Source organism: Lactuca saligna, chromosome 3 (genome assembly GCF_052625555.1).
Source record: "Lactuca saligna cultivar CGN05327 chromosome 3, ASM5262555v1, whole genome shotgun sequence".
Taxonomy (NCBI): domain Eukaryota; kingdom Viridiplantae; phylum Streptophyta; class Magnoliopsida; order Asterales; family Asteraceae; genus Lactuca; species Lactuca saligna.
The window spans coordinates 156,216,058-156,360,236 of NC_136419.1; positions in this window are offsets into that span (position 1 = coordinate 156,216,058).

The following is a 144,179-nucleotide window of genomic DNA, read 5'->3' on the forward strand; positions in this document are numbered from 1 at the left end:
TAGTATTCAAAACCGACACGTTTCCGAGTCCGGTGAGTTCATACCCCTACCCTTTTTCACTGTTTTCACTGTTTTTAGGGGGGGGGGGGGAACACAAGCAAAGTACAAGGGAATTCTTGTACTCAAAACATGTTTTCAAATGTGTGTTTCATATTTCATATGCTTTTATTACTGATCATCACAAACTGATAACAATTTGAACATGCAGATCACGTAACATATATTTGTGAAATAGGTCTTTAAACTGTTATGTTTTACATATATTTCACAAATGGTTTTCCACATTTTATCAGTTAAAAGCATGACATTAAACATTTGAACATAATACCTATACACTATTTTGTCCTCGGTAACACTCCACACACATACGCGAGTGGAGGACTATCATATTATTACTAGTAAATTTGTTAATCCTGTATGATTGGAGACACGTCCTCGGAGAACACTCCACCGAGATACGTGAGTGGAGGAATACACCGATAACCAGAATCTCTGGTATTTAGAGAGCATGACTTGAGTGTATAGATCTATACGGGGCTGACTACCCTACACTTGGCTGCTAGCTACAGCCGAACCGAAATGGTTCAAGGGTGACGAAAGTCATAAGTATGTGGATGACTTATTGCCACATGTGGACTACTTATTGCCACAGGTTTTTGTCTATTGTATGGTTATGGAACTCGCAATTAGGATAACAGAGATTTACTTATAGTAATAATGAATCACTTTATACATCTTTTACATCTTTCACTTACTGTAACTAACATTCAGGAAAGTACGGGACTTTCCTGGAGAAAACATGGAACCTAATCACGATTACATCTTTTACATCTATAACATCGTTTACATTAGAAACCAACATGCAGGAAAGCATGGGGCTTTTCTGGGTAACACTTACATAACTAGAAAGAGTAATAAACTGGATAACATTACATCTATTACAATTGGTAACATACAATAAGGAAAGTATGGGACTTTCCTGGTAATACATGATAAGTAAACAGAACAGTTTGACAAGTCGGATAACCAAACTATACTTTTTCACATGTGTAGACATGTTTTCAGTGTACAAACTTACTATACTTTACATTTGTGAAACAATAACCAACTTTTAAGAAAATATGGGATTTTCTTGGTGTACATAACATTTCAGAAACAAAAAGGAAACTCGAAACATTTTCACAAACATAAACCGCTTATGAACTCACCAGCTTTATGCTGATTTTCAAACCGCTTGTGTTCTCAGGTCAGCGTTAGAACAGGTACCCGAAGATCCTTTTTGCTTGAAGACGGTGTACATGAAGATCTGTTTCATTTTGTTTATATATACTATGTATCACAACTGTACAAACTTTACTTTTTAAACAACTGTAAAACTTTATTATGTAATGTAATGGTTGTTTTACTTTACTTACTATGTGCATTGGATTTGATACTCAACGTGGAGTCAACCCCGAAAATGTTTCCGGCTTCGATTTTCGGGGTGTGACAGATTGCTATCAGAGCCCTTGTTTATAGTGAATGAAGTATACCAAACCTGACATGGTATAAAACTATAAAGACTAAAGGGGCCTAAGTGCTCTGAGTTAAAAGTATCTTCAAACTACAATATTTTCAAAAGTATACAAGTATACCGAACCGTCGTCATCCGTAACCACAAGTAGAACAAAACATAAGTAATTGGGTGTGGTACACTATGGTTAAACCTGGGCAGTTATGTAGTCATGTCTAGGGTCAATATAGCCTGGCCAACTATATTCATTCGAGACACGACCAACATGTGCTTGGGAGTGACTGTGGTATGCGGCATGCCTAAAACTTACCCTAATATCCCAAACATCGAACCATTGTCGAAATCAATTCATGAAATACTATGGGAGTATTTCTCGATCCCCAATCCTCTGTAGAAAACCTTATTCAAATGGCTTTCTGTGATTATTCTTAGTGATAAATTATCTGTTTCGATAACTCTTTCCTGCTTTATCGCTTATTCGAATCATATAACTGCCATATCTATCGATTCAATGTAGAGGACTTACCATCCTCTCTTTCTTGATCTTATTAGATCAAGATGCCTCCCCGAAAGAGACCCAACTCAAAGAACAACAAAAATCCTTCTTCGCCGCCACCTCCTCCCCAGTTTGACCTAGCATCGCTCCAGACGATGATGACAGCTACAATGGTAGCAGCTATGTCACAAATGAACCCTAGTGGTTCTGGAAGTGGTCCTCAATCTCAAAACCCTGAGGTTAGCTAGGGACACCAAAGAGGCGGTTCCTACAAGGATTTCATGAACGCAAAACCAACATCCTTCAATGGCGCTGGAGGTGTCATTACCTTATCTCGATGGTTCGAGAAAATCGAGTCCATCTTTGAAATCTATGCTTGTGTGGAATCTGATAAAGTTAAATTCGCGGCCTGTACCTTCGCTGATAAAGCCTTGACTTGGTGGAATGGCCGAGTCAAATCTCTGACCTTACCCGTAGCCAATGCCATGGGCTGGGAAGTCATGAAAGAACTTCTTATTGCCGAATACTGCCCCTGTGGTGAAATGCAGAAATTAGAGCACGAGTTCTGGAACCTGAAGATGAAAGGTTTCGACATTGCTGCATATACTTCCCGATTCGATGATCTCGCACTTCTCTGCCCGTGATTAGTCACTCCTGAGAACAAAAAGGTTGAAAGGTTCGTTTGGGAGTTATCTCAACCGACAAAGAGTCATGTTTTGGCTGCTCGTCCGGATACCTATGATAGTGCTAAGACTTTAGCTCAAATTCTGATTGACCACAGCGACGACGTTAAGGAAATCACTACCACTTCTGAGCCGACTCAAAGGAGTGGCGAAAAGAGAAAATTCTGGAAGAAGAAGAAGGGTCAATCTTCTCAAGGATCTTCCAAGAAACAGCAGATGGTAGCAGTCCATGCTGCTACTACTACCCCTGTTGCTGCTGCTTCTGTCATGGGATCCACAACCCCAACTCCTACCAGTAAATATGCTGGTAACCTCCCTCTGTGTGACAAGTGTAAATATCATCATCATCATGGTCTCTGCTGAGAACTATCCTATAGCAACTGTGGTAAGAAAGGGCACACAGTTCGATTCTGCAAAACTCCTACCCAATCAGCCAACCAATCATCTGGAGCACGTGTTAGTCAAGCCTGCTACAACTGTGGAGAAGTTGGGCACTTTAAAAGGAACTGTCCCAAGAAGTCAACTGCTGATAACACTGGGAGGATTCTAACCATGGGACGGGAGGAAGCAGTTGCTGATCCCACTGTTGTTTCGGGTACGTTCCTTCTCGACAACTCATATGCTAGTATTCTTTTCGATTCGGGTGCTGAAAGGAGTTTTGTTAGTCATACATTCAAATATAATCTAAAACCTAATCCTCAACCACTAACTGAAACGTTTACCGTCGAGATGGCTAACGGTGAGAAAGAAAGCGCTAACGATGTATTCATAGGTTGTACGCTTACCTTAAATGATCACTCATTTCCTATAGATCTCATGCCCGTTTCCTCTAAGAGCTTTGATGTTATCATTGGCATGGATTAGTTGAGTCCCAATCATGCTGATATTCTTTGTTACGAAAAATCCATTCGTCTCAATCTTCCTTCGGATCAAACTCTCGTAATCTATGGCGATAAACCTAGTTCCAATCTTCATATCATTTCTTGCATCAAAGCTCGAAAGCTCCTACGGAAGGAGTGCATTGCATTCTTAGCCCATGTGATCAACGAGAAACAAGAAGTTAGAGACCTCACGAGCATCCCCTAAGTCTGTAACTTTCCAGATGTGTTTCCCGAAGAGCTTCCAGGAATTCCTCCCGAACGTCAGGTCGAATTCCGTATTGACCTAATTCCTAGGGCTACCCCCGTAGCAAAAGCTCCGTATCGCTTAGCTCCGGCAGAAATGTAGGAGTTATCCGGTCAACTCAATGAGTTGCTCAGTAAAGGATTCATTAGACCGAGCTCCTCACCCTGTGGATCCCCGGTTCTGTTTGTCAAGAAGAAAGATGGATCCTTTCGGATGTGTATCGACTATCGTGAAATGAACAAGTTAACCGTTAAGAACTGATATCCTCTTCCACGAATTGACGATCTCTTCGACCAACTCTAGGGAGTCAACTACTTTTCAAAGATAGACCTTCGGTCAGGGTACCATCAGTTACGAGTCCAGGAAAATGATGTTTCCAAAACAGCTTTTAGGACTCGGTATGGACACTACGAGTTCGTAGTGATGCCCTTTGGTCTAACCAACGCACCGGCTGTGTTCATGGACCTGATGAACCGAGTGTGCCGTCCTTTCTTAGAAAAATTCGTCATCGTGTTCATTGACGACATCCTCGTCTACTCCCAAAGCGAAGAAGACCACAAGCAACACTTGAGGCTAGTATTGGAGACCCTTAGATCCGAAAAGCTATACGCTAAATTTTCCAAATGTGAATTATGGATACGGAAGGTAACTTTCCTCGGTCATGTGGTAAGCGAGGAGGGTATTCATGTAGATCCTTCCAAGATTAAAGCAATAGAGAATTGGTCGGCACCGAAAACACCCACAGAAATTCGTCAATTCTTGGGTCTCGCTGGCTACTATCGACGATTCATTCAGAACTTTTCCAAAATCGCCAAACCTTCAACCACTCTAACATAGAAAGGTGTACCCTTTTGTTGGAGTGATAAACAAGAAACTGCGTTCCAAAAGTTGAAGAGAGCCTTATGCAGCGCGCCTGTTCTGTCTCTGCCCGAAGGGACAGAGGACTTCGTTGTCTACTGCGATGCGTCTAATCAAGGTTTAGGCTGTGTGCTTATGCAAAGAGGAAAGGTGATTGCCTATGCCTCAAGACAGCTGAAAGCACACGAGGTCAACTATATGACACATGAATTGGAACTAGGAGCCGTAGTCTTTGCATTGAAGATTTGGAGACATTATCTCTACGGAACCAAGTGCACGATCTTCACTGATCACAAGAGCCTGCAGCACATCTTTAATCAGAAAGACTTAAACATGAGGAAACGACGATGGGTAGAATTACTCAGTGATTATGAGTGTGAAATCCGTTACCACCCTGGCAAGGCCAATGTGGTAGCAGATGCTCTTAGCCGAAAGGATAGTGCAGGCCACAAAGTGAAGAACCAGACGATGACCATCCATTCCAACTTACCCATGCAAATCCGAGAAGCCCATTTAACAGCCCTCAAACCCGAGAACATGTCAAATCAAGCCTTGAGAGGAATGGAAAAGAAACTTGAGATCAGAGGTGATGGAGTTCACTGTTTCATGGATCGAATCTGGATTCCCAAGATCGGAGGATTCAGGGAAATAGTCATGGAGGAAGCGCACAGAACCAAATACTCTGTTCACCCAGGTTCTGACAAGATGTACCTGGATCTCAAGAAGCAATACTGGTGGCCAAACATGAAAGATGAGATAGCTACATTCGTAGGCAAGTGTCTGACTTGCGCCAAAGTCAAAGTCGAACATCAGAAACCTTCAGGTCTGCTCCAACAGCCCGAGATCCCTGAGTGGAAATGGGAGATGATTACCATGGACTTCATCACCAAACTACCCAAGTGTTCTAGTGGGTACGATACCATTTGGGTAATTGTCGATTGTTTGACAAAATCCGCTCACTTCATTCCAATCAAAGAATCATACAAGATGGAAAGACTCGCGCGAATCAACATCCAGGAGGTGGTACGTCTACACGGTGTACCTGTATCCATTATCTCTGATCAAGATAGCAGGTTTACCTCCAGATTTCGGCAGTCCCTCCAGAAAGCCCTTGGAACCAAACTAGATATGAGCACGACGTATCATCCTCAGACCGATGGACAGAGTGAGAGAACAATCCAAACCCTGGAGGACATGCTTAGGGCATGTGTCATTGACTTTGGAAAGTCGTGGGACACACATCTATCTTTGATCAAATTCTCATACAACAACAGTTACCACACCAACATTAGGGCTGCTCCGTTCGAAGCCCTATACGGTCGTAAGTGCAGATCCCCTCTGTGCTGGGCCGAGGTGGGGGATACACAGTTAGCCAGGAGTTGAGTCCCTGACAATGCTCTCATTGGTCCTGAAATCATCCACGAAACCAGCGAAAAGATCATTCAAATGCGTAACCGATTGAAAGCTTCACGTGATCGTCAAAAGAGTTATGTTGATAATCGTCGGAAACCACTAGAATTCCAGGTTGGAGACCGTGTCTTGTTAAAAGTCTCGCCCTGGAAAGGCACTGTACGCTTTGGTAAGCGTAGGAAACTTAATCCAAGGTACATTGGACCCTTTGAGATCCTCTCCAGGATCGGTCCAGTTGCCTATAAACTTTATTTACCTCACGAACTCAGTAACATTCATCTTGTCTTCCATGTTTCAAATCTCAAAAAGTGGCTATCCGATGAAACCCTAACAATTCCCTTAGATGAGATCGAGATCAATGAAAACCTCAACTTTGTGGAGGAACCGATCGAAATCATGAATCGAGAAGTCAAACGCACAAAACAAAGTCACATCCCGTTAGTGAAGGTTCGCTGGAATGCCAAGCGGGGACCGGAATTCACTTGGGAACGGGAAGATTCAATGAAACAGAAGTATCCACAACTCTTTCTTGATCCATGATTTGTATCTTGTCTTGTGTTTTAAACTTTGAATTTCGGGACGAAATTCCCTTTAACGGGGGGATAATGTAACAACCCGAAATTTCCGTATCATTTATTGTAACTCTTTCGTAGTACAATTCGCGCAACCAATCGTCGTTTCCAAATTCGATTTCCGATCTTCCGTTTAATTAAGTCATTAACTTGTAGATATTTAAAATGGCTTAATGGGTGTCTTAATACATATAGAAATCATTTTAACACCCAACTTTAGTGATCAGAATATTTCTAGAAATTACCGTATCGGGTTACGGTAACTCAATCGGGTACGACCAAAAGCCTCGTCTAACGCCGGTATCGGGTAGAATTCCACCGTGTCCAAAACTTAAACACTATATAAACTTTTTTAAGCCTCCATTTGAAGCCTTTGGTCAATTTCTCATTTAACTCTCACAAACCTCTCTCCTCATCCCAAAATCAAGGTCCAAAATAAAGATTTAAGGCTTGAAATCAAAGAGGTAACACCCCTAACTTGTTATTCAACCTCTTTAGCCTTCAAATTGATGTTTAATTTGTGTTTTGGGACCAAGAACATGAGTTTACGGCCAAGGAACAAGCTTGGGCCGTAAACTCATATAATATGGATTTTTAAGCCCTAAAACCCCTCCTAAGCAATGTTGGACATTAGATATGGCTTAATGACTTAATGGAAAGGACTTATCACATTTAAAACATTGATTTGGAGGGACAAAAGTGAGTTTACGGCCAATACATATTCTTGGGCCGTAAACTCATGTTCAAGGGGTTTTTGAGCCAAATAACCCTTCCAAATCTTAGTTGGGACTTAGATATGACCTTAAGGCTTGCAAATCTAGACTTGGAACACTTTAAACATGATTTTTGGGGGAAAAAAGTGAGTTTACGGGCAAGACACATTCTTGGGCCGTAAACTCCACATAAATGGGGATTTAGAGCCTTAAAACATGTCCAAATGCCTTGAAACTCAACCAATGGCCTTGTGGTAAAATCTAGATGCATCTAAAAATAGTTTAAGGGTTTTAAACACATCAAAAATGTCAATTATAGGAGTTTACGGCCTAGGAACCTACCCTTGGTCGTAAACTCATAAAACTTGTTGAATGATGCATCAAATACACTCAAATGGTTTGCATAAATTTCTAGAATCACATGTGATTGTTTTAAGCATCAAAAAACTATCTTTTTCATGGATATAAGAGAGTTTACGGCCTTAGAACATGCCTCTAGGCCGTAAACTCCAAAAAGTGTGTTAGATGATGTTCTAAATTCATAACAAGGCTTGGAAAATTAACTAGAATCACATGTGATTATCCTTTGTAGCTCAAATCAATTTTTCTTGGCCATGGGTGAGTTTACGGCCGTAATCTCCTATGGTATGGCCGTAAACTCTCTTTTAGGTGTTATAATTTCATTCAATCAATTCCAAGGCATTTTAGAAATCCATTCCAACAATCCCCATGTCCATTTAAGCCATTAAACACCCAAAATCACACGCACATGAGTTTACGGCCGTAAACTCATGTATGTGTTTGTTCTATGGTTGTAAACTCTTTAAAATGTTTACTCTTGGGGAGCAAACTCAAATCCCAAGTCCCTAGTGTCATTACACGTCCGAAGATGTCACCCGAGTCACTCCAAACGCTCGTCTTGAGGTATTGAACCTCATTGGAGTGTAATGTTCCATATGATTAGTGAATGTATCTCTAATTGTATATATATGGACATTATTTCATTTTACATAGGGATATCACGAGTAATCAAACCCCGAACCAACGTCTAGTATTCAAAACCGACACGTTTCCGAGTTCGGTGAGTTCATACCCCTACCCTTTTTCACTGTTTTCACTGTTTTCAGGGGGGGGGGGGGAACACAAGCAAAGTACAAGGGAATTCTTGTACTCAAAACATGTTTTCAAATGTGTGTTTCATATTTCATATGCTTTTATTACTGATCATCACAACTGATAACAATTTGAACATGCAGATCACGTAACATATATTTGTGAAATAGGTCTTTAAACTGTTATGTTTTACATATATTTCACAAATGGTTTTCCATATTTTATTAGTTAAAAGCATGACATTAAACATTTGAACATAATACCTGTACACTGTTTTGTCCTCGGTAACACTCCACACACATACGCGAGTGGAGGACTATCATATTCTTACTAGTAAATTTGTTAATCCGGTATGATTGGAGACACGTCCTCGGAGAACACTCCACCAAGATACGCGAGTGGAGGACTACACCCATAACCAGAATCTTTGGTATTTAGAGAGCGTGACTTGAGTGTATAGATCTATACGGGGCTGACTACCCCACACCTGGCTGCTAGCTACAGCCGAACCGAAATGGTTCAAGGGTCATGAAAGTCATAAGTATGTGGACGACTTATTGCCACATGTGGACTACTTATTGCCACAGGTTTTAGTCTATTGTATGGTTACGGAACTCGCAATTAGGATAACAGAGATTTACTTATAGTAATAATGAATCACTTTATACATCGTTTACATCTTTTACATCTTTCACTTACTGTAACTAACATTCATGAAAGTACGGGACTTTCCTGGAGAAAACATGGAACCTAATCACGATTACATCTTTTACATCTATAACATCGTTTACATTAGAAACCAACATGAAGGAAAGCATGGGGCTTTTCTGGGTAACACTTACATAACTAGAAAGAGTAACAAACTGGATAACATTACATCTATTACAATTGGTAACATACAATAAGGAAAGTATGGGACTTTCCTGGTAATACATGATAAGTAAACAGAACAGTTTGACAAGTCGGATAACCAAACTATACTTTTTCACATGAGTAGACATGTTTTCAGTGTACAAACTTACTATACTTTACATTTGTGAAACAATAACCAACTTTTAAGAAAATATGGGATTTTCTTGGTGTACATAACATTTCAGAAACAAAAAGGAAACTCGAAACATTTTCACAAACATAAACCGCTTATGAACTCACCAGCTTTATGCTGATTTTCAAACCGCTTGTGTTCTCAGGTCAGCGTTAGAACAGGTACCCGAAGATCCTTTTTGCTTGAAGACGGTGTACATGAAGATCCGTTTCATTTTGTTTATATATACTATGTATCACAACTGTACAAACTTTACTTTTTAAACAACTGTAAAGCTTTACTATGTAATGTAATGGTTGTTTTACTTTACTTACTATGTGCATTGGATTTGATACTCAACGTGGAGTCAACCCCGGAAATGTTTCCGCCTTCGATTTTCGGGGTGTGACATGTTGCATCCTTATCAACCCTTTATGACTCATTCTCTCTATGTAGTAAAGTATTTTTAAGCTATCCATTATGCTCGACTTCATCATCAGCATGTACTATGGAAGCAGAAGCTTCCTCCATATAGAGCGTACCATGTTTATGATCTCTAGAAACCACTTAGAGTCTTTATGTTGCTTTACATGGCTAACCACCATAAATAACTTGGTGACCCTCACGGTCGAGTTGGTATATCTTTATGGACATTCTCTTAAGGACTGGAATGAACTTGACTTTCCGCAAATTGTAAATTTGTACCAAAGGTTGCATTGGGGACCGCATCCCCAATGAGAATGACACCTCACCTCATATTTTGTTCTACTTAAACCATCATGTTGTAGTTCTTGGGATTCTTTATGGTTCTTATGAAATAACGAGAAGGAAAATGACACCCCATGTGCTATTAGTTAGAATTCTATTGACTCGTTACTACAGTAAATAAGAGTATCATCATGACAATCGTTTGCAGCATTCGCCCCTTTTGTACTCTTAAATTAGAAGCTTTGTTCATAGTTAGAGTTCCAACATGAGGTGTCTTTCCCATTGTTCAGTTCAAATGTCCTCCCCGACTTGGATGCTTCCCTTGGAAATCTATCTATACATATCCTTATCAAGGATACAATCGTGAATCCTTTAAAATTTTAGCTATCCGACTTGTAATGCCCGTGTTTCTTGGATTAGCATTATTGTAATGATGTAATAGATAGAGTCAATAATTGTAACGTATTTTGAAGAAAGAAGAATTATTTGAGTATTATGTGATTTATGCGATTTATGTGCAATATACATGCTTATAACAATATAATAAAATAATAATAAAAATATGCGTCAAAAATAAAATAATGTATAGACCCAATATCTATGAAGAAAGTTGAAGTGGCCGTAACAAGGATTTCGGGGATATAAGGAATGCTGAAATCCGACTTATAACGAAGAAGTTATGACCTGTCGAAGTTTTCCGACAAAACCGACACGACGTTGTGTATCGTAAAAAGTGAGTTTGTGATAAAATAATTTTTACCCTTAGTTGTGACATCCCCAAATTCACGAACATTTTAAAAATTTTATTTATTCTTATTTTAAAATAAGAGTATTCATTTTAAAGAATAATATTGCGGAATTTGTTCTCAAAAAATGTGATAAATATATTATCAAATCATTTCCGAAGAAATGTATTTTGTTTATATTTAATCTTTGGAATGTAATCATCAATACAGAAACATAAGCATAAACATACCTTACATTCATTTACACTAGTGATTTATATCTCCTTTAATGTCTCAGTGTAATGTGGCTTCGTATCGACACATGTGATACAAATACACTGAATGGGTCAGGTTGGGAAACCTGGTGAGTACATAGGGATTTCAATCCTACAATGTTATATCATATATATATATATATATATATATATATATATATATATATATATATATATATATATATATATATATATATATATATATATATATATATTAGAACTTACAATATATACAATTTGACCTCGTATCAACAATTTTACCCCACCCCATCGATCCTCATGACAACTCGATCTATACTATTAGATCTAGAATAAACCTCTTTACCTAATCCATACTCCCGGATCGGGTATATCTAATCAATGCTCTTGGATTAGGGACAATTGACTATGACTAATCCATGTTCCCGGATTAATGACAAATAACCATGTCCTCTCCATACTCTCGGACTAAGGACGAATAACTAAGTAAAATTCATGCTCTCAGATGAATGACAAGTATTAAAGTACTACTCTCTGTGTATATCTTACTCGTACTCATAAGGAGTTACTACCCAATATCTTACTCGTACTCATAAGGAGTTACTACCCAATATTCTTCTTACTTAATTTAGGTTTACTTTGTATCCTAAGTCATCATATTTTATCATATATGGTCTTTACACGTATTTCAGGCAAATCAAATATTTCACGCACAGGCATATATTTAATACTTTATTCAATACTTGTATTAAAATCTAGTCCATGAAAAGGACTATGCACTTACACATAAACTATTTAACATATATTTAATACTTTAATTAATACTTGTATTAAAATCATGTTCATGAAAGGGACTATGCACCCACTTGTTAAAGTGATGATTCCAAAATCGGGCAACACTTCACTTCTAAAAATTCTATTTTCCATCGACGAAACCTAGTATCAATACCTGTAGATTTTATTCTAATATTTATAGCGACTATTTACGAGCGAGATAGTTTTATGAGTGTTAAACATTACTTTTCAACCACTATGCACATACATGGAACAAACATGAAACACCGGAGGGCACGATAATTTTGGCAATATAACACTTCTAAAATCCAACAACCCTATGCGGCATTTCAAACCAGATTCCCTATACCGCGAGTAGTTAAAAGATATTATAATAACACTTTATATTTTATAATTTTTAGGACATATATTGTTTATAGGTTCATAATAACGAGTTATGACTATAAATATAAGTTACATTGAAAACAGAATAATGTAGCTTAACTTACCGGGTTTTTAACGAAAACTAGAAAATTACGCAGGCAGAACTCCAACTCTAAAAACATCTTTCATCGGCTTTTTGACGACTCGGAGTTTCTCTATCACATCCTAAAACTAGGAGAAATTGAACAAGAAAGAAAGAAAGATTCTAGAGAGAGTTTAGAGGAATGGTGTAATAAAATATGAAGAATTCATCATTTATTTATAGGGTTTGTTCTTAGAGTAGGCTCTGATTTTCATCCGTATCTTACACGTACGAGCTTCGTTTTCTATGTTCTTTATATCCAAGCGTTGGTATTTATGAGTACTACAACTTTCATTTAGACCCTGTCGGCCAATTCTCATTCTATCTCAGATTTGCAAATTTTTATCAAATTTATCATGCTCGAAGAGTAGGGACTAAGTTTCTTCCATATCCTTAACATACAAGCTCTATTCTCGATATTCTTTATATCGACATGTTGGTATTTACAAGTATTTAGAATCCATTGGCTAATTCTCATTCTATCTCAGATTTATAAATTTGTATCGAATTCGCCGCACTCGAAGAGTAGGGCTTGTATAATGACTTTATACGTTATATTTTCCTCCTAGGTAATAACCATAACATTCAAATGAGTATCTAACTCTTGGACTTCTTGACTTGAGACAGTCCTCTACCTTGCACCCGTTCTTCATACTATGTTGGACTATTAATTATAACCTTCGAGTTACACACTTGATCTTTATTGGAGACTAGTTCTTCTTCTTACTATTCGAATGTTATATAATCATAATTGATCGATGGGTCATGTTCTAATGACCTTTCACCATATGATTCAATGCTTAGACTTAGGTCTTTTAGATCCAAATTCCAGAATGAAAGATACCTTCCTTCATGTTCTAATGTGATATATTCATATTCTAGCATATAGCACTTCTAGCTACAAGCTTCTTACTTTCACCGTGATTGTGATACTTCTATTGATCGCTTCGATTATCTGTTACTTCAATCTTCTAGCATAAGTGAGATGCTACATCAATCTTGGTTCTCTAAACCACGTAACACATATATCTTAGTCAGACTCGATTTGATATGACCATTAGGGTTGGAATAACAATCATCTTCTTAGTCATTACTGAAATAATGGTAACAACAATCATGAACAAAACATAATCAACTACTACTGCCTTGTCAACCTTGTGACTTTCCATGATCCAAGTGCGAGTCCTGTGCTTCCGATAGTAAAGGCCTCAACTACCTTTCACACCTACTCATACTTGTCCCATGTATTGTCTCTAGTCCCCAAGTTCTTATTTATTAAAAGCACAAAATGATTTAACACATATGAATGTGTGTAAATAATTACAAAAATTTCCTTAGACTCTACGAGGACTTCTTCCATGCATATCTTCAATCATCAATTCTGCTTCAACTCAGTTGGTGGAGGAAATGCCAGGTGATGGGATATCTTCAAGGATTATACCAAAGTAATTTCTTTTTGCAAATCGAAAGTGTACTTCTCCTGTCCTAGATGTATTATTTACTAAACGTATTCTAAAGGCAAGATACCTCTCTTATGGTATTTTCTGATAGGTAGCATTCACTATCATGAACTTTCTTATTTCCACTATTTGCTCAATCTGGTACGAGTCCTTATCATGAGGTTCCATACACCGTAATAGTTGCTCAAGAAGATAAATTTAAGATAGAGAAGGTTTAAACGCATAATCCTTGTTATTACTTCGAAAAGTTACATGCCAATTTTAATAGTATAATTAAATGTTTAGAAATCTGAACACATAAAATTTTAGATCCGGTCAGTAATAGACCATAGATACGATCAAATGATGAAATCATAAAGCACATAATGCATCTTATAGCATAAATCATTTAGCACATAAAAGCAATTTAGGCATCTTCCTTAAATTAGCTATTGCTCGTTTCTATTCATGCAGACTTCCTAAATATAGAAAACACTCATCTCTTGATCATCGCTTAGCATTCTAAGTTTAACTCTAGAAGTTTCCTAAATTCCTAGTTCACTTAAACCAATGCTCTGATACCAACTGTGACATCCTCAAATTGACGGTCATTTTAAAATTTTTATTTATGCTTATATTAAAATCAGAGTATTCATTTTAAAGAAGAATTTTGTGGAATTTGTTCCCAGAAAACTATTGGCTTAAGTGTCTAAGTCCATAACTATATTTGGTATGTACTTGAATTGACAGTCGCATGGTTCCTTTTGGGTTGCCTTCACACATGCAACTAGATAGGATGATTATTGAGGAAGAGAAAGAATTTACTAATTGACTAATAAATTGGAATAAATGATATATTAATATGTTATGAAAATAATATATTAATTAGTAATCATATTATTAATTAATTTAATTATAAATTAATTCAAAATTAATTTTGAGATTAAAGGAATTAATTGAAAGTGCAGGGATTAAATTTGCAATTGTTCAATAGTTGAGCAAAAGAGTCCAGAACCTTCCTACGGAAGGTGGAGGATGAAAATTGATGTGTATGTATAAGATTATTCTAGAGTTTGTAGAATATCTTATCACATATAGATAATCAAAGGAGGTGGATAATTACCATATTTTAGATTATGATATTTTAGTCAGTTTAGGGTTATCTATAGCATCATTGGTGCACTCTTGGGAAGAAGCCAGAACTGAAATTTTGATACATTCCTCCACTCTCTTATCATTCTCTTGCATTGTGTGTTTGTGAGCCATTATAGGTGTTACACTTGTGACACTAAGTTCTCAAGCTTCAAGATCTACAAGGGAGTTATTGTTATTACAATATCACAATCAAGATATGTCACCAAGCCCTAGTTTTATATAGATTTTGAAAATTGTAGTTGCCACCTAGGGTTTCTCTTTTTGTGTTCAAGTTTGCATATTCAATTAGAGAAAACCTAGATCCAAATCATTTAGGTTGCATGTACACTTAGGAATTGTTGTTATGCTCAAAACCCATCAGAAACATCGTAAATATATTATCAAAGAATTTCCGAAGAAATGTATTTTGTTTATATTAAAACTTTGGGATGCCATCGCCCATACAGAATCATCAACGTAAATAGACCTTACATTCATTTAGACTAGTGATTTACATATCGTTTAATCTCCTAGTGTAATGAAGCTTCATGTCGACACATGTGATATAAATAAACTAAGTGGGTCAGGTTAGGAAACCTAGTGAGTACATAGGGATTTCAATCCCACAATATTATATCATATGTATATATATATAGATATATATATATATATATATATATATATATATATGTGTGTGTGTGTGTGTATATATATATATATATATATATATATATATATATATTAGAACTCACAATATATACAATTTAACCTTGTATAAGCAATTTTACCCCACCCCGTCGATCCTCACGATGACACAATGTATACTATCATATCTAAAATTAACCTCTTTACCTAATTTGTACTCCCCGATCGGGTATATCTAATCCGTGCTCTCGGATCAATAACTATGTCCATTCCATACTCTTGGATTAGAGACAATTGACTATGTCTAATACATGCTCCCGGATTAATGACAAATAACCATGTCGTCTCCATACTCTCGGACTAAGGATTAATGAGTAAGTCAAATCCATGCTCTTGGATGAATGACAAGTTTTAAATTTCTATTCTCCGTGTATATCTCACTCGTACTCATAATGATATACTTCCCAAAATTCCTCTTAATTAATTTAGGTTCACTCTGTATCCTAAATCATCATATTTTATCATATATGCTTTGAGCACGTATTTAAGGAAATATCAAATATTTCATGCACTAACATATATTTAATATTTAAATCAATACTTGTATTGAAATCAAGTCCATGAAAGGGATTATGCACTCATACGTAAACTATTTAACATATATTTACTCTTTAACATATATTTAATACTTTAGTTAATACTTGTATTAAAATCATGTTCATGAAAGGGACTATGCACTCACTTGTTAAAGTGATGATCCCAAACTCGGGCAGCGCTTCGCTTCCAATAATTCTATTTTCCCTCGACGAAACCTAGTATCATTACCGCTAGATTTTAGTCTAATTTTATAGTGACTATATACGAGCGACATTGTTTTATAAGTATTAAAAATTACTTTTCAACCACTATGCATGGACAGGGGCCATACATGAAACACCGGAGGGCAAGGCCATTTTGGCATTATAACGCTTCTGAAATCCAACAACCCTATGTGGCCCTTCAAACCAGATTCCTAGTATCACGAGTAGTTAAAAGATATTATAATAACACTTTATATTTTGTAAGGCTTAGCACATATATTGTTTATAGATTCATAAGAACGACTTATGACTATAAATATAAGTTACACTGAAAACAGAATAGTGTAGCTTAACTTATCGGGTTTTTAACGAAAATCGGAAAATTACACAGGCAGAACTCCGACTCTAAAAACTTCTTTAGTGGTCTTTTTGATGACTATGAGTTTCTCTATCGCACCCTAAAACTAGTAGAAATTGAACAAGAAAGAAAAATGGATTGTTGAATATTTTAGTGTTGCGTCTTGGGCTTTTTGATTTGTAATCGGATTGGGCTTATCCATCCGTAGTTATCTAGAATAGTTTCTTTTATCTAGATAAGTTGTTAGGGTTTTGTTATAAATATATGCATGCATGTATGCGTATATAATAGGAATAGTCGTTCACGTTGATTCTTGTAACCCTAATGTTTACCTCTACAGATTGAAGTTCTTAATCGAGCTCTTCTGGGATATTTTGCATTAATCATTCGACATATTCATTGCAATACTTGTGTTCTTATTTACGTTCTTATTTATATGATGCTTAGAATCATACGATCCTGAAAGAACTTTGTTCTAACAATTGGTATCAGAGCAGGAGATTGTGTTCGTCGATACAATTCTCTTCTGTATTCACAAATAGTTAGGGTTTCCGCTTTTATCGAAACCGTCGTCTTCTTAACGATGACTACTCAGCTTTTGATAAAACCCTAATCTTAAGTTTACAGGTAAGATTCTAGCAGCTCACCATGTCTCATGAAGATACGCATACAAACCCTATTAACATCTCAAATAGCATCGGTTCTACAACTAGAGCTCCCATGCTCTACACTCAAGACTATGAAGTATGGGCTCATCACTTTGAAGATTTCGTGGTTGGATCCGAAGATAATGGCTATCTCATCTGGGAAGCTATTGTTCTTGGACCGTTTGTGCACTCAGAAATAAACACCATCGTCAAGACACATAAAGATTACAACAAGTTGGTGACAGATGTTCAGAAGATGCCGCAAGATGAGAAGGACAAGATTCTGTGTAATGTCAAAGCCATGCGAATGATAAGATTCGCCTTACAATCTGACACCTTTCAGCTTGTAGGCTCATGCACAACTGCTAAGGAAATCTGGGATAGGTTAAAGGAACTCTACTCAACTAATGAGGATCTGGAACACTCTATTCAAACTCTGTTGCTGTCAGAATTTAGAGTATTTGAACAGAAACCTGAAGAGAAGCTCATTCAGACCTGTGATCGGTTCAATCATCTTTTAAGTAAGATGATCAAGCATGGAATTGAAAGGAAGGTGATCAAATAGAAAGTTACATTCATGAACGGGCTCAGACCAGAATGGATGGCTGTGGTTTCCATTGTGAAGGCGCATGAACATTTCAAATCCTACTCTCTGGCGAAACTAGTTGGTATACTGAAGTCACATGAAAGTGTTGTAACTAAGGAGGTGAAAGCGGTCTCTGGCATGGGATCGCTGACTCTTGTCTCTAAAGGAAAGAGTGCTGTTGAGGAAGAAGAAGAGTCAGACATGTCAGAATGTGATCTTACAAGTGAGGAGTATGCTCTAATGATAACAAATCCAAAGAAATTTGCAAGGATAAAATTTCCTACCAATAAGAACCGAAATTGGCAAGGAAGTTACAGTTCCGAGAAAGTAAAAGAGGAACCGAAAGGCTCTTCTCAAAAGGTGGAAGAGAAAAAGGAAAACAAGCTTGCAGGAGACTCTAGATACGACTGCAATTACTGTCACGGCAAGAACCACTTTGCCAAAGATTGCATGTTAAGAAAGATGGCTGAGAATAGAGAGGGTGAAGATGATGAAGCGTATTACATGCGGAAACTTGAAGAAGTCAAAAAGAAAAAGGCTTCCAACAGCTCGATGAATGCTCTAATTGTACAAGAAAATGCAGAGGAAAATGAGTTTGGCGGCGTAGAAGTCTGGTCAACAGACTCTGAAGACGATTAGGTTAGACGACCCACGCATGGAAAGGCGTTGCTGGCAAAGAATGGAGGTTCTAGTGGAAAATGCTTGATCGTCACTGCTGGATCATCAACCGAAAGTGCAGAAACAGAACCGAACATGACCAAAAACAAGTGTTTTGCAGCCAAGCCAGTGAGTGAGAAGATCAATGACTGCGATCGATTGATCAAGAAGGTACATTCTCTCCTTGAATCTCTTAAAATTTCCAAAACTGAATATCTAGAAGAATTAAATGAACTAAACTTTAAATTTAACAACCTAAGTAGTAGTCTCATGCAAACCCGCCTAGCAAACTCTAACCTAACTGACCAACTCGGCAGAGTGTCTTCAAAAAGTGAGGAGAGAAGGATCTGGATTGAGCAGAAGGAAGCGGAGTTAGTTAGGGCTAAGGATGAGAGTATTTATTTGCAAAGAGACAATTTGAAATTATTAAAACAAAGAATTGTTTTCTGTTTAATTGCTAAGTGTCTTTATACTAATATTGCTCAATTACATCTTAATTGTGAAATTGGAAAGAAAATACATAAAATGAGTTTGCCCTTTCTTGAATTTAAGGAAGATGATGTTATAGCAGAGTGTGAATCAGAAGTTTCCTCTGAAGAAACATCCATGTCATATAGGCTAGGTTTAGACAAGATAGAAACATTCATCGATTCTAAGGAACATAAAAGTATGTTAAGAGATATCTTAGATGAAAATGATAGGCTGAAAATTAAAACAAAACTATACAAACATTGGATGAATCAAATGCCAAAATCGTCAAGGATTATAAAATTATAATAGATAATTCTTCTGAATTTGAAACAGAGAGTGAGATGAGTGAAATCTCAGTAGAGGATGTTGTTGATTGTTCTGAGTTTGTGAAAAATGAAGCCAAGAGTGAAAAACCTCTTATTTCAGAAAACTCAGTTGAGTTTGCTCGTCTGTCAAAGGAACAGAAACCAAAACTCAAAGAAAAGGCCTTGGTTTATCAGAAGGTACAGATCGTACCAAACCAAGTTTGTGCTGTGACTGGAGTCACTCACAGACAAAAAGCTGAATTAAGGATGATAGTTGAAGAGGATAATGCTGAAGGATGCGAAGACTATTTTTGGTCTGCTCCCATCGACAATGCAGATGAGACTGTGGGTCTGTCTGAGAGAACCACTTGGAGAGTCAAAGGATGATACATACCAGAACCCATCAATAAACCTTTCAGTTTCGATACTCCCAGCACAAGCGGAACGAAAGATGTTCCTGAAGAACCATCAATGCAACCTGATGCTGCAATCGAAAGAAAAGAACCAAAAGGTCCACTCAAGAGACAGGAAGCACCGAAAGTTCAAACTATGGAACGCACCGAAACCAGAGTGGAAGACAAGATAATGAAGGAGAAATCAAAGCCAAGTTTCAATGTTTACAAATCTCAGAAGGATCTAGTTGAACAGAAAAGACTCAGAAATCAGCGATATGCCTCGAATCTAAATGAACAGAAAAGGCATTGGAATTCTCAAAATCCTAACTATGAGCCTCCTAGGAAAGAATCCATGGATAAAGGAAAGCAGAAGTTAAACGAAGATTTTGCTCCTAATTCCTATTATTCCAAATCTCAAAACCGAAAGTCAAGTCTCGGTTCTAAACCAAGTTTCGGTTCTCAACCAAGTTTCAGTTCTAAACCAAGTTTCGGTTCTCAACCAAGTTTCGGTTCTAGACCAGGTTTCGGTCATCGACCCAAGTTCAGTCCTAACACCAGATTCAGTTCTAACACCGGTTTTGGTCCCAATTCTAGATGTGGATCCTCCATGTTCCAATATAAACATAAGCGATCCTCCCCTAAACCTAAGAATCAAACGAAAAACACTAAACCAACTAATGAAGATACATTAAAATTTAAAGAAGATAAAACAAAAATCAAGGTGTTTACCATCAAAAGAAAAGATCAAACAACTTTCATCAAACGAACTTATTTTGTTGATGCTTCTATTGTAATTCCTTTCTCTGTGAAAAACTCACTAGGACCCAAGAAACTTTGGGTTCCTAAATCTGCTTGAAATTGCAGGTAATCAGTGACGAGCAGTTTGACGACGAATGGTATATAGACAGTGGCTGCTCGCGTCACATGACAGGAAGAAATGAGGAATTGAGGGAGTATCGGTCTCTAAAGGATACGGGATGATAACTAATGGAGACTTTTCCATCAGAAAGGTGGCTTATGTGGAGGGATTGCAGCACAACCTCATTAGTGTCTCGCAATTAGTTGTGGGTATAGGCTTGAAGGTATCATTCGATGATACAGGATCTGAGATTATAGAAAAACAAACCTAGAAAGTTATGCTAAAATCTGTATGAAAAGGAGAAATGTATCCTCTGAATCTTAATCCTATTCGAGGGACACCAACTATCTGTCTGCTATCAAAGGCAAACAGTGATGAAAGTTGGCTTTGGCATCGGCATCTATCTCACCTGAACTTCAAAGATATCAACAAATTGGTAATTGGTGATCACGTTTTAGGTCTTCCTCTTCTAAAGTTCGAAAAGGATCATTTGTGTGCAGCATGTGAAATGGGAAAGTAAAGCAGAAAAAGCCAGCCAACACGCATTAATACCAAGATCGTGGAAGCACTTGAACTGTTACATATCGATTTGTGTGGACCATCTGCTATAGAGAGTATTGGTGGAAGTAAGTACATTCTAGTAATTGTAGATGATGTTTCACGTTTCACGTGGGTTTTCTTTCTTAGACAGAAATCAGATGCAACTCCTAAGCTGAAGATGTTCATCAAGCAAGTGGAAGTTAAATTAAAGAAGATGGTGAGAAACATCAGAAGTGACAATGGGCTGGAATTCAAAAACAAGGATTTCAAAGACTTTCTGGCTGATAAGGGGATCACACACAACTTTTCGGCTCCTTATACACCACAGCAAAACGGAATCGTTGAAAGACGAAACCGATCGTTGTGTGAAGCAGCTAGGACCATGCTTAGTTATGCCTCTCTACCTCTATACTTTTGGGCTGATACCATTGCTGCGGCCTGTTATACTCAGAATCGGTCCCTCCTCAACAAGCGATTCTCAATAACTCCTTATGAGATTTTAAACAATCGGAAACCAAACGTCAAGTTTTTCCACATATTCGGTTTCAGGTGCTTTATCCTTAATTCTAAAGAAAACCAAAATAAGTTTGATGTTAAAGCCGATGAGGGGATCTTTCTGGGTTATTCTCTGTCATCAAAAGCATACCGAGTGTTGAACAAGAGTTCCAAAAGAATAGAAGAGACTTACTATGTTACCTTTGACGAAAATTACATGAAGAAGGTTCAAAGGACAGAAGATGCCTCTGGAGACATCTTTCCAGCATTTGGACAGGTCTCGGTTCCAATATCCAATCTGTTTGATGAATACATTCGGTTGTTCGATGAACTAGAAAAGGAAATACATTCGGAGGTAACAGCAGCAGGCAACAAGGTAGATAATCTAAAGAAAGTAATAGAAGAAGCTGTCAAATCAATGGAAACCGAAACACCTACTCCTAAACCATCACCTAGTACTTCAAACTCCGATTCAATGTTCCAGGGGGAGAATGATAACACTTTCAAACCATCTAGAGTTTTTGTCGAGGGGGAGAATTACCATTCCACCACATCTGATACTCAAACAACTGAACCAAAATTAACAAGCGAAAATCCAGTCAAGGGGGAGACCCCTACTGCCGATTCTGTTGAAGATATAGGCTTCACTTCGCTAGTCGATGGGGAGAAGGAGAGAACAAGTGATAGTTCAACTGGCGAAGGTGAAGGGGATAAGTCAGATGTTGAAATTGAAATTGAAGCAGAACTAAATCCAGAATATGATCCCAGCTATCCTCCGCTAGTAAAATGGACAAAAGACCATCCCAAAGAGCAAATTATTGGTGAATCATCTGAAAGTGTTCTTACTAGATCTCAACTGAAGGCAAAACAAACAGCATTATTCTCCAAAGTGGAATTTTGTATGTTTAACTCTTTTATCTCCAAAATAGAGCCGAAAACCGTAAATGCTGCACTTGATCATTCTGATTGGGTACAAGCAATGCAGGATGAGCTCAATGAATTCAAACGAAACAGAGTTTGGAGATTGATTCCTACACCGAAAGATGCCTCTGTTGTTGGCTTGAAATGGGTATTTAGAAATAAGCTGGACAAAGAAGGTAATGTCATTGGTAACAAGGCTCGGTTGGTTTTAAAAGGCTATTGTCAAGAAGAAGGGATTGATTATAAAGAAACGTTTGCTCCTGTGGCAAGGTTAGAGTCTGTTAGAATTTTTCTAGCATATGTCGCTCACAAGAACTTCGAAGTTTTCCAAATGGATGTCAAATGTGCATTCTTGAATGGAGAATTAGAAGAAACCGTCTCTGTTGAGCAACCACCTGGTTTTGTGAATGAAAAGTACCCGGATCATTGCTATGTACTTGATAAAGCTGTCTATGGGCTAAAGCAAGCACCAAGAGCCTGGTATGAAACTCGCACTCGATTTCTAAAAATGTCAAAGTTTAAACAAGGTTCGGTTGACCCAACCTTCTTTCAAAAGAAGGAAGGCGAACATTTGATGATTGTTCAGATTTATGTCGATGATATCATCTTTGGCTCTACGAATCCTAGCTTAACCGCTGAATTCGGAAAGTTGATGGAGACTAAATTTGAAATGAGCACAATGAGTCCGATTAACTTTTTCCTTGGTTTAAATATTAGATAGGGACCAGAAGGCATCTTTATAAACCAGGAAGCATATACCAAAAATCTGCGAACAAAATTTGGAATGAAGGGTGATTCAAAAGTAAAGGTTCCAATGGCATTCGGCACCAAGCTAACCCCATCTCTGGAGAAACCGGCTGCAGACATAACTCTTTATCGACAAATGATAGAATCCCTTATGTATCTAATAGCTAGTAGACCAGATATCATGTTCTCTGTTTGTTATTATGCCAGGTTTCAAGCTAATCCAAGAGAACCCCACATGACTGCTGTGAAGAATATTTTTCGATATCTGAAGAAGACATCAACTCTCGGTCTCTGGTATCCCGCAAGATCTGGATTCTTCATACAAGCCTTTTCAGATGCTGATCTTGGAGGATGTGGATTGGACAGGAAAAGCACTACCGGAGGATGTTAATTCCTTGATGGAAAACTTGTCAGTTGGCAATCAAAGAAGCAAACTTGTGTTTCCTTGTCCACAGCAGAAGCAGAATACATCGCTGCCGCATCATGTACCTCTCAGGTTGTTTGGATTCAAAGTCAGTTGAGAGATTATGGACTGAGTATGAAAAAGATCCCTCTCTACTGTGACTCTGAAAGTGCAATCAGGATTTGTCATAATCCAGTGCAACATTCGAAAACCAAGAACATAGCACTAAGGTATCATTTCATCAAGGATCACGTAGAAGACGAGAACGTAGAAGTACATTTTGTTCATTCTGCTGATCAACTGGCTGACATCTTTACTAAAGCCTTACCAGAAACAACCTTCAATAAAATCTTACAAGGCTTGGGTATGATGGAAGGATAGTCGGTACCGAATCCTCAATTTTCTCCTTAAAATAAAGACGACAGAGATAGACAGAGCGCTCGGTCTATCTCTGCTCTAGATTTTTGGAAATAAACAGACCACTCTGTATATCTCGGCTCCATAAATCTTGGCTTCGCTCTGTCTGCTCTCATTAATAAGACAAGGTTTCGGTTATATATATTTATTTTCTTTCTGTTTTTATTTTTTTGGAAAATATCCAAAAATCCAATAATATTTTATCTTTCTGTTTTTTTTTTTTTTTTTTTTTTTTTTTTTTCAGAAAATATCCAAAAATCCAAAAATATTTTATCTTTCTGTTTTTTTTTTCAGAAAATATCCAAAAATCGAAAAATATTTTTTTATCTTTTATTTGTTGCTTGTTTGTTTTGTTTGGTGTCTGTTATTAATAGGTAAACACAAGAATAACCGTCGAAAAATCTCAAGCAGGTATGATTTCACTTTTATACAACCTAGCTAAGTGTCCTTAGAAGCATGCTGTTGTATGTTGTCATAAAGCCTCTACGATCTCGAGTAAGCCTTAATGATTCGATCGATACCCATCGTTTCTTCCAAATCAGGCTATTTTAACTCACTCGGTCTAGAGCTACCTTACTCTTCTCATTTGAGTAAAGAGTTTCTCTGCTCTGTCACGCTTATCTAGCAGAAGGTACATTCGGTTCCTTAACCACCTCCTTATATTCTCCATCTACCTTCGGTTCACTAATGTAACCCTTGAGACTCTCGGTCTTTACCACTGAGGTTTATGGTTTCACAACATCTGTGTTGATGATCTTAGATACGATTACCACGTTCTAAGTGAAACCCAAAATCCGACACCAAAAATGAATTGACGGTGAGTGAAATACTCAAGAATTAACTGGTTACCTAAGGAAATCTCTTTTTATTTTGCGTGATCTTTTACGAAATCGTCTACAGCTAAGACATTTCTTCCCAAAGAGGTCTAGTTTATTTTTTTTTTTTTGAGATTTCTGCTTCCTATAAGTCATAAACATAATATATCCCACCTACCTGTTCAATAGATCACATCGGTCTCACATGTACCTCTACCAACGATCGGTTTATGTTAAAACTCGATGTTCGGTTGGAGGAAAGCCACCCAATGCATATGATCAAAAGAAGCCTTTCATTGTTTATTAACAAACAGTTGATCGTATTTTTCAGGAAACCGCACAAGCACTTCAAGTCTCTCTTGACTTTGAAGGAAGTGATTCTTGCCCGGAATCCTCTGCTTTCTGTCTTCTAAAAAGACATCACTCACATCCAATACACACATGTTTTATTTCTTTATCTTTCACACTCTTATGTACGAAAATTAATATTTTCCAACATTCTAATTACTGATTGGTATAAGTTTTGGTTATCCTTTGTAACCAAACACGGGGTAACAGGGAATTTCAAACGGTTCGAAGATAAGATTTGGGCGCGTGAATTTGATTCGTTTCAAACCCACGTATGCTTACGTTTTCCTGGGATTAACCACACTGTCAAATCGTGCTTTTTCAGGAAACGTTTTAACAACCTCATCATCACGATTTCTCTCTCCGGCAACCGTATAAATAGGGGTGATCGTTTTATTTGTCATTTACCAGTCTCTGATTATCTCTCTCATACAAAGATTAAACTGTTCATCTTCTTCTTCGTTCATCAATGGCGACCTCATCCTCCGCGTATGATCAAACTATAACATCCTCCTTGCTTACAATCCGACCCAACCAAAATCTAATAATCCAAATGAGTCCATTCGCATATAACTCATATATGTTGCATGTGGTGGAGTGTCTGAAGTATTCCCGTCTGGTAATAGCCCTAACCCTAGTCGAAGCAGTTCCGATGTCGCTACTATCTCAAGTGTACTCATCAGCGAAGTATGACAAGAATAAGGATCGCATCTACTTCAGTATTCACGATAAGAAATCCTCGATTTCAAAGACGAAGTTTTGTTCCCTTTTAGGGCTCGCAGTTGGTTCCTCCATTATCTCACCTGACTTCGTCACAACAACCCAAATCTTCACAATGTTGTACGAGATGGGGTACACCAACATACTTACATCGATTGCGAAGGTCAAGAAGTCCTGCTTACCATCGCAGTGGAATGGGTTGTTGACCCTTCTCATCAAGGGTTTGGCGGAAAGAAGTGGTGGTTCTGATACCACAAGCAAAGGCTTTCTCACCATTCTTTATGGTTTATATAACGGGATCAATCTAGATTATGGCACGATAATCTGGTCCCAAGTGGTGCAGAGTTTGAATACCACAACCCGTCACTCAGAGATTTCATGTGGCCGTTTCTGGACCGTGATTACAAGAAAAGCCATGGATTCTTTGGAGATTCCGATTATGAAAGACGCTCTTCTTGCCTCTATCGCTTCATTTCACACCATGAAGATTATTTTATCTGATCCACGTAAGTTTCCTCATTATGGATCAATTCCTGAATCGATGTACAGGTGTGTCACAGCACAAAGCACGGTAATGGAAGATTACAGAAAATTGTCTCCAGTTGGTCCGAGGGTCTTGTCTACAGAACAAGCTGCACTAGATGCTTTGGAACAACCTGCTAACAGAGGCAAGCGGGTGGTGAAAACAGAGAAAGAAGAAGCAAAGGAGAAAAAGCCGAAAATTTCAAAGCGAAAGGCTGGTGAGGAAGCTTCTTCTCAAACAAAGCTGATGAAGATTAAAAAGATGGCTAAAAGGCCCAAGAGAAATTTGTCTCCTGAACCTGAAACCATTGAAGATCAAGAAACAGAAGCTAAGAATCCTCCAGTCTTCACCAGAGAGCCTACACCAATGAGATCTCCAAACCCACCTCCATCTCCTAAAGATACTCACATTCCTACTCCACCAGTCTCTCCCGAAACTACTAGACTTCCATCTCCTCAACCCACAAAAATTTCCATTCCAACTCAATCATCACAACAGAAAGCTCCACTTTCTATTCCCACAGATATACCATCCTTTCCTGTTGAAACTACTTCTCTACCAACTTCAACCACCAATACCTCTATTCCTGTCTCCACTACACCCATCTCAACTCATCTTGCAACAAAATCCATCACCACCACCATACCCCAAATCCCAGTAGAAGTCAATGTATATGATACAGGGGCTACCACTGTGATTGATCCTCCTGTTTCTAAACTACCATCTCCCACCCCATCTTCTAACTCTGGTGCTACTTTAGGAGGAGATGACGAAGAGTATGATTCTTTATACTTTAGTCCTTACCGGCTTCCAACTGATACCGATGCTGATGCTCCTGCCAATAATCAACAACTTCAAGACATTAATGAAAAGCTTGATCGATTGCTTGCAGACAACAAAGCTTATAACGGGGTTGTTATGAAAGCTTTTGTGGAGACTTCTGTTCAGTAATATACTGAAGCCATTGACAAATCTACAGCTGCAGTTAACAAGTCCACAGCTTCGTGTTCACAGGCCACAGAGAAGGTTACTGAGGTTGTTCATACAACTCAGATTTTCCTCGATTCGCTCAAAGCTCATGCTGACACTAATGCAGCAAAATATCTAGCTTCTGTGGACTCCTTTTCCCACACTCTTCAAGAAGAAACTACCAAGTTTGATGCCCTTCGTGCTGATCTCAAAACATAATCCACATCTTTTCTTCAATCCTTGGATTCTCGTTTTGCTTCTTTAATTGCAGAAAGCACATTGAAGGAGGACTTGATCAAACACCAGGCAACTGTTGAGCTACAGAAAGTACAATTGGCCCAGTTTGAAAAGGAGATCTCTCTGCTCAAGACTCAATGGGCTATCTTTCAGAGTTGTGCTGGTGATGTGAAGAATATGTTGACTGCTCTTCTCAAAGCCCATGATCCCATTCTGACTTTGACTATTCGGAAGCATCTCCAAACTAAACTTCTTCTTGCCATTTCTCTTCTTAGTGAAATGAAAGGTGTCTCGGAGAAAGTCTTTCTTCCGAAACAAGGGGGAGAGGAGAGTAAAGTCAAAACAGAACCGAAGGTTAATGTAGCTTCGGTTTCTGGAAAGCAAATTCTAGACGATAGTGACTCTGATCCTGAAGAGACTATTGTCGAAGCCCTCAAAAGAAAGAAACGAGATAGAGAGCTTGATGAAACTCTAAAGGTGGCAAAAGAGGCTGAAGAGAAGGAGAAAAAGAATAAAGAGGAGGAGGAGGTCTTGCAGTACAAAAAGATTCTGTTTCCCGAGTGGGACAGAGATACTCTTATCACCTAGGTGATTGAGTTTCCTTCCATGTATTGGTTGGAACCGATTACTTCTTTTGAATGTGAGAACTCAAAGGACTCACAGTTTTACATGCCAATCACTAAAAGAGCATTTACTTATCATTGCTTTGAGGTCACTGCTGAGGTTCCTTTTCCTAATTTGAAGGTTGACAGGGAGTTAGTTGATTTTGAAGCATCTTAAAAGAATGTTGGCCTCCTATATCCATGAGCTTGCCACAATGGATCAGGAGATAGCAAGAGTGATGAATAAGAAGCCGACAGTCAAGCCAACATCTAAACCCGATGATGTAAATAAAATGAAGTTGGGGGCAGATTGATTCAACCAACTTGACGGTCATGTTCACTAAGGGTGACAGACATAAGTTTCTGTTTGCATTGGTTGACAAGCATCTGTTTTCAATAGATTGTTTGGAGCATATAATCAACATCATTCATCGATGCAAGTAGAACTCAGCATCAGACAAGAAGAATTTTACAGATATGCTTCGGTGGTATATAACGTTTAGACAACATGTTCTGGCCATTATACCGAGGATATTTGAAACGGTGAAGAATCCCACTGGTGTGAAAAGAGAATAGAGTTTCTGCTCCAAAGACACAAAGGGGGAGATTGTTGAATATTTTAGTGTTGCGTCTTGGGCTTTTTGATTTGTAATCGGATTGGGTTTATCCATCCGTAGTTATCTAGAATAGTTTCCTTTATCTAGATAAGTTGTTAGGGTTTTGTTATAAATATATGCATGCATGTATGCGTATATAATAGGAATAGTCGTTCACGTTGATTCTTGTAACCCTAATATTTACCTCTACAGATTGAAGTTCTTAATCGAGCTCTTCTGGGGTATTTTGCATTAATCATTCGACATATTAATTGTAATACTTGTGTTCTTATTTACGTTTTTATTTATATTCTGCTTAGAATCATACAATCCTGAACGAACTTTGTTCTAACATGGATTCTAGAGAGAGTTTAGAGGAATGGTGTAAGAAAATATGAAGAATTCATCCTTTATTCATAGGGTAAGTTTTGTCTGTATCTTCCATGTAGAGGCTCTATTTTTTATGTTCTTTATATCCACACATTGGTATTTACAAGTACTACAACATTCATTTAGACTCCTTTGGCTAATTCTCATTCTATCTCAAATTTGCAAATCCATATCGAAATTAGCATGCTCAAAGAGTAGGGACTAAGTTTCGTCCATATCTTTAACATACGAGCTCTACTCTCGATGTTCTTTATATCTATATGTTGGTATTTACGAGTACTACGACTTCATTTAGAATCCATTGGCTAACTCATTCTATCTCACATTTAAAATTTTGAATCAAATTCACAGCGTTCGAATAATAGCGACTAAGTTTCGTCCATATCTTTCACATACGAGCTCCGTTTTCGACTATCTTTTTATCGTTGAGCACCTACTAACGAGATCTGCAATTCTCGTTTAAATTGTTTTTGCTAAAAGTTGAGCGATCTAAAATTCGATTTTCGGGCTGTGCACAGATGTGCTAAATCTTAGAACAATCATAAATTCCTCATACGAAGTCCGATTTGGACATTCTTTTTATGCATGCTCTCGGTTTAACGTATACTACAACTTTTGTTTAGATCTCTAAGGCTAAAAAGTATTTTATTATAAATTCACTTTTTACGATTCTTGTGGCGTGCTAGTTTTGCCGTAAAACTTCGATAGGTGAGATCTTGTTCGTTATAAGTTGGATTTTAGCGCCCTTTATATGTATGAAATCGTTGTGAAATATACTATAACTTTTGTTAAGGTTATTTATCCTAAATAATCTTCTATCAAAAAGTCAATTTTGATGTTTATTGTCTTTAAATTGACTAGCCCGAATATGTGGGCATTACAATTACCCCCCTAGGATGATTACGTCTCAGAATCATCAACGAAATAGGGCTTGTATAATGAATCCATATCTTATCTTTTCATCCTAGGTAATAACCATAACATTCAAATGAGTATCTAACTATTGTTCTTCTTGACTGCTAACGATGCTCTACCTTGCACCCTTTCTGCATACTATGTTGGAATTTCAATTGTAATCTTTGAGTTAAAAACTTGATCTTTATTGGAGACTTATCTTCTTCTTACTATTCTAATATGATATAATCATAATTGACTGATGGATCATGTTCTAATGACCTTTCACCGTATGATCCAATGCTTAGAATCAGGTCTTCTAGAGCCAAATTCTAGTATGGAACATATCTTCCTTCTTGTTCTAATATGATATAAACACATTCTAGAATGTAGCACTTCTAGCTACAAGATTCTTACTTTCATGGTGTTTGTGATTTGGAAACGCTAACGGAAATGAAAATCAGCAGCATGTGATTGAGCGTGTACTAGAGGTAGCAGTTGCACCCGAGCCAATCATGATGGCGGGAGTACAAGTCATGATACAAATGATCTTGGATGTGCAGATGGAAGAGAAAGGTGTCTACTTGAACAGAATAGGGATGAACCTGTTGTGCTTATTGAAAAACCTGAACTAATGAGGGTCAATCAAAAGAAGGGTTTTATGTACTTTAACATTGCTATGGTGAACATACAACCTTAATGATTTGGATCTTAGTTTTCTCTAATTTTACATGCAACATTGATATCCAAATCATGGAGACTAAACTAGCATACAAAATTTAACATATGAATCATAAAATTAGTTAGAAGGTTACCTCTTGATGTAGCTAGTAAGACTTTGGCCTTGTGAGAACTTAGCAACCCAAGTTCTGTGTCTCAAACATGTCACAAACACCAATAAACAACGAAATGGATATGAGAGAGGCTAAGAAGACTTAAAACCAACTTCTCTTCTTGGAATGCAAGTAGTGGGTCGATTCTAAGGCTTAGAATAACATATTTATATGTGTAGAAAACCAAGAGTCATGTGAAACCCTAATCGACACATATAATCTAATGATCCATGCATTTGATTTGGACTAACGCTTCATGGGCTATCCATAAGCTTAACCCATCACAAATCAAATATAGATCATTAGCCCAATCCATATGTATCAATTTTAATTAGCCTCTTTTGATCACTAAATTAATTCTTAATTAATTATTGATCAATACTAATTAAATAATATGATTACTCAATTAATATACTATACTTATAATATATTGAGAAATCATAAGTAACCTCTTACTCAATTACCCATCTATAAAATTGTTCTGGTGAAGGCAACCCGAAACAGATGATGCTACTATCGGGTCAAGTACATACCAATTATAGTTATGGGCTTAGACACCTAATCCAACAATCTCCCACTTGGATAAGTCTAATAAACTATAATTACCAATGCAACTTAGAATCCGGTTAGAAATCGTAGCTCTTAAAAAGCCGTTGTTATAATCTGTTGCATCCATTAGATAAGTGATCATATAATCATGTGTTCTTCAAGATATCGTGTGGACAAAGACATGGAATAAATTAATACTCATTGTCCAATAGTCTGTTTCCTTATTTCTGATATGTTTGACATAGAACTTAATTGAACACATCAATTGAGTCCTGACGGGGCCCGACACATAAGTAAAACAAATCATCAAGGGGCCCAATATATCACTTTTAATCCTCTTTGGATAAAAGGAACAAATAAACCTCAACTAATATGCTTGTACTAATTAATCGTTAAATCAAACACAACAACACATTTTATAACATTGAGTTACCGATGCATTTTCGCACTATCAATGTACAACCAACTCATAATCAACAACTCATATATCTTAGTTTGAAGACTATACGATATTATCATCTCACAATCACTCGTGATAAATTCCATGAAGTGATTCATGTGAGTGTGGGTTTAATCGAATACCGAAATCTTATTTCAAGAGTACTCATGAATGTTTGTAGCAAAATTTGCTATGTCTAACACGTTAGACAATCTTACAAAAACCCATTCATGATAGTCTACTTTCATAACCTACTTCCAAAGTATGATCAAAAGTGGGCAGTTTGAATAATTATATCATTCTTGAAGTCAAAACTTGCAATATAAAACAATAGTAAATAATTGACACAAGATAGTAACTTTACTTATAAATAGAACTCATTTTATTCAATAATCAAATGTCAATTACATTTTAGCAATTACAAGTTTCTAAAAACTATTTAATCATTAAACTAATATCGTCCTTCTGCCCAATTTGTTGGATTAGTGTCTAAGTCCATAACTATTTTGGTATGTACTTGACCCGATTATGAGCATGGTCCTTTTGGGTTGCCTTCACCATAGCAATATGTAGGAGGAATTAATGAGAGAAAGGTTTGATTATAATTTATTAATATACTATGAGAAGAATATATTAAAGGAGAAATCATATTGTTTAATTAATATTAGTCAAGAATTAATTAAGAATTAATTTTGTGGCTAAAAGAGATTAATTAGACTTAAGGGGCTTATTGTGTAATTATAAGATAATTACATAGATGGGCTAATGGACTCCGTAGAAGTTGGAGTGGACGAATTCTATGGGTAAACCCATTAGAAATCGTCCAAGGCTTCTAAAGAGGGAGTCCATGGGCTGCTTACGGCTTATGCATTCAGATTAGGGTTTCCTAGCTGTAAACCCTAATAACCAGCACATATATGGAACCCTTATGGCCCCAAAAACGTGGTGAATACTCCCTTTAGGGTTTCCAACCGTTTTTGGTGCCTCCTCTCTCCTCCCTCTTCATCCAAGTTGCTTAGTGGTGTTTGTGACTCCATTAGAGGTGCAACACTCGAGGCACTAAGCTTTCTAAAGCCAAGGATTGATTGTTATTGCTATATAACAATCAAAGGTAAGATCTAATACCTAATTTCAGTTATAGTTTGTTAGATCTAGGGTTTATGGATTTGGATAGTCAATTGCATGTTCATTAGACAAACTAGATCCAAAGCTATTAGGGTCTGCATGTACACCATAGGAATGATGTATTACTCGAAGCCCATCAGTGGTATCAGAGACTAGGGTTGTTTGATGATGAATTGATGCTTATTTGATAGTTGATTTGCTGAAAAAACGATTTTTCCACCTTCTGGTTGACTGACTTAGCGAGTCAGTAGATGAAATCGGTGAGTCAAGCTGACTCGGCGAGTCCAGTCTCTGACTCAGCGAGTCCGAGGGTATGGCAGCGAGTTTTGGCGATTTTCTTGTTGTTTTTAACTTGGGATACTTACAACAAACGTTTTTTAATTAATAAAATCCAATTTTTATTGATTTTGGGTGAATATCCTTACCAAAATAGTAGATAATTACCATTTAATCAAATATTTGTTACCTTATAAGATAATGTTTAATTATTTGAGTTATTTGATGAATTATCCTGTAGGAAATTTGACTAGGTCAAAATTAGATAATTTCCTTATTTGAATTGTTGATCTAGAATGTTCTTGAAAAGTTTCAATTTTCCCCTTTAGGTTTTATAGTTTAAATTTGAACTTAAAAGTTTTGTTTTTGAAATTTAAATAGTTAAAACCTAATGTTTTGAAAAGTTTCAAAACTTGCCCTCAAGTTTTGGAATTTAAATTTTTTGAATAAAAGTTTAATTTTGAAATATTTAAATTCTAAACCTTAATGTTTTGAAATGTTTCAAAACATTCCCTCAAGTTTTGGAATTTAAAATTTTGATTAATAGTTTAATTATGTAATATTTAAATTCTAAAACTCTAGTATTTTGAAAAGTTCAAATTACACCCTCATGGTTTTGTTAAGTTAATTAAAAGTTTAGTTAGAAGAGAAAGTTAATAAAACCACCTAGTATTTTAAAAGTGTAAAATATACCCTATATATATATATATATATATATATATATATATATATATATATATATATATATATATATATATATATGTCACACCCTAAAACCGAGAACGGCGGAAACGTTCTGGGGCGGAGGACATCATGTAATGTATCACAACGAATGTAAAGTAGTAAATAAGCAACAACATCATCCATTGCATTAATAGTATAATTTTGATTACAAGTGTGTTCTTTCATAGTACAAGACAACATGATAACTATTCAAAATGAAAGACGAGTCTTGACTGCTCCGTCTTCTGTAAAACCTGGTCATCGTACCTGTCTGCCGGTGACCTGAGAATACAAGTTATTTTGAAAGAGTAGATCAGCATACACACGACGTGGAAAATCGCCGTAAATAGTTCAACCGTAGACATCCGTAGATGTGCATTTACCTCTGTTGCTAATAGCTGGGTTTAGGAATAGTTAGTCCCTTAAGTATACCTGTAATGGTATCAACCGAAAACATCCGTAGATGTTCATTTACCTCTGTAGCTAACAATGGTTCTAGGAACGGTTAGTCCTGCAAAGTATCCTTTGGTACAAGGATATAAAGTCCAATCTATCTCGTCGATGATGTGATTGTATCACAAGGTAAAGATAAGAAAGAGAACTATATAATAGTATCTACACATATAATATGCAATAGTAACTTGTCATATATTATCTATGTAATTGTACTCATCTAAGCGTATCTATGTAAACGTATTCATGTAAGTGGAAATCTCTGTAAACGTATCCCTAAATATATATCCATGTAAGAGGAATCTCTTAAAGAGTATCCCTTCATATAGCATGTAGTCTAGACTCATGAATGAACTGACTCTGGTATAATTTCTTGTAATAGGGATAAAGTCTTGTATTACCTAAACTATTCCTATAATAATTTACTAGAATGTAATTGATGAGTGTCCAAGTAAGTTTGTACACCCTTGATACTTAAGAGTGTCGGAACTAAAATAACTGATGGAACATTTATGACTATATATGTACACATGATATATATAACTAATATTTAAACGACGTTCGGACGTGTACCCGATATCCCACCAGACCACATCCAAATCGAGGAAAAGGAAATAGGGTGGATAGCCTTCCTAAGTCTTTTAAACATTTCTTATATAACTATACATATAAAGGCATGCAATTTATAATATAAAATCATAAAAGAAGTTTTGTAAAACCGTTGAAAAGTCTAATAATGAATTTGTGACTTGATGTCAGTTTATAAAACGATTGAAAGTATTTTGTTTGATAAGACAGTTTATGTACACGGAAAACCACTGTTTGAAAACACCTTTGTAACCGAGTTTGAAAGGAAGCTTACAGTGTGTAAGACAGTTTGATAAAGAGCTTTAATCATGTCAAAACGTTTAAGAAAGTCATTTGAAGTAATATGTTTAATAAAACTGCTAAACTTGTAGTAAATCCATTTGTATACTAGTTATAAATCCTATATGATTGATTTATTAATAACAAGTATCCCAAAATATTGATGTCTTTCGTGCCAAAATAATCGTATGTTTGTAGTGCCAAAGATGGACACATATACATACAGTATAAGCAGAGTGTTTGATATATATATATATATATATATATATATATATATATATATATATATATATATATATATATATATAACAACAATTTTCATTTCAAAAGTTATGATGTTATAGTGATATACTTTTCATACGGAAGTTTTCCCTATAATTGTTATAAATCACATATGATTCCATTGATAAAAAGCATATAATGAACTTTATTATATAACACACGACAACAATCGAGTATTTAACTTGTATTCCCACCCTTAAAAGCATATAAAAGTATTTATAAAACATTTAAAAGTGTAGTTTATAGGGGTATGAAATCACTTGATTGATTGAAGAAAGCGTGACGAAAACCGAGCAGAACTTCTACTCGAGAAAGCGGATCTCTCGAGATTCTCGGGAAATCTCGGGAGTCTCGGGAGTGTAAAAATTTCTTCCCACCTTGGATATGAAAACCAGGCCTTTGGGATGAATCCGAGGGTTGAAACGCAGAGCTTCGACGCGAGAAAGGAAGGAAATTAGCAAATATGGCTGGCACCCTCGCATCTCTATTTATAGGGGTCTGAGAGGTATCGTTACGCGGGGCGTACGAGTGTATGCGCTGCGTACTCATGCGTCATGCATGAGCGCATCCTCGGTCGAAACATCGGAGTGACGTGGACGAACCAGAGCCTAGCATCTGAGTACGCTGGGCGTACGAGGGTACACTGGGCGTAACCTAGATTGGTCCGACGACTCCTCCTTCGGATAATATCAGATTTTAATTAAATTTATATATTAATCAATTAGCAAACTTCAAAAATTCATATATTTCTCATACGAACTCCGTTTTCGACGTTCTTTATATCCACGCGAAGGTGAGACTACGATCTACAACTTTCGTTTAGACTCCATCGGCTATTTTTGAGTTTATTTTTAATATTATATTTTTAATAGGTCGGGACAGGAAAAGTCCGTTAAAGTTCCATAACTTCTTCATCCGACGTCCGTTTTCGTCAGACTTTTTACCTTTGCGCTAGTATTGTTGAGCCCTTTGATTCTCATTTAGATTGTGTCGGCTAAAAGTCTCTCGATCTGTATTTCGAGTTTTTAGTTGTCTACTGTTATATCTGTAACTTACAAAAATCACAACTTCTTCTTACAAAGTCAGATTTGGACGTTCTTTTTATGTACGTTTACAGTTTGATGACTCTTCTTGCTCGAATGCATGTTGGATGTTTTGTGGACTGTGAAATTAGTACACCTTGTACCCTACAAGTAGTGTGTCCAAATCTTCAGAGCAATTATCACTGCTCCTGACTCAAGATCATGTGTTGTATAGTTTACTTCCTGTGTCTTAAGCTGTCTTGAGGTATAGGCAGTGACCTTTCCTCTTGCATAAGAACACAACCTATTCGTACTGATTATGAAGTCAAAACCTTGTGGTCGATTAGATGTCGTGAAGATCTAAAATTAAGTATGATTACTCATGAATTTAGGAAAAAGAATAGGTACTTTTGTTCCATCTGTCTCTCTTGTCCTAATCGGAGGAAAGGGCATGTGTTTGGCTTTTAAGTTTATTCGCATGGCAGCATGATCACTCGTAGTCTTAAGTAGTCCCCATCCTGAAGTTCTTAATAGAACTCATACCTGGTTCATTAATTATAGTTTTACATATACGAGTCGTATATACTTAAGGTTGAAAAGGTAGTCGAATAAATGACTCTTCTTTAAGCCCACATCCCAACGAGGAAAAGAAGTTAAAGTGGAATAATCAATTCTAAACCTATAGAACCTTGATTATATACTACCCCTATGTATACATTCTTCAACGATAGATCAACCGTATGGGTCTTTGGATTTAACTTGACGTGCTGTACGAGTGGTACTTCGGGGAGGTTTGCTGAGTTTTTCTTCAGAAGGATAAGAAACATGAGGGACTCTTTGCATGAGTAACTCGGAGTTCTGGAATGACGGCTTCGCTTAGAAATGCGATTTAGGAGAAAGATGTGCGCACGAAACTGGTATTGTAAGGATTGAATTGAGTCAAGTTGTACGATGATATCAGACCAACTTGGAAATAAGTGTATTAGATTTGATCATAAGGCTGTTACAGACAAAAGACAACAGTGGAACTTTTAAAGGAGTTATAGTACTTTAGTTTTACTATAAGACTATTGTTGCGAACAAAGTATACTACAAAAGGCAAGTATACGCAGCACGAGGGTCCCCTTTACTGAGGGGATCTCACAAAATATAAGACTCGAGTTGCACTAGTTTTAAACATGTTTTTTTTTAAAAAAAAGACATACATAATACTGACGATTGGAAGTGAACCTATACTATAGTAGGGTCCTTCGTTGCCTCTTTTCATTCCGAGGTTAAACTCCTCCAGATTCACCGTCATCCTTCTCTGTTGGACAGTCCCCCTTGAAGTGTCCCATTAGGCCACATAGATGGCATATTCGAGAGATTTCGACATTGGTGTTTGAAGTAATGTATTGGGTCCGAGTCTGGAAGCAATTGGTAGTATGTCCGTTCTTGTTGCATTTAAAGCAGTGTAACGGACGACAACCACCCAGATGATGGAAGCTGCACTTATTGCATTTCGGTAGGTTTCCGGCATACTGCCGAGCTGGTGTAGGGACAATTGGGATACCAGAAGAGATGGTAGTAGGAGGTACAAATGTCGTGGCTGCGAAGGTTGCCACATGTTGTTGTCTTTTGCTCGCCCCTTGGGGTGATTTTCCTTTAGCTTTAGTCCAGAACTTTTGTTTGTTATTCTTGGGTTTGGGATTCGGGGTCTCGTGGTAGTTTGTTGCCCGTTGATGTATTTGATTGTTACTTGGGTTGGAGTTATTGTTAACAATCCCGCTAACATTCGCGTTGTTAGCATTAAGGTGGGTCAGAACAGCTGACACGGCAGCCGAGACTGCAGCTTGAAAGGTAGCTGCATCAATCTGAAGAGTTGGTGTTTGGTTGATGGGTTTATCGTTTTTCTTCGGCGACATGATTCTGTTACATGGAAAGAAAATGAATTTGTGAGTGAGAATGGTTGAACCTGGATGTACTTCGATCGCTTAAGTAAAGAGTAGAAGTATGTTCTTGAAGTTTTAACCTACATCTCTATGATGCAGTCCTAGTACAGATTAGAAGTATGTTCATGATAGTTTGACCTACATCCCTATGATGCAGTCCTAGTTCAGAGTAGAAGTATGTTTGTAGAATGGTCTTTAAACGTTTATCATTCAAGCCGAGGTATTATAGGTTGGTGGATAATATGATCCAACCTTTAAAAGAGGCTTAAATATGATTTTAGAGTTAAATTATCATAGTCCAATAACTTGACTAGATGGGGTTTCAGATAGACTGCAATGGTAGTAAAATGAAGGTATTTGAACAAAGAGTTACACGAAAGTTACACGACTTTCGATATCATTGATGCTTAAGATGTAATAGGTTTGGGGAATTGACCTTGTTGTAGGTCATACATCATATTCGGAGTAGAAAAGTATTTGACAGCATAAAGACTTAACTAAAAGTACTTATAGTACAAGGTAATCACATAAAAAGTACTACACAGAACATAGATAGGAACACGGTTCTTTAAAACAAAGAAGGAAGTAAGGTATCTCCTACTGGCGACAGTCACCCCTATGGTGAACCCTTACTTTGGTTAGTTGGTGTTTCATATCAAGTAGGTATCTCTCGTACACCCTCTGGCGTACTTGGAGCTCTATGACTTCGGCTCGGGTTTTAGCTAGTGCTTGCAGCAGGGTCTCATGGTTTCTCTCAGATCTCTCACTGGTGATCAAGGTGATTGGTGTTAGTGGTATGCAGTCTTGCATTGGCATTAACCTCTTTGATACGTTGAAAAGTCGTCCTGCCCTGAATTTCATTTCGGGAAACTCTACGGATTATGATTTGTAGAACTCTATATGTTGAGATTCCTTCACTTGAGTGGTAGAAGCTTCGGTATTCATTAAACAGCATAGGTTGATCTTGCTCTTCGTCCATGTTTCCAAGCATTCTACCCAAGGAGGCGTCGGCCCATGAAGAGTTGGAAGAGGGTTAGGGTTTGAATTGGGAGCTACTAGGGGTAGGTTCTCATCCTCGGGTTCGGAGTTATCATCATCCGAAAGGTCTTCAGCATGGTGATCATTCAAAAGGGAGTGGATAATCATTCTCTGGTTCTTCTCTGAACCATCCAGCACTGCCTTCGTTCGGGAAGTACGGGTTGTCGTGGGGATGGAGTCCATCCATGTTATCTACATTAGAATTTGGGTAAAGAAATAATTATTAGACGAACTATCTAGATAAATATTAGATAATCTTCATTAGTTACATCATTATTTGTAAAGTGCATACCAGTTATATGTAATCAAAACAGAATAGACTTTCGAATAAGTGAACTCAACTCCAAATTCACAAGGAACCGGGGTAAAGCAGAATTTCACAGATTCTAAGTCTATGACATCCTAGTTACGTATTACCTTACTATATCGACTTAGCAACCATCAACTTAGTAATGAAGATCCTTTTTAGTTCTCAAGTAAGTAATTATAGTAACACAAAATACTCCTATAGTATTTTATACTAAGGTTCTGTTATAATGTTCTCATCGTGGTAGTGTTGGTAAGTTTTTAGACTTGTTGCCACATCACAACCATTCATGGGCGTATGCTAATCACTCCTTGGACCAGCACAGTTGATCAGGCTATGCCATTCCAAGGACTGACCATACATCCCCGAGCTTACCTGTGATATTCAACAATCGTAATACTTTTGTTCTTGTCTTTGTGACACGAATTTTAGTATGAATGCAGGCACGTATACTCAATCAAGTATTTTATTATTTAAAAGCATAACTCTTGGTTAGAGTATTTTTAATCCCATTGTATTTATAGTTAGTATATCTTTTATGGGTTGATATACTTAATTCGCTACAAACAATGCTCTGATACCAATCTGTCACACCCCAAAACTGAGAACGACGGAAACGTTCTGGGGTGGAGGACATCATGTAATGTATCACAAAAAATGTAAAGTAGTAAATAAGCAACAACATCATCCATTGCATTAATAGTATAATTTTGATTACAAGTGTGTTCTTTCATAGTACAAGACAACATGATAACTATTCAAAATGAAAGACGAGTCTTGACTGCTCCGTCTTCTCTAAAACCTGGTCATCGTACTTGTCTGCCGGTGACCTGAGAATACAAGTTATTTTGAAAGAGTAGATCAGCATTTAAGCTGGTGACTTCATAAGTATTTCAATGTTATTGCTTTGAAAAGTTGTTATGAAGGACTGGTGAATGTATGATGAAACGTTTAGTATAAGTATGAAAACCCTAGAAAATCCCATATTTCCTACTAGTATAAAAAGTAGTCTTCTACCAAGACCCAAATGTTTTGGAAGTAGTCTTTAACTAAGACCTGGTTGTTTTGAAAATAGGCATTACTTGAAAATGTGACGGTTTTTCCCTGTTTAACTATTATTATAAAACTAATAATAATAATAATATAATAACTTATGTTGTATCCTTGGGTACTAAGATACACACGACGTGGAAAATCGCTGTAAATAGTTCAACCGTAGACATCCGTAGATGTGCATTTACCTCTGTTGCTAATAGCTGGGTTTAGGAATAGTTAGTCCCTTAAGTATACATGTAATGGTATCAACCGAAAACATCCGTAGATGTTCATTTACCTCTGTAGCTAACAATGGTTCTAGGAACGGTTAGTCCCACAAAGTATCCTTTGGTACAAGGATATAAAGTCCAATCTATCTCGTCGATGATGTGATTGCATCACAAGGTAAAGATAAGAAAGAGAACTATATAATAGTATCTACACATATAATATGCAATAGTAACTTCTCATATATTATCTATGTAAATGTACTCATCTAAGCGTATCTATGTAAACGTATTCATGTAAGTGGAAATCTCTGTAAACGTATCCCTAAATATATATCCATGTAAGAGGAATCTCTGAAAGAGTATCCCTTCATATAGCATGTAGTCTAGACTCATGAATGAACTGACTCTGGTATAATTTCTTGTAATAGGGATAAAGTCTTGTATTACCTAAACTATTCCTATAATAATTTACTAGAATGTAATTGATGAGTGTCCAAGTAAGTTTGTACACCCTTGCTACTTAAGAGTTTCGGAACTGAAATAACTGATGGAACATTTATGACTATATATGTACACATGATATATATAACTAATATTTAAACGACGTTCGGACATGTACCCGATATCCCACCAGACCACATCCAAATCGAGGAAAAGGAAATAGGGTGGATAGCCTTCCTAAGTCTTTTAAACATTTCTTATATAACTATACATATAGAGGCATGCAATTTATAATATAAAATCATAAAAGAAGTTTTGTAAAACCGTTGAAAAGTCTAATAAAGAATTTGTGACTTGATGTCAGTTTATAAAACGATTGAAAGTATTTTGTTTGATAAGACAGTTTACGTACACGGAAAACCACTGTTTGAAAACACCTTTGTAACCGAGTTTGAACGGAAGCTTACAGTGTGTAAGACAGTTTGATAAAGAGCTTTAATCATGTAAAAACGTTTAAGAAAGTCATTTGAAGTAATATGTTTAGTAAAACTGCTAAACTTGTAGTAAATCCATTTGTATACTAGTTATAAATCCGATATGATTGATTTATTAATAACAAGTATCCCAAAATATTGATGTCTTTCGTGCCAAAATAATCGTATGTTTGTAGTACCAAAGATGGACACATATACATACTGTATAAGCAGAGTGTTTGATTTATATATATAACAACACTTTTCATTTCAAAAGTTATGATGTTATCGTGATATATTTTTCATACGGAAGTTTTCCCTATAATTGTTATAAATCACATATGATTCCGTTGATAAAAAGCGTATAATGAACTTTATTATATAACACACGACAATAATCGAGTATTTAACTTGTATTCCCCCCTTAAAAGCATATAAAAGTATTTATAAAATATTTAAAAGTGTAGTTTATAGGGGTATGAACTCACTTGATTGATTGGAGAAGGCGTGATGAAAACCGAGAAGAACTTCTACTCGAGAAAGCGGATCTCTCGAGATTCTCGGGAAATCTCGGGAGTCTCGGGAGTGTAAAACTTTCTTCCCACCTTGGATATGAAAACCGTGTTGTATTAGTGTCTAAGTCCATAACTGTTTTGGTATGTACTTGACCCGATTATGAGCATGGTCCTTTTGGGTTGCCTTCACCATAGCAATATGTAGGATGATTTAAGGAGAGAAAGGTTTAAATATGATTTATTAATATATTGTGAGAATAATATATTAAAGGAGAAATCATATTATTTAATTAATATTGGTCAAGAATTAATTAAGAATTAATTTTGTGGTTAAAAGAGATTAATTAAACTTAGGGGACTGAAGTTGTAATTATAAGATAATTATAATTGGGCTATGGATCACCTAATAATATATAGGTTGAACGAATTCTATGGAAAGCCCATTAGAAATCGTCCAAGGGATATGTTTAAGCAGTCCATGGGCTGCTTAGGGCCTAAGCAGTCAGATTACGATTTCCTAGTTGTAAACCCTAATAGCCTACATGTATAAAAGGGACCCTTAAGCCCCAAAAACGTGAACAACACTTCCATTAGGGTTTCCAGTGATTTTTGGTGCCTCTTTTTCTTCTCCTCTTCATCCAAGTTGCATATGGTGTTTGTGACTCCATTAGAGGTACTACACTTGTGGTACTTGCTTTCAAGAGCTAAGGAAATTCAAGGAACTAGTTGTTATTGCTCTATAACAACAAAAGGTATGTATTCTAGCTTTATATATGAATTTCGAAAATGATAGTAGCATGCCAGGTTTCTTTTTGTGTTCATAAAGTTGTATAACTAATAGTGAAAACATAGATCCAATACTAGGGTTGCATGCACACATAGGATTGTTTGTATAAGACCCATCAGTGGTATCAGAGACATTGGTTGTCGTTTTCAATTAGCTTTCATTCAAATTTGTGAACTTGACATATTAGGGTTTATGGCTAATAAACCCTAAAGGCTAGGTAATTTTCGCAATTAGGGTTGGAAAACCCTAGATGGCGATTTTTGCTAGGGTTTCCCAAATCCTTTCCTTAGCCTCCAAGATTTTGAAATCTAGGGTTATCCAACCCTTGGATTTCGAAATTACCTCCTTCCCCAAGGTTAGATCCTAAATTTTAGGGATTTGGATAATCCCATATCTTGTAATTATCTTTTAATTGTTAAATATGGTAATTAAAGATCTTGTATTATCCCATCCCTTATTTTCGAGATTTAGAGAGGGATTCAAGGGATTAGGATATCTTAGATGTATAATTGGTAATTATCCTCGTGATCTAGATAATCCCTTGTGATTTAATAATTTAAATTAATTGTTTAATTTATGGTAATTATTAAATCAAGAGTTTTAATATTTAAAATTTTAATTTAAATGTCTTAAATTCGAAAATTTTAAGTGAGATTAAAACCTAATTGTTTTGAAGAGTTTCAAAACTTACCCTCAAGTTTTGGAATTTAAATTGTTGATTAAAAGTTAATTTTGAAAGTCTAAAATCCAAAACCCTGATTTTGAAAAGTTCAAATTAAACCCTTATGGTTTTATTAAATTAATTAAGTGTATAATTAAAAGAGATTTAATAAATCCATAATGATTTTGGTTAATTAAAAGTATAATTTAAACCACCTAGTATTTTAAAAGTGTAAAATACACCCTTATACTATATATAACATTAAAAGTTTAATATTATATATGTATAACTAAAAATTCAGTCTTACCGTTAGTAGGCCTCATTCACGAAGCTAGTCTATAAGGGGTGTTTAAGGAAATTGCCTATAAAATGGCGATTGAATGGGTATCCACTCTTACCCACCGCACTCTTGACTAGTGGAGGGTTGTTAGCCGAACGGGTAGGATAGGACAGAAACCTTCCATTATAAGTATAATGAAGTAGAAAGTAACTAAATGCTTTTTCAAATTCCCAAATCATAGTTACTTTAGGCAAAATGTGAAATTGTATGCTAACCCATGGAATTACACTTCGTACCCTTGTCAAACGTTAGTGGAGCGTGTGTGGTTAACCGGCACACTAATTTGGGGATGACAATGCTGGCAAAGGGTGGCTCGATGCTTATCATAGATCAATGGAGCGTGTGTGGCTAACCGGCACATTCATTAGGTGATAGTAGCATTGGGTGCACCACGTGATTCGTATGGTTATTTACACCTTGTTTGTGATCCTCGGCATCCCAGTCACGAATAGTAGGGCATAATCGAGATTAAACATGCCATTGAAGAGTTCAATGAGTCTCAAAAGATCTAGGGGTTTCAATTCATTTAAAACTTAAACTTCTTTTTCGTTTTTCATGGTGGAAATTGGTAAATCGTCATTTACCTACCTTCAAATATTCTGCAACTAGATTACGGCATCCCTCTTCTAGGTTGTAGAGTATTGTGTTGGATCCTAGCTTGATGTTTCATTTGGGTGTTGCATCAAGAATTCTAATCAACTTAACTTGAATTTTCTCCCGTTTTGTAGATGTCTGAATCTTACAATGGTCTTCCCAAATCCTTTGGAACAAGCTTTCCAAATGAAGATGACGTTCCGAGATACGATCAAGGAAATGAGAGTCATGCTTCACTTCCTCCACCTCCTCCAATTATTCTCCCTGACCCACAAGTTCAAAGGCTTGAAAAGTTCAAGCTCACTCAAGCCCTTTTGGCAAGTAAACACGAAGATGGGAAACCTGTGTGTGCGCACGTCTTAGAGATGAAGTCATACATTGATAGGTTAAACATGTTGGGTGTCGAGATTTCAAGTGAGTTGGCTGTTGACTGGGTTCTTCAGTCACTTCCTGAATCATATAGTGAGTTCGTTAGAGAGTACTATATGATGGACCACGACGTGACCCTAATTGATCTCACCTATTTGCTTATAGCTGCTGAATCAGCAATGATTTGGCGTGCTGGTCAAGCAAATTTGTCTAGTGAATCAAACTCCCAAACTTCATTGGACGCTGGCAACATTGGAAGTCCAGAAAGAACTAAGTCTGTGATTGTCCGATGTGTTGTGCCAAAGGAGTCTATTTGCTTTTATTGCCAAGAGAAGGGGCATTGGAGATGAAGCTGCCCTAATTACCTGAGAGATCTAAGAGATGGGAGAGTCAAGACGTATGGCTCTGCTTCAGGTAAAATCCATTAACTAACTCTTTTAAGTTCCTATTCTAGATTCTTAATACATGATGTGATAATATTACATTTTGATGTTTTGTAGGATCGAAGAAAAGAGAGGAAGCTTGAGAAAAGAAGTGAGCTGAATCTGATCATGAAGAAATGGATTTCGATCACATTACTTGAAGAATGGATTCTTGAGCTACAACTTGGAGTTAGAATAGATTGTTAACATAGTTTTTCAGTTGAATTGCATTGTAAGGACAAGTTTTTCCGCAATAAAATAAATTTTGATTTTGTCTTATTTATTTATCCTTACAATGAAATATATGAAAAATTGATGTTCATGTACTTCTATTATTAGCAAAATGGATTTGATTCTTAATTATGGAAATGTCAAAAGTGTACCAAATAGGGAGACTTTCTAATCGCCCAAGTTTCAATTGGACAGAAACTTGGAATCATGCAATGTGTATTGTATGATGAATGGAAAACTTTCACATTTGGGAAACTTAGACTAATTCTTTGGCAAAGTGTCAGTTGAAGGACTAGGAGATCAAGTACACTAGGTTGTGCGTTGATCAAGTCCACCACAAGAGTGACAAAGATATTCGTCATGATTTACTAAAGTTTAGTAAATGTGATTATACTTATAAGATTAAGTGTAATTCTGAGATTGATTGAAAGAGTTTCAATGAATAGTAGAACGAATAAAGAAGAATCAAGTAGGCAGAAAGATAAAAGTTTCTCTTTTCTAGGAAGAAGGGAGAGTACCTTTTATTGTGTTTTATGATAAGTCTTAAAGATTAAGAACCATGTCTCAATAGATCCTCTAAGTGAGTCTTAGTGCAATTGCATGTCTAAGAAGAGGAATCAAGTATTGTAGAAATGGTTAAATCAAGAAGTCAATCACACTTCGTTCCAATATCAAGTCTTAAAGTCAAGATTGTGACATTGAGTGAAAAGTTTTAAGTAGGTTTATAACACTCATCAAATATGGAACTTGGAAAAGTTTTCTTATTCTTGTACATTTGAGATTGGTAAGTTGTGGTGTCTTGGATAAGACAAAGACCAACTAGGACCAACTTGTGAAGTGTTCTTGTCTTGATAATAACTGCACTGACTCTTGAATATTTGATTGTCAAGAAATGTTTCTTGACAAAGAGAATCATATATGTCAAGAGGTCAGTGGGAGTTTTAATGTTTTGAAAAAGTTTCAAGAACAAATCAAATAAACCTTATCGATCATCACTAGCGCACGAGTTGAGGTTTACAACCTATCGTGTTGACATTATTTTGATTCTGTGCCAATCCAATCGAGTTAATTATGCATGTGAGTTCTATGAATTCTCATTTGAATGCATAAAAAGCAAGGAACTTGATCAATGAAAGTACATTGATAAGAAAGGGTGAGCTGCTTAACTACTTGGAAGACGTGGTGGGCAGCTGTGCTACCATAAGGCAAGAAATCAAGATTAAGAAAGGTCAGTCCATATGAGTTTGAATTTGTCATAAACTTTGGTTTTAACAAATTCACATGGATAGGAACAAATACACCATTTAAATCTAAGTGTCATAAGATTTCCTCCTTCATGAAAATGATTGTGAGGAATTGCTTTCACTGAGAAAGATTTTAAGAAGAGATCATGGTTACGGTATCCCTTTCCATAATTTGAACTGTGAGGTTTGGCAATTAGTCTTAATTGTTAAGACACACATATGAACTATCTAAGGCAAAGGTGTATAAGTTCAAGAAGCCTTGATAAAAGATTATCAAAGCACTAAGTATTAGAAACATGGACTTAAGAAATTCAATAGTTATTGTCTTTCTGAAAGTTAAGATGTTTATGAATACATGTCGAAGCTAGTGGGAGCATAAGTGTTATGTTTTATAGTAATCATTATGATAGTGGGAGCATAAAAGTTATGATTGTATGATTATTATGGAAAGTATTGCAAGTTAGCAATATTAGTTATAGAAAAACAAAGATTCAATTTGCAAAGTTGCATGGGTTGAAAAGTTGTTTTGCTATAATTAAGGGAGAGAATATTATACTCCGTTTCAAAATCTAAAGCTTAAATTAAGAAATTTTAATATTTTCAGTCAAAGGATACATTGTGTGTTCTTAAAACGATTATGATTACGACATCCCTCTTCATAGTTCGAATTATGAGAACATGACACATAAAATATTATGGCAAAAGATTGGTAAAGTATCATATCTTTATGTAAGACATTATACATCGTGTCCCATACGCTTTGGGTATAAAATCGATTGCAAATGCTGTAGTATTTTACCATTCTAAAATTTTCCAAATGTCTAGCGCATTTAGAGGGAAAAAGGGACTAGAATTGGTTTTGACTAAAATAATTAAACAACTATCAAAGGACAATCCAAAGTTCGACGAGAATTGGTCGCTTGTGAGTAGTTGGAAGTATAGTATTGGAAAATATGGAAATGTTTCCATATTGGATGGACCATATCGACATCATTACAAATAGAAATGATTTTATTAAGAATGGGTTGTCATGAGGAAAATATGGAAGCGTGTTCATATTAGGAAGTAAATATTGAAAATCTTTGTCTAGATTAGAAACTTTTATGCAAAAGGATGTTCAAAGGAATGTACTTTGAGTGAGAGACATCATATGTAAGGAATTGTCTTGTAACAATCTCCGATAGAAGACTTTGTAATATCATTGGCAATAGTGCAGTGACATTATGAAGGGATCGTTGCATAAAGTGTTAAGATCTAGCATATTCTATAAGTAACGAGAATTTGATATTCTTACACTTATGAAAATGGATTTGGAGTTGTGAAATGAGAATGATTGGAAATGTGTTCAATTGATCTATTTCACAAAGCATGGACCATAGGAAACACGGTGTGCATGCTTAGAGCATGGGACAATTGTTGTTGTAATTCAAGCAATGAGTTGATTATCCGAAACATTAAATGATAAATAATGAGTAATCAATATGGTGGATAAATAGAAGGGTTTTATTTACTCTCACAAGTTTGGGGCCATATGGGATTAAGTATTGTTGTTATGTTTCAATTTGCATGTTTTGACTTCCAGAATAACTAGGTTATTCAAACATCCACAGTTGGTCATACGTTGGGGGTAGGTATGAATAAAGACTGTCATGAATTTGTCTGTAGATTGTCTGAAGTGTTTAGACATGGCACAAGTTTGCTGCAGAGTTCGTGAGTGCTTTGATAAGATTAAAGTATTGGATTAAACCCACGCTCACTTGGATCGCTTCACGGTTTTATCACGAGTGATTAGTGAGACGATAATATTGTATATTCTTGAAACCGAGATGTGTGAGTTGTTATTTTTTGGTCAGTTACACATTGATAATAAGTAAACGCACCAGTAACTTGGTGTTATAAAACTTATTGTTGTGTGTGATTCGATCAGTAAATGCAAGCGAGCATTTGAGTCGAAGTTTATCCATTCCTTTTACCCAAAGTGGGATAAAAGCAATATATGTGGGCCTCTCGATGATTTAGTGATGACACCTAAGCGCTTGGCCAAGCCGGGACTAAGTTGATGTGTTCAATTGTAGTCTGTTATCAGTCGTCATGAATCGGATGTCGGGAAATAGTATAGAGAGAATGATTGAAATTCATGTCTTTTGTCTATACGATATCTTGAGAATGGAGGAATATATAATCCCTTATCTAGAGGACACGCTATCTGATAAGATCAGAGTTGATAGCGGCTTTTGAAAGCTACGATTGCTGATCAGGTTCTGAAGTCATACGAAAAATAGTTATTAGACTTATCCAAGTGGGAGACTGTTGGATTAGTGTCTAAGTCCATAACTGTTTTGGTATGTACTTGACCCGATTATGAGCATGGTCCTTTTGGGTTGCCTTCACCATAGCAATATGTAGGATGATTTAAGGAGAGAAAGGTTTAAATATGATTTATTAATATATTATGAGAATATTATATTAAAGGAGAAATCATATTGTTTAATTAATATTGGTCAAAAATTAATTAAGAATTAATTTTGTGGTTAAAAGAGATTAATTAAACTTAGGGGACTGAAGTTGTAATTATAAGATAATTATAATTGGGCTATGGATCACCTAATAATATATAGGTTGAACGAATTCTATGGGAAGCCCATTAGAAATCGTCCAAGGGATATGTTTAAGGAGTCCATGGGCTGCTTAGGGCCTAAGCAGTCCGATTAGGGTTTCCTAGTTGTAAACCCTAATAGCCTACATGTATAAAAGGGACCCTTAAGCCCCAAAAACGTGAACAACACTTCCATTAGGGTTTCCAGCCGTTTTTGGTGCCTCTTTTTCTTCTCCTCTTCATCCAAGTTGCATATGGTGTTTGTGACTCCATTAGAGGTACTACACTTGTGGTACTTGCTTTCAAGAGCTAAGGAAATTCAAGGAACTAGTTGTTATTGCTATATAACAACAAAAGGTATGTATTCTAGCTTTATATATGAATTTCGAAAATTATAGTAGCATGCCAGGTTTCTTTTTGTGTTCATAAAGTTGTATAACTAATAGTGAAAACATAGATCCAATACTAGGTTGCATTCACACATAGGATTGTTTGTATAAGACCCATCAAACCAGGCCTTTGGGATGAATCCGAGGGTTGAAACATAGAGCTTCGGCACAAGAAAGGAAGGAAATTAGTAAATTTGGCCGGCACCCTCGCATCTCTATTTATAGGGGTCTGAGAGGTTTCGTTACGCGGGGCGTACGAGAGTACGCGCTGCGTACTCATGCGTCATGCATGAGCGCATCCTCGGTCGAAACATCGGAGCGACATGGACGAACCAGAGCCTAACATCTGAGTACGCTGGGTGTACGAGGGTACGCTGGGCGTAACCTAGATTGGTCCGGTGACTCCTCCTTCGGATAATATCAGTTTTTAATTAAATTTATATTTTAATTAATTAGCAAACTTCAAAAATTCATATCTTTCTCATACGAACTCTGTTTTGGATGTTCTTTATTTCCACGCGAAGGTTAGACTACGATCTACAACTTTCGTTTAGACTCCATCGGCTAGTTTTGAGTTTATTTTTAATATTATATTTTTAATAGGTCGGGACAGGAAAAGTCCGTTAAAGTTCCATAACTTCTTCATCCGACGTCCGTTTTCATCAGACTCTTTACCGTTGTGCTAGTATTGTTGAGCCCTTTGAATGTCATTTAGATTGTGTCGGCTAAAAGTCTCTCGATCTGTATTTCGAGTTTTTAGCTGTCTACTGTTATATCTGTAACTTAGAAAAATCACAACTTCTTCCTACGAAGTTAGATTTGGACGTTCTTTTTATGTACTTTTACGGTTTGATGATATCTAAAACTTTCATTTAGATACCTAAGGCCAAAAAATATTGTATTGAAACTTCGCATTTTACGTTTATCAGTATTGCCGGTTTTGCCGAGAATCTTCGGTTGGCCATAACTTCTTCGTTATAACTCGGATTTTAGGGTTCTTTATAGGTATGAAAACCTTGAAACGATTCCTACTACTTTATTTAACCCAAATAAGATTCTAGGAAAGTTGAATTTTTATCTATATTTGATTGGTGTTACATTTCATTGTCTCGAAATATCGGGTTGTCACAATATATATATATATATATATATATATATATATATATATATATATATATATGAGTAAACAATTAGTCTTACCGTTAATAGGCCTCATTCACGAAGCTGGTCTAGAAGGGGTGCTTAAGGAAATTACCTATAAAATGGCGATTGAATTGGTATCCACTCTTACCCACCGCACTCTTGACTAGTGGTGGATCGTTAGCCGAACGGGTAGGAAATGACAGAAACCTTCCATTATATGTATAATGAAGTATAAAGTAACTACATGCTTTTACAAATTCCCAAATCATAGTTAATTTAGGCAAAATGTGAAATTGTATGCTAATCCATGGAATTACACTTCGTACCCTTGTCAAACATTAGTGGAGCTTGTGTGGTTAACCGGCACACTAATTTAGGGTTGAAATTGGTGGCGAAGGGTGGCTCGATGTTTATCATAGATCAATGGAGCGTGTGTGGCTAAAAGGCACATTGATTAGGTGATAGTAGCAATGGGTGCACCACGTGATTCGTATGGTTATTCACACCTTGTTTGTGATCCTCGGCATCCCAGTCGCAAACTTGAAGGGCATAATCAAGATTTAAACATGCCACTGAAAAGTTCAATGAATCTCAAAAGATCTAGGAGTTTCAATTCATTTAAAAGTTAAATTTCTTTTTCGTTTTTCATGGTGGAAATTGGTAAATCGTCATTTACCTACCTTCAAATATTCTGCAACTAGCCTTTATGTTTCATTTGGGTGTTACATCAAGGATTCTAATCAACTTGACTTGAATTTCTCCCATTTTGTAGATGTCTGAATCTAACAATGGTCTTCCCAAATCCCATGGAACAAGTTTTCCAAATGAAGATAATATTCCACGATATGATCAAGGAACTAGAGATCATGCTTCACTTCCTCCACCTCCTCCAATTATTCTCCCTGACCTACAAGTTCGAAGGCTTGACAATTTCAAGCTAACTCAAGCGCCTTTGGAAAGTAAACACAAAGATGGGAAACCTGTGTGTGCACACGTCTTAGAGATGAAGTCACACATTGACAGCTTAAAGATGTTGGGTGTCAAGATTTCAGGTGAGTTGGTTGTTGACTGGGTTCTTCAGTCACTTCTTGAATCATATAGTGAGTTTGTTAGAGAGTACTATATGATGGACCACAATGTGACCCTTATTGATCTCACCTATCTGCTTATTGTTGTTGAATCAGCAATGATTTGGCATGCTGGTCAAGCAAATTTGTCTGGTGATTTAAACTCCTAAACTTCAATGGACACTGGCAACATTGGAAGTACAGAAAGGAGTAAACATGAGATTGTCCCATGTACTGTGCCAAAGGAGACCATTTGCTTTTATTGCAAAGAGAAAGGGCATTAGAGACAACGCTACCCAAACTACCTGACAGATCTAAGAGATGGGAGAGTTAAGGCATATGGCTCTACTTTAGGTAAAATCCATTATCTAACTCTTTTGAGTTCCTATTCTAGATTCTTAATTCATGATTTGATAAGATTACATTTTGATGTATTGTAGGATAGAAGAAAAGAAAGGAAGCTTAAGGGAAGAAGTGAGCTGAATCTAATCATGAAGAAAATGGATTTTGATCGCATTTTTTGAAGATTGGATTTTTGAGCCACTACTTGGAGTTAGAATAGATTGCTCAGGAATATGTAATAGCATAGTTTTTCAGTTGAATTGCATTGTAAGTACAAAGTTTTTCTGCAATAAAATAAAATTTGTTTTTGTCTTATTTATTTATCCTTGCAATGGCACGTATGAAAAATTAATGTTTGAATGTTTCTACTATTAGCAATAATGGATTTGATTCTTAATTATGTTATTTGTGTAAATGTCAAGGATTTACCAAATAGGGAGAGTTTCTCATCGCCCAAGTTTCAATCGGATAGAAACTTGGAATCATGCAACTTGCATTGTTTGATGAATGAAAACTTTAATATTTGGAAATTAGACTAATTCCTTGACAAAGAGCGAAGTGAAGGGTTAGGGATCAATTACACTTGATTGTGCGCTGATCAAGTCCACCATGAGTGTGATAAAGATATTCTTCATGATTTACTAAAGTTTAGTAAATATGATTATACTTATAAGATTAAGTGTAATTCTGAGTTGATTGAAAAGGGTTTCAATAAATGGCAGAACGAATAAGAAGAATCAAGAAGGCAGAAAGATAAAAGTTTCTCTATTCTAAGATGAAGGGAGAGTACCTTTTATTATGTTTTATGATAAGTCTTAATGATTAAGAACCATATCTCAATTGATCCTCTAAGTGAGTCTTAGTACATTTGTATGTCTAAGAAGAGGAATCAGGAATTATGGAAATGGTTAAATCAAGAAGTCAATCATACTTCGTTCCAAAATCAAGTCTTAGAGTCATACTCCAAGATTGTGATTTGAGTGACAAGTCTTAAGTAGGTTTATAACACTTATCAAATGTGGAGTTTGAAAAAGTTTTCTTACTCTTGCACATTTGAAATTGGTAACTTGTGCTGTCTTGGACCAACTAGGACCAATTATGTGAAATGTTTTGTCTTGATAAGAACTACATTAACTCTTGAATATTTGTTTGTCTAGGAAAGTTTCCTGACAAGAGAATCATATATGTCAAGAGGTCAGTGGGAGTTTTAATGATCTTGAAAAATTTTCAAGAACAAATCAAGAATAAACCTTATCGATCATCACCAGCACACGACTTGAGGTTTACCACCTATCGTGTTGACATTATTTTGTTTCTGTGCCATTCCAATTGAGTTAATTATGCATATGAGTTCTATGAGTTCTCATTTGAATTCATAAAGACAAAGCACCTTGATCAATGGAAATTACATTGATATGAAAAGGTGAGTTGCTTGGAAGACATGGTGGGTATTTGTGCTGCCATGAGGCAAGAAATCAAATTTAAACATGTTCAGCCCATATGAGCTTGGATTTGTCGTGAACCTTGGTTTTGGAAAATTCACATGGATTGGAGCACATACACCATAAAATCTAAGGGTGCGTTTGGTTGTGGAAAATTTTCCAGTTTCTAGAAAAATTTTCCAAGAAAAACGGAAATTTTGAAAACCCGTTTGCTTCGTTCAGTTTTCCAAAATTTTCCAAGAAAATGAAAATTTTCAGTTTTCCAAATTGTATGTAAATTTGAAAAGTGATTTTTATATTTTTCCAAAGTTTTCCAAATTTCTAAGATGGAAAATGAAAACTCCCCTGGTTTCAACCAAACGCGTTTTCTAAAATTTTCATTGAAAATTGAAAACGAAAACTCAACTCTATTAACTGAAAGCATTTTCTTAGTAAATGAAAACAATTTTCCACAACTAAACGCACCCTAAGTGTCATAAGGTTTCCCTCCTTCATGAAAATGGTTGTGAGGAAATGCTTTCACTAAGAGAGATTTTAAAAGATAGCAATTGTAAAAAATTGTATTCTCAGATACGATTATGATTACGACATCCTTGTTCATAGTTCGAATTGTGAGATTTGGCAATTGGTTTGAACATATGGGACTTAGTAACATAAGTTCTGAATTAGTTTAGACACACATAAGAGCCTTCTAAGACAAAGGTTTATGAGTTTAAGAAGTTTAGATAAAGGGTTATCAAAACATCAGGTATTTAGAAATATGAAATTAAGGAATTCAATAAGCATTGTTTTCTGTAAGTTCAGATGTTTTCTAGATAGATGTCAAGGCTAGTGGGAGCATAAGTGTTATGTTTGTATGATAATAAGCATCATGATTATTATGGTAAGTATTGCAAGTTAGCAATATTAGTTATAGAAAACAAAGATTCACTTTGCAAAGTCGCAAGGGTTGAAAAGTTGTTTTGCTATAATTAAGGGAGAGAATATTATACTTCGTTTCAAAATCTAAAGCTTAGATTGAGAAATTTTAATAAATTTAGTCAAAGGATACATAGTGTGTTCTCAAATTTCGATTATGATTACGACATCCTTCTTCATAGTTCGAATACTGAGAATGTGACACATAAAATATTATGGCAGAAGATTGATAAAGTATCATATCTTTATGTAAGACATTATGCATCATGTCCCATATGCTTCGGGTATAGGATCGATTGCAAATTATATAATATTTGACCATTCTAAAATTTTCCAAATGCCTAGTGCATTAAGAGGGAAAAAGGACTAGAATTGGCTTTTACTAAAATAATTAAACAACTATCAAAGGACGATCCAAAGGTCTCTGAGTATTTGTCGCTTGTAAGCAGTTGGAAGTATAGTATTGGATGGACCATGTCGACATTATTATGAATAGATAAGAATCTGTAAAGAATGAGTTGTCATATGGAAAATATGGAAATGTTTCCAAATAGGGAGTTGGATATTGAGAGTCTATGTCTAGTTTAGAAACTTTTATGCAAGAAGGATCATTCAAAGGAATGTACTTTGAATGAGAGACTTCTCGTCTATGGAATTGTCTCGTAACAATTTCCAATAGAATACCTTGGAATTTCATTAGCCGAGTCTTGGTGACTTTTTTGCTATGAAATTACGAAAGGATCATTGCATAAAATGTTAGAATCTAACATATTCTGTTAGTGGCAAGAATGTTGTGTTCTTACACTAATAATAAGGATTTAGAATTGTGAAATGTGTTTCGTTGGATAGGTTTTCAATTGATCTATTTCACAACGCATGGACCATATGAAACAAAGTATGCATGCTTGGATCATGGGACACTTGTTGTTGTAATTCAAGTAATGGGTTGATTATCCGAAATATTAAATGATAAATAATGAGTAATAAGTATGGCGTTTAAATAAAAGTGTTTTATTTACACTCAAAAGTTTTGGGGCCATAAAGGATTAAGTATTATTATTATGTTTCAGTTTTTCATGTTTTGGCTTCTAGAATAACTGGTTTATTCGAACCTCTACAGTCGATCATACTCTGGAATTAGGTATAAAGCAAGACTGTCATGAAGAGTCTGTAGATTGTTTGAAGAGTTTAGACATAGCACAAGTTTGCTACAGAGTTCATGAGTGCTTTGATAAGATTAGAGTATTGGATTAAACCCACGCTCACGTGACACTTCATGGATTTTATCGCGAGTTATTGTGAGTCGATAATATTGTATATTCTTGAAACCTAGATGTGTGAGTTATTATTTGTTGGGCGGTTGCGCACTGATGATAAGTAAATGCACCAGTAACTTGGTGTTATAAAACTTATTGTTGTGTGTGATTCAATCAGTAGGTGCAAGCGAGCATTTGAGTCAAAGTTTATCCACTCCTTTTACCCAAAGTGGGATAAAAGTGATATATGTGGGCCCCTAGATGATTTAGTGATGACACCCTAAGTGTTTGGCCAAGCCGGGACTAAGTTGATGTGTTCAATTGTAGTCTTTTACTAGTCATCATAAATCAGAAGTCGGGAAACAGTATAGAGAGAATGATCGAAATTCATGTCTTGTGTCTATACCATATCTTGAGAATGGAGGAATATATGATCCCTTATCTAAAGGACATGCTATTTGATACGATCAGAGTTGACAATGGCTTTTGAAAGCTACGCTTGCTGATTAGGTTCTGAAGTTATGCAAAATAGTTATTTGAATTATCCAAGTGGGAGACTGTTGGATTAGTGTCTATGTCCATAAATATTTTGGTATGTACTTGACCCGATTATGAGCATGGTCCTTTTGGGTTGCCTTCACCATAGCAATATGTAGGATGAATTAAGGAGAGAAAGGTTTAATTATGATTTATTAATATATTATGAGAATAATATATTAAATGAGAAATCATATTGTTTAATTAATATTAGTCAAGAATTAATTTTGTGGCTAAAGGAGATTAATTAAACTTTAGGGACTTATTGTGTAATTATAAGGTAACTACATAGATGGGCTTGTGGACTCCATAGAAGTTGGAGTGGACGAATTCTATGGGGAAACCCATTAGAAATCGTCCAAGGCTTCTAACGAGGGAGTCCATTGGCTGCTTAGGGCTTAAGCAATCAGATTAGGGTTTCCTAGTTGTAAACCCTAATAGCCAACATATATAAGGAACCCTTATGGCCCCAAAAACGTGGTGAATACTTCCTTTAGGGTTTCTAGCCGTTTTTGGTGCCTCCTCTCTCCTCCCTATTCATCAAAGTTTCTTAGTGGTGTTTGTGACTCCATTATAGGTGAAACACTTGATGCATTAAGCTTTCTGAAGCCAAGGATTGATTGTTATTGCTATATAACAATCAAAGTTAAGATCTAAACCCTAATTTTAGCTATAGTTTATTAGATCTAGGGTTTATAGTTTTGGATAATCAATTGCATGTTCATTAGACAAAATAGATCCAAAGTTATTAGGGTTTGCATGTACACCATAGGAATGATGTATTGCTTGAAACCCATCACAATTCCCTTAGGGTGCTGCAATTGCTTAGACCCACTCATTCCCTTCGTAAGGGATCTTGGGTTATCTTCGAACGATACCCCCTTCATCACGAGGAGTCCTTCTTCTATTCGATGTCTTACGAAGTGATATGTTCTGTCGATGTGCCTGGATCTGCCACGATCCCTTGGTTCATTGGCTAAGGCTACCGCACCCTCGTTGTCATAAAAAATATCCACAGGCTCCTTTACAACTGGTACAACTCCAAGGTCTCCAATGAAGTTTTTCAGCCATATTGCCTCCTTTGCTGCTATGTATTCTGATTTGCACGTTGAATCAACCACAGTTTCCTGTTTGGAACTTTTTGCACATTATTTCTCGTCCATTAAGGGTAAATACCCAGCCTGACTAAGAGCGGAAATTATCTCTGTCGGTCTGAAAGCTGGCGTCACTATACCATGTCACTCTCAAGTCATCACTCACACCGAGGGTAAGGAACCACACCTTAGTCCTTCGCAGGTACTTAAGAATGTTCTTTACTGCAGTTCAGTGAGCTTTACCATGATTTCCTTGATATTTGTTGAGCATGCTCAAAGCAAAGGCCACATCAGGGCTAGTATAATTCATAGCATACATGATCAAGCCAACAATAGAAGCATATGGTATTCGACTCATTTCTGCTATCTCAGCCTCTATACTCGGACTCTGAGTCTAACTCAATTTGGTATTGCTCTAGATAGGTAATTCTCCATTCTTGGATTCCTCCATGCTGAAACGCTTCAACACTTTGTCTAAGTAGGTATGTTGACTAAGTCCTATTAATCTTCTACTCCTGTTTCTCACTATCCTTATCCATAGTATATAAGCAACTTCTCTGAGGTCCTTCATAGCGAAACACTTCCTATCCTAGGACTTAACCTCCTACAAGATTGGAATGTCGCTTCGTATGAGCAGCATGTTATCCACATACAACACGAGAAAGCTAACGATACTCCCACTAGCTTTGACATATACACAGAACAAATCCTCGATTCTCGAAAATAAAAACTCTTTGACTTTATCATAAAAAAAAGTTTCCATCTGGGAGATGCTTATTTCAATCCATAAATAGATTTCAAACTTGATTATCATACATAGACTAAATCTCTCTGTCCATTGCCTCTTTCCATTTAGCAGACTCAGGGCCTGCCATGGCTTCCTTGTAGTTGTTAGGTTCATCTAATTTTACCAGTGTACTATCACTGATAAATGTATCACCTGCAGAAGTAATATGGAAACCATAAAAGTCAGGTTCTTGTCTAAATCTACTGGAACCTCTCAGAGGTAAGGATTCGTCAATTGGTTCAACAGAAGTTTCCTCCTCGGGTTGATCGCTACTGTTTGAGGTTCCTTCATCGCTTAACTCTTGAAGGTATTGAAGGTTAATTTTCCTCCCAATGTCCTCTTGGGATATGAGTTCTCTCTCCCCCCTCTCTCTCTCCCCCCCTCTCTCTATCTCTCTTTCGAAAGACTCCTATCCTAGCAACGAAGACAACATTGTCACTCGGTCTATAGAAGAGATATCCGAAGGATATTTGTGGGTAGCCGATGAAAATACCTCACTCACTTCGAGGTTCGAGCTTGTCATGATTTTCTTTTCTCACAAAACCCTCACAACCCCAACCCTTGATGCGTGCTAATAAGGGAACCTTACCTATCCACATATTGTGAGGTATTTTGGAAACCTTTTTAATTGGGACTAGAATAAGGATATTGGAGACAGTCTCTAAGGCGTACCCCTAGAATGAGATAGTTAACAAAGCTCGACTCATCATAGAATGAACCATGTCCAACAAGGTTCGATTGTCCCTATCATCCACACCATTAAGTTGTGGTGTCCTAGGTGGTGTCAATTGTGAAATAATTCCACATTCCTTAAGATAATTGTGGAACTCGATACTAATATATTCTCCTCCCCGATCAGATCGGAGAAAATTTATCTTCATGCCCAACTAATTCTGCACTTCTTGTTTAAACTCTTTGAAACTTTCAAAGGTTTCTGAATTAAGCTTGATTAAGTAGACATACCCATGCCTACTATAATCATCAGTAAAAGTAACACAGAAGCAATTAGCATCCCTTGTTGCGGATCTAAAGGGTCCACACACATCTGTGTATGAGGTCCAACAAACCCTCACCCCTTTCACACGAACCACTGAAGGGTGACTTGGTCATCTTTCCAAGAAAACAAGATTCACAAGTGTCATCCGAATTTAAGTCAAATGACTCCAAGACTCCATCCTTTTGGAGTTGGGCTATGCGTTTTTTGTTAACATGTCCAAGACAACAATGCCATAAGCATGCTTTATCCAAACTATTGGACGAATCGATATGCAACACATTATTTCCTAAGTTATCTACAACTATCACAATTTCATATATACCATTACAAGGTAATGCTTCAAAATAAAATGACATTTTAATAAGCATTAATACTACCAATTTCATTATTGAAAGAAAAGGTAAAACCTTGTTTATACAAACTATGAAAGGAAATAATATGTCTCTCTATATCAGACGAGCAGCAACAATTATTCAATTCTAAATTTAACCCACTACTATGCAACAAAGTATAAAGTCCAATCTTGGTGACAAGCGACCTTTTCCTATTCCCCATGATCAAGTTCATCTTCCCGTGCTCCACATCCCTACTTCCTTTTAGTCCCTGCAAATCAGAACAAATGTGAAAACCACATCCTGTATTAAGGACCCAAGAATTAGCATGTTATGAGTTATTACACAAACTAATGTAAATACCCACGAAGGAGGGTTTGATCTTCCCATCCTTTATGTCCTGCAAGTATTTTAGGCAGCTTCACTTCTAATGCCCTTTTTCATAACAACGGAAACATTCTGCTTCCTTTGGGTTTTAGGATGGTGTAACAGGACCACGTTTGGACCCACTAGAAGAAGATCCAACATGGGACTTTCCCTTGTGGCTCTTTGAGGAAGATTTCCTCTTCTTTCCTTTCCCATGTCTAATTACCAAGACAAGAGCAGTAGCAGTAGGAGTAGAAACAACATATTTTCCTTTAAGACTACTCTCAGCAGTCCTTAAAAGGCCTTGATGCTTGCTTAGAGTGACATCCTACTTGTTGATATGATAGGTCATACGAAACTAATCATAACATGGAGGAAAAGAGTGTAGAATAATATCTATGGCCAAATCTTCATTGAAGGTGACATTCAACTTCAGCAGGCAATCCACAAACCTTTGCATATTCTACAAGTGGGCCGTGCTAGACTCTCCATCCTTTACTTTGGTAGTAATAATGGAGGCTATGATTTCATACCTATCCTGCCTAGCATTTTGATGGTACCTTTCCATCAAGTGTTGGTGCATTTCATAAGGCCAAAAGTCCTCATAGGACTTCTGAAGCTCAGCTGTCATGGTAGCAATCATAATACACGACACTTTGGTCATGTCCCTCTCATGGGCCGTGTATTCAGTAATATATTCGGGATTAGCGGTAGATTCATCAATTTCCTTAAGCTCTTTATCTAGGACATATTCTTTATCCTCATAGAGAATAGCCATGTGGATGTTTCAAATCCAATCATTGAATTTCGAACCATCAAATATGACCCTCCGACATAGATTCATGAGGGAGAAAGAGCCAGAAGCAGTTCAGTTTGAAGCAGTGTTTGAAGTAGACATCTGAAAAAGAAGGAAAAATTTTAGATTAGATAAGGATCCTTAATATAACTCCCAAAATGAAATACTAAAGCTAGGACCCAAAACAATATTTCAAAATTCAGAAGAGGGATGCTGTAATCCAATTGCAAAATATTTGAAGGTAGGTAAATGACGATTTACTAATTTTCACAATGAAAAATGAAATAGATTATTAAGTTTTAAATGAATTGAAATTCCTAGACTCTTTTGAGATTCCTAGATTCATTGAACTTTTCAATGGAATGTTTAAATCTCAATTGTGCCCTTCAAGTTTGTGACTTGGATACCGAGGATCACAAACAAGGTCTGAATAACCATGCAAATGTGCTTGGTACACTTAATGTTACAAATCACCTAATCAATGTGTCGGTTAACCAGACAACTCCATTAATCCATGATTAAAATCAAGCTACCCTTCGCAACACATTATTAGTCCCAAATTAGTGTGCCGGTTAACCACACACGCTCCACTAACGGCTTAACAAGGTGCAAAGTGCAATTTCATGGAATAACACCATTTTCACATTTTCCTAAACTAACTAAGATTAGGAATTTATAAAAGTTTAGTTAGTTTAATAATTATCATTATACTTATTTATGAGAGTTAATGTCCTATCCTACCTGTTGGCTAACGATCCTCCGCCAGTCAAGGAAGCAATGGGTGATAGTGGACACCCATTAGACCACCATTTTATAGCCAGTAACCTTATACTGCCTTATAGACCGGCTTCGTGAATGAGGCCTACTAACGGTAACACTGACTTGTCTTATACATATATATAATTATTAAACTTTAACATTACAATAGTATAATGTGGAATTTTATACTTTTAAATTTCTAGGGTTTGGAATCAAAGTTTCATAAATGAGACTCTTCAAGTTCCAAAACTTAAGGGCAATTTTGTAACTTGTCAAAACGTTTGAATTCCATAACTTATGGATTTTAAAGTTCCATGAATGAGACCTTTCAAAGTCCAAACTTAAGGACAAGTTATGAAACCTTTCAAGATCCCTTGAATTTAATAACTTACAATAGTTAATGGTTTCATAATTAAATACTTTTCATGTTCCATAACTTGAGGAAAAGTTATGGAACTTTTCAACAAACACATAGATCATATTAAACTAATTCAATTATCATATAATTCATTATTTACCAATATGACCTAGTTTATATTCAAGAGAGTTTCAAATTTTACCAACAATTAGTTATTCACAAAATCAAGTAATTAACTTAAAATTTGACAAACATCATGTTTTAGATGGGGATATAACATTACCATATTAGTAAAATCAAATTTTTTGAACCAAAATAATTTGCGGTAAAGATCCTAATCCAAAACACGCCAAAAACTCGAAAATCCTGCCACCAGATGAGCAACTCACAGAGCCCGGCTTTGGACTCGCTGAGTTCATCGGCCAGTTGCTAGAAAAGTCATTTTTCCAACTTTGAAAATCACACATTTGCATCAATAAAATAGAAAACACCATAGGCTATGATACCACTATTGGGTTTTATATACTCTAACATTACTATGGTGCACATACAACCCTAATGCTTTAGATCTAAGTTTTATCTAATTATACATGCAACATTGATATCCAAAGCATGGAGCCTAAACTAGCATACAAATTTTAGCATATGAATCATATAATTGGTTAGAAGCTTACCTATTGATGTAGCTAGTAAGACTTCCGCATTATGAGAACTTAGCACCCCAAGTGTTGCGCCTCGAACAAGTCACAAACTGATGGGTTATTAGCATTCTAATACCCCAAGTGTACATGCAACCCTAGAAAACCTTGGATCTATGTTTGTCTAAAATACATGCAAAATATGATTTCCAAGGTTCATAATCATATCTAACATACACGGGGAGCTTTTAATATAAAAGTTGGCTAGAATTACATACCTTGTAGTTGATTTGATTCCTTGAAAACCTTGAGAGCCTAGCACCCTACGTGTGATGCCTCAAATGCTCCACACAACACCAAATGCTTTGGAATAACTTAAGAGAATGTATAACACATGTAAAAATTGGCTTGCCCCTCTCTTATGCTTAGTGTACCCGATTTTGGTGAGTATCATGTTCTCTATATAGTGTGTCAAATCTAGGGTTACACCATGTAAACCCTAATGTGACATGACTCTTCATTTCCATGGCGCATGGGTTTGTAACTCCTATGGAGCATCCATGGAACATCTTACGGGTTTAACCCAACTTGTTAATCCATGGAGCCTTTTAGCCCACTATACAAGTTATGGATGATTTACATAATCAACCCATATATTTAATTAGTCATATTTTGATCACTTAATTAATTCCAAATTAATTCTTGATCAATACTAATTAAATAATACTATTAATATATTAGAACTTATAATATATTAATAAACCACAAGTGTTATTTCTCTCATTTAGTCTATCCAAATGCATGATGCCATGCAACCCAAATGGACCATGTCGGGTTGGGTTAAGTACATACCAAATATAGTTATGGACATAGACACCTTATCCAACAGTCCCCTACTTGGATAAGTCTAATAACTATAACTGCAAGTATGACTTCAAGAACCAATCAGCAATCGTAACTCTTTCAAGGTCTCTCAGAACTGAGAAGATGATGATAAGCCATTTAGGATAAGTGATCATATAATCCTCTATTATAGATATCAGCCAAACAAATACATGGAATAATGTCTTACTTATTGTCCAACAATTTGTTTCCTGATTTCCGATTTGTTTGACAATGAACTTAAATGAACACATCAACTTAGTTCTGACCGGGCCTGGTACACAGGTCAAAACAATATCATGGAGGGGCCCATATATCGCTTCTAATCCAAGAAGGAACAGATAAAATTCGACTCATATGCTTATTCTACTACTTGTTGATCACACACAAAAGTACGCTTTATAACATCGAGTTACCAATGCGGTTTCGTACGATGAATGCATAACCAAGTCATAGGAAATTAGTCATATCTCTAGGTTTGAAGACTTATATTATATTACCATCTCACGATCACTCGAGATAAATTCCATGAAGTGATACCCGTGAGCGTGGGTTGAATCCAATACTCAGAACTTATGAGCACTCATGAGCGTTCTAGCCATGTCCAACAACTTAGACCTTTGCAACCAACTCATGACAGTCTTGATTCATACCTACTTCCAACATATGACCGACTATGGAGAATTCGAATAATATGATATACCAAACATAATTATTCTGGAAGTCAAAACATGCAAAATAAATATAGTAAATGATTGATAAAAGATAGCAACACGTTACTCATAAATAAACACAACTTTTATTCATCATCAAATGTCAATTACACTTTACAAATTTCAAAATTATCTAACTACCAAAACTAATATCATCCTTTAGCCCTATGCTTCGAGCATGCTTGAGATGCTTAACCCGACTCAGTCCCTTTGTGAGGGGATTTTCTGGGTTCTCATCTGATGATACCCTCTTTGCGACGAGGAGTCCTTCTTATATTCGATATCTGATGAAATGGTATTTTCTGTTAATGTGTTTGGATCTCCTGTGATCCCTTGGCTCCCTGGCTAAGGCAGTTGCACTTTTACTATCACAGAAAAGTTCCATTGGATCCTTTATAGCTGGTACAACTCCAAGGTCTCCAATGAAGTTCTTCAGCCATATCGCCTCCTTTCCTACCTCGCTTGCTGCTGTATACTCTGACTCACAAGTTGAATCAGCCACTGTATCCTGCTTGGAACTCTTCCAAGCGATTGCTCCTCCTTTTTAAGGTAAAAACCCAGCCTGACTGAGAGCGAAAATTATCCCTATCAGTCTGAAAGCAAGCATCACTATACTCTACAACTCTTAAGTCATCACTCCCACTGAGTGTAAGGACCCATACCTTATTCCTCCGCAGGTACTTGAGGATATTCTTTACCGCAGTCCTGTGAGCCTTGTGAGGGTTCCCATGATAGCTTCTGACCATGCTCAAGGCAAAGGACACATCAGGATGAGTGTTGGTCATATCATACATGACCGAGCCTACTACATAAGCATAAGGTACTTGACTCATATCTACTACCTAAACCTTAGTACCCGGGCTCTGAGTTTTACCCAGTCTGGCGTTACTCTGGATGGGTAACTCTCCTTTCTTGGAGTCCTACATGTTGAACCTCTTCAACACCTTATCCAAGTAGGTACTTTGAATAAGTCCAATTAGTCTTTTACTCTGGTCTCTCAAAATCCTTATCCCTAGAATATATAGGTAGCTTCTCCTAGGTCTTTCATAGAGAAATACTTCCCAAGCCAGGCCTTCACTTCCTGCAAGGTTGGGATGTCATTTCCTATGAGTAGTATGTCATCCACATATAGTACCAAAAAGCTAACTATATTCTTACTAGCCTTGACATAGACACAAGATTCATCTTCACTCCTCGAAAAGCCAAACTCTCTGACTTTCTCATCGAAGCAAAGACTCCATCTTCGAGGTTCTTGTTTTAATCCATAAATGGATTTCTCGAGTTTACACGCTCTATTAGGGTACTTTGTACTGACAAAACCCTCTGGTTGACACATATAAACATCTTCAGCCAAATTTCCATTAAAGAAGGCGGTTTTGACATCGATTTGCAGTATTTCATAATCAAGGAATGCAACAATGGCTAAGAGAACCCTAATGGACTTGATCTATGCTACTGGTGAAAAGGTCTCATCATAATCAACTCCCGGAGTTTGAGAAAAGCCCTTTGCAACGATTCACGCCTTATATGTGTGTACATTACCATCCATGGTGGTCTTCTTCTCGAAGATCCACTTACGACCTAGTACATTGTCAACCAAGTTCCAAACATGATTGCCATACACAGACTCTATCTCGCTGTCCATTGCCTCTTTCCATTTAGCAAACTTGGGGCCTGCCATGGCTTCCGCGTAGCTATTAGGTTCATCTAGACTTACCAATGTCTCATCACAGATAAGTGTCTCACCTTCCGCAGTAATATGGAAACCATAGTAGTGCTCAGGTGCATTCCTAGCCCTTGTGGAACGCCTCAGAGGTACAGACTTGTCAATTGGCTCAACAAGAGTTTCCTCCTGAAGTTGAGTGCTAGGGTTTGAAGTTCCTTCACTACTTGAATCTTGAATTTCTTCAAGGTCAATTTTCCTCCCATTGTTTCCTTGTCTTATGAACTCTCTCTCTCTCTCTCTCTCTCTCTCTCTCTATCTCTCTCTCTCAAGACACCCATCCTTGCTTTAAAGACCACATTGTCACTAGGTCTGTAGAATAGGTAACCAAAGGATTTATGTGGGTAGCCGATGAAAATACACGTCTCACTTCGAGTTTCGAGATTATCACGAGTCTCGCGTCTCACAAAAGCCTCACAACCCCAAATCTTGATGTGGTCTAGTTTGGGAACGTTACCAGTCCACATCTCATGAGGAGTTTTGGAAACTTTCTTTGTAGGGACCAGATTAAGGATATGGGCGGCAGTCTCTAAGGCATACCCCCAAAAGGAGATTAGCAGCGAAGCCCGACTCATCATGGAACAAACCATATCCAACAAGGTTCGATTATGCCTCTCAGCTACACCATTAAGATGTGGTGTCCTGGGAGGTGTCAATTGTGAGATAATCGCACATTCCTTAAGATTGTCGAGGAACTCTGTATTAAGATACTCACCACCACGATTGGATCGATGCATCTTAATGTTCCTGCCTAATTGATTCTTGACTTCCTGTTTAAACTCTTTAAACCTTTCAAAAGTCTCTGACTTATGATTGATTAAATAGACATATCCATATCTAATATAATCATCAATAAAAGTCAAATAATAATGATTGGCATCCCTTGTGGCAGATTTGAAGGGTCCATACACATCCGTGTGCACTAGATCCAACAAACCTTCACCCCTAGCACAAGAACCAGTGAATGGTGACTTTGTCATTTTTCCAAGTAAGCATGCCTCATAACTATCATCTGACTTTAGCTCAAATGACTCCAAGACTCCATCATTTTGGAGTTGGCCTATGCGTTTCTTTCTCACATGTGCAAGACAACAATGCCATAACGATGCTTTATCCAAGTTATTATTACTAGAAGAATCAATACACAACACATTAGTTCCTCGATTATCTACAACGTATACAACTTCATACACACAATCGCTAGGTAATGCTTTAAAATAAAGGACATTATTAAAGACAGCATTAATTCCACCAATTTCATTATTAAAAGAAAAGGTAAACCCTTGTTTGTACAAAGCATGAAAGGAGATAATATTTCTTACCATTTCTAGCGAATAACAACATTTATTCAAATCTAAAGTAAACCGACTACTTACCAACAAAAAATAAACTCCAATCTTGGTTACAGTTGAAGCTTTCCTATTCCCCATGATCAAGTTTATCTTTCCATGCTTCACATTCTCACTTCTTCTTAGTCCCTACAAATCAGAACAAATATGAACCCCACAACCGGTATCAAGGACCCAAGAGTTAGAATAGGGTGAGTTATTAGATAGAATAGTGTAAATACCTGCATGGTTGGGTTTAACTTTTCTATCCTTCATATATTGCTGGTACATTGGGCAGTTCCGCTTCCAATGCGACTTTTCATGGCAATAGAGGCATTTAGCCTCTTTTGGGTCAGAAGAAGGAGTGACAAAACCTTTCTTGGTTCCAATTAAAGATGAGCCATCAAGAGTCCTCCCCTGGTACCCTTCGAAGACCTCTTCCTCTTCTTCCCTCTACCTTTCCTGATTGCCAAGACACGGGTGGAGTTTGGAGTAGTAGTAGGAGTGTTAATAACCTAATTACCTTTAAGACCTGTTTCTGTAGTCTTTAGGAGTCCTTGAAGTTTGCTGAGTGTGAATTCTTCCTTATTCATGTGGTATGTCATGCAGAATTGATCATAACACGAGGGTAAGGAGTGCAAAATAATATCTATTGCTAGCTCCTTGGGGTAATTCACATTAAGCTTCAGCAAACGATCCACATACCTTTGCATTTTTTACATGTGGCTCGTGACAGATTCTCCTCCTTCATCCTGGTTGTTATCATGGAGGAGATTATTTCATACCGCTCTTGATGAGTACTCTGATGGTATCTTTCCATCATATCTTGTTGCATCTCAAAAGGGTAGTTGTAACAAACCGTTATTTCAAACCTATGTAATAGTGTAGGTCAATTTGTACTTCTTTTTAAATTATGTTGATGTATATTGTAAAAGTCGAATAGAGCGTTTTGTATAGTTTCGCATTTTATGTTATTTTACTAAGTCATTTTTATGCGAAGATAAAATGTATAGACTTAGTATACTTTTTGATGGTTCCCTAAAAATAGGGACTTAGGCTAGAAGTTGTAGAAAAAATGCTTGAACTCACTTCTGCTTAACACGGTAATCAGACTTTATCAATATAAGATCTGATTAATATTTACTCTCTATGTTCTTCATCTTAATTCATTCAAATCTATCTTTTCTGTTCTAAATTCTCGATAACAATTCACTACATTTGGTATCAGAGCAGGATTCAAACTGCTTAGATCTGATTTTCGTATAAGAATCATTTGCTTTTTGAGTTACGAATTTTACTCAAAATTTTCCGCGCATTTTTGATTTTGAAAATCACTTTTGATCTTCAGATTTGAATTGATTCTGCAATTGAATTGTTAAATCGAGTAATCGATTAGTGTTTTGTGATCAATTCATTTGATAAATTCTGAAATTCATCAAGGTTTCAAGTTTTCAGATATTTTATGTGTTCATTAATGGCGAACTTCAACATGAATTCAATGACTTATTTCTCTGACTTGCTTGGTTCATCAACCAAAATTCCGATGTTAATTCCAGAATACTATGATCAGTGGGCTGATAGAATGGAAGATTACTTAAATGGAATTGATGAAGAACTTTGGAAGTGTATTGATGGAACAGTACTAGCTCCTACTAATGTTCAACCAATTGGATCATCGGCTGCTTCTACTGATGTTGAAGAACAACGCAATCGATTGATGAAAAATGAAAAGAGATGCATGAGAGAACTAAGAGGTGCTCTACCTCCTGTGGTTTACAATTACATTTGTAGTTGTAAAACAGCTAAAGAGATCTGGAATACTCTGAAAGAAAAATATCAAGGAAGTGAAAAGACGAAGATCAACTCTGTGAAGCAGTGTCTCGTTGAACTGAAAGAATTCAGACAAAAGGATTCAGAAACTTTAGAAGTTGTTATGATCGTATGAATGAGCTTATGTTTCGCTGCAACAGGTATGGAATTACTAGATCTACCATGGAGTTCAATCTCACTTTCATTATGAGTCTTCGCAAAGAATGGCGCGGTGTAAGCATGATGATAAAGAATCAACAGTGTTTTGATACAACTACATTGAATGATCTTTACAATCAACTGAAAACACATGAATGTGAGGTCACAGAAATGTATGAAGAATCAAAACAAGCTATTGGTGGTCCTTTGGCTCTTGTTTCAAAAGTAACCGACACTGATGAAAAAGATGGTTCTGATGTAGAAGGATTTTTGATGAACTCTGATGATGAAGCAGTAGCATACTATTCGAACAACAAAGTTAAAACGTTTTTCAAAAAGCCTTTTAATCCAAAAGGAAAGAATAGTGATGTGAAAAGTGAAGTAACAAGAACTGGAGGTGAAGAGAAGAAGAAAATGGAGAAAACAGATGGAAAACAGAAGAATGCGAATGAAGAGAAAAAGTTAAAGGGTGATTCAGGAATTTATTGCCACTACTGCAATGGTACGAATCATTTCGCAGCTGATTGTATGTTGCGAAAGCAATAAGAGAATAAAGAAAAAGTCAAAGATGAAGCTTATTATTCTGAAAAAATTGAAGAGTTAAGGGCAAAGAACAAAGGAGTGTCTTTGGTTGCTAAGGGAGAATCGGATGAAGAAGAAAGTGGAACGTATCAGATCTGGTCTTCAGGCTCTGATGATGAAGAAATGAGACATCCAACACATGGAGCTATGTTCACAAGTTTTGAGGACTGCGAAGAGAACATTTCTGGGAAATGTTTTATGTCTAAATCCACAGACAAATCTCCTATGACAACCAAGGTACATGCAATTCTTGAATCTTTTAATATTCCTTTATCTGCTTATGATGCTGAAATTGTTTCATTTGATGATACAGTGGCTTCTTTTGATTCTGTTATTGTGTCTGCTAGTAATGAAGCTAAGAAATTGAATGTGCAACTTAGTGAGACACAAAGGGAATTAGAACTAAAGAAGAGCAGGGTAGAAAAATTAGAATTGCAAATCAAAAACATAGATTGTGATAGGAATAATCTTTCGAATGATGTTAGATTGTTACTAGAACAAAGAAACATCTGTTGTAATTCAGCTAAAAGGTTGTATGCAAAATTAACTGCTTTACATCATTCTTCTGAGATTAGCAAAGAACAACATAGGAAACTTCTACCTTTTCTTGAATATGAGCGTGAAAAAGTTGATGTTGTTTCTTATGATTGCGAAAGTACAATTGTTCAATTTGACAAAATACCGGATGATAGATATTCATATGGTATTGTCAAAATTGATGAATTTCTAAATGCTGATGAGTTGGTTAACATTGTAAATGAAAGTTTGACAAAAAGTGAACAAGTGAAAATCTTAAAGAAAACCGAAAATTCAACTCTTACTTCGCAATTTAATTATGCTGATATTGATGAAAATTCTGATAATGTGAGTGAAATCAGTGAAATTGAAGAAGAAGAAGAGATTGATTGTTCTCAATTGTCAATTGTTAATATCACATCTAAGATCAAAGGTAAAGAAATAATAGTTGATTCAATAGTAGAGGATAAAGTTGATAAATCTTCAACTTCGCAACATTGTAAGTTTGATAATGTGGAAGTTGAAAGCTGGAAATCTGATGATACTAATGAAATTAAAGAAGAAAAGCAAAATTCAACTGAAACACTTCAAAGAGTTGTGGTTGATCAAGTGTTTGAAAACACAAAAGAATTTGACAAAGTTTTAAATGACAAAGGCGCACATTATTTGGAAACCAACACAGTGGTATATCCAAATTTTGTATGTACTGATAAAACTATTTTTCCAAATCAAGTTTTTGTAACTACTGGAAATGCTGAGAAAATTCATCCTGAGTTCAATAAAATTGTTGAAAAAGACAATCAAAATCAACACCTGAAGGTTTCTTCGCAAATCAAAACACGGTAGAAAACAATTTAACTCAAAATTCTTATGTGTTTCAAAAACAAAAATCATTACAAAAATGGGTGGTTAAAGGTGAAAAATCAAACAAATCTTTTGAAAAAGTTAAAAAATCAAAGGTTGAAATGAAATTAAATTCTCAAGAATTCAAATTGATGGTTGAAACTTTTTCAACAGAAAATAATGTTTCAAAAAGACAAGCAAGAAAAGCAATATTTTGGCAAGTTGTGAACAATGAAAAACAACAAATTTCAAAACATCTTCAAAATTTCAAGATAAAAACACTAACAAAACTTCCAGTTTTCATAAACAAATAAATTATGTTGATAAGGTTTCATATATTCGCAAATATGACAACAATAGAAAATTTGAGAATTCACACAAATTTGCAAATAATCAAAAGTTTCCAAATGTTGACAAATTCACGAATAATTCATCAAATTTGAAGAAATCAAATCAACTCAAAGCGAAATTTTCACCACAACAACCAAATTTTCCAAATCCTTCAATATCATCAAAAACCAAAGTTTCATACATCAAAGGAAAGACTGATGTAAATATGATCAATAATTGGTTTGAAGGGAAAGGAAAGAAATATCAAAGTGCAAAGTTTTCAGAACAAGAAATCAAAAGTGCCTTTGATAAATTTGCAAATAATTCTTCAACTGCTAGTATATCATCCCATAATTTGGAAGTTCCGGTTCGAAAATGGAAACCAGTTATCAAACATGAGTACAATCAATGCGAATCCAAAACTAGTGAATGACTATATTTCAATATCTAGAACTGATGATGCTGATATAATGGATTCAGTAACAAACAAAGTGAAAACATGGTTTTCAAATTCCAAAAAGTTGTTTCATTCTACTAATGATGGACCCAATAAGTCTTTGGTTCCTAAATTCTTTCATTAAATGCAGGTGTTATGTGACGAGCAATATGATCCAAAATGGTATATTGATAATGGTTGCTCAAGTCATATGACTGGAAGAAAGGAAAACTTGCGAGATTACCGAAGCTTAGAGAATGCTGGAGTTGTCAAATTTGGAAATAATCACAAGTGTCAAGAGAAAGGATATGGGAAAGTCACAAATGGAAACTTCACAGTAAACAGAGTTGCTTATGTTGAAGGACTTCAACACAATTTGATTAGTGTATCACAACTTGTTGTGGGTACTGGAAATCAAGTAGTGTTTAATGAAGAAGGAAGTATCATTTCAAATGCAAAAACAAACGAGATACTTCTGAAATCCAAACGATATGGTGATATGTTCACATTGGACATCAAACCAATTGTGGGAAAACCAGCTGTGTGTTTACTATCAAAAGCATCCAATGATATTAGCTGGCTTTGGCATCGAAGATTATCACATTTGAACTTTCGAAATATAAATAAACTTGTAACTGAAGATTTAGTTCGAGGTTTACCAATATTAAAATTTGACAATGATTCTTTATGTGCAGCTTGTGAACAAGGAAAACAACATCGCAAAGGTCATCCGATTGTCATAGATTCAAAGATAGTAGATCCATTGGAACTTCTTCACATTGATCTATGTGGACCATCAACTGTTGCAACAATAAATAAAAAGCGGTATATTTTAGTTGTTGTAGATGATTTCTCTAGATTCACATGGGTATTTTTTCTCAGGTTGAAATCTGAAGTTGCTCAAACGATGATTGATTTTATCAAAAAGATTGAAATTAGTTTGAAAAAGAATGTACGAAAAATTAAAAGTGATAATGGTTCAGAGTTTAAAAATCAAACTCTTGACAATTTTCTTACAAACAAAGGTATTTCGCATAATTTCTCATCACCATATACTCCACAACAAAATGGTGTAGTTGAAAGAAGAAATCGATCTCTATGCGAAGCAGCCAGAACCATGCTCACATATGCGAATCTACCTCAATATCTTTGGGCCAAAGCTGTATCCACAACATGTTTTACTCATAATAGATCATTCATTCACAGAAGATTCAATGTTACTCCATATGAAATAATCAATAATCGGAAACCTAATGTAAAATTCTTTCATGTTTTTGGTTGCAGGTGTTTTATTATGAATCTCAAAGATAATTTGTCAAAGTTTCAAGCAAAAGCTGATGAAGGCATTTTCTTAGGATATTCACAGAATTCAGTTGCATACAGAGTGCTTAATAAACGAACAAGAAAAATTGAAGAAACTTTCAATTTAATATTTGATGATTACTATCTTAAACAGATTGATAGTAAATTCGATCAGAAACCAATACTTGTGGATTCAATTACTCAAATTGATAATTCTGAAATTAATGATTTTGATTATGACTTAATTTTTGGAATTCCTGACAAGGCAATTGATGCAGAAGATAATGCTCTTGATAATCACACATCAGAATCTTCAAAACATACTGATGAATCAACAACAACTTCAATGACGATAACTTGTGAAAGAATACCAAATGCTCATATGGAGGAGGAACACACAAGTGTTCATGAAGATTTTATACCAACTTTTGAGGGGGAGCATTCGCAAAATCAGCAAAATCAACAAGAATATCAAGTTGAGGGGGAGCATTCGCATAATCAACAAGAATATCAAGTTGAAGGGGAGCATTCGCAAAATCAACAAGAATAGGAAGTTGAAGGGGAGCATACACAAAATCAACAAGAATATCAAGTTGAGGGGGAGCATTCGCAAAATCAAAATACACATAATTCTGAGGGGGAGTATCCAAATGTAAATCATGTTGAGAGAGGACTTCATGAAACAGAGACAAATAATCATGATAACAATGCAGACTTTCATACATTTAATGATAATTTTTCTGTTGCAGGATCTGAAAATGAAGATATGCATGAAGATGCACTATTAGACTATGATCCAAATTATCCACCACTTGCGAAATGGACAAGAAATCATCCACAAGAACAGGTAATTAGAAATTTACAAGAAGGTGTGTTGACTAGAGCTCAAATTTGTGCGAAAAATGAGGTACTAAACACTAGCCAAGAACTTTGTATGTTTAATGTCTTTATTTCGAAAATAGAGCCAAAAACAGTCAAGAATGCTATGGAACACTCCGATTGGGTTGTTGCTAAGCAATCTGAATTGGCTGAATTTGAACGAAACAAGGTTTGGAGATTAGTTTCAAAACCTTCTGATGTTTCGATTGTTGGATTAAAATGGATTTTTAAAAACAAAACCGACATAGATGGCAATATTATTCGAAATAAAGCAAGACTAGTGGTTAAAGGATATTCGCAACAAGAAGGCATTGATTATGAAGAAACATTTGCACCTGTTGCAAGACTTGAAGCAGTTCACATATTCTTAGCTTATACAACTCACAAAGATTTTGATGTTTATCAAATGGATGTTAAATGTGCATTCTTAAATGGCAAAGTCGAAGAAACAGTGTATGTTGAACAACCACCAGGTTTTGTAAACACTGAACATCCTGATCATGTTTATATTTTACATAAAGCTGTATATGGGTTAAAACAAGCACCAAGGGCCTGGTACGCAACACTTACAAATTTCTTGAAACAATCTAAATTTAAACAAGGATCAGTCGACCCCACATTATTTCGCAAGAAAGTTGGGTGTCATCTAATGCTTGTTCAAATTTATGTTGATGATATTATCTTTGGTTCAACTGATCCAACATTGTCACTTGAATTTGAAAATTTAATGAAAAGCCAGTTTGAAATGAGCATGATGGGAAAAATTAATAATTTTCTTGGTTTAAACATAAAACAGAACAGGCAAGGAATTTTCATTAATCAAGAAAAATATACAAAGAACTTGCTGGAAAAGTTTGGAATGATCAATAGCACGAAGCTCAAAGTCCCTATGGCAGTAGGAACACGACTAACTCCTTCTTTAGACACTTCTGCTGTTGATCTAACAGTGTATCATAGCATGATAGGGTCTTTGTTGTACTTAACTGCGAGTAGACCTGATATTATGTTTTCGGTGTGTTGTTGTGCTAGATATCAAGCAAATCCAAGAGAACCACATTTGATAGCGGTGAAAAATATCTTTCGATATTTAAAGGGAACTGTTTCATTAGGCCTTTGGTATCGTGCGAAAACAGGATTTTTCATTCAAGATTTTTCAGATTCTGATTTAGGAGGATGTACATTAGATCGAAAAAGTACGACTGGTGGATGTCAATTATTGAAATTTTTACATGTTGCTTTCTTATTTTTTTAAAATTCAAAAATACAAAAAGATTTTCATTTTTTTTTGTAATTTTCTTTTGAAAAATCAAAAAAAAAATCCAAAAAGATTTTATTTTTCTTTATTTTTTCAATTGTGTGCTAAGACGTTATTGTAGGGATAGAATGCGAAGTGGTCATACATTGTTTTTCTATGGGAAGGTATCAATTCTTTTTAGAACTAGTTAGGATGTCCCTAGAAGCATGCTGCTGTATGTAGACCAACAGCCTCGACATGACTCTATGTGTGCAAAGAAAGCCTTGATGACATTATCATATGATAATTTCTACCCATAAAGGCTTATATTCGCATAAGTCACAAATGAGCTACCTTACTCTTTTCAAATGAGTTAAGAGTTTTCTGTTTTGTCCATTATAACAGAGGTACACTTCGATTCTCATCCAATCTTTATAAACCAAACAATTCTTTCAATCCAAAACATTTTTTTTGAAAAGATTTGTCCTTAAGGTTTTTGATCAAACCAATCAAAACTTAGACGAATCACAAATCTGTGTTAATGACCTATCATCATGAGTCCGTGATGAAAGTGAAACCCAAAAATCATACACCTTAAGGAATTGACGGGGAACTTTGTTCCAGATTTTTACGAAACTTTTGTTTCTGTATCAAAATTTCGAAACTTCAAATCATATTCAATTTGCATGAGTGGTCTTGATCAAATATTCCGAACCCAGAATGTTTGGTTACCAACAAGATCTAGAACAAAATTTTCATTTGAATATGATTTCCGTGTAAGTTTCATTCGCAAGTTCTTGTCATGATAAATATTTTTCCAAAACCAACTTGTCACTGACTACACTAGTCAAACAAGTAATTTCATTTACATTTTCTCACCTTATGTTAAGGTTGATATGTAATGAAATTTCAAACCAAACCAAAATGACTTTTAAAAAGAAGCCCTTCGATACTTTTCTATAAGTATTCGATTGTAATTCACGGGACACTATACAAGCAGTTGATTATCTCTCTTGATAATTAATGAAGTAACCTTTGCCCGGGGTTTTACTGAATTCATGTCAATTTGAATTATTGACATCACAACATTTCAAATAACTTTGTTTCTTATTTTATTTCGTTTCGCACAAAGCACACATGAAATCCTTGAGGTTCTGAGTACAACCAACTCAGGTTGATGATTTCGCAAGTCTGGCATATGAATTTACTTTAAATCCCAAAAGTAAATGAGCCTTGCCTCCATGCGAAGGGTTTTAACGGTTACTGTTCAAAAACGGATACTTGACAGGCTGTATACTCAAAATCGTTGGTATTTTGTCCGGTTTCAAGGAGATGTGACAGTTACTTTTTGGAATGTTGTTACCTTTTGCAGTCATGATCCGACCTTCAAGGTGCCACGTCGGACAACATTAAATGTATCCTGCTTCAATTTCAAATCAATTTTGAGCAACCTATAAAAGGGGGTTCAAGAACACTGGTTACGGTTACGCAAACAAGAACTCTTACAAACACTTTCAAGATTCAATCTTCATCCCAACTTCAACTTTCTTTTTCCAAAACCTAACAATGGCAGCCACTACTTCCAACACCGATGAGGTTCTTTCTCAGTCTCTGATGAAGATTCAAAGCACAAACTACCAAGTTGATCCCAAAGTTTTTGCTTATCTTGAAGGGTTAAAGATGCTGATTGTTGCCCTAAAACGTTCTGCTTTGGCAACCGCAATGTTCAGTTCATCTCCGGTTCCGATGGTCTGGTTATCACATGCCGCTTCCACAGCTTCCTATAATCACACAACCGATGTGATTACTTTTAATCTCATCAACAATAAAGGAGTTAAACTTTCGAAGAACTTGTTTGTGGAAATACTACAAATTCCAAATAATCCTCCCTTCATCAAACCTGTTAACTCCCAGGTTATTCATATGTTTAACGAAATGGGGCATCAACCCGAGTTAACAAAAATCAGTGATTTTAGAAAATTAGGGTTGCCGTGTATGTGGAATTTTCTTTTTGGAATTTTTCTCCAGTGTCTTACAGGCAGAGTCGTTGGCCTGGATAGAGGAAGGATGGAAGTATATGCCATGGTGATGGGTATATATTATGACATTAGTGTTGATTATGCAACACAGTTATGGAAGGAATTTGTCAAGAGTTTAGAACACACAACTCAGGAGAAGGGAATTTCATGTGCAAGATATTGGAGTTTGATTCTTCAACATGTGTATGACAAAGAAGAGATTCCAATGTTGTCAAATGTTGAAGTTGCTGAATTTTCGTTTTATCAATTTCCCAAAGCTGTAGAAGATGATGAAGAAATCTTCACACATGTAGCTCGCATTCCAGACGCAATGCTTCGCAAGGTCTCTCCCACCCACAAAATTTTGGTGAGATATTTGCGAACTGTTGATACAGATGAGCCAACTGGAGTTTTATTAGCTGTTGCAACTCCATCTAAAACAAAGAAGGCTGGTAAGAAAATTGCGAAGGGTTCGTCTTCCTCAGTACCAACTACAGTCATTTCAACTGAGGAACCTTCCAAGAAGTCGAAGAAGGAGCTCTTACCTTCTAAATCTGGGGTACTAAAACAGATTCGCAAAGCGGAAGTGAGTAGTAAAGCTGTTACTATTCGCAATATTCCGGCCCCAGTATCTCCCACGAAGAAGCGACAATGAGCGGAAGACGTTGCGAAAAACATGCAACGTACCATGGTCAAGAAAAGGAAGATGGTGATTCGTAATGAATCATCTGAAGAAGAGATTTTCCCAGAAACTCCTCCTGTCACAACAATGGTACCTATGTCTTTACGTATCATTCCCACTTCGCAAATTTCTACTTCTTTTTCTCAAACCACACCACTCGAAATAGTTTTTACCAAATCAATTACTGAGGAGGTTCCTATTTCTGATATGGTTGTCAACGTATTTGATACGGGGGCACCTATCCTGAGTGATGCACCATCTGTTCAAGCAACCTTACCCATTTCCTTACCTGTTACCACTTTGTCTACCACTTCAAATATTTTTGACCATGCTCTACAAAACCCTTTCGCCACACTATTTCCTTCGCAATCACCAGAAAAACCTCAACCTTCGCAAACTACGCAACAAATGTCAGATCCAGAAATCGAAGGAGGTGCCTTTGGGGGGATACTTGATGATATTCCTTTTGATTCAGATGAAGAAGATATTCCTGATCATATGCTGATGACAGGAAAACAGTTTAAAATACTGAATCAAAAGTTGAAGACCATAATTCAATCACAGGCTGATTCAGGTCGAATGTCGTCAATATCTGCCATGGAGGTTGATATCATGATTAAAGGAGCAGAAAAACGAATAATGGAGAAAATTGCTGAGTCTGATAAAAACAATGAGCTTAGAATTGTATCTCAAGGCAATAATTTTAATTCTGTATTTCAAGATCTTCGGGCAGTTACAAAATAATGTCATGTTCTTTTTGTTCAAGATGTTAAAAAGGTTCGCGAAGACGTCAACTTCAAAATTCAGGAGTTGAAGTCTAAACTTGCGAAGGATCTTCATGATGTCCACAACAAACAAGATGCAGTTCAACAACAAATTGTGGACATTTCTGCTCAGCTTCAAAAGGTACTTCATCTTCCTGGTCTTGCAGATCACAAAACTGAAATCATGATGAAATTTGATCAGCTCATCCAATTGGTCACTGATCTCAAAACAGCTCTTTCGCATTCTTCATCATCTCAAATTCTTACTCCAGAATTCTTGTCTCTAAAGATTAATACTTTAGAACAAGCTATTCACAAAGCCCTTACTCCACTCACCAGTTTTACTTCTTGACTTCCAAAGGGTGCTCCGCCTGTATCCACAGGGGTGCAAGGGGGAGAAGAAAGACGAAGCAAAGAAGAGGATGCGAAAACTGTGGGAAAAGTGATATCAACACAGCTTGTTGCTACTCTTCCAATTCTTTCTAAACCGATTTCTGCAACAACAATCACCACAAGAACAATTACTAAGGGTATTTTTATTGGAAGACATGAAGGTGGTTCAAGCTCAAAACCCCAACATGATGTTGTAGGAAGAGGGAAAGGAATTTTATATGAAAAATCAAAAGAAGAGTTGAAAGCAGAGGCTGAGGCTGAGATGGAGAAGATGAGGCAAGTCCAGAGCATCATGAGGCAATGGGCAAGTGATCCTCCCTCCATAAACAAAGGAGATCCCGCAAAACTTTACTCTTATGAAATCATAGAGTCAAAGGTTGTTTGTAGGGAGATGTATGAGTTCGAGAAAAAGCCGAAAAGAAGTTATGATATTGCTGTGACAACTGCCAATTCAGGTCATTCTTGGACTCATGCATCTTTATAATAACCATTCATGCACAACATGCCATGACCTAGTAGTATAAATTAGGTCAAAAATCTTGCATAAACTAGGATCCAACTAAGGTCTAGGACTAATATACTTGATACTTACAATTCTAGTAAGTTGCTTAGCTACAATAGGAAATGCCAATACTATAATTAGAATAAAGCTTCAAGCTTTGTTATAATTGAAATAGGGTATAAAACTCTAAAAATAAATTAAAACATTCTAATTATACTTCAACATGTTGTTGAATATGAAACAATATTCCAAAAACCCTAAAGAGCCAAAAATCCAAAGTTATAAATTATAAAGCTTAAAAACTTTATAAAATTTGGCTATAAACTTCCTAATATCAAATTTTATTAATCAAATTATGGATTATACCAATGAACTAGAAATAGAAATTACAAGTATTAATCATAAATTATTTGTTGAAAACAAGATTTTTAAATAAATCAAATTGCTTAATAAACATTTTATAAAAATGAATGTTTTTATATAAAATATAGGAGGGAAGTTTATAAAGTTTAAAATTTAGGAGAGAGGAGGCGAAAATGCATGCAAAAACCGGCCATCACCTCTCCCCATGCCCTCTCTCTTCCCCAAAACACAATCATTAAGCTTAAACCCTTACTCCACCTCTTCCCTCTTCACTCTCTCACTTCACTCTCTTCACACACTTCACTCTCTTCTTCCCTCTCTCTAAACTCACGAAAATCCTCTCATTTCTCTGAAAAATTTCGAGATTGTGAAGCCCTTGAAGTGTTCTTACTTCTCTCAAGGTCAAAACCAAGGTAAACAACAACATCTTCTTCCATAGTTTCATGGTTAAACCTCTTTTTCTTCTTAGTCTTCTCTACTTTTCGGATTCTATGCCTTTCCATGGCTAGAAATCTTTATTCTCCCCTTGTGTTTTGTAGATTCTCACCATAACACAATGCATGTGTTAGAGATGGTGAAAATCCGGGATCAAACCCATGCAAGGAGTGGAAAAGATGCACATATGATCATGTGACATCAAAACCTAATATTTCATGTTCTTCTCCATTTATTTTGTGTTCATGCATGAACAAAAGCATTTAAACCATTTCTAGTACATCTTGGATGCTCATTCATTCCATGTATGTGTTAGAAATCGGGCCTTACCAAAGACATGCATGATGTTCTTGTTAAAATACCCTAATAATGCACACAAGCAAACATGCAATCTGCCAGATTACTTTATTCGACTTTGAACAGTCATAACTCAGTCATTTCTTAACCAAATCATGATATTCTTTTTGTATTGGTTAGTTCCACGAGCTAACTTTCAAACCCAACTGGTCTCACTGTAAAATATTAAATATCCGATTTTTAGCAGATTTTACAAAAAGGTTGCGCATACAGCTCTTTTTCTGTGATCACTATTTTTATCTTGCTTAAACAATGGCCTTAAACCCAACCATAAATCTGAGGAAAAATACCTTAGAAACTTAACATATCTAGTGAATTATGGTTGAAATTTCGTGGCTTAAAACCTCACTGAATGGGCTACACAAATTCATGAACTTCAGCCACATTTACACTTCATGCATTATTGCATGCAACTTTTCTTAAATTGTTTGGAATCATTACCCTCATTTCTCTTCTGAATACATTTTTTTACATTTTTCCTTTTGAAAGCGCTTGCATGCATGAGATAATTTGGAGAATTTCAAGAGCTTTTGTTATTTCTTTGATTTATTAGAATTATTGCTAAAACCAATGGCATAAATCATATAAAATACTTCCAGAGGTCAATAAATCCTAAATAAATTCATGGATGATCCTTATGGGGAATAATGACCCCTCACCAAATTTCAACAATTTTTGTTACTGTTTCATATGATTTCTAATTTTCTTTTATTTAGGACATGATAAATTACAAAACCACTTTATAGGATGTGAAAATTGTATCTAACAATTTTCGCATACCTTACCTGTGATGGGTGACTTCAGAAAATAATTTCAAGATTTTCCATCATGGTTTACTATTTTTCCCAATTTTTGGTAATTATAATGGTCTAAAAATGGGAGTAATAGTTCTGATTAGCCAAATTCATGAAAATTTATCAGGATATAATATTATAGAGTAAAAAATTTTGAATATTTTTCTCTACTGTAAACTATTTTTCTCTTATTTTCTAAAGTTAATTGCACTAAAATACACTTAAATATACATAAATACCCAAAACCAGTTTATACATTATGAAAACCACTTTTGATATTTTTCTCAGGATATTTATACTGTAAATGATGTTACAAAAATTTGTGGTGATTTATTTTAACCGTTTAATATTATTTCTTTAATTAATGACTATTTAAAGGAATAAAGCAAGGAAAAATAGAAATACCCACTGAAAAATATATTTTATATTTTTCACAGCCTATTTATATATAATAACAATTAAATAAAAAGTTTGGGTAATTTTGGAAACTGTTTTCTATTTATTCCAATTTTTATTGAAATAAATGCTCAAAAATCATAAAATATAATTAAACAGCTTGGAAATCCATTTTTATAATTTTCCCAGCTTAGTATTGTGTAATAACAGTTAAATAAAAAGTTTGAGAAATTTTATCCCTCGAATGCTATTTTCGTGAATTTATGTTGTAATAAGGACTTAAAAATTTGGAAAGTTTATATTCCAAGGTTGTAATTAATCGCCCGATATATAGAATTTCATTACTTCAGAAAAAGTGTAACTAATTGATATAAAATCCAATACTAAAACATAAATTGGCATTTCCCTATATGTAGAGTTTAGTATATTAGCATTAGATATCGACATAGAAACTCACTAGTGCGTGTGTTTAATGTTGTAGGATCCCGGTAGTAAGACGTTGGTGCATCCCAAAGTACCGCTTGTGTCTACACAAAACATCGTGAGTATTCACGCACTCCCCTATTTTCGGTTTTTATGTTTTGGGGTGGAAAAGCATGTCCAGAAAAACTACTGTTTGCATGTTGTATTTAAATTGAATTGTATCAAACATGATTGCTATTGTATTGCTATGTTTCTTTATGTATGTCTATGCAACACGGAACATGAGAACTTATCGTACTAAGGCCCTTCCCTTATCTCTAACCATTAACTCTTTGAGCCAATGGTCGTTATGGATAGCGCTATTAGGAATTGACAACTCCTCACTCACCCGAATCGCTGGAGTGCATGATACCATATTCATCTATGGAACGATAAGCATAGATCTCGATAGCGCTTCAGTCATAGGTTTGGTTGAGACTCATTATTTGCTCATACACATACAAACGCGTTTCCCGTTCTAGCAATAAACTTGTATACCTTAATAGCAATCAACTTTGTTTTATCATTAAAGCAATGTACTCGTACTTACGAAAAGCATTATTGTACCCTCGATTTATAAACTTGTGATACTCACCAACTATTTTCATAGTTGACGCTCGTTTTACATGCTTTTTCAGGAAGTAATTAGTAAGTGGATGTAAAGATTCATCATCATAGAGCATGCTGCATCGTGTTGAAGCTATTATGAAGCTATATTTTGAACAATGTTATTTTGAAAAACTTGTATTTTGTTTCTTTTGAAGCTATGGGTTGTAAACTTTTAAATATTGCTATGGTGATGTATCTTTATCTTTTGCATTGAAACCGTTATCGTTGTCATACCTTGCGTTTCCGCTTTAGCGGGGTGTGACAGAAGTGGTATCAGAGCTAAAGTTATAGAGAACATCGGTTTTTCTTTAAGAAAACACAACCTATAACTAAAACTTACAAAGAAATTCTTTTTACATCAAACATATTACTAGTATAATTAGGTCGGGAGTTGTATTATTGGACCTTGATTAAACATAGCCTGATCACCTATGTTTAATTAAGAAAAGATTTATACAAAGCTTGAGTTAATTATAATGGGAATATGTTCAACAAAAATATTTGAGAAAACTTTATTTCAAAATTTCAAAAGGTTAATTTTGGTGTGTGTAAGAATTGCATATTATAGGCATGCATTGTCATTTATTTCATATCTCATTGAAACTATGTCACAGTCCACTATGTCAACATCGTCATCTTCCCGCGCTACCGCCTCAGCCGATGAATCCGGCTACGTCACTGTTATCCCTCGACGTAATCCCCCCGCCTCGGTAGAAGAAGACCCATCAGAGGATACAGAAGATACTGGGAACTCGGTGGAGATCAACAATGACAACGCCCCGAGTCAACGACGCGAGGCATCACCGACATCGGTGTTGCCACAACCACCGCTCTATGGACTTCGCATTCGGAGGACAGCGAGGAAGAGTGTTCCCATTCCAGGAAGGATACTCGCCAGCACAGCAGGACATGGCATGGCAGGACCTAGCGGAGCAGAACCCAGCGATGCAGGACCGAGAGCACCCTCACCTCAGCAAGTCATAGGGATACCTGTCAGACAGCCATGTATGACCCCGGAGGAGTCCCAGAGATTGCAGTCGATAGCAGCGGGCTTACGTCACAGTCTCGCTGTGGTAGCTGGGCATCGAGAAGTTTTGGATGAAGTCTTGGCAGGAATGGAAATCCTATATCAGCATTCGATGGAGACTGCTGACACTGCTAGTGCTGCTAGACGAGAGGCAGGTCATGCGATGACAGCATATTATGTGTTTGGTGGGCTGTTCCTGATTGTGGTGTTGATGCTTCTTGTTGGGATAGCGATTGGCTTTTGGTTCTGATTTCAGTATTTTGTTTTATTTTGTTTTGAAATGAAAACCCATGTTGGGTGTCTTTTGGGAAAAATATTTAAAACTTTATTTTGGGATTGACGTATTGGTTTGGTTTTAAGATTATTTCAAATGGTAATGAAAAATTTTATTTTATGTTTGAAAACTTTTACTATGAGGTCAAACCCTAAAATTTATTTGGTAAATGGTTGAATAAAAGAGATTTTTCTTTTCTTTCTTTTCTCAAATCTATATGCAGAGTATTAATGCAACCCATTAATTTGAAAACACTCACGGTTTTCAAAATGGTAGTGAAATACATATTATACATTATTTTATGTATTTATATGTATTTCTTCTCCTGTGTCATAGAACCATGTCAGGAAGGCCTAATCGCGGGCGCCCACAGAACGAAACGCCCGATGTTGCTCAAATGGTAGCACAACAACTCATGCAAGCAATCCCAAACATTGTTACTCAAGTAACTGCATGACTTAATGCTAACCAAGGAAGTAGTGGAGGAAACCGGGGAAACAATGAAAGAGAATGCAACTACAAGTCCTTTATGGCCTGTAAACCTAAGGAGTTCCATGGAAAGGAAGGTGCGGTCGGGTTACTGAAATGGATTGACAGCATGGAGTCGGTCCTTCATATTAGCAAATGCCTTGAGCGCAAAAAAGTTGAGTATGCATCTTGCCTATTCCAAGATAGGGCATTAACCTGGTGGAATACTCTAGTGCAAACCCGAGGCCGTACAGTAGCATATCAGCAAACTTGGGAAGACCTAAAGAAGCTGCTGATAGAGGAGTATTGTCCCAAGGATGAACTTCAGAAACTTGAATATGAATTCTGGAACCATTCTATGGTTGGAACACAAATAGAGAAGTACACAGTCCGATTTCATGAACTAGCAAAACTAGTACCTCACATGGTTACTCCTGAGGAGAAACGGATAGATCGTTACATCTGGGGTCTGGCACCAGAGATTTGGGGAATGGTTACCTCAACAAACCCAACTACCATTCAAAGTGCAGTAAGCCTAGCAAATCGACTAACCAATGATGTGATAAGGATGGGAGCATCAACAAAGGAAAGCTCTAGTAGCAAGAGGAAGCCAACAAATCAGGGAGAGAAGAAGTATGGAGGCAAGTCAGGGAGGAAGCAGAAAGTCTCAAGAAACTTTATGGTAAGAGCCCAGGAGCAAGAACCAGTGAAAACTCAAGGACAAGAAGTGCAGGAGCGAAAGCAGTACTCAGGGCCGCTTCCGAAGTGCAATAAGTGTAACTTCCATCACAAGGGCGCTTCCCCGGTGTGCCAAAACTGTAAGCAAACATGCCATTACTCGAAGTATTGTAAGGTGAATAAGGTGGGAAAAAGGACATGTTACGAGTGCGGGAGTAATGATCATCTCCGTAGAGCATGTCCTAAACTGAACAATGGACCTGGTAACAATGGACAAGGCCAAGCCAGGCAAAACTTTCAAGGAAATCAAGTTGGACAGCCAAGAGGTGTAGCCTTTGTGATTGGTGCAGAAGAAGTTCGTCAGAACCCTGAAGTGATAACAGGTACGTTCCTCCTGAACAACCATTTTGCGTCAGTAATATTCGATGCGGGAGCAGATAGGAGTTTTGTTTCTTTAGCATTTAGACCGTTAATTGGCTTGAAATCGGTAAAGATGAGGAATGCTTATGCTATTGAACTTGCTGATGGGTATGAAATTAGGGCTAGTGATATAATTCCTGGTTGTACTTTGAATTTAGCTGATAAACTCTTTAGCATTGACCTAATTCCTATAGAGCTAGGTAGTTTTGATGTGATAGTAGGGATGGATTGGTTATCCAAAAATAGAGCGGACATTGGTTGTTATGAGAAAGTCATCAGAGTGCCTCTCCCTAATGGAGAAACCCTTATCATACACGGTGAGAAGCCAGGAAGAAGTTTAAACATAGTATCAAGCGTGAAGGTTCACAAGTACCTGAAGAAGAATTGTATTGCATTCATGGCCCACGTGCTAGAAAGAGAACCTGAAGCTAAGCAACTCAAGGAGATTCCAGTGGTTCAAAACTATCCCGAAGTATTTCCGGAGGAATTGCCTGGTCTACCCCTTTATAGACAGGTCGAATTTCGGATAGACTTAATTCCCGGAGCGGAACCGGTAGCAAAAGCACCATATCGCCTTGCACCATCCGAGATGCAAGAACTATCCGGACAACTTCAAGAACTTCTAGACAAAGGGTTTATTCGACCAAGTTCTTCACCTTGGGGAGCCCCAATGTTATTCATCAAAAAGAAAGATGGTTCGTTCCCAATGTGCATTGATTACAGAGAATTGAACAAGTTGACAATCAAGAATCGATATCCCCTCCCTAGAATAGATGACTTGTTCGATCAGTTTCAGGGCGCTTCCTACTTCTCAAAAATCGACCTTTGGTCAGGGTATCATCAGCTAAGAATTCACGAAGAGGACTTTCACAAAACAGCATTTAGAACCCGTTATGGACATTATGAGTTCTTAGTCATACCTTTTGGACTAACGAACGCACCCGTTGTATTCATGGATTTGATGAATAGGGTTTGTAGACCATACCTAGACAGGTTTGTAATTGTATTTATAGATGACATACTTGTTTACTCGCGGACCAAAGAAGATCACAATAGACATCTAAAGCTAGTGTTGGAGCTGTTGAAGGAACAGAAATTGTATGCCAAGTTCACTAAGTGTGAATTTTGGATTCGGGAAGTACATTTTCTTGGTCATGTGATCGGTGAAAGAGGAATCCATGTAGATCCAGCTATGATAGAGGCAATCAAGAAATGGGAGGCCCCCAAAACCCGGACAGACATACGACAATTCCTAGGATTAGCTAGGTACTACAGACGCTTCATTGAGAATTTCTCTAGGATTGCTCAACCATTAACATCTTTGACCCAAAAGGATAGAAAATTTCTCTGGGAAGAGAAACACGAAGAGGCGTTTCAAATCCTGAAAAACAAGTTGTGCAATGCACCAATTCTGTCTTTACCAGAAGGATTAGAGAACTTTGTGGTGTATTGTGATGCGTCTCATCAAGGATTAGGATGTGTGCTAATGCAAAAAGATAAGGTCATTGCATATGCTTCCAGACAACTCAAACTGCACGAGAAGAATTATACCACCCATGATCTAGAACTAGGAGCAATAGTTTTCGCCCTTAAGATATGGAGGCATTATTTGTACGTAACCAAGTGCACCATTTATACCGATCACAAAAGCCTTCAGCATATCCTGGATCAGAAAATGTTAAAAATGCGGCAGAGAAGATGGGTATAGTTGTTTAGTGATTATGATTGTGAGATACGATATCACCCAGGGAAGGCTAACGTAGTAGCCGATGCTCTTAGTAGGAAAGAAAGAGTGAAACCTTCCCATGTGAGAGCTTTGGGAATGGTAATTCAGACAAGCTTGAAATCTCAAATCATTAATGCCCAGGAGAAAGCGTTATGCAAGGAAAATCTTCCAGGCGAAACTTTACATGGTTTGGAAGAAAGATTTGAAACCAAACCTGATGGAGTTCGTTATTTTAAAGACAGGGTCTGGATTCCAAGGGTTAACAACCTGAAATTCCCCAATGGAAATGGGAGCAAATATCTATGGACTTTGTTACCAAACTTCCTAGAACTGCTAAAGGTCATGACTCAATTTGGGTCATAGTGGATCGACTGACGAAATCTGCACACTTTCTCCCCATTCGAGAAGATTTCAAGATGGAAAAATTGGCCCAAATCTACATGGACAAAATTGTTTCTCTGCATGGTGTACCCTTATCTATCATTTCTGATAGAGATAGTCGTTTTACATCTCAATTTTGGTGGATGTTACAGAGGGCACTAGGAACCAAGATAGATTTGAGCACAGCTTACCACCCTCAGACAGATGGGCAAATAGAGAGAACAATACAAACATTGGAAGACATGCTACGAGCGTGTGTCATTGAGTTCAAAGGAAATTGGGATACTCATTTACCCCTAATTGATTTTTCCTACAATAACAGTTACCACAGGAGTATCCAATGTGCTCCATATGAAGCATTGTATGGATGCAAGTGTCGTTCGCCCTTATGCTGGACAGAAATCGGAGACAGACAGTTGACTAGAGTCGAACTTATCCAGGAAACATCCGACAAGATTGCTATCATCAAGGATAAGCTTAAAGCTGCTAGAGATCGTCAGAAAAGTTATGCGGATAATCGTCGAAAACCATTAGAATTCCAAGTAGGAGACAAGGTACTTTTAAAAGTGTCGCCTTGGAAAGGGCTTGTGCGTTTTGGTAAGAAAGGAAAACTAAGCCCAAGATATGTTGGACCCTTTGAAATCCTTGAAAGGATTGGTCCAGTAGCGTATAAACTCCAATTGCCCCAAGAGTTAAGCGCCATTCACGACACATTCCACATCTCCAACCTTAAGAAATGTCTAGCCGACGAAACATTGATAGTACCCCTGGAGGAAATTAAGATCAATGATAAGCTGAGCTTCGTTGAGGAACCGATAGAAATCCTTGACAGGGAGGTAAAACAACTTAAGCGGAGTAAGATCCCGATTGTGAAAGTTCGATGGAACTCAAAACGCGGGCCGGAGTACACCTGGGAGCGCGAGGACTTCATAAAGGAAAAGTATCCGCAACTTTTCCCTTGCGATGACAAGCGATGACATAGAATGAATTTCGGGACGAAATTCTTTTTAAGTGGCGGATACTGTGACAACTGCCAATTCAGGTCATTCTTGGACTCATGCATCTTTATAATAACCATTCATGCACAACATGCCATGACCTAGTAGTATAAATTAGGTCAAAAATCTTGCATAAACTAGGATCCAACTAAGGTCTAGGACTAATATACTTGATACTTACAATTCTAGTAAGTTGCTTAGCTACAATAGGAAATGCCAATACTATAATTAGAATAAAGCTTCAAGCTTTGTTATAATTGAAATAGGGTATAAAACTCTAAAAATAAATTAAAACATTCTAATTATACTTCAACATGTTGTCGAATATCAAACAATATTCCAAAAACCCTAAAGAGCCAAAAATCCAAAGTTATAAATTATAAAGCTTAAAAACTTTATAAAATTTGGCTATAAACTTCCTAATATCAAATTTTATTAATCAAATTATGGATTATACCAATGAACTAGAAATATAAATTACAAGTATTAATCATAAATTATTTGTTGAAAACAAGATTTTTAAATAAATCAAATTGCTTAATAAACATTTTATAAAAATGAATGTTTTTATATAAAATATAGGAGGGAAGTTTATAAAGTTTAAAATTTAGGAGAGAGGAGGCGAAAATGCATGCAAAAACCGGCCATCACCTCTCCCCATGCCCTCTCTCTTCCCTAAAACACAATCATTAAGCTTAAACCCTTAATCCACCTCTTCCCTCTTCACTCTCTCACTTCACTCTCTTCACACACTTCACTCTCTTCTTCCCTCTCTCTAAACTCACGAAAATCCTCTCATTTCTCTGCAAAATTTCGAGATTGTGAAGCCCTTGAAGTGTTCTTACTTCTCTCAAGGTCAAAACCAAGGTAAACAACAACATCTTCTTCCATAGTTTCATGGTTAAACCTCTTTTTCTTCTTAGTCTTCTCTACTTTTCGGATTCTATGCCTTTCCATGGCTAGAAATCTTTATTCTCCCCTTGTGATTTGTAGATTCTCACCATAACACAATGCATGTGTTAGAGATGGTGAAAATCCGGGATCAAACCCATGCAAGGAGTGGAAAAGATGCACATATGATCATGTGACATCAAAACCTAATATTTCATGTTCTTCTCCATTTCTTTTGTGTTCATGCATGAACAAAATAATTTAAACCATTTCTAGTACATCTTGGATGCTCATTCATTCCATGCATGTGTTAGAAATCGGGCCTTACCAAAGACATGCATGATGTTCTTGTTGAAATACCCTAATAATGCACACAAGCAAACATGCAATCTGCCAGATTACTTTGTTCGACTTTGAACAGTCATAACTCAGTCATTTCTTAACCAAATCATAATATTCTTTTTGTATTGGTTAGTTCCACGAGCTAACTTTAAAACCCAACTGGTCTCACTGTAAAATATTAAATATCCGATTTTTAGCAGATTTTACAAAAAGGTTGCGCATATAGCTCTTTTTCTGTGATCACTATTTTTATCTTGCTTAAACAATGGCCTTAAACCCAACCATAAATCTGAGGAAAAATACCTTAGAAACTTAACATATCTAATGAATTATGGTTGAAATTTCGTGGCTTAAAACCTCACTGAATGGGCTACACAAATTCATGAACTTCAGCCACATTTACACTTCATGCATTATTGCATGCAACTTTTCTTAAATTGTTTGGAATCATTACCCTCATTTCTCTTCTGAATACATTTTTTTACATTTTTCCTTTTGAAAGCCCTTGCATGCATGAGATAATCTGGAGAATTTCAAGATCTTTTGTTATTTCTTTGATTTATTAGAATTATTGCTAAAACCAAGGGCATAAATCATATAAAATACTTCCAGAGGTCAATAAATCCTAAATAAATTCATGGAGGATCCTTACGGGGAATAATGACCCCTCACCAAATTTCAGCAATTTTTGTTACTATTTCATATGATTTCTAATTTTCTTTTATTTAGGACATGATAAATTACAAAACCACTTTATAGGATGTGAAAATTGTATCTAACAATTTTCACATACCTTACCTGTGATGGGTGACTTCAGAAAATAATTTCAAGATTTTCCATCATGGTTTACTATTTTTCCCAATTTTTGGTAATTATAATGGTCTAAAAATGGGAGAAATAGTTCTGATTAGCCAAAATTCATGAAAATTTACCAGGATATAATATTATAGAGTAGTAGGTTACATAAAAATTTTGAATATTTTTCTCTACTGTAAACTATTTTTCTCTTATTTTCTAAAGTTAATTGCACTAAAATACACTTAAATATACATAAATACCCAAAACCAGTTTATACATTATGAAAACCACTTTTGATATTTTTCCCAGGATATTTATACTATAAATGATGTTACAAAAATTTGTGGTGATTTATTTTAACTGTTTAATATTATTTCTTTAATTAATGACTATTTAAAGGAATAAAGCAAGGAAAAATAGAAATACCCACTGAAAAATATCTTTTATATTTTTCCCAGCCTATTTATGTATAATAACAATTAAATAAAAAGTTTGGGTAATTTTGGAAACTGTTTTCTATTGATTCCAATTTTTATTGAAATAAATGCTCAAAAATCATAAAATATAATTAAACAGCTTGGAAATCCATTTTTATAATTTTCCCAGCTTAGTATTGTGTAATAACAGTTAAATAAAAAGTTTGAGAAATTTTATCCCTCGAATGCTATTTTCGTGAATTTATGTTGTAATAAGGACTTAAAAATTTGGAAAGTTTATATTCCAAGGTTGTAATTAATCGCCCGATATATAGAATTTCATTACTTCAGAAAAAGTGTAACTAATTGATATAAAATCCAATACTAAAACATAAATTGGCATTTCCCTATATGTAGAGTTTAGTATATTAGCATTAGATATCGACATGGAAACTCACTAGTGCGTGTGTTCAATGTCGTAGGATCCCGGTAGTAAGACGTTGGTGCATCCCGAAGTACCGCTTGTGTCTACACAAAACATCGTGAGTATTCACGCACTCCCCTATTTTCGGTTTTTATGTTTTGGGGTGGAAAAGCATGTCCAGAAAAACTACTGTTTGCATGTTGTATTTAAATTGAATTGTATCAAACATGATTGCTATTGTATTGCTATGTTTCTTTATGTATGTCTATGCAACACGGAACATGAGAACTTATCGTACTAAGGCCCTTCCCTTATCTCTAACCATTAACTCTTTGAGCCAATGGTCATTATGGATAGCGCTATTAGGAATTGACAACTCCTCACTCACCCGAATCGCTGGAGTGCATGATACCATATTCATCTATGGAACGATAAGCATAGATCTCGATAGCGCTTCAGTCATAGGTTTGGTTGAGACTCATTGTTTGCTCATACACATACAAACGCGTTTCCCGTTCTAGCAATAAACTTGTATACCTTAATAGCAATCAACTTTGTTTTATCATTAAAGCAATGTACTTGTACTTACGAAAAGCATTAACGTACCCTCGATTTATAAACTTGTGATACTCACCAACTATTTTCATAGTTGACGCTCGTTTTACATGCTTTTTCAGGAAGTAATTAGTAAGTGGATGTAAAGATTCATCATCATAGAGCATGTTGCATCGTGTTGAAGCTATTATGAAGCTATATTTTGAACAATGTTATTTTGAAAAACTTGTATTTTGTTTCTTTTGAAGCTATGGGTTGTAAACGTTTAAATACTGCTATGGTGATGTATCTTTATCTTTAGCATTGAAACCGTTATCGTTGTCATACCTTGCGTTTCCGCTTTAGCGGGGTGTGACAGAAGTGGTATCAGAGCTAAAGTTATAGAGAACATCGGTTTTTCTTTAAGAAAACACAACCTATAACTAAAACTTACAAAGAAATTCTTTTTACATCAAACATATTACTAGTATAATTAGGTTGGGAGTTGTATTATTGGACCTTGATTAAACATAGCCTGATCACCTATGTTTAATTAAGAAAAGATTTATACAAAGCATGAGCTAATTATAATGGGAATATGTTCAACAAAAATATTTGAGAAAACTTTATTTCAAAATTTCAAAAGGTTAATTTTGGTGTGTGTAAGAATTGCATATTATAGGCATGCATTGTCATTTATTTCATATCTCATTGAAACTATCTCACAGTCCACTATGTCAACATCGTCATCTTCCCGCGCTACCGCCTCAGCCGATGAATCCGGCTACGTCACTGTTATCCCTCGACGTAATCCCCCCGCCTCGGTAGAAGAAGACCCATCAGAGGATACGGAAGATACTGGGAACTCGGTGGAGATCAACAATGACAACGCCCCGAGTCAACGACGCGAGGCATCACCGACATCGGTGTTGCCACAGCCACCGCTCTATGGACTTCGCATTCGGAGGACAACGAGGAAGAGTGTTCCCATTCCAGGAAGGATACTCGCTAGCACAACAGGACATGGCACGGCAGGACCTAGCGGAGTAGAACCCAACGATGCAGGACCGAGAGCACCCTCACCTCAGAAAGTCATAGGGATACCTGTCAGACAACCATGTATGACCCCGGAGGAGTCCCAGAGATTGCAGTCGATAGCAGCGGGCCTACATCATAGTCTCGCTGTGATAGCTGGGCATCGAGAAGTTTTGGATGAAGTCTTGGCAGGAATGGAAATCCTGTATCAGCATTCGATGGAGACTGCTGACACTGCTAGTGCTGCTAGACGTTGAAAGAAAAATAACGAATGAGACAAGAAGGATTTGGAGAAGGTGATCTCCTGGTATGGACAGGTGCGAAAGACAATTCACTCTGCAATTCAAAAGCTTATGAATTGAATTGTATCGACTGTTTACAAAGGGGGAGAATGTTGATGTATATTGTAAAAGTCGAATAGAGTGTTTTGTATAGTTTCGCATTTTATGTTATTTTACTAAGTCATTTTTATGCGAAGATAAAATGTATAGACTTAGTATACTTTTTGATGGTTCCCTATAAATAGGGACTTAGGCTAGAAGTTGTAGAAAAAATGCTTGAACTCACTTCTGCTTAACACTGTAATCAGACTTTATCAATATAAGATCTGATTAATATTTACTCTCCGTGTTCTTCATCTTAATTCATTCAAATCTATCTTTTCTGTTCTAAATTCTCGATAACAATTCACTACAAATTAATAAATAGAAATTTTAGCACACTATGTATATTTACATAATTAACCCTCAAAAATAAATTATTAAATAATCTCAAATGGGATGAACCAAGTGATAGAGATTGTAACAAGGTTTCCAAAAATATAAAGAACACTAAAATCCGAGTTATAACCAAGAAGTTATGACCAATCGAAAATCCGCGACAAAACCGGCAAAACACTGTTTAGTGTAAAAACTGAACTTTTAATAAAAGGCTTTCTAGCCTTAACAATCTAAATGAAAGTTATAGTTTATGTTAAACCGAGAACTTTCATAAAAAGAACGCCAAAATCTGACTTCGTATGAGGAAGTTATGATTTTTCTAAGTTTCAGTATATCAGTGTACAACTAAAAACTCGAAGTAAAGATCGAGTGGTTTTTAGCCGACACAACCTAAACGAGAATTGAAGGTCTCGTCATTAGTAGTACAACGGTAAAAAGATAGACAAAAACAGACATCGTATAAAGAAGTTACGAATTCATAACGGATTCCCGTCCCGGTCTGTTTAAAATAATAATATTAAAAATAAATTCAAAATTAGCCAACAAAGTCTAAACAAAAGTCTTAGAGTATAATTTTACCTACGCGTGCATATAAAGAACGTCAAAAACGGAGTTCGTATGCAAAAGTTATGAATTGTACAAGTTTTGGCACAAAAATAAAGAAAAATAGCAAAAATCAGGAATTTTCGTTTAACAGCCCGAAATCCAGGTATCCTTCTATTTGGCCCTGCATCTTTGTTATGTTTTCATTTTAGGGTTTTCATGATAGGCGAGTACGCTGGGCTTACAAGGTGTACGTTGGGCGTACTCGCGCACCTCATTTGGACGTGTTCACCCTCAGGTACGCTGGGCGTACCCAAGGTTACGCTGGGCGTAACCAGTCCAGACCTAAAAATCCTAATTCCTTTTGAGGACTATTAAAAGAATGTGTGGCTGGACTTCTTAGCCACCATCCCTTAGAGAGAAACCCTAAAGAGAGTGTGCATTCGTTCTTAAGCCATTTTGTGAGTATTCTAAGCTTGGTGGTGCCATTCCAAGGTAGCAAAGGAGAAGAAGGAATCATTGGGAAGGCTAGAAGTGGTGTTCAAGTGTAGATATGAGCTTTGCAAGGGTTGAAGCTTCATTATCTGGTAAAAAGTTCGGATCTTGTCACTTGGTTCATGTTATACGCTTCAAGTACCATTTTCTTGGGTTTTAGTCCGAAAGGTGGAGACTTTTTGTGCAAATGGTCTCCATAAGCTTAGATCCATCATACTTCTGGTCTATTGGAGTTGTAGACTCATAAAAATGACATATTAGACATGAATGTTGCACCATCCATGAGATCTAGGTCCTTGAGTTGGAATAGAATGATGTTAAGAAGTGTTGGAGCCTTTACAGCCATGCCAAGGCTTAAAGCTCTCGACTTTATGGGTTTAGATGCATAAACAAAGTTGGATCTAGAAGTTCGAGTAATGCCTTAACCGATTAAGACCAGAAATGAAGTATATTAGAATCTGATGGTTATGCTGGGCGTAACTCCAAGTACGCGCAGTGTACTGGGTAGAGAGCCAGATCCATGGGTTGGTAAGGTATGCCCCGCGTACATCAAGCAGTACGCCCCGCGTACTCACAGGATTGACTTTGTTGACTTTTAGGGTTTTGGTCAACATGAAGAATTTGGGTCAAGGAAGGGTAAAATGGTCTTTTACCCTCTGTGGAATGATGATAAGGGGTAAAGTTTTAGTTGAGGAAGTCTTTGATTATTAAATGATATTTTTATGATTAGGCGAGGTAGAGTCGTTGTTGGGATTTGGAGATAGCGAGTACGCGACATCTGAGACTTTCCACGAGGTGAGTTTTCTCACTATATTGTACCCGGAAGGGTTTTATTGTGTGACCGGAAGGTCAGATATGTTATGAGATATATGCATTGTATGTGATGAGCTAATCGTTTATATGTGTCATGTATGATATGCTTGATATGGGCTAGAAGGCATTATGTTATGGGTCGGAAGGCGAATATATTATGGGCCGGAAGGCGTTGTGATGTGGACCGTAAGGTTGATGTAGGTAGGACCGTAAGGTTTACCTAGTCGGGACGGAAGTCCCGTGAGACACATGGACAGGAAGGTCAGGGCCTGGAAAGGCATATGTGCGTAAGTTGTATTTTGGGGAACTCACTAAGCATTTATGCTTACAGTTGTTGTGTTATGTGTTTCAGGTACTAGCGAGGACCGTAGGAAGGCGACGCCGTGATCGTACATAATGTTGGGGAAACTATTTTATGATTATTGAGATGTATTTTGTCATGATAACATTGTTCACGTTTGAATTTGGAATATTAAATGATGGTTTTTGATGTTTGCAAAAATGAAAATTTTGTTTTAAAATTTACGTCATTACAAGTTGGTATAAGAGCCTTGGTTTGAGGGATTCGGATACACCTTCGGGTGTAACTGAACTCAAACCGGGGATTTGAGAAAAAATTTAATTAATAAAAGCAATAAAATTTGATAAGAGATTTTGAAACAACCAAAGGAGAAGAAATGTGTACGATCAGCCAGCGCCCGGACGGTAAAATCCCCAAAATACTCTTACAATATGTGTTATGAGATATGTTATGATATGATACGCATGCTAGTAGACTAGGTATTCATATTAGGACTAGAGTGGCCTGATTTGTGATGCCTTAGTCTAGGGAAAATTGTTGCTATGAGATGCTTTGAGAGCGAGTGGGTAGCTAGTGCATAGCAAGAATAGAGTACTCATGATCTGGCGTTCGGGGAGGAGGACTTGGGGTGAATGCTGATGCGGTGTAGTTGGTAGTATTGGGCCCGTACTACTGAAGACACTAGGTCAGTGGGCAACCCATGTAAGAATCCTTGGGTATCGGAGACCGAGTAGGGTTGCGTTATCGAGTGCGATTATGCTCGATGGAGTCTTTGATATTCTTATGTTGTATTTCAGAGGCATCATGGTTGGACCACGCCACAGACCTGGTAGTGACGAGGAGCATCATCAGATGATTCACGAGGAGGTGGCTGCGGCGATCCGGGCCGAGATTCCGGAGATGTTTGGGTCTATTAAGACCACATTGATGGAGACTTTTGATGAGCGGTACGCTGCAGTGACTGAGGCCGCAGCCGTCGCAGCTACCACAACTGTGGCTGCTACCAGACCACAGGGAGGTGACTCGCTGCTGTTCCGGGAGTTCAGCAACACAAAGCCACCCGTGTTTGACGGGACGCAGGATCCAATCAATGCGATGAGATGGATTGATGATATTGAGGGATGCGTCTACACTTGTTTATGTCCGAAGCATCTGAGGGTACGGTTTGCTTTGAACCAGCTCCGCCTGGGAGCAAAGGATTGGTGGAAGTTCGTGACGGCGAACTTCAGTGTGGCGGAGGTTTCAGCCATGACTTGGGAGAGATTTACTGCTATGTTCAGAGACGAGTATTTCCCCCAGTGGAGAGGGAACGGTTGGTTCAGGAGTTCTTGACCGTCAAGCAGGGTAATGATTCTGTTACGGTGATCACTTGGAAGTTTCGTGAGAGGGCGATGTTTTGCCCTGAGCAGGTGTCCTCTGAGCAGGCTCGGATGAGCCGATATTTGGGTGTACTGAGGAGGTATATTTGGGAGTTCATATCGAACTCGTCATACCAGACCTTTGCTGAGCTCCAGGCAAATGCCAGGAAGAGAGAGATCGAGTTGGAGACCCAGGCCAGGGAGGAGGCCGAGTCTCAGCGGGTGGATCAGCGGACGGCTCATTCCTAGCCGGCAGCCAAGCGGACCAAGTCCGCCGATTCGAGGATGGGAGGTCAGAAGGGCCGCACTTGCGGAAAGTGAGGCAAGGGTCATGAGGGGGCATGTCGATCGGGTGCTTGCTACAAGTGTGGCAAGGAGGGTCACATTGTTAGGGATTGTCCTAAGGGATTTATGGTTTGCTTTCATTGCAACCAGACCGGCCATCGGAAGGCCGAATGCCCTCAGCTTCGCAAAGGATCTGCGCCTGCTGCTAGGGTTACCGAGACTCAGCCGGTCAGAGCCGAGGCTCCGAAGGCTCGTGGGAGAGCTTTTCAGTTGACTGCGGAGGAGAACCATGTGGCGCCCGATGTCGTAGATGGTATGTATTCTTTCGTGTATTTACTTTTATGCTAAGATATTGTGCTTATATTATGATATGCGTATGTACTTTTATTGTGAATTATGTACCTGCCTTGGTATTATTTGACTCGGGTGCGAGTCGGTCTTTTGTATCTTTGGCTTTTAGCCAGCACATTGGTATTGATCGGGAGGTGATGAGTTGACCCATGCGGGTTTCTATAGCAGATGAGAAAGCGGTATATGCCACTGACGTGATTCGAGGACGTGTACTCGAGATTTTTGGGGTTACGTTCCCTATAGACTTGGTTCCTATAGTGATGGGGGATGTCTGCGTCATCATGGGCATGAACTGGTTGAGAAAGTTTGGGGCAGTCATTGACTGCGAGAGATAGCTGGTGACTATACGAGACCCTAGTGGGGGAGTGCTTACTGTGTATGGCGAGGGGACCCGGTGTGGGTCAGCGTTTTGTTCGGCTGCCAGGGGGAGGCAGAGTTTGCAACAGGGCTGCAGTGGATTCAAATCCTACGTGATGGACACCCAAGTGGCCACGGGGAGGCCCAATTCGGCTGACGACGTTCCTGTAGTATGGGATTTTTCGTATGTGTTCCCCGAAGAATTACCAGGTGTGCCTCCGGAAAGGCAAGTGGAGTTCCATATCGATCTGGTTTCGGGAGCGGCCCCCATCACCAAGGCGCCTTATCGCCTCGCTCCACCAGAAATGCAGGAGTTATCCTCGCAGCTTTAGGAGCTGTTGGGAAAAGGGTTTATTCGACCGAGTAGCTCACCTTGGGGAGCGCCGATTTTATTTGTCATGAAAAAGGATGGTTCACACCGGATGTGTATCGATTACCGGGAGTTGAACAAGTTGACGATTAAGAATCGGTATCCGTTACCTAGGATCGATGATCTGTTCGATCAGTTGCAGGGGGCATCTTGGTTCTCCAAGATAGACTTGAGGTCGGGTTATCATCAGATGAGGGTTCGGGATGAAGATATTCAAAAGACTGCATTCAGAACTCATTATGGACATTATGATTTTGTGGTGATGCCTTTTGGGCTCACCAATGCCCCGACTGCGTTCATGGATCTTATGAACAGGGGGTGCAGGCCGATGCTAGATCGGTCGGTGATCGTATTCATTGATGATATTTTGGTATATTCCAGGTCTAGGGAGCAGCATGAGGAGCATTTGAGGGAAATTCTTGGAGTATTGAGATCGGAGAGGCTGTATGCCAAATTCTCCAAGTGTGATATCTGGTTACGAGAGGTCCAGTTCCTAGGGCACCTTGTTAACCAGAAAGGGATATTGGTTGATCCGGCCAAGATTGAGGTGGTGTTGAGATGGGAAGTGCCGAGATCGCCCACTGAGATCAGGAGTTTTCTTGGATTGGCCGGCTATTATCGGAGGTTTATCAAGGATTTCTCCAAGATCGTCGTGCCACTTACTAGGATGACCCGGAAGGGTGTTGCATTTTCATGGGGACCGGAGCAACAGTCCTTATTCGAGACCCTTCATCAGAAATTGTGTGAGGCCCTGGTGCTTGCACTCCCAGAAGGGATGGAGGATTTTGTGGTATATTGTGATGCATCTATATCGGGTTTAGGGGCGGTGCTTATGCAGAGGGGACACGTTATAGCGTATGCTTCGAGGTAGTTGAAGCCTCATGAGTCGAGATATCCCACCCACGACCTAGAACTGGGGGCTGTAGTGTTTTCCCTAATGATCTAGCGGCACTATCTTTGTGGGGTTCGGTGGACCATCTACATGGACCACAAGAGTCTGAAGTACTTGATGGATCAGCCAAATCTGAATATGCAGCATAGGAGATGGTTAGATGTGGTAAAGGATTATGATTATGAGATCCTGTACCACCGGGGCAAGGCTAATGTGGTGGCCGATGCATTGAGCTGTAGGGCGGAAAACGCCCCGATCCGAGACATTTGTATGAGGTTGACGGTGATGACCCCGATTTTGGACACCATCCAAGGAGCTCAGGCTGAGGCTGCGAGACCAGAAAACCAGAATAGGGAGCGGGTTGTCGGTCAGGTATCAGAATTCGTTATGGATGGTCAGGGACTTATGACTTTTCAGGGTCGAATTTGGGTACTGTTTGTGGGCGGTATGCGTACTATCTTGATGGAGGAAGCGCATCGATCGAAATTCTCGATTCATCCCGGGGCTACTAAGATGTATTTGGACCTACGGAAGGGGTATTGGTGGCCCTGTATGAAGAGGGATGTTGCATGGTTCGTCGAGAGGTGCCTGACTTATCGTCAGGTTAAGGCCGATCACCGACGTCCGAAGGGTAAATTGCAGCCGCTGAAGATTCCCGAATGGAAGTGGAAACAAACTACCATGGATTTTATCACCAAATTGTCGAGGACTACGAGGGGAGTCGATGCGATTTGGGTGATTGTGGATAGATTGACGAAGAGCGCTCATTTTCTAGCCATCAGTGAGAGCTCTTCTGCGGAGAAGTTGGCAAAATTATATGTGAGGGAGGTGGTATCGCAACATGGGGTTCCGATGTCGATTGTTTCAGATCAGGATGTTCGTTTTACTTCCAGGTTTTGGAAGAAGTTTCATGAAGAGTTGGGTACGAGGCTGCATTTCAGTGCCACATACCACCCGTAGACGGACGGACAGAGCAAGCGGATGATTCAGACGCTTGAGGATATGCTCCAAGCATGTGTTTTAGATTTTGGAGGGAGTTAGGACACCTATTTACCTTTAGCAGAGTTTTCGTACAACAACAACCATCATTCGAGCATTGGTATGCCACCCTTTGAGCTGTTGTATGGGAGGAGGTGTCGCACCCCCATCTGTTGGGGAGAGGTGGGGCAGCGGGTGATGGGTAGCACGGAGATTGTACTCCAGACGACCGAGCAGATTTAGCAGGTTAGGTAGAGGTTGTTGACCACGCAGAGACGCCAGAAGAGTTATGCGGATAGGCATCGGTCCGAGCTCGAGTTTCAGGTTGGTGTCCTTGTGCTCCTAAAGGTCTCTCCTTGGAAAGGAGTGATACGATTCAGGAAGAGGGGTAAGTTGGGACCCCGATATATTGGACCTTTCAGGGTAATTGCTAGGGTAGGCATGGTAGCCTACCGGTTGGATCTACCTGCTAAGTTGGGACAGATCCATAATACCTTTCATATCTCGCAGTTGAGGAAATGTGTTGCCGACGTGTCGACAGTGGTGCCATTAGATGATATTTAGGTGGATGCAGGCCTGAACTATGTGGAGAGACCAGTGGCGATCAGGGATCAGAAGGTTAAGGTTCTGAGGAACAAGGAAGTACCCCTGGTACAAGTGTAGTGGCAACATCGGAAGGGGTCTGAGCTGACATGGGAGTCCGAGTCTAAGATGCGGGATCAGTATCCGGAGTTGTTTTCAGTATGAGACTTCGGGGACGAAGTCTGGTTCTAGTGGGGGAGAATTGTAACAGCCCGAAATCCAGGTATCCTTCTATTTGGCCCTGCATCTTTGTTATGTTGTCATTTTAAGGTTTTCATGATAGGCGAGTACGCTGGGCGTACAAGGTGTACGCTGCGCGTACTCGCGCACCTCATTTGGACGCGTTCACCCTCAGGTACGCTGGGCGTAACCGGTCCAGACCTAAAAACCCTAATTCCTTTGGAGGGCTATAAAAGGAATGTGTGGCTGGACTTCTCAGCCACCATCCCTCAGAGAGGAACACTAAAGAGAGTGTGCATTCGTTCTTAAGCCATTTTGTGAGTATTCTAAGCTTGGTGGTGCCATTCCAAGGTAGCAAAGGAAAAGAAGGACTCATTGGGAAGGCTAGAAGTGGTGTTCAAGTGTAGATCTGAGCTTTGCAAGGTTTGAAGCTTCATTATCTAGTAAAAAGTTCGGATCTTGTCACTTGGTTCATGTTATACGCTTCAAGTACCATTTTCTTGGGTTTTAGTCCGAATGGTGGATACTTTTTGTGCAAATGGTCTCCATAAGCTTAGATCCATCATACTTCTGGTCTATTGGAGTTGTAGACTCATAAAAATGACATATTAGACATGAATGTTGCACCATGCATGAGATCTAGGTCCTTGAGTTGGAATAGAATGATGTTAAGAAGTGTTGGAGCCTGGCTTAAAGGTCTCGACTTTATGGGTTTAGACGCATAAACAGAGTCGGATCTAGAAGTTGGAGTAATGGCTTAACCGATTAAGAACAGAAATGAAGTATGTTTGAATTTGATGGTTACACTGGGCGTAACTCCCAGTACGCGCAGCGTACTTGGTGGAGACCCCGATCCATGGGCTGGCGAGGTACGCCCCGCGTACATCAAGTAGTACGCCCCGCGTACTCACATGATTGACTTTGTTGACTTTTAGGGTTTTGGTCAACATGAAGACTTTGGGTCAAGGAAGGGTAAAATGGTCTTTTACCCTCTGGGGAATGATGATAAGGGGTAAAGTTTTAGTTGAGGAAGTCTTTGATTATTAAATGATATTTTTATGATTAGGCGAGGTAGAGTCGTCGTTGGGATTTGGAGATAGTGAGTACGCTAGATCTTAGACTTTCCATGTGGTGAGTTTTCTCACTATACTGTGCCCGGAAGGGTTTTATTGTGTGACCGGAAGGTCGGATATGTTATGAGATATATGCATTGTATGTGATGAGCTAATCGTTTATATGTGCCATGTATGATATGCTTGATATGGACCGGAAGGCATTATGTTATGAGTCGGAAGGCGAATATGTTATGGGCTGGAAGGCGTTGTGTTGTGGACCGTAAGGTTGACGTAGGTAGGACCGAAAGGTTTACCTAGTCGGGACAGAAGTCCCGTGAGACACATGGACCAGAAGGTCAGGGCCTGGAAAGGCGTATGTGCATAAGTTGTATTTTGGGGAACTCACTAAGCATTTATGCTTACAGTTGTTGTGTTATGTGTTTCAGGTACTAGCAAGGACCGTGGGAAGGCGCATGCGTGATCGTACACAATGTTGGGGAAACTATTTTATGATCATTGGGATGTATTTTATCATGATAACATTGTTCACGATTGAATTTGGATTATTATACGATGGTTTTTGATGTTTACAAAAATGAAAATTTTGTTTTAAAATTTACGTCGTTACATTTCGCATGAACAGTAACAACACATCACCCTTGCATGCAAGGCCTCCACGTGTCGGCTGTTGATTGGACCGATGCCTCGCGTGTTGCCTTCTGATTGGACCGCAGCCGAGGTCCACTAAGAAGCGGACAGCTTCGCATGAAGACACCCCGGAGACACCCCTCGCATACGCCTCGGACTAGCTCCTTCGCACGTGTCTTCTTTCCATTGGACCGAGGGTTGGTCCGATCCGAGCCAGCGAGTAGCGAGTCTCCGGTTCGAAGAAGCCCCCTCGCCTCGCCACCTGTCAGATGCGTGTCACCCTCACGCAGCTTCGCGTCCAAACCTTCGGACTATATATAGCATATGAGGGTTCCGACTATTTTACACTTTTTCACCCTAAATTTCACCCTCTTTCACATTCTCTACTCCCCTAAGCTCATATACAACCCTTAAAGCGCCAGTATCAAGACTCGAGCCCGAAGCAAGCCTTTAAGCCCAGAAATTCTTGAGAATTCATCCTCTCTCCTGTCGAAACTCTGCCAGATTTAAGCTGGTTTTTCACCAAACAAACTAATTTACAGGAAATGAAATTTTGCCCAATTTACCACCTATCAAGTGAGTTCATACCCCCGTATTTTCATAATTTCTACTGTTTTAAGGGGGGAAATACAAGTGTAACACAATAACTTTGTGTTATAAATAAATGAATTCAAATCAGGATAAAACTTTGTTAAAGCACCAAAAATACTACAAATATTGAACTCTTTTATAAACTTATATTTTTCCCAAAGATACATATATATATACATATATATATATATATATATATATATATATATATATATATATATATATATATATATATAAAGATTTAAAAGGCTTAGGACTAATAACTCATTCTAGGTCCTTTTCCTTGTTTGGATGTGGACTTATAGTACCGGTTATTTGTCCGAAGGTCGTTTGAATTTTACTTATACATAAAATTGTATATGTATATAAATATAAAAGTTATCTCATCAGTTTAATTACCCTTTGTAATATGTTGAGAAAAGGATTACATGTAAAAATAGTTATTTACCAATTCAGAAGGTACATATAAATTATAATAGGTATAATTTATGATACATAGAGCAATACTTCACGATTTAAGTATACATGAATACACTGTTTTAAATGAAACAAGGGTTTTAATTCAAAACGAATCAAGGGTTTACACTTGTCAAATACATGTTAAGAATACTAATTCAAGAACATATGGTCAATCATTTATTTCAGAATGATTGGGTTTTCATAACTAATATACATATAACGTTTATATGCTTTTTATGAGACATTCAATTCAGGTTCTTTAAATTCATTTTAGACAACCAAGGTAAATCCCTGACATTATAACCAGAATCTCCAGTCCGGAGATCAAAACAAGTTGTGTGTAGATCTATATCGTGATTGACAACCCCGCACTCAGGCTACTAGCTACAGTCAGACATACACGCCAATGAGTGGCAATTGTTATCAACAGTTTAAGCGCTCACCAGGCGTTCATGTGTTAGTATGGTTATAATAACTCATTAAAAATATATTAACAACATCTTAGTGTATAAACAACTAAACGTAAGTACATCTTTAAAGTACCAGTTTACAAAATACAAAGTACAATGGTATACTACAGTTTTCAATAACAGTTGGTGAAGCCAGGCACACTCTTAGATAAAAGTTTTACAAATACATTGGTTTACAAATAGGACAGTTTTATGGGAATAAAACTACTTTTCACATACCACAAAAAATATGGGATTTTCTAGAACACTTTTCATATTCAAAATACAATGACACCCATTCAAACATAAAGACTTATGTACTAACTCAACTTATTGTTGATACTCTCTTTTCAAATTACTTGTATTATCAGGGAAATAATAACAAGTACTCCCCGAGCTTTTTGAGAAGATGGATCCATTATGAGTCATATCTTCTTCTTTTGTATAGCTGTTTTGGTTTCAAGATACAATGATAGAACATATGTAAAATACTTATACTTTTCAATACAATGGTTGTTTGTACTTTGATTACTATGATGCATGTGTTGTGATACTACAAATGAAGTCCTCCACCCCCGGACGATTCCGCCGTCTGGTTTTGGGGTGTGACAGATTGGTATCAAAGCATTGTTTATAGTGAACTCAGTATATCAATCCATAAAATATATACAAACTATAAATGCATTGGGGCTAAGAGCTCTAACTACAAGTATATTTTTAAGAATTCTACGTATTGTTACAAGAAGTATACTAACCCTCATACCTACAAGTACATAGTCGTAAGAACTTAAAAGTATTTCGATGTTGAACATTACAGTCAAACGTGGGCACTTATGTAATCATATCTAAAATTAATATAACCTGATCAACTATATTGATTTCAGATATGACGAACGTGTGTTTGGGAGTGATAGTAGTGTTGTGACATGTCTAAAACTTACCAACTACAAAAGAAACGTTAGAACAGAACATAAAATACTATAAGAATATTTTAAACATCGATATGCTTTAGTTTTCCAGGCATTTCTCGTAACCTTATTCTCATACAGATACAATGGTAGGACATCATCTACCAAGGGATCCTTATTTTCCAAATCATGGCAATGAAGGATGGATAACGGAGGATCCAGAGGAGGATCCAGAAGAAGATTCAGATGAAGAACCCTTTGAGGACAGCGAGTCAAGTGGTACGAATACAGAGCCACAAGTCTGCAACCCAGGGATGCGTCCCCCAAGGCAAGAGGAATCAATCCCCATACCCGAGTGGGGCCAATACATAAACTATTGGAGTCGACAAGATGGCCAACGCCCTCCCGACGGAATGGCACGGGGTTTCTATAACGTCTCACAAGGAGGAACAGCCGACAGAGCTCTTCCAGTTATAGTGAACCGAATAGCCCGACAATTTGATCAATCAAGGATGTCAATCAACCGAATCCTAGAAGTGAATGCAGCTGCGTAGGCTAACACTGCAGATATCCTTCGTCTTGATGCGATGCAAGATGATACCTAGCACCATACTGAATCCCTTCAAAGGAAACTTAATGCTGCTGAATCAGAGATCAGAGAACTAAAGGAGCATCAAGCTGCCCAAGAAAGGCACTGGAAATCGCAAGACGAAGCGGAACCCAATAACCGTCGTAGCAACCATCGCAAGTAGTGTTTACACTACTTTTCCAGTTTAATAATAAGCACCTTACTTCAACAACAGCTATTACAATGTTCACAAACATTCCATTCCAAAGTTTTGGGATTATGGATATGTTCTAGTGTTGTTTTTCATACTTTTCGATACGACCGCGAAATTTTTTATTTTCGGTAGGTCGATTTGATGTCGATACTTTCATAATGTTGTGGTATATTATAGACCTACTTGAAGGTCAAATATACAGATTACAAAGATACCAACACCATCGACATGTATTTTTATACTCTTTGAAAAATAACCACTCCATTTTATATTATCCTATTGCAAGTTGTACTTGCAGTGGACATCTATTTCCAATTCTTTACAAGCTTCTTGTGAATTAAGTGTTTAAGTTCAGAGATATCAAATTCATATTCATTTTGATGTCTCACTATCTTTTTATTGACTATTATAGAAAAAGATGCCTCCTCGTAGGAATCCAAGACATAACAATCAAATGGAAGCACCGACGCCACCTCCACCACCACCCCCTCAATTCGATGATGCCATGTTCCAAGCGGCAATCATGGCAGCTATAGCGGCTGCCTTATCTCATATCAATGCTCCTGGTGCTAGTGGGTTGGGAGCTGGTCCACGTCCTTCTAACCTTGTCGAGGGTCATGAGCACTCGAGAGAGTGCACTTATAAAGACTTCTCGAATGCCAAACCCAGGACCTTTAATGGAACTGGAGGAGTGATGGTTTTAAGGCAGTGGATTGAGAAGATAGAAGCAGTCTTTGAAATTTGCTCCTGTCCAGAGGGTAGCAAAGTTAAATTTTCTACGTGTACTTTCTTAGATAGGGCCCTAACATGGTGGAATGGCCATGTTAAGTCACTAACTTTGATAGTGGCTACTACTATAAGCTGGGAGAACCTAAAAACCATGTTGATGCGGGAATACTGACCGCGAGGGGATATTCAGAAACTGGAACAAGAACTCTGGGGTCTTACTATGGCCGGTGCTGACATAATGACTTACACGAATTGATTTTGTGACTTGGCGATTCTGTTTCTGGAGATGGTTGCTCCAGAAAGCAAAAAGATTGAAAGGTATATTTGGGGACTATCGCCCCAGAAACAAGCAAGTGCCATTGCTTCTAAACCTGTCACCTTTGACAGTGCCAAGGAACTGGCACAGTCACTTATTGACCATGGAAACCGTCAAAACATCTCTGGTTACTACCCGAGAACAACCTAGGGAGAACAACAACAACAGCAAGAAGAAGGGTTGGAACAAAAGGAAGGGAAAATCTCCTCTTGAACCTTCAAAGAAGCAACAAATAGTAGCAGTCCATGCTACTACTGTGCCTGCTACCATACCTACTACTGCGCCTGCTGTTGCCCCTAACAACCCAACACCAACTAAACCCTATGCTGGTAGCCTCCCTAATTGCAACAAGTGCAATTTTCACCACACCGGAAATTACCCTGAAACGCAGTGCCATAACTACAATAGGAAAGGGCATACTGCCCGATTCTACAGAACACCGCCTCAACCCCTTTACCAAGTACCTGTCGCTGGAGTAAGTCGAGCATGCTACCAATGTGGTGATGTGGGGAATTTGAAGAGAGATTGTCCATTATATGGAAATGCCGGTGGGGTTGGTAGAATTCTATCACTAGGTCACGAAGAAACGGTGGCAGACCCTGAAGTGGTCACGTGTACGTTCCTTATCAACAATACTTATGCATGCATTCTTTTTGATTGTGGTGTCGGGAGGAGCTTCGTGAGCCATAACTTTAAACATCTACTAAATCAGAACTCCCAACCACTAAATATAACTTTCACAGTGGAAATGGCTAATGGGAAATCCGAATCCACCAACGATATATACATAGGATGTACGCTTACCTTAAATGACTTGTCCTTCCCAATAGACCTTATGTCGGTCTCTATCAAAAGTTTTGACATCATAATAGGCATGGATTGGTTGTGTCCCAACCATGCCGACATCCTATGCTATGAAAGAGCTATTCGTTTAAACTTGCCAACTAACGAAACTCTTATTATCTATGGCGACAAACCCGGAACGAACCTTCAGATCATTTCTTGCATCAAGGCATAGAAATACCTTCACAAGGAGTATTGTGCATTCCTAGCTCACGTGGTAGACAAAAAGCAAGAAGTGAAAGACATCACAATCATTCCTGAGGTCTGCAACTTTCCCGATGTATTTCCCGATGATCTTCCAGGGGTGCCTCCCGAACGACAAGTCGAATTCCGAATCGACTTAATCCCTGGAGCTACCCCTGTAGCCAAATCCCCCTATCGTCTTGAACCTTCTGAAATGCAGGAATTATCCAGCCAACTTACCGAACTCCTAAGAAAAAGTTTCATAAGACCAAGCTTCTCACCTTAGGGAGCACTGGTTTTGTTCGTAAAGAAGAATGATGGATCATTTCGCATGTGTATAGACTACCGCGAGCTGAATAAACTTACCATCAAGAATCGATACCCTCTGCCTCACATTGACGATTTGTTCGACCAACTTCAAGGGGCGAACTACTTCTCGAAGATAGACTTAAGATCCGGGTATCACCCGTTATGAATTTTGGATGAAGATGTTCCCAAAACCACGTTCAAAACTCGTTATGGTCATTACGAGTTTATAGTGATGCCATTCGGATTAATGAATGCACCTGCAGTGTTCATGGACCTAATGAACAGAGTGTGTTGTCCATTCTTGGACAAATTCATTATAGTCTTCATTGATAATATCCTTATCTACTCAAAGAGCAAAGAGGAACATGGCCAACATCATCGTCAAATATTACAAACTCTTAGATCAGAGAAGCTCTATGCGAAGTTTTCAAAGTGTGAATTTTGGATCAGGAAGGTAGATTTCCTAGGTCACGTGATCAGCTCAGAAGGAATACATGTTGACCCTTCGAAAATAAAGGCAATTGAAAACTGGTCAGCACCTATAACACCTACAGAAATTCGTCAATTCTTAGGTCTTGCTAGCTGTTATCGCACATTCATTCAATATTTCTCTCGAATAGCTAAGCCTCTTACTACTCTGACCCAAAAGGGTGTATCTTTTAGCTGGGGAGAAAAGAAAGAAACAACATTCCAAATGCTGAAGCGAGGCTTGTGTAGTGCACCGATCCTGTCTCTTCCTGAAGGGATAGAGGATTTCGTAGTTTATTGTGATGCTTCTAATCAAGGGCTTGGATGTGTTCTTATGCAAAGAGGAAAGGTTATATCCTATGCCTCAAGATAGCTAAAGACACATGAAGTCAACTATACAACACATGACCTTGAACTAGGAGCAGTAGTGTTTGCTCTGAAGATCTGGAGACATTACTTATATGGCACAAAATGCACAATATTCACGGACCATAAAGGTCTCTAACACATCTTCAATCAGAAAGAGCTGAATATGAGACAACGACGATGGGTGGAGCTACTGAACGATTACAAGTGTAAAATCCTTTATCACCCTGGTAAAGCAAACATAGTAGCTGACGCCCTTAGTAGAAAAGAATACTCGGGACGCCGGGTAAAGTCGTTGACCATGACAATCCATTCGCATCTGTTCACACAGATCAAGGAAGCTCAACTTGAAGCCTTGAAACTCGAAAATGTGGCAGGTGAAACCCTCAGAGGAATGAATAAGAACTTCGATGTCAGGGATGATGGAGTCTATTATTTCATGAACCGAATCTAGACACCAAAGGTCGGTGGTTATAGAGACGTGGTTATGAATGAAGCACACAAAACCTGATACTCCATCCACCCAGGTTCAGACAAGATGTATCTGGACCTTAAGTAACTATATTGGTGGCCTAACATGAAGGACGAAATCGCTACTTTTGTGGGCAAGTGCCTTACTTGCACCAAAGTTAAGGTAGAGTACCAAAAACCTTCAGGATTATTACAACAACCTGAAATCCCTGAATGGAAGTGGGAGAGGATTACAATGGATTTCAGAACCAAGTTACCCAAGACATTAAGTGGTTATGATACTATTCGGGTAATCATCGATAGATTAACCAAATCCGCACACTTCTTACTAATCAAGGACACTGACAAGATGGAAAAGCTAACAAGAACATACCTCAAGGAGATTGTTAGACTGCATGGTGTGCCAATATCTATTATTTCAGACCGAGATAGTAGATTCACCTCTCGTTTTTGGCAGTCTTTACAAAACTCTCTGGGAACTAAGCTAGACATGAGCACAGCCTACCATCCGCAAACCGATGGACAAAGTGAAAGCACGATTCAAACATTAGAAGATATGTTACGAGCATGCGTGATAGACTTTGGGAAGGCATGGGATATTCATTTACCCCTTGTTGAGTTCTCTTATAACAATAGTTATCACACTAGCATAAAAGTTACTCCATTCGAAGCCCTCTATGGCTGCAAGTGCAGATCCCCTCTGTGCTGGGCTGAAGTGGGTGACACGCAGCTAACTAGAGGTCAAACTCCTGACAACGCTCTCACTGGTCCATAAATTATTCGAGAAACTACTGAGAGGATCGTACAAATTCGTGAACGACTTAAAGCTTCCAGAGATAGACAGAAAGCTACGCAGACAAAAGGAGAAAACCCTTGGAATTTCAGGTTGGCAACCGAGTTTTGTTAAAGGTTTCACCCTGGAAGGGCGTGATACGATTTGGAAAGCATGACAAACTGAATCCAAGGTACATAGGACCATTCGAGATTCTTGCCCGAATCGGCCCTGTAGCTTACAAACTTTAATTACCCAAAGAATTAAGTAACATTCATCCTACCTTCCACGTTTCAAACATGAAAAAGTGTCTTTACGACGAGAATCTTGTGATACCACTCGAGGAAATCGAGTTTAACGAGAGCCTCAATTTTGTGGAAGAACCTGTAGGGAAGTTAAGAAAACCAAACAAAACCGCATCCTGATAGTGAAGGTTCGCTGGAATGCAAGGCGGGGACCTGAATTCACTTGGGAGCGGGAGGATCAAATGCAACAAAAATACCCACATCTTTTCCCTAGTCTATCTGTAAAGTAAATTTTGGTACGAAATTCTCTCTAACGGGGCGATAATGTAACAAACCGTTATTTCAAACCTATGTAATAATGTAGGTCAATTTGTACTTCTTTTTTAAATTAATAAAGAGAAATTTTAGCACACTACGTATATTTACATAATTGACCCTCAAAACTAAATTATTAAATAATCTCAATTGGGATGAACCAAGTGATAGAGATTGTAACAAGGTTTCCAAAAATATAAAGAACACTAAAATCTGAGTTATAACGAAGAAGTTATGACCAATCGAAAATCCGCGACAAAACAGGCAAAACACTGTTCATTGTAAAAATTGAATTTTTAATAAAAGTTTTTCTAGCCTTAACAATCTAAATGAAAGTTACAGTTTATGTTAAACCGAGAACTTTCATAAAAAGAACGCCAAAATCTGACCTCATATGAGGAAGTTATGATTTTTCTAAGTTTCAGTATACCAGTGTACAGCTAAACACTCGAAATAAAGATTGAGTGTTTTTTAGACGACACAACCTAAATGAGAATTTAAGGTCTCATCATTAGTAGTACAACAGTAAAAAGACAGACAAGAATGGACATCGTATAAAGAAGTTACGAATTTATAATGGATTCCCGTCCCGGTCTGTTTAAAATAATAATATTAAAAATAAATTCAAAATTAGCCGACGAAGTGTAAAGGAAAGTCGTAGAGTATAATTTTACCTACACGTGCGTATAAAGAACGTCAAAAATGGAGTTTGTATGCAAAAGTTATGAATTTTACAAGTTTTGACACAAAAATAAAGAAAAATAGCAAAAATTGGGAATTTTCGCATGAACAGTAACGCCACGTCACCCTCGCATGCGAGGCCTCCATGTGTCGGGTGCTGATTGCACCATTGCCTCGCGTGTCTCCTTCTGATTGTAATGCAGTCGAGGTCCACTAAGAAGCGAACAGCTTCGCATGAAGACACCCCGAAGACACCCCTCGCATACGCCTCAGAGCAGCTCCTTCGCACGTGTCTTCTTTCCATTAGACTGAGGGTTGGTCCAATCCGAGCCAGCCAGCAGCGAGCCTTCGGTCTGAAGAAGCCCCCTCGCCTCGCCACCTGTCAGACGCGTGTCACCCTCGCGCAGCTTCGGGTCCGAACCTTCGGACTATATATAGCATGCGAGGGTTCCGACTATTTTACACATTTTCACCCTAAATTTCACTCTCTTTCAGATTCTCTATTCCCCTAAGATCGTATACAACCCCTAAAGCCCCGGTATCAAGACTCGAGCCCAAAGCAAGCCTTGAAGCCCCAAAATTCTCGAGAATTCATCCTCTCTCTGTTGAGATTAAACAAACCTTTAATCTATAAAGATCGATTAGATCTTGAACAAGTAACTAAACAATGACGATATGAACACAATAAAAGAACAAGACAAGATTGAATCAAACATGTCGAATGATTAAACAAAATCCTCAGAAGAGCTCGATTAAGAACATCAACTGTAGAGGATTGGAAGGTTACAAGAACGATCAAAGAAACCTGTTGTCGTCTAGATGTATCGCTATTTTCAGATCTCTAAAACCTTAACCTAATATGCATGCAAGCATAAGCTTATATACAAAGCATAAAAGACATACGGTTGGACAAGCCCAAACCGTAATACAAAGAATTATAAACAAACGAGCCCAAAAGACGCAATCTTCTAAGCCTAACAATCTCCCCCTTTGCGTCAATTTGGGGCGAGATCTTCACTCTGTCTTCAAAGCAGATGGCTTCTTTACCGTTTGAAAAATTTTCGGTATCAAAGCTAGAATGTGATGCCTGAAGGTAATATACCAACGAAGCATATCTGTAAAGTTCTTCTTATCTGCTGTTGAGTTCTGTTTGCATCGGTGAATGATATTGATGATGTGCTCCAGACACTCTGTAGAGAACAGATGCTTGTCTACCAACGCAAACAGAAATTTGTGCTTATCCCCCTTTGTGAACATAACTGTCAGATTGGAAGAATCAATCTGCCCCAACTTCATTTTATGGATATCTCCGGTTTTGGAAGTGGGCTTGACAGTCGGTTTCTTATTCATCACCTTTGCTATTTCCTGATCCATAGTGGCTAGCTCATGGACATAGGAAGCCAACATTCTTTTAAGATGAGAAAGAATTGGTTCATATTCTCTCTGGTTGGAGAGAAGAATGTTGTATAGCAAGATCCAATCGTGGGGGTTCAGACTGGGAAGATCTGCCAGAGAAATAAGATGTTCGGTGTTGGCAGTTCCTCTGTTGATTTTGAAATTGACGTTTACAAATTTCCCAGCCTGGGTTGGTTTCAGTACCTTGACTCTAATAATTTTCTGGGCACTCCAAGTCAAGTACTGAGGTTGACCGAATTTCAGATAGAAATCGATAAGCTCCCTGTCAACCTTCGGGTTCGGATGAGGGACGTTTGCAGTGACATCAAAGCAGTGAAAAGTGAAGGCTTTACGCGTAATGGGCATGTCGAACTGCGAGTCTTTGGAGTTTTCACACTCAAAAGATGCAATCGGTTCCAACCAATAAATAGAAGGAAACTCAATTGCTTGAGTGATGAGTGTGTCTCTGTCCCAATCTGGGAACAGAGTCTTTTTAGCTTGAATTGCCTCCTCATCCTCCCGGATTTTCCTTTCTCTGGCTTCTGCCTCACGAGCTATCTTCAATGTTTCATCAAGCTCTCTGTCCCGTTTCTTGCGTTGAAGAGCTTCAGTAATGGTTTCATCTGATTCTGATTCGCTCTCAACTAGGACATGTTTACCAGAACCCGAAGCTACATTATCCTTCGGTTCTTGTTTGGACATACCTTCCTCTCCCCCTTGTCTCGGAAGAACATGCTTCTCCGAGACACCCTTCATTTCACTTAGGATAGTGATCGCCGGAAGGAGTTTCGCCTGGAGATGCTGACGAATAGTGAGGGTTAGGAAGGGATCATGGGAGTCAAGAACACCGGTTAACATATTTTTAACGTCACCAGCGCAACTCTGAAGAACTGCCCGTTGAGTTTGAAGTAAAGTGATTTCTTGTTGTGCCTGGGCCAGTTGAACTTTCTGTAAGTCAATAGTTGCCTGGTGCTTGATAACTTCTTCCTTCAGGGTGCTCTCGGCTGCTAAAGAGGCAAAACGTGAATCCAAAGATTTGAGAATTGAAGTGGATTCAGTTTTGAGGTCAGCACGCAGAGCCTCAAATTTCCTGGTTTCTCCCTGAAGGGTGGCTGCGAACGAGTCTACTGACGCTTGAAATTTGGAAGCATTTGAATCAGCATGAGCCTTGAGAGAATCAAGAAAGATCTGAGTTGTATGAACAACCTCAGAAACTTCCTTAGTGGCTTTGGAGCATGAGGCTGCTGAATTGTCTACAGCGACAGTAGAGCGATCCAAGGCTTCGGTGTAAGTCTGGATTGCTGACTCGATGAAAGCCTTCAGCACAGCACCCCCATATGCTTTACTGTCAGCCAGCAGACTGTCGAGTTTTGCGTGAATCTCTTGAAGTTGCTGACTTGACACAGGGGTATCTGTATCGGTGTCGGTAGGGATCCGGTAAGGGCTGTAATAGATGGAATCAAATTCATCATCATCACCCCCTAGGGTAGCACCGGAGTTGGAAGATGGAGAAGGGGAGGATTGAAGATTGATGACCGGGGTTTCAACCACAGAAGCAGCCCCCGTATCAGATACGTTGACTGTTATTGGTGGTTGGGTTGTGGTTATGGTGATAGATTCTGTGATAATAGGTTGGGAGATAGAAGATGAAGGTTGAGAAATGGTGAAGGGAATAGTGGTTTCGGTTGTGGTTTGGGGAATTGATGTTGGAACAGAACTTGAGATGTTCTGTTTGGGTGATTGGGTTGGGGTTGGAAATTTTGGGGAAGTAGGAAGAGAAGGAGATTTGGTAATTTGGGGAGATTTAGGTGGGGTAGGTGAGTTTTGTGGAGACGAAACGGGTGCAGTTTCGGGTTGAGGATTAACATCTGGTGGGGTAGGTGAGTTTTGTGGAGACGAAACGGGTGCAGTTTCGGGTTGAGGATTAACGTCTAGTGTTTCGGATGGTGCATTCTGTTTTGATTCAGAAGGAGATCCTTTGGCTCTTTTAGCCATCTTCTTGATCTTTTTCAATCTCGGCTGAGAAGGGGCCTCTGCCTCGGATTTGCGTTTGGAGGGCCTTCTCTTTTTCTCCTTTTGGGGTGCGGGTTCCTTCACCTCAGCCTTCTCCTTTTTGCTCGCTCTTTTGCCCCGGTTAGCAGGCTGATCCAGAGCCTCAAGAGCTGCACGTTGTTCCTCGGAAAGAACCCTAGGAGGCAGGGGGGTTCTGGAGCTGTAGTCCGCCATAATCTTGCTGTGGGGCATGACACATCTGTACATGGACTCAGGGATTAGTCCATAGTGGAGGAACTTACTTGGATCTGAGAGAATGATTTTCTTGGTGTGGTATGTGGCAATTGAAGCCATAAGAACATCCTTCATGACAGGGATGTCAAGAGAATCAATGGCTCTCCTGGTGATGAGGGTCCAAAACCTGGCGCATGAAATTTCTGAGTGCCTGGCGGTAGAGTTGAGACTCTGAACCACTTGAGACCAGAGAATCGACCCATAGTCCAGATTGATCCCATTGTAAAGCCCATACAGCATTGTGAGAAATCCTTTGCTAGTGGTGTCGGAACCACCACATCGCTCCGCTAAACCCTTAATTAAAAGGGTAAGCAATCCATTCCACTGAGATGGAAGACATGATTTCTTGACTTTGCCAACAGATGTTAGAACATCTGTATACCCCATCTCGTACATCATCCTAAAAATCTGGGCGGTTGTGATGAAGTCTGGTGAAATAACAGAAGCATCTACGGCAAGCCCTAGAAGAGAGCAAAACCGTGCTTTGGAAACGGAAGTCTTCTTGTCGTGAATAGAGAAATAGATACGGTCTTTGTGTTTGTCATAGCTTGCTGTGGAGTAGACTTGAGATAGCAGGGACATAGGAACTGCCTCCACCTGCGTTAATGCCAATACCAATGGGGAATATGTGAGGCATTCCACCACGTAGAGCATATATGAGTCATAGACGTATGGAGACAACTCTATGATCATGTTCTGATTTGGTTTGATTGCAAGAAAAGAAGAAGAAGCAGACTGATCGTGAGTGGAAGAAGAAGTCGCCATTGTTGAGTTTTTGGAAGGAGATGAACAGGGGCAACTTTTTCAGAGAGATAATGCTCTGAGAGGTAACTGCCAAAGAACATGATCACGTCTTATTTATACCGTTCCCAGGAGAGAGAAAATCGTGATGATTAGGAACCCAAAACGTCGCCTGAAAAAGCGCGATTAGAAGTTATGGTGTATTCAATGAAGACGTCAGCACACGTGGGGCTGAAACGAATCCTTTGCACGTGCCCAAATCTTTTTCGTACCGTTTGAAATCCCTTGTGCCCTTGTTTGGTTACAGTTGAGACTTAGAACCATGTGCCAAACAGTAATTAGAATGTGGGAAAATAATTCCGTGTATAAGAGTGTGAAAGACAAGGAAATAAGTCTAATGTGTTTGGTAGTGCGTGTTGTCTAAATAAAAGACAGAAGGCAGAAGATTCCGGGCAAGAATCGCTTCCTTCAGAGTCAAGAGAGACCTGAGGTGTTTGTGTGGTTTCCCGAGAGATACGATCAGTTGTTTTTAGAGAAACAATGAAAGGCGTCTTCTGATGATGGCTAAGAGGTGGCTGAACTCAATCCAAACATTAAGTCTTGACATAAAACTTAAGTGTTGGTAAAGTTACCTGTGAGACCGATGTGATCTGTTGAACTGGTAGGTGGGAAGTATTCTGTGATGGGAATGATATAGACAGAAATCTCAAAATAAATTAAACTGGATCTCTTTGGGAAGAAATGTCTTAGGACGAGACAGTTTCATAAAAGATCACTCATAAAGAAGATTTCCAAGTAAAAGCTTGAGTTAATAACTCACCGTCAATTCTATTTAGGTGTTGGATTTTGGGTTTCACTCAGAACGTGGTAATCGAATCTAAGATCATGAACTCAGATGTTGTGCAACCATAAGCCTCAGTGGTAAAGACCGAGAGCATCAAGGGTTACTTTGGGGAGCGAATGTAAGTGAAGAAGTTGAAGAGATGGTTAAGAGACCGAAAGTACCTTCTGCTACATAAATGGGACAAAGCAGAGCAACTCATGTTTCAGATGAGTAAAAGAAGGTAGCTCTAGACCGAATATGAGAGAATAGCCTGATTGGGAAGAAACGATAGGTATTGATCGAATCATTAAGGCATGCTCAAGGTCATAGAGGCTTGAGACAACATACAGCAGCATGCTTCTAGGGACGTCTAACTAGTCTTATAAGAGAAAAACATACCTGGATGAACGTTCCATAAGAAGATACTTGTATTCACTTGAGCAAGAAGTATATATACTAGAAATATGAAATATTTTTGAAATTTTGAAATTTACTTAGAGATAAATAAATACTGAAAGACAAAATATTTTTGTTAATTTTTAATTTTCTAAAAAAGAAATAAAAACAGAAAGAGAAAATATTTTTGTTAAATTTGAATTTTCTGAAAAAGAAATAAAAACAGAAAGATAAAATATTTTTGTTAAATTTGAATTTTCTGAAAAAGAAATAAAAACAGAAAGATAAAATATTTTTGTTAAATTTGAATTTTCTGAAAAAGAAATAAAAAAAAAAAAAAATATAGACAAAGAAAAGAAGCAGAGATTTGGAAGAACCGAGCGGTTTGATTGAATGAGCGCCTATATTGTAGAGGCAGAGAGAGACCGAGCGATCTGGTTGATTTGTTTCCGTTATGTTACTAGAGCAGAGAGCAACAGAGCATTATGCTAGGTTCGGTTCTTTGATTTTGCCAGAGCAGAGAGTAACCGAGCGGTCTGGTGGATTCGGTTCCTTGATTGTACTAGAGCAGAGAGCAACAGAGCGTTCTGCTAGGTTCGGTTCCTTGATTTTGCCAGAGCAGAGAGTAATCGAGCAGTCTGGTTGATTCGGTTCCTTGATTGTACCAGAGCAGAGAGTAACAGAGCGGTCTGTTAGGTTCGGTTCTTGAATTTTACCAGAACAGAGAGCAACCGAGCGGTCTGTTAGGTTCGGTTCTTGAATTTTACCAGAACAGAGAGTGACCGAGCGGTCTGTTAGGTTCGGTTCTTGAATTTGACCAGAACAGAGAGTGACAGAGCGGTCTGTTAGGTTCGGTTCTTGAATTTTACCAGAACAGAGAGCAACCGAGCGGTCTGTTAGGTTCGGTTCTTGAATTTTACCAGAACAGAGAGTGACCGAGCGGTCTGTTAGGTTCGGTTCTTGAATTTTACCAGAACAGAGAGTGACCGAGCGGTCTGTTAGATTCGGTTCTTGAATTTTTTTTTTTTTTTTTTTTTTTTTTTTTTTTTTTTTTTTAAATAGAGACATGAGGATTTGGGACCGATTCTGCAACCATCATGCCTAAGCCTTGCAATATCTGATTAAATGATGCTTCAGGAAGAGCTTTTGTAAAGATGTCAGCCAGCTGATCAGTGGTTCTTACGAAGTGAACTTCGACATTTCCATCTTCCACATGATCTTTGATGAAGTGATACCGTAGTGCTATGTGTTTGGTTTTGGAGTGTTGCACTGGGTTATGACAAATCCTAATTGCACTTTCGGAGTCACAATATAGTGGGATCTTCTTCATATTGAGTCCATAGTCTCGAAGTTGACTTTGGATCCAAATCACTTGTGATGTGCATGATGCGGCTGCAATGTATTCTGCTTCGGCTGTAGATAGCGACACGCATGTCTATTTCTTGGATTGCCAGCTAACTAACTTCCCGTCAAGAAATTGACATCCACCGGTCGTGCTTTTTCGGTCGAGTCCACATCCTCCAAGGTCAGCATCAGAATAGGCTTGAACGAAGAAGCCTGAGTTGGATGGATACCAAAGACCTAAGGAGGTGGTTCGCTTGAGATATCGGAGGATGTTCTTCACTGCAAGCATGTGAGGTTCACGGGGGTTTGCCTGAAATCGAGCACAATAACACACAGAAAACATGATATCAGGTCTGCTAGCAGTAAGATACATTAATGATCCAATCATTTGACGATAGAGCGTGATATCGACAGCTGGTTTGTCTAGAGATGGGGTAAGCTTAGTGCCGAATGCCATTGGGACTTTGACTTTTGAGTCTCCCATCATACCGAACTTTGCTAGGAGAGTCTTTGTGTAAGCTTCCTGATTAATAAAGATGCCTTCGGGTCCCTGTCTTATGTTTAAACCAAGGAAAAAGTTAATAGGACCCATTGAGCTCATTTCAAACTTAGTCTCCATCAGCTTTCTGAATTCAGCCGTTAAGCTTGGATTTGTGGAGCCAAAGATGATGTCATCGACATAAATTTGAACTATCATAAGGTGGTTACCTTCCTTTTTGCGAAAGAAGGTTGGGTCAACCGAACCTTGTTTGAATTTAGACATCTTTAAAAATTTTGTAAGCGTTTCATACCAGGCTCTCGGAGCTTGTTTAAGGCCGTACACAGCTTTATCCAGAATATAGCAATGATTTGGATGCTTTTCGTTCACGAATCCAGGAGGTTGCTCTACGTACACCGTCTCTTCAAGTTCTCCATTGAGAAATGCACACTTGACGTCCATTTGGAAAACTTCAAAGTTCTTGTGAGCAGCATAAGCTAGGAATATTCTAACAGATTCTAGCCGAGCTACTGGAGCGAAAGTCTCTTCGTAGTCTATCCCTTCCTCTTGACAATATCCCTTGACCACCAGACGAGCCTTGTTCCGTATAACATTACCTTCCTTGTCCATTTTGTTCCTAAAGACCCATTTGAGACCAACAACCGAAGCATCTGGAGGAGTTGGAATTAGGCGCCAGACTTTGTTTCTTTCAAATTCGTTCAACTCGTCTTGCATTGCTTGAACCCAATCAGAGTAGTCGAGAGCAGTGTTAACTGTCTTTGGTTCAACTTTTGATACGAATGAATTGAACATGCAAAACTCTACCTTTGAAAATAAGGAAGTCTGTTTTGCCTTCAGTTGTGATCGGGTCAGAACCTTTTCAGATACATCCCCAACTACCTGAGAGACAGGATGATCTCTGGTCCATTTGATAAGAGGAGGGTAATTTGGATCAACGGTTGGGTCTAAGTCGGCATTGATTATTTCTTCTAGTTCAGATTGGCTATCATAACCGAGTGTCACATCGTCATGTTCTACCTCAGTTGGTGTACTTTGGAAGATATGAGGTTCGTGTGATTCTAGTGGACCTGAGCTTGCTGGTGTTGAGATCCCTTCGGTTGAAGTTGTGGAATTTGGCTCCCCCTGGACTTGAGCATTTGGCTCCCCCTCGACTTGTGTGCATGGCTCCCCTTCGACTTGTGTGCATGGCTCCCCCTCGATTTGAGCTTCGTTGGAAGGAGAGTCGTTACAGATTGATTCTTCTTCATACATTCTCCTTGCAGCATCTTCAACAATCTGCTCCATGTGATCAACTTTGTTATCTGCTGCACCAGCTTCAGAAAGTGAAGCATTCTCTGGTTCGTCAAAGAGCTCCAGAAATGTCTCGAATAGATTAGCAACCGAGACTGTAACCATGCCATTTGGAGGAAAGATTTCCCCAGTGATATTTTCTTTAGCCTGCAGCTTCTTGACATAGTTGTCGTCAAAGGTCACATAATACGTCTCTTCAATTTTTCTTGAACGCTTGTTTAGGACCCTGTATGCCTTGGATGTGAGAGAGTAACCCAGGAAAATTCCTTCGTCGGCTTTGACATCAAACTTGTTGCGGTGTTCTTTAGAGTTGAAGATGAAACACCTTGAGCCGAACACATGAAAAAATTTCACATTTGGCTTCCTGTTGTTCAATATCTCATATGGGGTGAGTGCGAACCTTTTGTTGAGATATGACCTGTTCTGTGTAAAACAAGCAGCACAAATAGCATCAGCCCAAAAATAAAGAGGTAAAGAAGCGAAACTTAGCATAGTTCGGGCAGCTTCACACAAGGATCGGTTTCGTCTTTCGACTATTCCGTTCTGTTGTGGTGTGTAGGGAGCTGAGAAATTATGACTAATTCCCTTCTCTGCAAGAAACTCTTCAAACTCCCTGTTCTTAAATTCGAGACCATTGTCGCTTCGGATGTTGCGAACAACCTTTTTGAGTTGTACTTCAATTTGCGTAATAAACGTTTTCAGCTTTTGAGTCGCTTCATATTTGAGCTTTAGAAAGAACACCCATGTAAATCGAGAAAAGTCATCAACGATAACAAGAATGTACTTGCTACCACCGATGCTTTCGATAGATGAAGGACCACACAAATCAATATGAATTAATTCGAGTGGTTCAACAACTTTTGTGTTGATAATAGATGGATGACTTTGACGACTCTGCTTTCCCATTTCGCATGCAGCACATAGATGATCCCTGTCGAACTTGAGTAATGGAAGGCCCCTTACATGACCTCCTGTAACAAGACGATTGATATCTTTGAAGTTAAGATGAGATAATCTTCGGTGCCACAACCAGCTTTCATCGGATTGCGCTTTTGACAATAAGCATACAGCTGGGTTTCCTTTGATGGGTTTCATGTTTAAGGGAAACATTTCACCCTTTCGCTCTGACTTGAGAATTATTTTATTTGACTTTTTCTCTATAACCTCTGAACCTTCATCATCGAATGAGACTTTGAGACCTGTACCTCCAACCAGTTGAGATACACTAATGAGGTTGTGTTGGAGTCCTTCCACATATGCCACCTTCCTTATTGAGAAATCCCCATTGGTTATCATTCCGTATCCCTTTATGGTGCCGAAAGAATTGTTTCCGAACTTGACGTTGCCACCATTTGCAAGCGATCTGTACTCCCTAAGCTCTTCTTTCCTTCCTGTCATGTGATGTGAGCAGCCACTATCAATGTACCATTCTTCGTCGAACTGCTCGTCACTTATAATCTGCAAAATTTAGAGAGATTTAGGAACCCAAAGTTTCTTGGGTCCACGTGAGCTTTGCATGAAAACAGGAGCAATTATAGAGATATCAACAAGATAAGTTCTTTTTACGAGAGTTGTTTTATCTTTCCTTTTAATGGTGTACACTTTTATTTTGTTAAGATTAGTAGTGTTAGATTCGGTCTTTGGTGTGGATTTATTGACCTTCTGCTTCCACTTTTGCTCAGTTGGTGATTGAGATTTAGAACAAAATCGATATGAAACAGAGGGTGAAGAAGAATTAGAAGAATGAGAAGAATTAGACTTAAAAGGAGACTCTAGATGACCCTTTTGTTTTTGATCATTGGAGGAACCGACCTTAGAGTTTTGTACTCTTTTGTCTTCAGAACCGAACCTCTGTGTTCGGTTGGAGCCATCTTTGGAACTGAACCTTTGGTTCTGGTTGATATCCTTTTCAGAACCGAACTTCTGCTTTCGGTTGTTATCCTTTTGTGAACCGAACCTCGGCTTTTGGTTTTTGGGACTTTCAAGCTTTTCCGCAGGAATGTTTTCATACTTTAGATTCTTGTCTTGATGAGTGAAGTATGCATTCTGGGAACGCCAGAATTGTTTCCTTTCAGAAAGGTTCTTCCGGTATCTATTGTTCCTTTCTATCTTCCTGTTCCGCATCTGAGATGGTTGATGATGAACATTTGCTTTTGTTTTTGCTGACCCCTTGATTGGTTCCATTTGAACTGCGGTGGAATTACTTTGAGCTGAAGAAGCCGAAGGAATGGTTTCTGTTGGTGAGTGAACATCCTTCTGAGGAGTATCTTTTGTACCACTAGTGCTCGGCTCACTGAAGTTGTTTGGCTTATTCAAAGGTTCGGGTATATATCTTCCTTTGCTCTTCCATGAAGTTCGTTCAGATAAACCAATGGTTTCGTCTGCATTATCAATAGGAGCTTCCCAGAAGTATTCATCACAGCCATCAGCATTGTCTTTGTCTACAATGGCTGCAAGTTCGGCTGTTTGATGTTCAGTTACTCCTGTTACCTTGTATACTTTATTTGGAGTAGTCCTGACCTTTTGATACACAACAGCTTTCTCAACTAATTTTGGGGATTTTTGATGGGACAACCGAGCGAACTCTACCGAATTTTCAGAAATAAGATTCTTGTGATTTTCTGGCTCGGTTTTAATAAATCCTGAGCAGTCAACCGTGTCCTCTACAGAAATTTCACTCATATTGTCATCCTCATCAAGCTCAGATGCATTTTCAACATCAATTTTGTTTTCTGAGCTTACTTTGGTGTTTAAAGAGTCAAATTTTTGCATGGTTTCGGTCCTCAGTTTAAGTCTGTCATTTTCATCCAAAAGATTTTTAAGCATGAGCTTGTGGTCTTTAGATTTAATGAAGGACTCAATTTTGTCCAGTCCATACATGTAGGTGGGATTTATGTTATCAGATGATATCACACTTTCACAGTTATAAGCTTCGGCATCGATTTCATCTTCCTTAAATTCCAGGAAGGGCAAAATCATGCGGTGAATTCTTTGGCCTATTACACAATCCAAGTGGAGCTGAGTAATATTAGAATACAGACGTTTAGCAATTAAACAAAAAACATTTCGTTGTTTTAACAATTTCAAATTGTCTCTTTGCAAATAAATGTTTTCATCTTTAACTCTGACTAATTCCGATTCCTTTAACTCTATCCACATTCTCCGCTCCTCACTCTTCGACGCTGCCCTGCTCAATTGATCAGTTAGGTTAGAATTTGTGACCCGAGTTTGAGTTAAGCTACTATCTAGATGAGATATTCTTGTATTAACACCTTTTAGTTCTTTCTCATAAGAGGATGATGGTATTTTACATGAAACAAAAACAGATTGTACCTTCTTTATCAGTTCATCAAGCTCATTGAACTGCTGGCTGAGTGGTTTGGCTGTGAAGCACATATCCTCTTTTGCATTCTGTCCATCATTGCCTCCATCGGTGTTGTATCCCCTCAATTGAGATACGTCAGAAACCATAAGGCATTTACCACCACTGCCTTCTTCCTTAGACTCAAACGCCTTTCCATGAGTAGGCTGCCTCACTTCCTCGTCTTCTGAGTCAGTAGACCAAACTTCCGTGCTACCGAACTCATCACCTGGAACAGAACCCTGCACAATAAGGGCATTACAAGGCGGGTTAGCAGCAGACTTCTTCTTTCTCAACTCATCTAGCCTTTTCTGCAACACAGCTTCCTCATTGTTTCCATCATCTTTCTCAGCCATTTTCTTGAGGACACAGTCCTTAGCATAATGGTTTTTCCCACCACAGTAGAAACAGCTCACTCCAGAGTCGTCGTCAACCTTCGGTTCCTTCTTGTGCTCCTCAACTTTCGGTTCATTAACCACCTTTTCAGAGCTGTAACTTCCCTGCCAGTTTCGGTTTTTGTTGCTGGGAAATTTCTTCTTTATGAACCTTTTGGGATTGGATACCATCAAGGCATAATCTTCTGATGTGAGATCATATTCTTCCAGGCTGAGGTCTTCATCCTCCATGACAGCTTTACTTTTTGACAAGAGAGCCAACGAACCGAGACCAGAAACGACATTCTTTTCTTGCACCACGTTTTTCTCTTGAGACTTGAGAATTCCCACCAGTTTCGCCAAAGAGTATGATTTAAATTGCTCATGGGCTTTAACTGTGGAAACTACTGCTCTCCACTCAGACCTTAGACCATTCAGGAATGTAACTTTCTGTTCGATGAGCTTCCTTTCGATATCATGTTTGATCATCTTGCTGAGAAGATGATTGAAGCGATCGAATGTCTGGGTTACAGATTCTTCAGCCCCTTGTCTAAATTCACCAAACTCAGATAGAAGCAGAGTTTGAATATAATGTTCGAGATCTTCGTCTATAGAATACAATTCACGAAGTCTGTCCCATACATCCTTCGCCGTCGTGCAAGAGCTAACCAATCTGAATGTATCGGACTGAAGGGCAAACCGGATCAATCTTAGTGCTTTGATATTGCATTGGAACTTGTCTTTTTCATCTTGTGCAATGTCTTTCACGTCCTTAAGCAGATCATTGTATTCTTTTTGAGTTTTAATGACTCTGGACGTTGCAGAATGAGAAAACGGTCCGTTGGTGATGGCTTCCCAAATCAAATACCCATTTTCCTCCGACCCAATAACGTAGTCTTCGAAATGATGTGCCCATACTTCATAATCGTTGGTGTATAAGATTGGAATCCTTGTCGTCGAACCAATGCTGTTTGAAATATTGATAACGTTTGATTGTGTCGCGTCCATTATGATCGTAAAAACCTGTTCAAAGATCAGACTTGTAATAAAGCAGATTAGGGCAAAGTAATAAATATTGAGATACGTCAATAAAGAGATGACGGCTCAATAAATATTAATGATTGCGGAAAAACCCTAATGGAAATCTTTTTCACAGAAAAGATGTGTATCAATTACACAGCCTCCTGCTCTGATACCAATTGTTGAGATTAAACAAACCTTTAATCTATAAAGATCGATTAGATCTTGAACAAGTAACTAAACAATGACGATATGAACACAATAAAAGAACAAGACAAGATTGAATCAAACGTGTCGAATGATTAAACAAAATCCTCAGAAGAGCTCGATTAAGAACATCAACTGTAGAGGATTGGAAGGTTACAAGAACGATCAAAGAAACCTGTTGTCGTCTAGATGTATCGCTATTTTCAGATCTCTAAAACCTTAACCTAATATGCATGCAAGCATAAGCTTATATACAAAGCATAAAAGACATACGGTTGGACAAGCCCAAACCGTAATACAAAGAATTATAAACAAACGAGCCCAAAAGACGCAATCTTCTAAGCCTAACACTCTCCTATCGAAACTCTACCCGATTTAAGCTGGTTTTTCACAAAACAAACTAATTTCCGGGAAACGAAATGCTGCCCGTATTACCACCTATCAAGTGAGTTCATACCCCCTTATTTTCATAATTTCTACTGTTTTAAGGGGGGAAATACAAGTATAACACAATAACTTTGTGTTATAAATAAATGATTTCAAATCACGATAAACCAAAAATACTCCAAATATTGAACTCTTTTATAAACTTATATTTTTCTCAAATATACATATATGTATGTATATATATATATATATATATATATATATATATATATATATTAATATAAATAAGATTTAAAATACATAGGACTAGTAACTCATTCTAGGTCCTTTTCCTTGTTTGGATGTGGACTTATAGTACCGGTTATTTGTCCAAAGGTCGTTTAAATTTTACTTATATATAAAATTGTATATGTATATAAATATAAAAGTTATCTCATCAGTTTAATTACCCTTTGTAATATGTTGAGCAAAGGATTACATGCAAAAATAGTTATTTACCAATTCATAAAGTACATATAAATTATAATAGGTATAATTTATGATACATAGAGCAATACTTCATGATTTAAGTATACATGAATACACTGCTTTACATGAAACAAGGGTTTTAATTCAAAACAAATCAAGGGTTTACACTTGTCAAATACATGTTTGGAATACTAATTCAAGAACATATTATGAATCATTTATTTCAGAATGATTGGGCTTTCATAACTAATATACATGTAACGTTTATATGCTTTTTATGAGACATTGAATTCAGGTTGTTTAAATTCATTTTAGACAACCGAGGTAAAGCCCTGATATTATAACCAGAATCTCTAGTCCGGGCATCGAAACAAGTTATGTGTAGATCTATATCGGGATTGAAAACCCCGCACTCAGGCTGCTGGCTACAGTCAGGTATACACGCCAATGCGTGGCAATTGTTATCAACAGTTTAAGCACTCACCAGGCGTTTGTTTCAGGCGTTCATGTCTTAGTATGGTTATAATAACTCATTAAAAAGATATTAACAACACCTTTTTATGGGAATAAAACTACTTTTCAATAACAGCTGGTGAAGCCAGGCACACTCTGACATACAAGTTTTACAAATACATTGGTTTATAAATAGGACGGTTTTATGGGAATAAAACTACTTTTCACATACCACAGAAAATATGGGATTTTCTAGAATAGTTTTCATATTCAAAATATAAAGATAGCCATCAAACGTAAAGACTTATGTACTCACTCAACTTATTGTTGATACTCTCTTTTCAAATTACTTGTATTATCAGGGAAATAATAACAGGTACTCCCCGAGCTTTTTGAGAAGATGGCGCCATTATGATTCATATCTTCTTCTTTTGTATAAATGTTTTGGTTTCAATATACAATGATCGAACATATGTAAAATACTTATACTTTTCAATACAATGGTTGTTTGTACTTTGATTACTATGATGCATGTGTTGTGATACTACAAATGAAGTCCTCCACCCCCAGACGTTTTCGCTGTCTGGTTTGGGGGTGTGACAGTAGTAGTCCTCATAGGACTTCTAGAGTTCAGCTGTCATGGTGGCCATCATGATGCATGCCACTTTGGTGGCATCTCTTTCATGAGTCTGGAAGTCAGCGATCTCCTGGGGAGTAACTGTTGGGTTATGAGCATTATAACACTACTAAGTGTACATGCAACCCTAAATACCTTGGATCTATGTTTTTCTCTATTATACATGCAAATAAGAACTTCCAATGTATTATCCTAATCTATCATACAAATCAATGAATGTAACAAGATAGAATACATACCTTTTCATGTAGCTTGATGTCTTCAAGCTTTAAGAGCTTAGCCCCAATAGTGTGGAAGCCTCAAGTGGAATCACAAATCACCAGAACACCTTGGAAGAATTTAGAGAATATGGATACTTGGTTCTCTCTAGTGAAATTGGCTAGCCCTTCTTGGTGTACCACACTAGTGCCCATTTCACCAACCAAGGACATCTTTATATAGTGTGTTGGATTAGGGTTAAACCCTAATACCCATGACCTTTCATTTCCTATGATCCATGGGTTAAACACTCCGTGGACTATCCATGAAAGCTTAGCCCAACCTAAATGAACTTGGCCCATTCCATATATATAAGAGTCCATATTTAATTAGTTCCTTTTGATCACTTAATTAATTATAGATTAATTCTTGATCAATACTAATTAAATTATATGATTCCATAATAATATATTAGAACTTATAATATATTAATATTAATCATGAACATACTATTCTCAAAAGATTATCCATATAAATTGTGTCGGTGAAGTGCAACCCAAATGGACCATGTCGGTTCGGGTCAAGTACATACCAAATATAGTTATGGACTTAGACATTAATCCAACAGTCTCCCACTTGGATAAGTCTAAAACTATTATTGCATATGACTTCAAACCTAACTGGCAATCGTAGCTCTTAAAGCTGCTGTCGAACTCTGATCTTGTCAACGAACTTGTCCATTAGATAAGGGATCATATATTCCTCCATTCTAGATATCATATGGACTGAGACATGGATTATAATCATTCTCTCTGTCCATTTGTTGTTTCCTGATTTCTGATTTATGACGACTGACTAATTGAACAAATCAAATCAGTCCTGGCCCGGCCGAGCACTTCCATTTGTCATCATAAAATCATCGAGGGGCCCACAGTTATTGCTTTCATCCCGAAGGTAAAAGGAATGGATAAACTTCGACTCATATGGCTTGTTCTACTACTTGTTGAATCATACACAAAGACACGTTTTATAGCACCGAGTTACCAAATGCGTTTTCGTGCAATCAATGTACAACCAACTCATAGTAACAACTCATATCTCTAGGTTTGAAGAATATAAGATATTATCGTCTTATGATCACTCGTGATTAAAATCCATGAAGTGATTCCAATGAGCGCGGGTTGAATCCAATACTCAGAACTTATGAACACTCATGAGTGTTGTAGCCCTTTGTCCAACACCTTAGACCTATACAAGCCAACCCATGATAGTCTTAATTCATATCTAGTTCCAACATATGACCGACTGTGGATGGTTTGAATAACTTAGTCATTCCGGAAGAATAACCTAGTTTATTCGGGAAGTCAAAACATGCAAAGTGAAACACAAGAATAATTGAATCCAATATGGTATCAAAACCTATAAACATAAATAAAACACCTTTTATTTATCACCATATGATTACACATTATTCATTGTATACTGATTCAGCTATCAACTTTATTCTTGAATTTAAAACAATAGTTGTCCCATGCTCCAAGCATGTACACTATGTTTTTTTTTCTAAACACTAGTCATGCCACACACCAAGTATGCATACTATGTTTGTTTATGATCTTTACTTTGTGAACTAGATCAATTGAACATAACTTCAATGATTCTCTTTTCACACTCCCAAATCCTTACTACAAATGCAAGACTTCTAAATTCATGCCATTTACTGAAATCTGTTAGATTCTAAACTTATATGCATTGATCCTCTTGTAACGATTATGCACAAATTCACAAAGACTTGGCAACAATCATTACAGAGTATTCCAAAGGAGATCAACTCCTTGGAAACATCCTTCTTGCATTAAGTTTCCTTAATCTTACACATATTGAAATTTCTGACTTTGAAACATTTCCAGATTCCATTTTGACTATCACTTCTGAATAAGAGTTGCCTCCTTACAAATTATATCAATATGGTCCTTCCAGAATTATCACTATACTTCCAACTGTCCTTGAGCAACCAATATTTGGTAAACCTTAGATTGTCCTCGACAATTGTTTAATCCTTTTAGTCATATCCAGTTCTAAACCTTTTCCCTTCTTAATGCCCCAGGCATTTGGAAATTTTTTAGAAATGATGAATACAGCACATGTAATCGATCCTATATCCGAAGCATATGGGACACGATTCATGATGTCTCACATAAAGACTAAACCAGTCTTTTGCTATAACATTTCCATTTCTATTTGCCAAGTTCTCATAATTCAGATTATGAAAAGGGATGCCGTAATCATAATCGAATTTTAGAACGCAAATAATGGACCCATATATACAGAATTTCCTTATGTTGATCCATTCAAACATGAAATTCATATATATCCTTGACTAAATAATTAAAACCTCACGATCTAAGCTTATAGATTTGAGATGAAGTATAATTTCCTCTCCCTTAATTATAGCAAAACAACTTTTTCCCAATTGAAACCTTTTGTTTTCTATAATTAACATTGCTAACTTGCAATCTTTATCATAATTATCATGCTCCCACTAACATGATGATTATTAGCATAACACTTATGTTCACACTAGCTTTGACATGTACTCAGAAATCAGCTGGACTTCTAGAAATCAATACTTTATTGACTTTCTTACCAAAGTTCAGATTTCTGATACTGGATTGTTTTGATAGAACTTTATCAAAATCATACACCTTCCCTTAGATAGCACACTTGTGTGTCTAAACAATTATGAAGAGCGATGCCGTAATCATAATGGTTAGACCTTTTTGCCAATTCTCACAAGTCCAACTTAGTGTGCCGGTAAACCACACACGCTCCACTAACGACTTTGAGAATGCAAATATCATAATTGCTATCTAACTAAAATCTACTTAGTGGAAGTGTTTCCTCGCCATCATTTTCATGAATCGGAGAGAAACCTTATGACACTTAGATTTAATGGTGTATGTGTTCTTATCCATGTGAATTGTCAAAACCATAGTCACAAGACAAGGATAATGACAAATCCAAACTCATATGGACTGAACTCAATCTTTAACTTCTTGCCACCTGGCAGCTCAACGGCCTGCCATTGCTTCCAAGTTGTTGTGCAACCAATTGAGAACTCTAAGAACTCAACTTTAACTGGAATGGGCACAGACTATGTCAACACGATAGGTTATAAACCTCAAGTCGTGTGCTAGTGAAGAACCTTAGGTTTTATTCTTATTAGTTCTTGAGACTATCAAGACCTTTAAGACTCCCACTATCCTCTTGACCTATAAGACTCCCTTGTCAAACATCCAAGAGATAATGTGGATTCTAACCAAGACAAACACTTCACATAGTTGGCCTAAGTTGGTCTTTGTTTTATCCAAAACATCACAACTTACCAACTTCAAATGAACAAGAGTAGGACACTTTTACTCTTACATTTGACAAGTGTTTTAAACCTTATCAAAGACATGTCACTCAAATTACAATCTTGGAGTATGACTCTAAGACTTGTATTGGAACGAATTATGAGTCATCTTCTTGATTTAACCATTTCAACAATTCAAGATCCCTCTTCTTAGTCATAAGAATGCACTAAGACTTCCTTAGAGAAGTAATTTTGATATGGTTTCTTAATCATTAAGATGATCACAAAACTGATACTAAAGTACTCTCCCATCTTTTCAGATTTGAGGAACTTTTATCCTTCTGCCTAATTTGATTCTTCTTATTCGCTCTGCCATGCATTGGAACCTTTTCCAAGGTCTCATAGTTACACTTAAGCTTGTAAGTATAATTATATTACAGAGCTTTAGTAAACTATGACGAATAGCCTTATATCTTTTGTGGTGGACTTAATCAGTGCACATGACTATGTACTCAATCCCTTAGTCCATTACTTGACTCACACATCCATGTGAACAAATAATTCGTCTTTATTTTTCCAATACTTGAAAGTTCTCATTCATCATGCTATACAACCTGCATGATTCCAAGTCCCGGTCCAATTGAGACTTTGGATGATGAGAATCTTTCCTTATTTGGTAAATTTAGACATTACCACAAATGAAGGAATCAATTTCATATTTCCACTCTTGCTATTAATGGAATCATATAAGCAACAATTTTTCCTCAAATGCCATTGTAAGAATATTTTTAAAATAAATAAAATCATCATATTTTTTTCCTTTTATTTTAAAAACTTTGCGGAAAAGACTATCCTTACAATCCATATGAAAACTTGTTGTTATATATTCCTAAGCAATATCTCATAACTCCTAAGAAGTAGCTCAAGAATCCAATCTTCAAACTACGCGATAGAAATCCATCTACTCGATCAGATTCAACATATTCTTTCTTTAAGTTTCTTCACTTTTCTTTAATTCTTAAAACATCACCATGTGACTTAGTCACATTATGTATCAAGAATCTCAGAATAGAAACTTAACAGAGTTAGATAGTGGACTTTACCTGATGTAGAGTCAAACTTATTGACTTTAACATCCTTAGGTAAATTTGGCAGCTTCGCAATTAATGACCCTTTCTTTGGCAATATAAACATATGGACCCTTTGATAATGGTACACGGGACTATCACAGACTTAGCTTTTCTCTTTACCATTTGTTCAACCGAGTTGACTATGGCCGATCACTTTCCATTGGGAAGAGAATGCTTTTCTGGATTTCCTGTGTCACTATTGTCAATGTCCATCAAATTTTGAGGAAGTTGATCTTAATAAATAGATAAGATCATTAAGGGTCTTGTCATAGTCTGTTTCATAGGTGTTCCAAAAGAACTCACTATGTGACTTAGAAAGTGATTGAACCACCAACTTTCTCAAGACTTTGACACCCAACTCTCCCGACTTGTCAATATGTGACTACATCTCCAAGATGTGACCACACCTAGACCTTGCCTTGCCAATAGGGTTCGAGTAACCTTAAACTTTTTAAGAACTTTTGGGGTAGGGAGAATAATTGGAGGAGGTGAAAGAAGTATGATTTCCATGGAACATCATCTTCATTTAGGAAAGCTTGTTCAAGAGATTTGGGAAGATCATAAATGTCTAAACCAGACATGTTTTTGGAGATATTCAAGATAGTTGATTTATAGTCCTTAATATGACACCGAATATGAAATATTAAGGCTAGGACCCAACAAACTATTTTATAACTTAGAAGAGGTATGCCGTAATCCAAGCTATAAAATATTTGAAGGTAGGTGAATGACGATTCACCAATTTCCACCAAGATAAACGAAATGTATTATTAGGTTTTAATTGTTTTTGAAACTCCTAGATCTTTTGAGATTCATTGAACTGTTCAATGGCATGTTTCAATCTCGAGTGTGCCCTTCAGGTTTTGTGACTGGGATGTCGAGGATCACAAAACAACGTGTGAAGTAACCATGCAAATTATTTGGTACCCTTCAGTGTTTACCCCTCAATCGATGTGCCGGTTAACCACATACGCTCCATCGATACTATGATAAACATTAAGTTACCCTTTGCCTACCTTGTTAAAAACGAGTTAGTGTGCCGGTTAACCACACACGCTCCACTAACCGACTTAAACAAAGTGCAAAGTGTAATTTCATGGATTAGCACCTCATTCACATTTTCCTAAGTAACTAAGATTGGGAATTATTAAGAGTTTAGTTACTTAGTATTTATCATTAATACTTTTAATGAAGGGAGAATTATAGTCCTTTGAAACCCGTTCGGATAACGACCCTCCACCGGTCAAGCAAGCGGTGGATGAGATGTGACACCCCGAAAACCGAAGGCGGAATCATTTCCGGGGTTGACTCTACGTTGAGTATCAAATCCAATGCACATAGTAAGTAAAATAAAACAACCATTACATTACATAAGAAAGTGTTACAGTTGTTTCACAAGTAAAGTTTGCAGTTGTGATACATAGTATATAAGAAAATGAAACGGATCTTCATGTACACCGTCTTCAGGCAAAAAGGATCTTCGGGTACCTGTTCTAACGCTGACCTGAGAACACAAGCGGTTTGAAAATCAGCATAAAGCTGGTGAGTTCATAAGCGGTTTTTGTTTGTGAAAATGTTTCAAGTTTCCTTTCTGTTTCTGAAATGTTATGTATACCAAGAAAATCCCGTATTTTCTTAAAAGTTGGTCATTGTTTCACAAATGTAAAGTATAGTAAGTTTGTACACTGAAAACATGTCTACTCATGTGAAAATGTATAGTTTGGTTATCTGACTTGTTAAACTATTCTGTTTACTTATCATGTATTCCCAGGAAAGTCCCATACTTTCCTTATTGTATATTACTATTTGTAAAAGATGTAATGTTATCCAGTTTGTTACTCTTTCTGGTTATGTAAGTATTACCCAGGAAAGCCCCATGCTTTCCTGCATATTGGTTTTCACTATGAACGATGTAAAAGATGTAAAAGATGTATACATGATTTATTATTACTATAAGTAAATCTCTGTTATCCTAATTGCGAGTTCCATAACCATACGATAGACTAAAACTTGTGGCAATAAGTAGTCCACATGTGGCAATAAGTAGTCCACATACTTATGACTTTCGTCACCCATGAACCATTTCGGTTCGGCTGTAGCTAGCAGCCAGGTGTGGGGTAGTCAGCCCCGTATAGATCTATACACTCAAGTCACGCTCTCTAAATACCAGAGATTCTGGTTATGGGTGTAGTCCTCCACTTGCGTATCTCGGTGGAGTGTTCGCCGAGGACGTATCTCCAATCATACAGGATTAACAAATTTACTAGTAATAATATGATAATCCTCCACTCGCGTATATGTGTGGAGTGTCACCGAGGACAAAACAGTGTACAGGTATTATTCAAATGTTTAATGTTATGCTTTTAACTGATAAAATATGGAAATCCATTTGTGAAATATATGTAAAACATAACAGTTTAAAGACCTATTTCACAAATATATGTTACGTGATCTGCATGTTCAAATGGTTATCAGTTGTGGTAATCAGTAATAAAAGCATATGAAATATGAAACACACATTTGAAAACATGTTTTGAGTACAAGAATTCCCTTGTACTTTGCTTGTGTTCCCCCCCCCCCCCCCTGAAAACAGTGAGAACAATGAAAAAGGGTAGGGGTATGAACTCACTGGACTCGGAAATGTGTCGGTTTTGGATACTAGACGTTGGTTTCGGGTTTGATTACTCGCAATGTCCCTATGCAAAATGAAATAATGTCCATATATATACAATTAGGGATACATTCACTAATCATATGGAACATTACACTCCAACGAGGTTAAAACACCTCAAAACGAGTGTTTGGAGTGACCCGGGTGACATCTTCGGACGTGTAATGGGACTATGGACTTGGGACTTGAGTTTAATCTCCAAGAGTAAAGATTTTAAAGAGTCTACAGCCACATAACACACTCACACATGAGTTTACGGCCGTAAACTCATGTTGGTGTGGTTTTGAGTGTTTAAATGGCTTAAATGGACATGGGGATTGTTGGAATGGATTTCTAAAATGCCTTGGAATTGATTGAATGAAATTATATCACATAAAATGGAGTTTACGGCCAAACACTTGGAGTTTACGGCCGTAAACTCACCCATGGCCAAGAAAAATTGATTTGAGCTACAAAGGACAATCACATGTGATTCTAGTTAATTTTCCAACCCTTGTTATGAATTTAGAACATCATTTAACATACTTTTAGGAGTTTACGACCTAGAGGCATGTTCTAAGGCCGTAAACTCTCTTATACCTATGAAAAGTTAGTTTTTGATGCTTAAAAACAATCACATGTGATTCTAGAAATTTATGCAAGCCTTTAGAGTGTATTTGATGCATCCTTTAACAAGTTTTATGAGTTTACGGCCAAGGGTATGTTCCTAGGCCGTAAACTCCTATAAATGACATTTTTGATGCGTTTAAAACCCTTAAACTATTTTTAGATGCATCTAGATTTTACCACAAGGCCATTCGTTGAGTTTCAAGGAATTTGGATATGTTTTAAGGCACTAAATCCCCATTTAAGAGGAGTTTACGGCCCAAGAATGTGTCTTGGCTGTAAACTCACTTTTGTCCCCCAAAATTCATGTTTAAAGTGTTCCAAGTCTAGATTAGCAAGCCTTAAGGTCATATCTAAGTCCCAACTATGATTTGGAAGGGTAATTTGGCTCAAAAACCCCATGTTGAGGAGTTTACGGCCCAAGCATGATCCTTGGCCGTAAACTCATGTTCTTGGTCCCAAAACATAATTTGAACATCAATTTGAAGGCTAAAGAGGTTGAATAACAAGTTAGGGGTGTTACCTCTTTGATTGGAAGCCTTAAATCTTTGTTTTGGACCTTTGATTTTGGATGAGGAGAGAGGTTGGGGGTGTTAAATGAGAAAATGGCCAAAGGCTTCAAATGGAGGCTTAAGACACATTATATAGTGTCTAAGTTTTTGACACGGTGGAATTCTACCCGATACCGACGTTAGATGAGGCTTTTGGTCGTAACCGATTGAGTTGCCGTAACCCGATACGGTAATTTCTAGAAATATTCTGATCACTAAAGTTGGGTGTTAAAATGATTTCTGAATGTATTAAGACACCCATTAAGTCATTTTAAATACATACCAGTTAATGACTTAATTAAACGGAAGATCGGAAATCGAATTTGGAAACGACGTTTGGTTGCGTGAATTGTACTACAAAAGAGTTACAAGAAATGATACGGAAATTTCGGGTTGATACATGAGAGTGGACACCCATTAAGTTGCCATTTTATAGGCAACAACCTTATACCCACCTTATAGGTCGGCTTCATGAATGAGGCGTACTTGCGGTAAGACTAACTTTACTCTTATACATATATATATTATTAACTTATAATATTATAAAGTATAAGGGTTGAATTTTAACTTTTTAAAATTCTAAGGGCTAACATGGAATTAAAGTATTTATAAGTGGAAAATTTTCAAATTCCAAAACTTGAGGGCAAGTTTTGAAACTATTCAAAACTAATTAATTCCATAACTTATGTGTTTAAAGTAGTTTTAATCCAAAAACTCTTCAAGTTCCATAACTTGAGGACAAGTTCTGGAAGACTTTAAACTAATAAAAGAATTAACTTTTCTTTATTTTATAACTTATGGAATTAATTAAGGTTACACTTATTTATTTATTATTTAATGAAGAGACTCTTGGTCCTCCATAACTTGAGGACAAATTATGGAGTCATAACTCCAATTAATTAGAACTAGACTCTTCATTTTGTAACCTTTGCCAACTTTTATGAGTTCTGTGAAACTTAAATGTGACTCTTCATATAACTTGAGGACAAGTTACAAAAACACATTTTAGAATCAACTCTTAGATTAATTTGGATTGAAAACAACTATTTCACTCAACTTTTCTATTAATCTAAGCAACTCATAAGAACAAGATAATTCAAATCAAACTTTTTCATGTAATTAGTCTAAACCTTAAACTAATACAAAATATGAATCTATTGACAATTATCTTTGAAACTGGATTAGCATGAACATTACCTCTTCAAAAAACAAGTTTATAAGTTCAAAACAACTTAGGGTAATGTTCCTAGTCCATTTCTAGCCAAAAACCTCGAAAATATGCTGTCTGGGGGTCCAACTCGTCGAGTGCATGAACCAACTCGGCGAGTTGGATCGATTTGATCACATTTTAGGCATGGACTCGCCGAGTCCCTTGATGGATTCGTCGAGTCTGATGATCAGACAGCAACAATTTCGATTTTTTTAAGCAGTTTTGCAAGTATAAGAAGAAAACAAGCCTAGGCTCTGATACCACTGTTGGGTTATGAGCATTCTAACACTCCTAAGTGTACATGCAACCCTAAATACCTTGGATCTATGTTTTTCTCTATTATACGTGCAAATAAGAACTTCCAAGGTATTATCCTAATCTAGCATGCAAATCAATGAATGTAACAAGATAGAATACATACCTTTTGATGTAGCTTGATGTCTTCAAGCTTTAAGAGCGTAGCCCCAATAGTATGGAAGCCTCAAGTAGAATCACAAATCACCAAAACACCTTGGAAGACTTTAGAGAATATGGATACTTGGTTCTCTCTAGTGAAATTGGCTAGCCCTCCTTGGTGTACCACACTAGTGCCCATTTCACCAACCAAGGACATCTTTATATAGTGTGGAGGATTAGGGTTAAAACCTAATACCCATGACCTTTCATTTCCTACGATCCATGGGTTAAACACTCCATGGACTATCCATGAAAGCTTAGCCCAACCTAAGTAAACTTGGCCCATTCCATATATATAAGAGTCCATATTTAATTAGTTCCTTTTGATCACTTAATTAATTATAGATTAATTCTTGATCAATACTAATTAAATAATATGATTCCATAATAATAGATTAGAACTTATAATATATTAATATTAATCATAAACATACTATTCTCAAAAGATTATCCATATAAATTGTGTCGGTGAAGTGCAACCCAAATGGACCATGCCGGGTCGGGTCAAGTACATACCAAATATAGTTATGGATTTAGACATTAATCCAACAGTAGCAGGGGACTCATCGATCGCCTTTAACTCCTTATCGAGGACATATTCCTTGTCCTCATAGCGAGTCACCATCCTGATGTTCCAGATCCAATCCATAAAGTTGGAACCATCGAAGATGACCCTTCCACATAGGTTCATGAGTGAAAAGGAGCTAGTAGGGTTTGAGCTAGAAGCAACGTTGTTGGAAGACATTTGAAAAAGAAGAGAACAAGTTTAGTTTAGATATAAAGATTGTCCTTAATAAAACACCCAAATGTAACATTAAGGGTAGGATCCAATCACAATATATGATAACTTACAAGAGGTATGTCGTAATCTAAGCTATAACATATTTGAAGGTTAGGTGAATGACAATTCACCAATTTCCACCAAAAATCGAAATATAAATTATTAGGTTTTAATTGTTTCTTAGAAATTCCTAGATTCTTTTGGGATTTCATGAATTTTTCAAAGGCATGTTTCAATCTCGAGTGTGCCCTCCAAGTTTTGTGACTGGGATACCGAGGATCACAAAACGAGGTGTGAAGTAACCATGCAAATCACTTGGTACCCTTAATGTTTATCACTCAATTGATGTGTCGGTTAACCACACGCACTCCACCGATACTATGATAAACCTAAATTCACCCTTTACCTACCTTGTTAAGTCCATGTTAGTGTGCCGGTTAACCACACAATCTCCACTAACGACTTAAACAAAGTGTAAAGTTTAATTTCATGGATTAGCACCTTATTCACATTTTCCTAAGATTAGGAATTTAATAAAACATTTAGTTACTTTATAATATTCATCATACTTTTAATGAGAATTTTATAAGTCCTTGTCCTACCCGTTCGGCTAAAAGTGACATCTACATTTTCACGGCCAGAAAACACCGATTTTTTTTTATGCTTTATAAAAATCACAGTGCCTCTTTTAATAAAAATGTTGCGGAATTGGTTCCTAGTAAAACATGATAAATACGTTATCAAAGCATTTCCGAAGAAAAGTATTTTTGATTCGTTTTAAAACATGTGGGATGTCATCGTCAATACGGGAACATAAGCTAAACATAACTTACATTTATTTACACTAGTGATCTACATCTCTTTAATCTCTCAGTGTAATGTGACTTCATCTCAACACGTGTAATATAAATAAACTGAGTGGGTCAGGTTGGGAAACCTGGTGAGTACATAGGGTTTTCAACCTACAATAATATAATTATTATGTTTAAACAATCAAACAATCGACCCAATTACTCATCCCCATTATCTTCTTTACTCTTAAGGATCTATCCTAAGAGTCATCTATCCCACATTCGTTCATTCTAAAGTCCTTTGCTTCCAGAGTTATAGGACTGACACTAAATCTATAGCTGTCAATGCTCGTTCGTAAAGCACTCATTCCATAACTGGTGGGTACTAAATCCATAGCTACTAGTGTTTATCTAATAGGTACTAAGTCCATATCTACCAATTCCTAACAGGTACTAAGTCTATAAGTACCAGTGTTTGTCCAATAGGCACTAAGTCCATAGCTGCCAATGTTATTTGTTAGGCACTAAGTCTATAGTTGCAAATGTTTACTCACATCATCTTTCATCTCTCATCATTTATCTACCCATCTCATACCAAACATACTTGTATATTTAAAATACGTATACAGTTCAAATCATTTAAACCATGTATAAAAAAACGTTCATCCAGCATAGACAACAAGTATTCAGATAATATGCACACATAACATATAGTTTATATAAAATACTTCATATCTATGTGTAAGATGTAAGTAACTATGCACTCATAACACGTAATATATATTAAATACTTCATATCTATGTGTACGATGAAATGGACCACTCACTCACCTGAGAATGTGGTGACTCGGTACTCAGACAGTGCTTCGTTTACTTTAAAATAATTTCCTTCGATGAAACCTAGTATTATTACCACTAGATTTTAGTCTAATATTTACCATGACTAATTATTAGTCTTATTATTATTATTATAAAAGCGTTTAAACAATACTTTCCAACTACTATGTACAGACAGGGCTAGACATAAAACACCGGAGGGCAGGACCATTTTGGCATATAGCACTCCTGAAATCCAACAACCCTATGTGGCCCTTTAAACCAGATTTCCCGTAGCATGAGTAGTTAAAAAGATATTATAATGACACTTATATAAGTCATAATAATAGCTCAAATATTTATTATAAATTTATAATAACTATACTAATTTTAAATATAAAGTATATATAAAATAGGGTAAGCATAACTTACTTACAAGGGGAATTTAGCTAAGAGTCGGGCTCTGCAAGGGCAGAACTTCGTCGTTGAATCTTTCTAAGAAAGATTCGGATAGCGCTTCAGAGTTCACCTTACTATACTAAACCTACAGAAACAGAAGTCGAATCACGAGGGACCGAAATGCTCGGGGATAAGGAGAGAAAGACTCTTGAATCATGAGAATGGTGCAAGAAATATGAGAGCCCAAGGCTTTTGTTTATACTAATTAAAATTTCAAAATCTACCCTCCATATTTACATAATGACCTTTTAGTTATATAAACAACTAAACACCCCTTTATAATACTATTTTAAATAGATTTAACGATATTTGTACTAAACTAATGTCGAAGGAACTCAACATTAGTCTTATAATGACCGCATCGTCGATACCTTTCTAATGATATATACATATGTATATATATGTGTACGTACATATGATTTATACTTTATTTTAATACGTAAATATGCTATTATAACTTGTAACTCGTTCATACGAACTCCATTTTTGATGATATTTATATCCACGCATAGGTGGAGACATACTTTACAACTTTCGTTTAGACTCCGTCGGCTAATTTTGAATTTATTATAAAGTTATATTTTTAACAGGCCGGGACAGGATTGGTCCATTAAAATCTCATAACTTCTTCATCCGATGTCCATTTTCGTCTGTCTTTTTATCGTTACGCTACAAATAACGAGATGTTCGATTCTCGTTTAGGTTGTGTCAGCTAAAAACTGCTCGATCTAATATTCGAATTTCGGGTTGTACACTATTAATCTGAAACTTCGAAAAATCATAACTTCCTCATACGAAGTCAGATTTGGGCGTTTTTTGATGGACGCTTTCGGTTTAATGTATTCTACGACTTTGGTTTAGATCGCTAAGGCTAAATCTCACTCTATCATCAATTCACTATTTACATTTCCCGGTATCGTGCCGGTTCCATTGCGAAACTTCGACGAGTCATAACTTCTTCGTTATAACTCGGATTTCGGCGGTCTTTATATGCATGGAAACCTTGTAACATATACTAGAACTTGGTTAAGCTTATTTATTCTAAATAATATTTTGCAGAAAAGTCATTTTCGATACTTATTGCCTCTAAATTGACTAGCTTGGATATATGGGCGTTACAATTATCTCCCCCTTAGGATGATTACGTGTCACACCCCAAAACCAGGAATGGAGGAAAAGTTCTTGGGCGGAGGACGTCATGTAGAGTATCACAACAATGAATAGTAGTAAACAAGAAACAACATCATCCATTGCATTAATAATATAATTTTAATACAAGTGTTCTGACTTGTTTAATAGACACTAAAGTATGAATCTTAATGAAAGATGATGCTTGAATGAGCTCCATCTTCTCTAAACCTTGCATCGGTACCTGTCTACTGTTGACATGAGGATACAAGTTATGTTGAAAGAAAGTATCAACATTAAAGTTGGTGAGATCATAAGTTTTTTAGTGTCTGTACTTGTAATAACGTATTTGTAAGAATGTATTTGTAAGATTGTATTTGTAAGAATGTATTTGTAAGAATGTATTTGCAAGACTGTGTTTGTAAGAATGTATTTGTAAGACTGAGTAAGTACAAGTTTTGAATAACCTAGAAAACCCTATGCTTCCTACTGAAAGTAGCCTTCTACCAAGGAATCTTGTATCTAACTGTGTCTATTGTATGAGTGTGTATTTTCAGAAATCTAACTATCATTAACCAAAAATATAGTATTTACATTACCGTGCATTGTGTGAATGTTCACGAAGTGAATGTAATGGGGAAATAATAAAGTACTGTAGTTTTACAATAAGTGACTACTGTTGTACTGACTACCTTAAACCAAATGAAATTTAAAGTAACATGTGATCGGCATGTATCCTGCTACCGACTCAATAGTAAAACGATGATTTAAGATGCCGTAAGAAATGACATTTGGCACCCGTAGACTTGCAAGTCCCACTGTAGCGAGTAGCAAGGTGTAGGATAGTCAATCCAGTATAGATCTATACGCAAACTCATATGCTCCCCAATTAAGGAGATTCCAGACAAAAAAACGGTCATGGCAGGTAGTGCCATGACCCGTTTAATGGCTCACATAACTGAATGTAATGTATATGTAATGTGTCACACCCCGAAAATCAAAGGCAGAAACATTTCCGAGGTGGACCACCACGTTGTGTATCAAATCCAATGTACATAGTAATCACAGTAAACAAACATTACATTACATATATATAAAAGTTTACATTTGTTTCAAAAGTAAAGTTATACAAGATATACATATGCATCATATTAACAAAAGTTGAGGCGAGTCTTCCACGCACTCCGTCTTCACCAAA